The 134,467-nt window shown below is 48.7% G+C and overlaps 2 protein-coding genes across 5 annotated transcripts; one reads left to right on the forward strand and one right to left on the reverse strand.

Moving 5' to 3' along the window:
- The first annotated feature begins 11,936 nt into the window (after positions 1-11,936).
- Tpbgl (trophoblast glycoprotein like) lies at positions 11,937-14,930 on the forward strand. Its single transcript, XM_028770753.1, has one exon. The coding sequence runs from the start codon at positions 12,380-12,382 to the stop codon at positions 13,532-13,534; it is 1,155 nt and encodes a 384-aa protein (XP_028626586.1). The 5' UTR covers positions 11,937-12,379; the 3' UTR covers positions 13,535-14,930.
- A 15,951-nt stretch (positions 14,931-30,881) lies between these two features.
- On the reverse strand, positions 30,882-102,387 carry Arrb1 (arrestin beta 1). 4 transcript variants are annotated; one of them, XM_028770701.1, is made up of 16 exons: positions 102,315-102,387; positions 55,794-55,824; positions 53,973-54,033; positions 50,273-50,317; positions 49,354-49,550; positions 48,600-48,659; positions 47,753-47,820; positions 46,181-46,316; positions 44,927-45,011; positions 44,459-44,531; positions 42,785-42,922; positions 41,507-41,590; positions 40,554-40,577; positions 38,873-38,943; positions 37,822-37,873; positions 30,882-36,575 (listed from the first exon to the last, which is right to left on the reverse strand). In XM_028770701.1, the coding sequence occupies exons 1-16, from the start codon at positions 102,332-102,334 to the stop codon at positions 36,464-36,466; spliced, it is 1,257 nt and encodes a 418-aa protein (XP_028626534.1). In that variant the 5' UTR covers positions 102,335-102,387; the 3' UTR covers positions 30,882-36,463. The 4 variants fall into 4 exon arrangements, 3 of the variants coding, with proteins under 3 accessions (XP_028626534.1, XP_028626536.1, XP_028626535.1); XM_028770703.1 differs by lacking the exon at positions 48,600-48,659; XM_028770702.1 differs by lacking the exon at positions 40,554-40,577.
- Positions 102,388-134,467: the final 32,080 nt, after the last annotated feature.

The raw sequence follows: 134,467 nt of genomic DNA on the forward strand, positions 1-134,467 counted from the left end.
AGAACAATGCTTCCTTCTCACCCCAGTCTAGAATCCTAATAGAAACTTGAAATTTACCACCGTGCCTTTGAGCCTATGGTCGTTCCCTATGGACCACTTTGAAAGTCTGTGCTTCCGTCCAGTATCCCACCCACAGGCCTGATGGGTGTGCTTCATTGGACCTTATCCAAACCCCTCAAAATGCATCCAACTGAGTGAGAGAGCTCTAAACCACTGGTCCTTGGTCTAGCTGTCACTGGCTCTTGACACTGTCCAAGTGGCAAGGTAGCCCCATGCCTTACTGTTTGCTCCAGCATATGGACTCCTATCAAAGGACTGTGTCTGAGACACAAAGGTCTTTTGCAAAGATTCAAGAGCAGAAGTTAGCTTGATTGCTTTTTGTGTTTTGTTTTTTGCTTTTGGTTGGTTGGTTGGTTGGTTTTTGAAGATAGGCTCTTTTGCAGCCCAGGTTAACCCTAATGCCAATCTTGCCAAAAGCAGCCTTAAATTTCCTGGCGAGGGTGTGCATGCCTGCATTTAGTGTGGTATGTGCATGTGTGTTTATGTGTACAAATGCACATATATGCCTCTGTGTACTCATGTGTACTCATGTGTGGTCTTTCTTTAGCACTTTCTCATTTATTCTCTTGAGAAAGGGTCTCTAACTGAGCCTCAAGTTTCCTCTTTTGCCTAGGCTAGCTCACCAATGAGCCTTAGGTATCCACCCATCTCCACTCCCCAACACTGGTCTTAAAGCCTTCACAGCCATGCTCAGCTTTTACATGGTGCTGAGGGTTCAAACTCATCTCCTCACTCTTGCCCAAGTGAGCTTACTCAGTGAGCCACCTGCCCCAGCCCAACCTCAGTGTTCCTGGCTCCGCTTCCCAAGTGCGAGATCATAAGCACACGCCCCCATGCCCAGTTCATGCCTCATTTTTCTGCAGTCTTTGTTAATGGTACTACATCTACAGACTTTCCAGTGATCAGTGAAGAGCCACACCCAGAAAGGTTGCTGTCAGCACTGACTGCTTGCCTACAAGAGGCAGCCGTTGGCTGGAAACAAGTTAAAACAGAAATGAACCCCTGCCCCACAGGATTGTTTTGGTTTTTGGTTTGGGGGTTTTGGGTTTTGTGTTTTTTAAGGCATGCTTTCTCTGTGTAGCCCTAACTGTCCTGGAACTCAATCAGTAGACCAAGCTGGCTTCAAACTCAAGAGATCTGCCTGCCTCTGCCTCTTGAGTGCTGGGTTGAAAGGTTGGTGCCATCACTACCTGGCTGGGAAAACCTACATTCTTAAATGAACGTGATCTTTGAGAGGGTGACAAATGTCTCTTCTGCTCTGAGTCACTGAGCTAGGGGAATCGTGAGATTCAAGTATTTGCCGCCTTGTATTAATAACACTGCATCAGGCATTCACCTGACAATACTCTGTCTTAATAAAAGCTTGGCTGCCTATTTTTAAGATCTAGAAAATAAACTTAGCTGACCGCAGCTCTCAGATTTTTATATGATTATTGAGAACACAAAAAGCCAGCACAGGAGGAAGCTCAGTGGATTGCAGCAGGAGAAGTTTGTGATTAGAAACCCTACGCAGCATCTCAGCCACGGATGCTGGTGATCCGTCTTAAGTGCACACGTGTCCCACGCTGGGCGCTGATGAGTCTAATCAGACACACTTCACTGGCATTTTTCACAATACCAAGGGGCTCCTAATTGTCAGTGGGTGTGGAGAGCTGGGCTTCTTGCTGCGACTTTGGGGTGATCATAAGGATGAAGAGCCTGAGTCAACAGCCAGACAGTGTAATCCCAGCTTCCCAGAACCTCGATGATATCTCTCTACCTCTTTTTCTCCATCTTCATGTTGTCTCAGCTTATTTTGATTTTGTAGACAGGGTCTCATAATACAGCCCAGGGGGACTTTGAACTCAACATGACCCTGCCTTTGCCTCTACTGTGCTGGGATTACAAGCGTGCCCTACAACCTGAGTTAGTTTTCTTGTCTTTAAACAGGGTTGACACCTTTCAGGGTAGTGTTGGTTTGATTGTTTTGTTTTGTTTTGTTTTGTTTTGTTTTGTTTTGTTTTGTTTTGTTTTGTGTCTTGTGCATCTGAGGCTGGTATTGAATTCACTACATAGTCCACCATGACTCTAAATTCCTGATTTTCTTGACTCTGCATCCCGACTGCTGGGATTATAGGTATACACTACCATGCTCAGTTTCTGAAGAGCTGGAAAATAGAGCCCCAAGGCTTTGAAATTCGAGGCAATCAGTCCACCCACTGAGTTACATCCCTGGCCTGTGGTATTTGTGAAGATTAAACCAGCTCTGTTCACCAGCCTGGCCCTCAACATGTCTGTCTTACTCCCCCATTGCTATTTCAGGGTATCCACAGGCAGGAACAGCTGATGGTCTTTGTTATGGACATTTTTCTCTGCCAGAAGATCCAGCCTATGTGGGGAGGCATGGTGACCACAGCAGCCCTTCCTGGTGCCCAGTATATCCTCTGCTTCCCAGTGACCACCACCCAGCCTGAATCACAGCTCAACTCTGAGTTCATGGCCTGCTAGTGATATACTCTCTGGCTAGGAAGGCTTGGCTCTGGCAAGGGTTAAACATTCTTCATTTGGTTTGGTTTTCTGCTTCAATTTAACCATCTGGGAAGATGAGGGTTGGTAAAGAGAGGAAGACAAATAATCTATTCCATGTTTACCTCCCCAGCTCCACCTTCCTGTCCTATGTCTGGGTAATGGCTATACTCAGGCACTGATGTAGACTCCTGGAATCCACTGCATAGCATCTCATGTGCTGGAAAGATCTCCCCTATCCATCTGAGCACATCTACCATTTCCCCATCTGTCTCCTCTTTCTGTCCTTTCCTGGCTCAGCATCTCCTGCCCATGAAATCCAGCAGCTCTTCTCAGCACCCAGCACATACCTGACCCTGCCTGCAGTGATTACTGGGGATACTAGGACACCATGGGCCACAGTTCTGCTCTCTAAGGATTCTTGTCTCAGCACCCAAAGCAGATGGCAAGCTTGAGCCCACCTCTCCTCTACTGGGGATCTTTCAGATTCCTCAGTCTTAAATCATCCACTTTATCTGAGTGACCATCTCTGAGTTTAAAAATCCAGGGCACCATCTACATGGTAGAGAAACTGAAAGACGTAAATATGATGGCATGCAATGTTCTCTGTGCACTGTGCCGAGCACACGCAGTGAGTGCTGTGTGCACAGTGAAGTCTGCCTGCTCTCCCCTTGGCCATCCTCTCTCCCTCTTCCCTGAAGAAGATCCAGCAGGGTCTGCGGGTGGCTGTGGAGCCCAGAATCCCACATCAGGTGGGCCTGGGGGCAAGGCCTGTAGCAGGTGGTGTGAAGGGAGAGGAGCAGCTGAGCTCTGCCTGCTAAGTGCACTCTTTCACAGGCTCCTCAGCCCTCTGACCTCCTTTCCCTTTCCCACAGTGGCTAATTAGTGCCCATTGTGGGCTCCTTTTTAGCCTTTCCTTTTCTGAACTTCCAATTGGCCCCTTTTCCTTCTCCTGCCCTCTGAGAAGCAAGGATGGGACACATTGGCTGAGACACGCTAAAGCAGCCCAGGGCCTGTGCTAAGCCTGGGGAGAGCTGTTTATCTCACTGCATCACTGGGATTCTGATGACCTGAGGGAGAAAGGGCTACCTCCACAGGGAGCTCCTTGCCTTCTCTCTGCCACCCACCTGTCATCTGGAGCTGTCTGTCCTAAGCCCAGAAATATACTGGGCAACAAGAATCAATGTCTTGGTCAAAGTTCAAGGTCTTCCTGCCCATCCACAGCCTTCCAGGGTACTATGATCACAGAGAGATTGCCAGGGACACCCCAGGGAGGAAGGAGAAAGCCAATCCAACCTTATATGAGGGTGACCACTTTCTCTATCACTGTGGGGCACAATCAGGAACCTAGTCTCACTGGAGTAAGCAAACAACAGAGCATCTTGGTGAGCGGTAGCCAACATGAAGCAGAGAAGTTAGAAGAGGGCCTATCATGAGCTACCCAGTGATGCAGGGAGCATAGTTGTGAGTCACAGGAATGAAGATCAGCAGTACCAAGGAATACTGAGACATGCACTCACCCAGACCACTGGGGAAGGACTCCAGCTACAGTGCAATGGAACTGGTTCCGCTGAGAGGAGGAAGGCTGTGGACCCAGGCAAAGCTGCCAATTGCAAAGGAGCATGAGCCCACAGGAAGGGTAATAGGTCAGGCTGGCTCACAGAAGCTCTGAGCTTGAGCTGAGAAAGAGCAACCAGGGCCAGGGGAAGGCTTCCTAAAGAGGAATGTCACTGGGAAGGTTGGGAGACCTTGTATCAAAGGTTTGGGAAGAACTGAAGAGGGATTACCAATGATTCAATGATCAAGAACTCGGGCCTGTACCATGCTCTGCATTCCTGACTGGAGCTGGGAAAGACACTGGAACCACTCTGAGCCAAGGTGTCCTCAGGCACCACTGCCAGTGAGTGGGGAGACCACATGTGCCCAGCATGCCTTCTCACCTGGTGCTGGAGCTGCTGCTAATGGCTTCCAGGTGTGTCCTTGGGCCCCTGAGGGGGAGACTTCCTGGAGGACACACCTGCTCCTTTGGTCACCTTTATCCACAGAAGCTGGTGCAGGCGCCAGTGCATAGCTACAGTGTTCATCCAGATGACAACCGGGGGCATCAAAGGTCAGACGTCCTCCTTATTTGGTTGGCTTCTTACCCCAGAGCACTCCATAGCTGTCATTTCTATTTTTAGTGTGTGGGAGGTCACACAAAAGCTGCCCTTTGGAATAGGATGGCTGGGTGGCCAGCCTCCCTAGGGAGCAAGCTTGCCATGGACATTCTTGTGCAACAAGTGTCGCCAGGCCTGTGGGGTCTGTGACCATGGTCTTCTTCTGCCTGTGCCTATAACTCTTTCTGCTCATCTGCCTTTGTAATGATGTCCCTCTATTTCTGAAGTGCCCGTGTGTTTCTCTGCATCTCACAGCAAAGCTTTCCTTGTCCATACAGCAAATTCCATCTGTGTTTATTATCTAATAAATGTTACTCCAGTGTTGCCCTTCCTGCTTGACCTCTCAAAGGCCCAGAGTCTCTGTTCCTGGGTCATTTGCAGCCTGATTCGGGTTTGTCTGACCCACACTGTTGTGGCCAATTATTACACATCTCTATCAATGAATATCACTTTGCATTGAGCAGTCCAACTTCTAAGAAGTTGGAAGGGGGGAGGGGTAGGGGGCAGGGACACTAAGATATGGTAGGATCCCTGCTAAAATGAGTAACCCCATTCTAGGCAATCATCAGAAAAATAAATAGTGAGGCTGTGGGAGAAGAGGGCTGCTTATTTGCTGCCAGTGTGGATGTAAATGGTATAGCCACTATGGACGTGAGTATGGGGGTTCCTCAAAAAGCTAGGGAAAGAACTAACATGATCCAGTTATACCAGCCCTGAGAATTTACCCAGAGGACTCTAGGTCAGAATATCACAGACATATGTGTTCATTCATGCTTGCTGAGATGAATTCACCGCAGCCAGGAAATGGAACTAGCCTAGATGTCCATCTACACATGAATTGATAAAGACCGTAGAATACATATACATAGTGACGCTTACTCAGCTGTAAAGAAGAGTCAGTGATGACATTCACAGAAAACTGGATGTAGTTGCAGATCACTGTTCAGTAAAATAAGTCAGATTCAGACAGACAAATATCACATGGTCATTTCTCATATATAGGATCTAGATGTGTGTGTGTGTGTGTGTGTGTGTGTGTGTGTGTGTGCCTGTGTGCAGGTGCCCAACCCCTGGAACTGGAGTTACACAAAGCTGTGTGAACTGTTGGGCGTGGATGCTGGGACTAAGCCCCAGTGTTCTGCAGCAGCAGTACTTGCTCTTAAACCTCTGAGCCACATCTTCCAGTCCAAGAAGTCACATTTAACCCACAAACAAAACTGGGCATGGTAGCATCTGCTGGTAACCTCAATGCTGGGGACATAGAAACAAGTGGATTCCCAGGGCTGGCGGGCCAGCCATTTTGGAATTCTTGGTGAGTTCCAGGTGAGCAAGAGACTCTGTCTCTAAAAATGAGTGAACAGTGTCTGAGGAATGAAACTTCAGGTTGTCCTCTGGATTTTACATGCACATGTACACACACAGAGAGAGGGGAGAGGGAGGGAGGGAAAAAGGGAGGGAGGGAGGGAGGGAGGGAGGGAGGGAGGGAGGGAGGGAGGGACAGAAAGACAGCGAGACAGAGACAGACAGAGAAAGAGAGTATATATACCTTTCACATATGTGTGTACACTCACAGTAGAGACAGAAAGAGCAATAATCAGGATGAAAGAATTCAGAACCATGGACAGATCAATCGGCTGAGTCGGAGGACAGCTTCCTACAGTAAGAGTCCTTTTGAGTATGGAGCAGCTGCTATCTATCCTTGGGCTAGGTAAATTTTCAGAAAGCCCCACTTTGAGCTCCTGAGTCCAGAAGAAACTGATCAACACGGAAAGGCTTGCTTTCTAGAGATGGGGGATTCAGGGGATGGAGGAACATGCCGTGCGACAGAATGGACAAAATGTTGAAGAATAAAGGACCGTGAGGGTGGAGAGCACTCAGGGCTAATAAGGGCCTGTGGGGTAGTGTGCTGGGTAGTGAGCTGGATAGTGAGCTGGGTAGTGTGCTGAGTAGTGTGCTGGGTAGTGTGCTGGATAGTGAGCTGGGTAGTGTGCTGGGTAGTGTGCTGGGTAGTGAGCTGGGTAGTGTGCTGCAAGTGGGGTCCCACGAGCAGCTGCAGTTGGGTATATCACCTAGGATCTGCTTGGTCTTGGGAGATTCAGCTGAGATGGCTCACTCACTTCTGATTCCATCTTTGTGTTTAGCAACTCCAGGGAAGTCAGGGGGCTGACAGATAAGCACTTGCTAACTCCCCTGCTTACAACACACTTACCGGCATGCCATTATCCCAAAGAAGTAAAGTGGTCAAACCAAAGTCAGTGTGAGAAGGCACAACATGAAAGCACAGACCAGAGTGGTAGGATGCATTTGGGGACGGTGAGAATGGCCTCCCGCAGCCTGGCTGTGGTTAGCTCACACCATTCCTAACTAACACAAGAGCCTGTGCTCTGCTTCCCAGACACTGTGCTCTATGGCTCTCCAAGGCTGCGGCTCTAAGAACTCAGTGTTTTGATGTTGAGATTCTGTGATTCTGAAAATAGGAAGACTATATGGCTGAAGAAGAGCACAAAGGCCCAAGAGGAGGCTGAGGAAGTCCTGCAAAGGAAGGCCTCACCCAGACCTCCGCCCCCAGCTCCTTTCTGGCTCATGTAAATGGCATCAACAACATGTTTGGAATTAGAAAACCTGGAAAGTAGGCCCTGGATCATGGAAATGTAGTCTTTGGGTCATGACTCATCTGAGACGACCCCAAGCATAACTTTCAAGAAAAAGTGTATGTATGGGAAGGGATTATGTATATGAATGCTCATATCCAAGCACATATTTTTATTTGTGATTTTTTTCCCAAGGCTGAAAGTTGAGCTCAGGGCCTGGTGTGTGCTAGGCAAATGCTCTACACTGACCCACACTCCCAGCCAGTCATAGTTCTAAACCAGCCAGTGTTCTCTCACAGACAAGAGTTGCCTGGCCCTGTTTCTGAGTGATGCAGAAGATCAGGAAAGCCAGAACTGAGCCCACTCATTTCCATAACTGGGAGCCTGGCCCCCTCCAGATGAAGAAGAAGGGTTGGTTCCCAGCTCCTCCAGCAGCACCCATAGCTGCTGGGACCCTGCTCGAGTTCCTAAAGAACGAACACTCAAATGCTCTCCTGCTCCTTGTCTCTACTTTTACCTGAAAAAATAAAAAAAAAAAAAGAAAGAAAGAGAAGAGGGCAGAGGGGGGAAGGGAAAGAAGAGACTCAACTCTGTACTTCCTCTTTCCCACTCTGTCCTGCCTCTGACTCAATGGTGCCCTACACTAACCGCTGCCTGTGCCTGAGGTTCAGTGGCCCTGCCCCTTAGCTCTTCCCAGATGAGTGATGGAGTGATGAAGCATGGAATCTCTACAAGGGAAGGAGGCCCAGAGCAGCACAGAAAACCATGGCATCCCACCTCTATAGAGGGAGCAGTTGCAACCCACTAGCCAAACCACCTTGTAGCACAGGAGAGGAACTGAGAGACAGTGGCCTGCTCAGCCACAGCCCAGCGGTATACCAGCGCCAAATCCCTGCCCTTTGCTAAGCATATGGGATCAAAAGCCATCCTAAAGTACATGTGTAAGCCATCAATCCCGGACAGAGTAGTAACAGAATCATCTTTGTCGGCGGAGCATGGGTGGAGGAAGGAGGAGAAAGGAGGGGGAAAGAGCACGTACTCTTCCCCGGGACTCAGCCCACTCATTTATATTAGCCTTCCCCAGAGGCAGGCCACAGAGTGGAGGAGAGTATTAAATATCCGAGAGTTATTTAAAAGCCAATTGCCTGCCCCTCCCAAGCAGAGTATGGATGGCCTCTGCTGACTCAACGGAGAAAATGAATCTCGGGCCTATGGATTTTCCTGGGGGAGGAGGGAGGCTGTGAGGAGTGATGGAGAGGGAGGACCACAGTGAAGGTCCCCTTTCCCAGCCAGGACAGCACAGAGGGGAGGACCTGGGCCTCCCCACCGTCATCATGCCAGGCTCCATCTCCCTCAAAGAAGGGTGGACAGAGAATCTCCTGAAAAGGACCCTCCAAACACACAGAGCGAGGAGGTGGGGTGGAGAGAGTGAGTTTGTAGTTGATTTCACTGTATGACTAAGCAAGTTAAGGCTTTAACTGCCATGGAGCCAAGTTCAAGGCCACATATAAAGGTGGCGGCACAGATAGGAGTGAGTTGTATCTTATTTCCATGCCTAAGTATGTAAAGAGACTAAGAGACCCCCGTCCATATACATTCTTCTTTCCTTTTCTCAGATAGGGAAACTGCGTTCTGGGAACAGAGCCTTGCCCAAGAATTTCAGTGATCTTTAAGCATTTCTGAGGGCACAGAGGAGCTGGTGCCTGCTGACTGAGGGGATACTGTTGGGTGACCCAGAGAAGTTACCAACTTCCATTGTGCGCTGAGATGCAATGGAGTGTAGAGGAAGCAGGATCTTTTCAAGAAGCACAAAGGCCGAGTAAAAACCCTGAGCACAGGAAGGAGCATCATCTTGCAAGGCTCAAAGAGTGGCCCAGAGATCTAGTAGGATAAGAATCTCAAGGACAGAAGCCCAAGCTAGGCATAATGGTACTCTCCTTTAATCCCAAAACTTGAGAGGCATAGACCAGCAGATCTTTGTGAGTTCATGGCCAGCCTGGTCTCCATAGTGAGTTTCAGGCCAGCCATAGCTATATGGTAACACCCTGTCTCAAACAAAAACCCTGAAGCCTGGTCCAAGCACACGGAAGCCAGTTACTCTGCTTGGATGTGATGTAGTGCCTGCCCAGCTCCTCGCTCAAAGAAAGGACCAGCTCACCACCCACAGGCCCCTAGTCACACTGCTGAGGGAGGAAGCCTGGGGCCCAGAGAACTGTTATGTCAAAGAAGCTATGGAAACCTGAGCTCCGAACCTGTCTAGGGAGAAGCATTTAACCATCCAAGTGAGGGTCTCCTGGTACGGTTACAGATGAAGGATGCTCAGAGGGCTGGCCTCAAGCCAGAGATTTCCAGTGAAGGCTCATTCCCTGGCTCCTTCTCTGTGCTGAACCCTGATCTGCGTCCTGACAACACAAGAATCAGATTGATCTGGAGTCCCCACTACCAATGGTTAAAAAGCTCAAGAGATTTCTAGCACGCTGATTATTAAATGGAACTCCAGAAGAAGACAGGAGGAGACCATTGCAAAGGAGATCGACAGTCAAAGAGCAGATACTGCCATTGACTGAGTCAGGGAGGAGACACAGCCTCAGCCTCAAACAGATAAACATTTATTGAAACACCTACCGGACATGATACGCTGGCAACTCCCAAGAGGAGAGAGCTCTTCTTCCAGAGAACACAACAATTTCCTCATTCATACAACAGAGAACATGGGTCCCCTCGCCTAATGATCGTAGGTTCTTCTTAAGCTTCTCTTCCCCAGCTGAGGTGTTTGACACCAATCAACGAAGGCAGTCAGCAGCAGTCAGAAGGCATCCACCATGAAAACCCTATTGGGAGCTTTGGCCTTGGCAGTGGTCTATACGTCCTTAGGGACCAGAGGTAATTGAATCAGAAAGCAAACCATTCTGGTCACTCATTATTTAAGCACTTGTGCTGTGTGAGAAAAGGTACCTGTGACCTCCAAAGGCCAAGGACACAGTCCAGGGCAAGAGTGAGCTCCATCTCTTATGTATTCACTTTCACAAGAGTCTGCAAGCTGCCCCTCGAAGGCTGCAGTTGAAACCTGCATTGGTCCAGCAAGTGAACGTTCCAGCACTTGGGTGTGCTTCTGAATTTATGGACACATACCAGGTTACACTCAAAGCCACTGTGTACACAGGCACGAATGAGCCTGCATGTGTCTATGTGAGACCCATTTGTTTGGAAGCTGCGTGCAAGAGTCCCATGCACATGCATGCACATCCAAGTAAGATGAATTTGTTAGAGCACACATGGACATGTGTAGGTCTGTTTGTGTAAAGCCTGCCTTTCTGTGTAGAGGCACACATGTATGTGTAAACACATGTGGCCATGTATACAGATATGTCCAACTCTAAACATGAAAGCTTCTACTGTCATCTGCTGGCACCCGGGGAGTTACCATGGAGACAGGATTAGTTCATCATGAGCTGGGGGACCCCCAGCATCATCACCAGCCTGGCCCTTAGTGTAGGTGTTTGCATGAGACCCAGGCCACTGCAGGGTGTGCCTCTTAAAGTGCTTTCAATCTACTGGTCGATCTGCGAAATGCAACTTCAGGGAAGAAACCAACCAATTGTCCCCAATTCAGGAGAAAGAGACTGACTGATTCTTATGGGGAGGAGGGGAGCCTCCATCCCAACCAGCTCTGCCAAGTAAGATACTCGAATGGCCTGCAGATCAAATGTCAGCTTCTCCAACCTGAATAATTCATGTCAAGACCAGGAATGCTCCCTTCTCTGGAGTCTGTCTCTTTAAATCAGGTCTTGAGCGTCTCAGTTCTGGAGAAAAAAAAAAAGTAAATAAGTAAAAATCCAGAACAAAACAAGCCTATTATCAGCTCAGCCCCCATTTCTGCCCTGGATCTTACCAGACCCCTACCCTCCACTACAAAATCAGTTCCTGATTTTCCTGCTCCTGGAGCCCTCTCCCCAACCGGCACCCCACTCAATATTGACTGGTAGGGGAGTTTGGAGGGGAAGGGGCAAGCTGACCACACTGTATCCTGAGATTGCTCAGTGCTGGGGTTGGGTGGGAAAGCAAAGAGCTGACTCACTCCACCCACCGGCTCCCTGAGCCTAGGAGGGGTCCAGCCTGAAGGGTGGAACCAATGGGAGTGGTCTTGGCAGAGGCAGGGCAGCCTGAATTAGGGGCGTGGGAGATGTGGAGACAGAGGGTGCTTTAGACTTCCCTAGGGCATAGAAAAGGGTCGGCAAAAGACTGTACACACACACACACAGACACACACACACACACACACACAGAGGACCTGCAGAGGTGGAGACACAGCCTAAGGGAACTGGGTTCGCAAAGGAGGCGTCCAAGGCTAGGGATTTTCCAGGCCCGCTCCCTTAGCACAGCCCCTTTCCTTGACTTCAAGAAAAGTAACTTTGTCAGCCCACCCCTCAGTCCTGCCTCCTTTTTCCAGGGACAGTTCTAAACTCTCCCACCTTCACTAGATGCGCAGACCCACCTGCCAGGTCAGCTCTGAGAGCCCCGCCCCACGAGTGCTTCGGAGGGAGGAGGAAAGAACCTGCCCCAACGAAGGGGGTGGGGAAAGAAGCAAGTCAGAGCTTGAGGAGCCAAACTTCTCAGCAGCTCCTGAACAAGCAGGAGAACAAGAGAGCGCAGCGGCTCTAAGCCAGCTCCGGAGCCTCCCACCCCGCCTCCCTCGGCGAGGAGGTGCGGAGACTCCGCTGGGGGCGGAGGAGGCGGCCCGGAGGCGGGGAGGGGGAGGCAAACCCTGCCCACTCGGCTGGGAGCCCGGAACGGCCGCGGAAGTCGGAGGCCGGAGCGCAGGGCGACGAGGGCAGCGGGGGCGGGGGGCTCTGCTCCCTGCCTGACCCCTGTCGCCCCCAGCCATCAAAGTGAAGGCTCCTCGGACTTTACAAGCCGGAGGACGGACCGGTTGGAACTGTCAGCTACTCCGGGTCAAGGTCTAGCCCACCGCCACCCTCCCGTGCCACCCCCATCCCATCATCTCCAAACGCTCCCAACTCACTGGTGAGCGCTGCGGGCCGGGGGCTGGATGCGGGGACGGCCGCGATGGCCCCGCGCGCGGGACAGCGGGGGCTCTGGAGCCCGCTGCCAGGGCTGCTGCTCTTGGTGGCGGCGCTGAGCCGACCCGCCGCGCCCTGTCCCTTCCAGTGCTACTGCTTCGGCAGCCCCCGGCTGCTGTTGCGCTGCGCGTCGGGCGCGGAGCTCCGGCAGCCGCCCCGGGACGTGCCGCCTGACGCGCGCAACCTCACCATCGTGGGCGCCAACCTGACCGTGCTGCGCGCGGCTGCCTTCGCGGGAGGGGACGAGGAGGCGACGGACGGAGTGCGCCTACCGCTCCTCACCGCGCTGCGCCTCACACACAACAACATCGAGGTGGTGGAGGACGGTGCCTTCGACGGGCTGCCCAGCCTAGCAGCACTCGACCTAAGCCACAACCCGCTTCGCGCCCTGGGCTCCCGCGCCTTTCGCGGGCTGCCTGCGCTGCGCTCACTACAGCTCAATCACGCGCTGGCTCGGGGCAGCCCGGGGATGCTGGATGCACTGGATGCCGCTCTGGCCACCCTGGCCGAGCTGCGCCTGCTGGGCTTGGCAGGCAACGCGCTGAGCCGCCTGCCACCCGCCGCGCTGCGCCTGCCGCGCCTGGAGCAGCTGGATGCGCGTGTCAACGCGCTGGTCGGCCTGGGCCCCGACGAGCTGCGCGCGCTCGAGCGCGATGGCGACTTGCCCCAGCCGCGCCTGCTGCTGGCGGACAACCCACTGAGCTGCGGGTGCACCTCGCGCCCCCTGCTGGCCTGGCTGCACAACGCCACCGAGCGCGTACCCGACGCGCGCCGCCTGCGCTGCGCTTCCCCGCGCGGACTGCTCGACCGACCTCTGTTGGATCTGGACGAGGCGCGGCTAGGCTGCTCCGACGGCGATGCACGCGAGCGCGGGGAAGAGGTAGAGGTCGCTGGCCCGGAGTTGGAAGCTTCTTACGTCTTCTTCGGGCTGGTGCTGGCGCTCATCGGCCTCATCTTCCTCATGGTGCTCTACCTAAACCGCCGTGGCATCCAGCGCTGGATGCGCAACTTGCGCGAGGCCTGCAGGGACCAGATGGAAGGCTACCACTACCGCTATGAGCAGGATGCAGACCCGCGCCGCGCGCCTGCTCCGGCCGCCCCTGCCGGTTCCCGGGCCACTTCTCCAGGCTCGGGTCTCTGAGCATCTCCTCTCTGGTGGGAGGCTGACCCTGTTAGCTGATGACTTTACTGGGGCCATGCAGCCTTTCCCTGCTTGGCCTGGGCCCTGGAGATAACGCACTCGAGAGTTTGGATCTCTGAGACCTTTGGATCAATCGTAGTATCTCTCATACCGAAATTCCAAGGTGTACTCTTTCCCTGGCCTTAGAGTTTCCAGATCAAAAGCCCAGAAATCAGTTTCCAGAAACAAATCTTGCCTGCCGGTCCTTACTGGACCATTTAAATTCCTTCTCCCTATCCAGGCTCACCCAAAGACCCTGCTCTTCCATTTCTCCACCACTCTACGTGCGTTGAGCCAGATACCCTGGCTAGATTGCACTGACCCCTGTGCCCGGCTAGGAAACCTCAGTCCCTTTCTCAGAGACCAGGGGATCTACCCTTCTGGAACCTACCTTTGGAAGGTTTTTATGAAGTTTGAGCCTTTTGTCCCACCCCAAAACTCTGGGCTCTCCGTCATGTAACTCACATGTGAAGCCTCTATGGTTTCAGTGATCTCCTCTAGTCTGATGTGCTTCATACCCTGGTTCTAGCTCAGAACCTTCCATTCCTTGGCCATGGCTGGGTCTCAGCTCCAGCCTTGTCTCTCTCATCCCAGAGGCAAGCCTTGGAATAGAATCCATCCTTAGCCTTTCTGTTGGGGCTCTAACGTCCCAACACTCAGTGTTTGTCCTCGATCTGAAACTCAGCTCTTCACCCCAGTCACTTTCATGCCCTGGCCCAAGACTTAGGCTCTCAGTTCCCTTGGCATCCATCACTGGCACTTTTACCATTCATTGATCAGAGGCCAGAAAGGACTCTCCCCATGGTGGGGTGCTACCCACTGTCCTCCTAGAAGAAGTTCTCCTATCCTTCAGGACAAGTAAAAGCACCCCCATAGCATATAGGCAGACTCTAGTGAGGGAGGGAGTGGTGGGGTGAGCAGGGTCTCCAAACCAGGGTCACTAGTCTGTCAGGAAAAGGGAGGCTTGGATCTGCTGCCCATCCAGTCCTCTGTGCTCCCCTGGGAACTAGGTGATCCTCCCCTGGGAACTCCTTGCGACCACCTCTCATGCCTTCTGGAAGGAAATAGAGTCTGACCTCTTGTCTCAGTCTTAGTCGAAAGCTTTCCTGGTCAAAGTCATGGCCTCAGTGCTCTGCCTTCTGCATGATCCCAAAGCACAAAGGTGAGAGAGGAGGGCCGGCCTCCCTGCCTCTCACCCTAAGTCAGGCAGAATGGCAGGCCTGTGCTGCCTCTGCACAGGATGTCTTCCTCCTCTGTGTATTGGCTTTGAGGCCCACCTTCCCACCCTCAACTGAGAAATCTGGACCTCCCTTGGGCTGTTTTCTATAAAGTCTGCAATAATCTCCGATGTTCTCTGCTCTTGTAAGTGGTGCTGTGTTCGTCCTACTGACCTTGGGGCATTGGTGGGAGTGAGGTGACAGTGGGCCATTTGAAGCAGTGGCCCTTATGTACTCTCTGGAGATGTGGGAAAAGGAAGAGAGCCGTGAATGCACATAGCAAGATTGAGACCCTCTGACACCCTCCGAACCACCCTGCTTTTTAACGGTCTGAAATGGGCTTAACCACAACCAGCATGAGATTCTATGCTTCCTTTACACCCTCTACCCTTTGTTTGGGGTGGGGCACTGAAAGGGAGGACTGACTAGCCTAGTCTCGGATGAGCTTCTTGGGAAGGAGGACAGCTATAAAGGAGAGGCAGTTTATTGGGGCAAAACTGTCTGAGGGGCCATTGGCTGCTGTGGGCCTATCTGGTGGCTAGTGCCTCCTGTGTCAGGCTGTGGGGTTTTTTGTTTGTTTTGTTTTGTTTGAGCTTTTTGTTTGTTTTTGTTTATTTGTTTTTGCCAGAGCAGGGCAGGGGTCAGTGGCCCCCTAAGAAGGGTGATTTGGGGAGGCAAGCTTTAGGCTGAAGGATGGTACTCATCTTTGATCTCAGTATTTCCAGGGTCAGTCACTTAGGGTCTCAGAGCCCAAGAACCATGGGGCAGAAGTCTAGAATTCTGGCATGTATTTTAGAAGTTCAGAGTCACATGTGTCTAGAATGTGTAGCTTCTAAACATTGAAAGAGCCCTCTTAGTGCCGTGGGAAGCCTCTGTTGTCTTTAGTGGGACTGCCTCCTTGCCTTCCCCTAGTAGATGCTGTATCTCTTCCCCCATCCCTCGACATCTTTCATGAACATCTGCCAATGACCTTCATCATGTACCCTGATCATCCTCTAGAAAAGAACAGCAATGTTCTAAGACAGGTTAGAAAACCACCTCTCAACAGATTACTAAAGAGTACTAAAGAGTACTAAAGAGTACTAAAGTACTAAAGAGTACCCTCGGGTAATGTAGTCTCTGACTGCAGTAAATCCTGGCAAGTAAAACGTACTGTTAGCTGTGAGATCACTATCAGCAAACAAGTGCACCTTTTACCTACTGCTACTTTTGGGTCTCTCCAAGGTCCTAAGAACTTGGTTTTACTGAGCCATGAAACATCAACAGATATCAAAAAAAAAATCAATTGAAAACCTACAGTATATGAAGTGGGGTTTCTCCTTCACGTCTTTTATGGACCACATTAGAAGCCAGCTCTGATCTGCTATGCAATCTTCCAGCCACGTCCCCAGTCTTCTTCCTCTGCAAATCTAGCCATCCATTTAGCCTACACGGGATACAGCTCTGCCAGTCCCAAGGAGGCTAATGACCCAGAGAGGAGTCATTTGATCAAGGTCTAGGGAAAAGAGATTCCAGGAAACTTTGAGAGCCAGAGTAAGATCCCCTGACCCAGCCTAAAAGGATTTCATAGATGAAGTAGCATTTGAGCTAGTTGGAGTTTATTCTATTTGGTTTCTGCAATCCTGGAGGGTCAAGTCCAGATGCTTATAATTACTGTACCACTGAGATACATCCCCGGGTCCTTGCTTTGTGTTTTGCTTGTTTGGTTTTGACACATGGTCTTGCTATGTAGCCCAAATTGTCCTTGAATTTAAGACTCTCTAGTCTTAGCCACCCTAGTGCTGTAACTCCAGGAATGGGCCAGCTTGACCTGATACCATCCACTCAGTCTAAAGCCTCTCCCAGAAGTTGCTAGGAGTGAGCAGTGGACAGAGTCCCAAGGGTTGGGAACAGCAGAGACAGAGTAATTGGGAAGAAGCTATCTCTGGGATGTCCCCTTACAGAGTAGGTAGGGCAGTGAGAAGGCAATGGGGGAGGAGTGTGGGTGTAACTGTCAGAGTGTGGTAGACATGAAGCCGCTGCGCACTTGGAGAGACATGGCAGCCTTCCCAGGCTGCTGTGACCCGTAAGCAGAGCGAAATTGCCTTTCAAAAACTTCTCTACGAGAAGCCTCGCGTGTCGGTGACCCTGAGTCTATGGGTGCCCTCAGATCTGGAATGAGAACTGTTGAGGGCCTGGCATGAGCCTGAGGACTGTCTGAATCTAAACTAAGCACCCTTCTTCCAGGTCACTTGAACCCTTGGACCAAAATATCGGGCGAGTTCTCACTGTGCTGGGGAAAGCTGCCGACCTGACCTCTGTCTTCGTAGCGCAGGCTGACACTGTACCCTACACTCCCTTGCTTCTCGGCAGCTTCATCTTCCTTCCATTTAGGCTGAGCTGGGCTTGTGACCTCTGAAGACACTCACTGAAGCCCATCTCCGTCTTCATTAAGCCAGCCTGGCAGACGCTTGGCCTTAATTTACCTGCATGGCCTTTCTCAGGCTGAGAGAAGTGCACAGGGCAGTTAATAATGCTGTGCTCATGCGCGTGGCCACCTTCTGAACCCCTCCTCCATAGCCTCCTACTTAGTGCACCCACAGGCAACCTTCAGCAGCCTACTGGGGCAGCTTTTCCGGGGGTACCGATAGGTGGCGCGCAACTCGCTCTTCCTTGAATTGGTGTGGAGACGGAAGCTCAGTTTACTGGTGCCTGCCATTCAGGTTCCAGACTGCACCACAACCACCCTGAGTCTGAGTACCTGCCAGGCCCATGCGGTACTGGTTCCGGAAGCCGAGCTGAACCATGAAGGCCTAGAGAGGAAAAAATAAAGCCCCAGATTGGGACGGGAGTGGGGGTGGGGGGGGAAGGAGGGGGATGGGAGGAAGCAGACCAAACACATGCACAGCAGCAGCAGCAGCAGCAGCTTCAACTAAATTGCTAGAGTTTTGACCTGGCTTCTTGGAGGTGGCAGCTGTGCTGGGAGCTATATCTGCCATGATGGAAGCAAAGGGCTGATTCCGAATGCCTGTACTCAAGGCCCTGACTTTCAGTCCACCCTCCTGCATCTGCTCTGCTGATGCCCGCTGAGCACAGCACTCACATGAAAGAAGCAGATCTTACTGCTGTCCCAGGTCCAAATGGTGCCACACAGGGTCACTGTGAATGTGGCCATTCATACACTTGGTCTTAGGGAAGCTCCTGAATTGACCACTCAAACTGGGAAACTTTGGTGTAAAAGGACTCACTATCAATAATCACAGGGGAGAGATTAAAGATAATAACCGTCCCATGGAAATCCAGGCATGGTGACACACACCTGTAACCCTGGGTGTTGGGAGATAAAGCAAGAGAACCACAAGTTTGAGACCATCCCAGACCAGAATGAGACCTCAAACAACCACAGCAAATGGGGCTGGAGAGGTGGCTTCGTGGTTAAGAGCATTTGCTGCTATTGTAAAGGACCAGAGTTCAGATCCCAACACCCAGGGCAGGTGCTCACAACTGTTCCAGAGGACCTAGCACCCTTGTCTGGCCTCATCAGACACCCACGTGAATGTACAAATACATAGAGATGGACACCAGATAAATAACATTTAAAACTTTTTCCATTTAAATCTCAAAAGAATAAAAGAGGAGGAGGAAGAAGAAGAAGAGGAAGAAGCAGCTGAAGAAATGACTCAAGGGTTAAGAGCACTTCTTGTTCCTCCAGTGACACCAGTTTGCTTCTCAGAACCTACATTGGGGTCACAACTGCCTATGACTCCAGAACTAAGGGATCTGACACCATCGAGTGAGTGGTCTCAGAGGCCCTGTACATACATTTCATACACATACACAAAAATGAAAACTTAAAAATTTTTATTTTATTTTTAAACAGGCAGGCTTAATTGGTAGAGTGCTTTCCTAGCACGCACAGAGTCCTGGCTTTGGACCCCAAACTGCATAAATGGGACATAGTAAGTAGTACATGCCTGTAAGTCCAGTGTTTGAGAGATGAGGTAAAAAGATCAGAAATTCAAGTAGGAAGTAGAAGGTTCAAGGTCACCCTGGGGTACAGGCAACCCTGCTTTTAAAATAGATTATACAGACAGGAGTGTGTGTGCATTTACGTGTGTGTCTGTCTGTATGTGTGTGTGTGTGTGTGTGTGTGCGTGTGTGTGATCAAAAGGGGACAAGGATTAGTTAGAGCTATGTAGGCCGCAGGCTTCAGACCCAGTGACGTTTGACAAGGTACCAGGAGGGAGGGAAAGTGCTCACCACTGGTCTGGACCAGATAGTCTCCAAGAGCTGTGTAACTAACACCCTCCCTTACTTGCTCTCTGCCATGACAGCTCCTCCTCACATCTTAGTGATGCCGCCAGCTGTCCCCTGCCCCGTGTCTCCAATAGCGAAGCACCCTCTTCCCAGCACAGCACTGGGACGGTGCTGTGTGTCTGGACCCTCACCTGCACTGGCCATTTTTTGCCCGCCATCAGGACAGGATAAGAACTGTCTCACTTTCAGGTCTGCATCCTAGTATACAGAAAATATTTTCAGAACTCCCCTGGTCTCAGTCCTACCCCCACAGACACACAAATTCAGAGGAGAGGCATCACACAGGGCGCCCTGACCTCCCTCTCTGTGCTTCTCTAGACTCCCACAGCCTCCCACCTCATTAAACTGGAATTGCAGTGATACAAGATGCCTGGGTGGCCGGTTCCTCCCCACTCTTCCTCCAAGTGGATAAGCTTGGTGCAGATGCCTGCGGTCCTGGGTCTTAGGAGGCAGAGGGAGGAGGATCAGGAGTTCAAGGCCAACCTCAGCTATTCCACGGCCAACCTGAGCAACAAAAGACCCGAATCTAAACCAAGCTTTTAGAATGTGTGACCCTGCAAGACATAATTTAGACTTGGCGTCTTCATGTCGTCCTTTCAGTATGGTTTTGTTTTCTGGTCCTATTTTGAATACTTTTTCAGAGCCCTGTCTAGGCAGTGCCTTCCCTGGCTTTGCAGCATGGGTTCTTCATTCCAGGCACCTGAAGAGACATCTACTGGCAGAGGTGTGGCAGAGGTACCTGCTTCCTCTTTTCTTTGCATGCAGGCGCCATCTGCTGGTGGAGATAGGACAACTTCTTTCTTTTTTCAGTCCACAGTCTGTCCATTGAAGCACTCAGGAAATGCTGAGAAGCTAAGGATACTCGGTTAAGTAAAACAGAGAAAATAATATGTGGTGTCACTCGGAATTTGCTACATGTCAGAAATTCTTCTAGACACTTTTTTCTTTTAATCCGTTGCCCTGATGGCAGTCCGATGGCACAGATGCTCTTCCTGTCTCACTGATGGGAACAGAGGTCACAAAGAGAAGAATACCATGCCCAGGGTCATACGGACAGTGAGCGTAGGACCCAGACAGTGAGCTGCACAGCCACGTTCTAGACTGTAAGCACGATACTTCTCAGGGGTGAAACAAGGAGTAGAGAATGGTGGAAAATGGCATCCTTTGAAGGGTGTACTCACAGAAGGCCCTTCTGAGAAACCAGCTGAGAAAGACCAACCCAGGAAGAAGCAGCCAATGCCAAGGGAGCCAGACCAAAATTTCCTGTATCCGTTGGGGGCGAATCCTGGCCTAAGCACCTCTCCAGTATGCTCTCTTCTCCACCACCACTACCCCTAACTCTGCATGGCTCAATGTATGGCCCTGCTTCCTCCCGACCTGCCTGCAGCGCCCCCTCTGTCCCATGCTTCGCACTACAACCAGGCTGATGGGAACACACTAACAAGATCCCACTCCACTGCGGCTAGCCAACTCTCTTCTGAATGGAGACCACACTGTGACCCTTTGCTCTAACGCACCGCCAGCTCTCCCAGCCCCTCATCCCACTAGATACCTACAGGTCCAGGTTGTGTCACCCTGAGGATCCTCCTGATGTTTCAGGAATACCCACAGACCTCCACACACACCTACCTCCTTCCTATTCTTCAACACTCAGATTTCTCTTCCTCTTGGAATCCTGTCTGATCCCTGTCTCAGCTACCTCAGCAGAGCATGAAGACCTTCCTTAACATGGCATGCTGTATTGTATGTCAAGGCCATCAGCAAGTCCAAGCATTGGTCTGATCCCCTGAGATGTATGAGCAATTGGAGGAGGATTGCCTGGTTGCGCTTGCAAAAAGCCCAGCACAAGCCCAGCAAATGTTGTATGCCAATAAACTATTGTTTGTAGTAATTAACTATTAATTATTCTGCCTGCTTGCCTTTCCTCCTCCTCTTCCTCCTCCTCTTCCTCTTCTTTCTCCTCTTCCTCTCCCTCCTCCTCCTTTATTGTTCATTTGGAGGCAGGATTTCCCTATACAACCAAGACTAGACTCAGACTTCTCTGTCCTGGTCTCCTGAGTACCAAGATTGTGTGTGTACTGTTGTGCCTGGCTCCTTGTATTTTTCTTTCATGTTGAAATTTGGACAGTTAAAACCCACTTTGGGGCACATGAGTTTTGAAGAGATATAGAATGGGTCATTATCTACTAAAAGTCACCTCCTGACACTCCTCAGAGCCAGCTTTCCCACAGCCCCAGCAAGCACTGGCCCTGTGTTCCTCTCCACAGAGGTCTCTTTACCTACACGTTTAAGCAGAACACAAATCGGTCCTTTTAAACTTACTTAGTCCATAATTCATTAGAGACTGTATTGTCGTGAGTATCGTAGGTAGAGGGTTCATTAGTATTAAGAAATCCTATTCCACTGAGTACAACGGCATACTCATTCAGTAGCTGAAGAACATTTAACTTCTTTCTAGTTTGTATTTCCTTTTTGTTTCATTTTGTGGCAAAGTCTCACTATGTAGCCCAGGCTAGCCCTGAACTGTAGTCTCCTGTGACTCCATTCTAGTTTTTGAAAACTGTGAAAATCTATGTGAACCTTGTGGACATCTATGCTAAGATCTTTGTGAAATTGTCTTGTGGAATGAACTGTTGAGTTAAAATATAAGAAACTTCCAGAACTGCCCTGTGTACTGTACCATTTCCAGTTCCCTCCAGCAGTGTGTGAGCATTCAGGTTCTGTATTCTCACCAACACAATTTGTTGAAAATGACAGTTGAATTGTGTACTGGCTGGTTTTGTGTCAACTTGACAGAAGCTAGAATCATCAGAGAGAAAGGAGCCTCAGTTAAGGAAATGCCTCCATGAGATCCAGTTTGTGGTGGTTTGAATATGCTTGGTCCATGGGAAGTGGCACTATTAGGAGGTATGGCCCTGTTGGACTAGGCGTGACCTTGTTAGAGGAAGTGCATCACTGTGAGGGTGGGCTTTGAAGCTCTGCTCAGTGCAGAAGAGAGTTCTTCTCCTGGCTACTTTTGGGTCAAGATGTAGAACTCTTGCCTACTCCAGCACCACGCATGCCTAGACACTGCCATGCTTCCTGCCTTGATGACAATGGACTGAAACTCTGAACCTGTAACCTAGCCCCAATTAAATTTTATCCCTTATAAGAGTTGCCTTGGTCATGGTGCCTCTTCTCAGCACCATTGCTTAACTAAGACAAAGCTGTAAGGCATTTTTTTTTTTGATTAGTGACCAATGGGTGACAACCCAGCTCATTGTGGGTGGTGCCATTCTTGGGCTGGTAGCTCTGGGTTCTACAAGAAAACAGGCTGAGAAAACTATGGGGAGCAAGCCAGTAAGCAGCATTCCTCCATGGCCTCTGCATCAGCTCCTACCTCCAAATTCTTGCCCTGTTTGAGTTCCTGTCCTGACTTTCTTTAATGGCAAACAGCAATGTGGATGTATAAGCCCAATAAACCCTTTTCTCACAACTTGCTTTTTGTCAAGGTATTTTGTCCCAGCAGTAGAAACCCTAAGACAAACTGCCTCTCACATTTGTCTTAAATCAAATAGTCGTGTATATATGCAGCCATTGCCGGATTCCTTCTCTGCTCTGTGGGTGTGTCTTACCTTCCATCACTGACTGCCAGTCTCCATTGCTATAGCTTCATAGTGAGACTTAGTGTCAGCGAATACATGCCTCCAACTCCACTCTTTTGCTTTCTTTTCCATTTTTTCATGTGTGTTGTGTATGTGTGTATGTGTTTTTGTATGTGTTGTGGTGCACATGGGTGTGAAAACCCAAGATTGGTGTTGGCCATCATCCTAGATCTCAAACCCAGAACTTGCAGATGTGGCTAGTCTTGCCATCCAGCTTGCTCTGGGAAACCCTGTATCTGTATCATAAAGCTGGAAATCAGGCAGCCACCATGCCTGTCTGGAATTTATGTGGGTCCAGGGGACCTGAACTTTTGTCCTTGGGCTTGCACAGGTAGCACCTTGACCACTGAGCCATCTCTCCAACCCCAGCCTTCGTAGTGTTTTAATTGCTGTTCTATTTTCATTCCTTCTTCACCTTGCCATATGAATTTTAGAGTTGGTGTGTCTACATGTGCCAAAAAGTCCTTCCAAGGTCTTGATTTGGATTTCATTGGCTTCTCAGTTTGAGGAGGATTGGTGTACGATATTTGTGATCTTTTTTTATGTCTTGCTGTGTTGCCCAGGCTGATCTTGAACTTCTGGGCTCAAAAATCCCCATCTCAGCCTCTGCAGTAATCAGGCTTCAGGCAGGCACTCAGTACTATCAACTCTTCTAATCTCTGGACACAGTACTGATCTCTTCAATTTCTTCTATCAATATTTTTTTAACTTTCTGCATAGAGTTCATGTCCTTACTCTATTGTATTTTAACTAAGTATTTCAGATTTAAATAATATTGTCTTTTAAATTTCGATGTCAGACAGTGAGATGGCTTAGCAGGAAAGGTTTTCTGCACAAGCCTGATGACCTGAGTTCTATCTTTGGCACCCACGTAAATGTGGAAGGAGGGAATGGACTCTGCAGAATTACCCTCTGACCTCCATATGCATGCTATGACATGCCTCCTCTACACACATCACACACACACATAGACACATGATAGTAATAAATAAATTTAAATTAAAAGTTAAATTTTGAGTCTGGAATAGTGGTACATGCTTTAATCCCAGCACTCAAGAGGCAGAGTCTCTGTGAGTTAGGGGCCAACCTGGTCTACATAGTGAATTCCAAGACAGCCAGAGGTACATAGTGAAACTCTGTCTCAAAAAAAATTTTTTTATTTCAATTCAGTTCAGTGTTCGATGTTACCATAAGGAAGTACAAACGGTATTAGTGTGTTGATCGTGTTCTTCTACTCATCGAAACTCCTTCATATCTCTTCTACTTTTTGGTAGATTTCTTGAAGATTTTAATTATATAATCAAGTTGTCTGCGTAGTACCCCTTTACTTCTTCCTGTATGAATGGTAGTCCTCCTTATATCTTTTCCTTGCCTGTCATACTGACTAGGACCTATGTAAGGATGAATAGGGGTTGAGAGAACATTCTTCCTTGCCTAGTCCCAGTTTGAAAGAACATTCAGTCTCTCAGCATTAAGTGTGCGTGTGCGTGTGCGTGTGCATGTGTGTGTGTATGCAGGAGTTGGTTCTCTCCTTCTACCATGTGGGTTCTGAGTGTCTGAGGTCATCAGGTTGGTCTAAAAGTGCCATTACTGAGCCATCTCACTGGCCCGGCTGTGAGGTCTTGTAGGTATGCCTTATTGATTGCAGATTTAGATTTTGGCTGGAAAGATGGCTCAAGGGTAATGACCCTGCCACCAAGCCTGGCAAACCTAAACTTAGGACACACACGGTAGAAGGGGAAAACCAACTCCAGCAATTTATCCTATGACCTACACATGCAAGCTGTAAGATACACATCCCCCAACACAAACACACGCACGCGAGCACACACACACACACACACTAAACAAACATGCAAACAAACAAACAAATAAAAAATGTGATTTTATTTTATGTGTATGATATTTAACCTGAATATATGTCTTTTTACCATACCCATGCCTGGTGCCTAAAGAGACCAAAAAGAGGATATTGCATTCCCTGGAACTGTAGTTACAGATGATTGTGAACTCCTGAGGTGGTGTCAGGAACTGAACTCAGGACCTTGACCTTAACTTAACTGCTGACCCACCTCTCCATCCATGAGGTCTAATTTCTTAAGTTGTTTTGGTTTAAAATCATAAATGGCAGGGTTGTAATTCAGCTGGCAGAGTGCTGGCCGAGCACGTTTGAAACCTTGGGCTCAGTCCCCAGAGCCATATAAACACATCGGTGCGTGCCTGTAATATCAGCATTCTGCCGCTGAAGCAGGGGAATCTGGAGTTCAAGGTCATCTTAGCTCTGTAGAGAGAGGCCAGCCAGAGATCACCGAACCCTGTCTCAAAAAAAAAAAAAATTAAATACAGAACAAAACAAATCATAAATGGATATTATATTTTCAAGTTTCTTTTCTGACTCTTCTGAGATAAGCACTTTAAACTCTATCTCATGAATTTAAATATTTGTTTCTATTTTCATTTTCGGACCTGAAATAAAAGGCAGTGGGGGCTGGTTGGTGTTGTTGTTATCATCATATTGGGCCATTTTCATGCAAGTATATGAGTGCAGGCCGAGCACACCTTCATACTCCACTCCCCTCTCTTCAGTCCTTCTAGTTTAAGTCTGTATTTGTTCAGAACAATATTTCCTCTCCTTCCTGTGGATTCCCTTTTGAGTCCTTTAGCGGTATTGCTTGATTTCCAAATACCTGCAAATTTCCCAGATACTTTTTTTTTTTTTGGTGTTAATTTCCAGTTTACTCCTGTGGTGATCAGAGAAAATATTTTTATGACACACAAAAAATTAAGTTTATTAGGAATGTTTTTAGATAGAGAAAGTATAAACTATGTATTTGGGAAGAATGCACGTGTCTTGTTTGGGAGAAAAATAGTCTATGATGTATTTTAGGCCAAGCTAATGGTTATTGTCATTCTGTGTCCTCACGGTGTCTTTTGCCCCAGTCAGCCACTAAGAGAGTGGGGTGTGTAAAAAGGGTGTGTAAGAGAGCGAGGTGTGTAAGAGAATGGAGTGTGTAAGAGAGCAGGGTGTGTAAGAGAGCGGGGTGTGTAAGAGAATGGAGTGTGTAAGAGAACAGGGTGTGTAAGAGCAGGGTGTGTAAGAGAGCAGGGTGTGAGTTCCCACATTCATCCTTTTGCTCTGTCCCTTGTTGCCTCATGTATATGGACACACAATGATCGGGTGAGTTGACACTTTTACTATTACACATTTTAACCCTTCTTTAACCCTGCTAACATTTCTTGTTCTGAAGCCTACTTAATCAGTTATTAATATTGGCGTTAATTGTACTTTTGATTATTGTCGTCATGGCATAGCTTTCCCAACCTTTAAGGGACTGGTTTTTTTTTTTTCTTTTATTTTGAAGTCAGTGTCTTGTGCAGCCCAGGTGGGTCCAGAGCTCACTTCAGAGCTGAAGCTCTCTTGCTGTTATCCCCAATAAACCTGTGAACCAATAAACCTGGCCATCGCCCTTAACATTTGAACACACGACCCAGGTGGTGGCTCACACCTTTAATCCCGGCACACAGAAGCAGGAGAATCTCTGTGCATTTGAGGCCAGCCTGATCTACATAGTGAGTTCCAGGATAGTCTTGAAAAAAAATAACTAAAAGAATATAAATTTTAACTTTAAACTCTGTCTTTGTATTTAAAATGAGTTTCTTACAGACAGAATTTAGTTAGATGGCAAACCTGGTCTGGCAATCTCTGCCTTCAGTTGCTATATTTAGCCCATTTTCATTTATTGTAGTACTGATATGACTGGTTTCAGGCCTAGCACTTTAAATTTTCTCTTTTCTGTGGTTTGTTTCCATTTACTGTCTTCTTTTGTAACAGCTGAATGAATTTTTAGTACACTATCATTTCTACTTTCACTTATGGGCTTGGTTCCATCTTCAGCTGCTGCTTCAGGGATCATGATATACATGCCTTTTCCTGGTTTATTTAGGGCTTTTCTTTCATCATTTGAAATATAATATGTATATTTACATCTTTCTTATTACACGTATGTATGTGTGTATGTTCATGCACATGTGTATGTAGCTATGTAACACAACATACTTGAAGTGGCCAGAGGACAGCATGCAGGGGTGAATTACCTCCATCTCACTGTTCTGCAGGTCAGACTTGGGTCATCAGGATTGGTGGTAGCACTTTCCCATCTCAGCAGCCCTCAAGTACAGAAGATGTGTGAACAGATACGTTTCTTTCTCTTCCCTCATAATGTTACATTATAGATGTCTAATGGGGTTCAACTTTCTGTCAGTACTGGCAAATCTGTCAGTGGTACAGTCCTCTTTTGCCTGCCATACTCTTAAAGAACTTAAGTCAACAGAGCCTTACACATTTACCTGGATCATTACCATGTCTGCCTCTTTTAATTCCTGAACATCTAGGCTTGTCTCTGTCATAATTTTCCATATATATAAATATATGCATTTTTTCAGTAAGTGAGGAGGTAATGTGGTTTTTTTATTTTATTTACATTAATATTCTGGCTCCATGTATGGATGTATGAGAGTGTCAGGTCCCCTGGAACTGGAATTACAGACAGTTGTGAATGGCCATGCGGGGGCTGGGATTTGAATCTTGGTCCTTTGGGGAAACAGTCAATGTTCTTAACCGCTGAGGCATCCCTCCAGTCCTGTGATATGTTCTTTTGATCTTTCTTCATCTGAGAATCCATTTTACAAAGATTCTCAAAGGGTGTTTTCTTGCCAGGTATAAAATTCTAAGTCCACATTTCTGTTAGCTCTTTTAAACATATTTTGTGCTCTTTTGGCTTCCATGTTTTCTACTGAAAAAAAAAAATTATGTTCAGACAGTAACTCTTTAAATGGAAGAGCATTCCAGAATACATCATTTTCTCCAGTGGCTTTCAAGAGCTTTAACAAGTTGTAGTAGTTTGGTGAGATGTGTCTGTGTGTGGTTTTTCTTTTACTCATGATGATGGTTGATCTTAATTGCCAACTCCACAGGAGCTAGAATCACCTAGGAGACACACCTTTGGACATGACCATGGTAGTATTTCCAGAAAGGATTACTGAGAGGTGGAAGGAATCCACCCTCAGCATCTCCTAACAGGTGGCCCACATACCACATCCAAGGAGGACACAGCGCTGCCTGCCTCCATAGCTCCTGCTTAAGTGTGTCTATCAAGGAGGACACAGTGCTGCCTGCCTCCATAGCTCCTGCTTAAGTGTGTCTATCATAGCTCCCACCATGGATGCTGCTACCTCCTCTACCTCTACTGACGTCAGACTCCAGCTTCTTCACTTTTCCAGTGTGGCCTGGAAACTCTCTAGGAATCCTCCAGACAGGTCGCCAAGGTTCTGTATGCTTAAAAAAAAAAATGTATCCCCCCCCCTTCCAGAGAGAATAATGCTGTCGTGTATTTTCAAGTTCAGTGACTTCTTTGTTCCCTCCTTTATGTGAACCTAGCTAGTGAGCATTTTACTTGATATATTTGTAATTCTAAAATCTTCATTTTGTTATTTTTCCTATAGTTTCTGTAGCTCTGCTTTGAACAACTGCTTTTTGGGCCAATTAAATGACAACTGCCACCTATAATAATAATCTCAGTATGTAAGTCTTCTTGGAGGTGGCATCTGATTGTATTTTTTTTTAATCTTAAGTGCTGGTCAGTGTGTGTGTGTGTGTGTGTGTGTGCGTGTGTGTATGTGTGTTCAGCAATTTTAGATTGTGTTCTGAATACTGTGAATGTTACATTGTGTAAACTATGGGTCCTGTTATAATGTAATGTCCATAGAAGACTACTGTTGCCAGTGCTGTCTCAAGAAACAACCAATGTCTTGTGAGACGCTTGGCATGTGAACGCACCTGTTACTCAAGCCTGGTGGCCTCCTTTCAAGCCCCCAGGCTCACACAAAAGCAGATGGAGAGAACCAACTCCATATGGTTGTCTTCTGGCTTCCACATGTGTGCACACATGACCCACCTCACCCCCTTCTGGGGGTGGGGGTAGGGGTGGGGTTGTTGCTTACTTGTTCTGTTTATCGAGACAAGGTCTCCCTACAAAACCGATGCTGGCCTAGAACTTGCATTGTTGACCAGGCTGGCCTCAAACGTATGGCAAGCCTCCAGCCTCTGCCTTCTATGTGCCTGGATTACAGGTTTAAATAAGTAACTATTTACATTTTTGGGAGATGAAGAACTGATCTGGTCTCAATGCTAATCTTCACCTTCCTCTTGTTCTGTATTTCCAGGCTCCTGCATTCGCCTACATTTGCCAGAATTCCTTGGAAGTCAGCTTAGAATTGAGTTCAGCCAAGAACAGGCACTGGCATGAAACCAGAAGACAGGAGGAAAACAGGAAAGACAGGAGGCCAGAGTGACTCTCACTCTAATCAGACAGCATCTCAGCAATGGCTGTGTGGGAGTCCGTTTTTGTCGCTGTTACAAAATGCTTAAATAAATAACTTGGAGGATTTATTGGCTCATGGTTTCAGATGTGTAGCAAGAGATTGTAGCAGAGGAAGTGTGGCAGAGAGAGAGAGAGAGAGAGAGAGAGAGAGAGAGAGAGAGAGAGAGAGACTACACTAGCAGGCTTCTTTCTCCCTTCATTCTGTCTTAGCTCCTAGCCTATGAGATGGTGTCACCACCTTTGGGGCAGATCTCCCTTTATTAAGCCTGTCTGGAAAAGCCCTCTCAGATGCATCCAGAGATACACTTATTAATCCTGCAGGCCCTTCTTAGCCTAAACAAGCTAAAAGTCAAGATTAACCATCTGGGCTGGGGCACTAGCTTGTGCAGAATGTGCTTACCAAAGAGGAATGAAGACCTGAGTTCAGATCTTCCCCACATATCCATATAGGACCACATATCCTATGATCCAGGGCCCCGCTCTGGGAAGGCAGAGACAGGAGAGCCCTTGAGAGTTTGCTGGCCAGTCAATCTAGCCAAATCAGTGAGCTGCGGGATCAAGGAGAGACCCTGTCTCAAAAACAAAACATGGAGAAGAACTGAGGGAAACATGAGCCTGTGGCTTCTTCACTTGTGCACAGGAGAATGTGTGTGCACATATCACACATGCACACACGCACACACACTCGCACACACAAGAACTCAGAACTTCAATCATCACAGCCTGTGTTTCTTTGGTGTTCTTCCTTCTTGAGATGCTTTGTCCCCAGGTCCCTGCCGGGTCACCCCAGTTCTTTAGCTGGAGCACTACCACCACCCCTTCTCCCAGGCCCTCTACCCTGGAGAGGTGAAGGCTTCCTCTATCTGACTGCTGGGTTTTTCTCACACCCCACTTTCTCTTTCATCTCCAACATTTTAATATCAAATCTCCTGGGGCTGCAGAGGTGACTTGGAGGTTAAGAGCTCTGGTGGCTCTTGCAGAGGACCAGGGGTTCCGATCCCAGCACCTACATGGTGGCTCACAGCCATCTCTAACTCCAGTTCCAGGGCATCTGTAGCCCTCTTCCTGACTTCCTTGAGTACTAGGCATGCACATAGTTCATACACACATGCTGGCAAAACACTCCTAAACATAAAATAAAATAAAACATCAACAAAAAAGATGAAATGACCATGTCTTCCTCCTGCCCTGCCTTGTCTGTAAGAGAACAGTGGAACAACCTACCTATGGCTAACCAGGAGGGCAAAGCTTCAACATAAGTTGGCGCAGTTTTTATAGGAATATAAAAATCAATCTCCATCACATAATCAATTTAAAAAAATTGATCATATTCATAGACCTCCTTTTTTTTTTTTTTTGAAACTGTCTCACTATATAGCCCAGGCAGACCCAAAACTCACTATGTAGACTAGGGTGGCCTAAAATCTTCCGGCCTCTGTCTCAGAGAGCTGTGATTAAGGGCCTAGCACGTCCCCTCTTTTTACTGAAAATAATACATAATCTGTTAGGATGTTGGCTGTTCCTTTAGCCCAGGAGCAGGTAAAGCTTAGGGAACTGAATTTACTCAGGTTTTTATGAGAGATCTAAGGCTTGGCAGCTTCCCCCAAGGCCACAAGGCTAGACAGTAGAAAGACAGAAGAGAAAAATCCTCAGGGAATCTTCAGGAGGGCGGACACAGCTGAGGCACAAAACTCAGCAGTGCAGGGCAGGAGGGTGCATCTGGTTCTCTTCCTGTAGGGGCGTGTGAGACAAGAAATGAAAACACAGCCAGTGTCCTCCATCACAAAAGGCCTTTAATGGCCTCTCGTACAAGGTTCTTTTGCTCATTTGTCCTGTTGCAGTGAATAAACTATAATGACTTCACGGGACACGGGCAGCCACAGGTACGACAGGTTGGCCTGGACATGGTCCAGGAATGAATGTGCCACACAAATCATCACTTCACAGAGGGTCACAGGCCTGAGGCCGCCCCAGCCACCCCTCGACACCACACCCAGGACACACATCAATTCCCACCGCTTGGAAGAGGCAGCCCGGCAGCAGCTGTGACTGGACCTAACACTGAGCAGAGATACCCAGGGAAGACAGGATATCCTGCACTGTCGTTTTGTTGTGAGCTATGCGGGTCGGGAACCCAGGCCAAGACCCTATCCCCTCACATAGGCTGCCGCCTCATCCGGCCTCTCTTCTTACCCTCTTCTACCCTTATATCCCTTTCAGTAGTCCCTATGAGGTGGGCAGAGCCTGGTTCTAGCCCTTTACACATGGGGAACCTGAGGTCAGTGGGGTCTCCTAGGCCACACTTGGACTGAATAAAACACTAGATGGCATTCTATCCCCCGTGCCATGTGATTGACAATGCCCTGAGCTTTGCCAGGAGGTAAGCCCAGGCAGGACTTTTTTCAAAGGCTAGCCCAAGTCTCACCAATGAGCTGTCCTGCAAGTGAATCCCCATGACACCGCAGGTCAGCAGAGAGAGAAGCTGGTGGACTGCAGAAAGGGGTCCAGCCTCTCTTTGGGCACAGAAGCCTCCTGTTGTGCACACGGACATCCACAGGTGTGGAAGAGGAATCCTAGGAGATTCACTGGAGGAAGACTTGCTTAAAATGCCTCGGAGGAATCCCGCCTCATAAAGCTCTCCCTGATGGGGCATCTCTTACATGACCCAGGATCCCCACCCCTTGGCTGTGCATAACAAAGCCAGCCCTGGGATCTCTTCCCATTGCCCTGAGAATGTGTCCCAGGTGGATGTTGGGCCTGGCTCCTCACTCCATGGTCCCCACGCAGCACACGCACTCTCAGGACCAAGCCTGTCTGGCCCAGCCCACATCAAACTCATTCCCAAGGTGCAGGGAGAGTCATCTAGAAAACCAGTGTGTGTTCTAATGCTTGGACCAGATGACCTGAGTCCCAACAACAAGTATCTCTGTGTCAGGATGCTGGAGTCACCCCAACACATAAAACCAAGAAGAGAACCTGTGCTTGCTGGTCTAAGATCAAACCACAAAATGTGGTTTGAAGTTATTCTTCAAAGAGTTTAAAAGTGAAACCTCAATAGATAAGAGAGTTAAAAGCAGTTACTCTGGAGAAAGTAGGAATAAGAGGGAGGGCTGGAGACTCAGCCCTCCTCCTCCTTTCCTCAGTTTCCCCTAGCAGCAGCCCCCAGTGAGGCTGTGTGGAACATTGAGAGGAGTACCTGGTCTGCAGACAGTGGGTCCCAGGGACCTGTGCTTCAACTTTGACCTCCCTTTTGGGGGGTGACAAGTTAGTGATATTGAGGGAGGTGCTAGTGTGCGTGGATCAGGGTGGCAGAGGTGTGAGTCTGGCCCCATCAGTAGGCTGCTTTGTGCCAGGAAGGGGTCGGGGGGGGCAGAAGTTATGGAACTGCCTGGACCAGGCCCAAGATAGGCTGTGTGGATAAAAATCAGAGAAGTCTCATTTGGTCCTTAAGTTTTAAAAGAGTAAATATCAGAACAGACACGAGTCTGTGTCCTGGGGTTAAAGGTTAGAGCCCAGCCCTTCACTGAGGGCTCGGAGCCATACATACAGGCCTGAGCCATTGGTGGGAAAGAGCTGCCCCCGGGGACATGGAAGCTTCTGTGAGTGGATCAGCTAGGACTCAGCTCTCAGAGCAAGAGGGCTGGACATTCCCACAGGTCTCCAAGGAGCTGTAGTGGTTCTTTTGACCCAGGATGGGAGCTTATACTCAGAAGAGGCAACATCTATTTCCTCTCACCCTTGGATTTCTTGGGTGGCCACAACAGTGAGTTCAGCCCTTTGACCTGTGGTCAGAGCCCAGGTTTCTTGACTTCTGTGGGCTTCTGGGAGGTGAGTTAGTCCAGGCTCAAATGCTCCTCTCTGCCCCCCAATCACCGACAACATCCATGTCTTCTGTGTCCTGGTTGCTGGGACCCATCCTTGGACAATAGCACCTACACTTCTTCCCCAGTGTGGTCACCAAAGCCACAATGGCTGATTATCTTCCTGGCTGATGTCTAACTTGGGACATCAGGACAGAGACTGGCAAACAAAGGGCTCATTCCACAGCAAGCCTCCTGTACGACCTTGGGCCTCATCCCTGAAGAGACAGGACCACTCTCGAAGCTGGCTGGCATAACAGAGTGCCAGCTCCTGGCTCTCATCTCATTCAAACCCACAGCAATCCCTCAAATAAAGCAGACAAAGGCTATTGTTCCAGTTAGGAGGGACGGAGAGGTAGCCTTGGGGACTTTCAGGACATGGTCCCTTTCACTGCATCAGGTGGGAATCAAGTTGTCAGCCATCCTCCTGGGGAAGCCAGCTGCCCTTGAAGCTGACATGGCCATGGGTCCAGACAAGCAACTCAATTCTTATCTTTCTAGGAGACGAGTTCTTCTCTTGGCTGGGGTACTGGGCAAGTCCAGTCGCCCTCAATTGATGAGCTTTTACCAAAGCATGCTCTTCTTGCCCAGACTGGCATTAACATGTGCCCTTTGGTCTACTGGAAAGCCCCAATGTGGCACAAGTCCCAGTCTGTTAGCACAAGAAAACCCAATCTCACTGGATGGTGCCTAGAACCTCATGAGGGTCCTCCACCTCCAGTTTCACTCCCAGGCTGCCTGCCAGGAACACTCCAGAACAAAGAAGAATCCTATAGAGAAGTACTGGGTTGTGTCACGGGGTGAGGGTGGGGCATAGTGTCTGCAGCAGATCAGAGGCTGAGGCAAGAAAAGAAGAGGCCAAAGAAATACATGAGCCTGTGTATCTCACCCAATATGGCAGCGGTAAGACTGTGGAGTAGGGACAAATGACACCAAATTCCAGCCCCCTGCAGTGTCATTTCCAGGATTTGAATCCACCTAGAAGGGACACTGTATTCAAACTCACATCAAGGCACTGTGTGGACTAGCTATAGCCAGAACTGTCAATGCTGTCTTCTAACTTTCCCCTGACCAGAAGGTTTCTATAGACAAGGATTCTAGGGTAGGATCCATCTTAGTGTCTGTAGTATCCAGCATAAAAAAACAAAGCTGTCATCAAAGGATGGTTTGGCTAGACTCCAACTTAAGCCTGGCTCAAAACACAAAGAGGCAGCCAGGGTTCTGATGCTTCTCTGCAGGTAGAGAAGTCTTAGTTGATCTGTGGGACAAACCTAAAGGATGAGTGGGGATATGTTGAAGTATAGGAAGCTCGAGAAACCAGATTAAGAAACCTTTTGCTTGTATAAATTAAGGATGGGGGACACAAAGGGTTAGCCCACATGCTAAAGGGTCTTGCATCAGCTCCAAAGGTTTTAGTGGAAGCCAGTGGAGAGCACATGCTTGCCTTACACTGTTCAAGATTTTAATCAATTCTATAGGTGCAAAAGTATCCAGCTAGCTCTGGCAGAGGCTAGATGCCAGGGGAGTCTCCAGTTCTAATCTGGGAAGAAGTACCTTGAGTTGACTGCTTATGAGATTTAGGAGGCTCAGGACCAGTGATCCTGGGCCATTTCACCATAGGAATAATTTCAATCACTGGGCATGAAGGACTGAGAATGGCTGGGATCTGTACAATAAAGCGTGCAGCCAGCAGTGGCAGGGGCATGCCTGCAATCCCAGCACTTGAGACAAGAGGATCAGGAATTCAGTCATTCTCAGCTACAGAGTGAATTCATGGCTAGCCTAAACTGCATACGCTGTCTCAAAACCAAACAAAAGCTGTAGTCTCCCTTCTCAGGCAAGTATGAAACTAAGAAAAAGGGAACAGAAATCGAGATGAGATCTTCTTGCCCTACTAATCAATATGTCTGATAGACTCAAGGTTGTCCACACACTTCTCATGCAAGCCTCAGCACACAGAAGCTCTGGGACAGAGAAGTTCACAAAGGCTCTGGACACAACTTGACATCAGATAAGCCGACTAGGTCTAAGAACAGCCCACCCTAGGCAGGAAGGCGCACTCAGTGATCTGCCCTGCCGTGGGTCCTCTGAGGTACCATGAACCTCCTCTGAAGGCAGTTAGCAGCCCCAGCTCCAGCTGGAGGATCAGAAGCTCTTGAGAGCTACAAACTTACAGAAACTTGAACAAGAAACCCTTGGAATCATCTGGTCTACCTCCTGGCTTTCCAACAAGAAACTGAGGCTCAAAGAGGGGAGGGAACTGGCCCAAGGTCACACAACAAGCTAGCATCGAAGACCAAACAAGGATATCTTTGAGTGCTTTCTGTTTTACCACCCGTCTGCCCTGTTACCCTGAGATTCACCCCAGTCAAGTCATATTAACACCAGCTGATGGAAACCAGGTACCCACGACTCTGGGTACTAATGGACCAACTCCTGTAGGAGAGGAGCTGCCTCCTACTGGAAGTTCATCTGTATGGATGCCGCCTCCTGGGAATGGGATCCCTTAACAGTGGGAATGGTGGCCTCAGGCACCTCTCTCTCACACCTAGCTTACAGGGCCAATCACTGTGGAGAAGTACTAGAGGACGCTCCAGCTGCCTGTGTCCCCCGCCCCCATCCTTGCTTCCTGTAGGACTATCCACTACAAAAGATAAGGATGGATGCCTCCTTGCCCTGTCCCATTTCTTAAACTCCCCTCAGAAAGCATCCACAGTAGCTCTGGCTCACTGCTAGGGGCTGGTGTTTGTTAAACACCCATTTCTCCTCTCTGTGCCCGCACACAAAAACGCAACGAAGTTATGATGTCTCATCCAATCAGTTCTGACATATGTGTGGCTGGATCTGTAGCCTGCCTCAATGTAGGTGTTGTCTGGTTAGAAAGTCAGTCCGTTGCTCTTCACTCCTGGGGTCTATGTGCCTCCCCCATGAGACACAGGGGCGTGGACCAAGGATGGGGGTGGAGGGGGAGGAGACTCTGGTGGGCCTGGACCACACACATACAAAAAAAAAAAAAGCACTGAAAATCTATTCACAGTCCTGCCCTCTCCCACCTTCAATATGGTCATCTTTTAGCTGCCAAAACTGTCACCTACTGGGACTACAGACATCTTCTTGTGTGTCTTGAACCATCTTGCCCACCCCCTCCACATCTTCACACCCATCATCATTGTGCCTTCAGGACCCACCCTCCTTTTTCTGCTCCCCATCTCAAGCCAAATCCCAAGGCCAGGTGGTGTGGCCTTCCTGAGAATAAGCATGAAAAGGGGGTGGGCAGGTGGTCGCAGAGAGATGGCTGAGGACGTGGTCCTGCTGGCGTGGTGATGCGAAGCCAGTTCTGAGACCAGAGGCTCATCACCGAGACTTGGAAGACCACTGGGGCCCCTTGGTAGAAACTGGAAGAACAAAAGGAAGAACCAGAATGGGAAGGAGACGAGAAAGCATCCGAGTGCGAGAGTGAACCTGGAGCTGACGGGCTGAGGCCGGCCCCAGTCTATCTGTTGTTGAGATGCGGAGAGCCGGTGCCATCATCCTCTTCGTCCTTGTCGTCCTTCATGCCTTTCAGCCTCTGTCGAGCAAAGTCCTCAAATACAATGTCGTCATCACTAGTGGGAGAGACAAGGAAAATGCTGTGTATTTGCAGGGGTAGACAACAGGCAGATCCAGAGGCCTGGCCAGATGATGGAAGGACTCAAGAGAAAACCCCACTCTCTAGGGTCTCATTCCCAGGTCTCTGCCTCAGACAGAAAGGCGTGCCAGGCCAGCCCACTTACAAGCCCACTGGTGGCTGTTGGGATTCTCACAAATAAACTGCAAAAAGCTTATCTCCCAATGTGTAAGGGCTAGAAAAGCGACCCTGTTCCTGGGGGTATGGAGAAGGTAAGTAGAGGAACAATGTGGCTCTGCATCGGAATCCCCAAAGAACAAGCCCAAGAAACCCCATTTCACCCCTCCAAATCAAACTAACAAGACTGCTTCAGGAAGCATGGCTGTTTCAACCAGGAAGTTGGTGCTGGGATCTAAGGAAGAAAAAGCCCATACAGGCCTTTCTCCTAGAAGCTAACTCATCCCAGGGATCGTAGGTAGGAAGGGACTTTTGAACGGGGCATGGAAGGTGGTGAAGATCTCTATGAGGACAGAGGGGGTGGGGGTGCCTGGTTTAAGGTTGCAGGACTAAGGAGAGTTTCTTTTCATCATGTCCCTTAGGCCCAGGCAGAGGCGATAGTCCCTTGCCCTGTGGAGTTCAGCCAGCTGAATGGATTTCCTCAGGGCAACTTGAAACCTCTGTTTCTCCAGATCTTGCCAAAGAATCAAGGAAAGGAGGTTTGAGGAGGTGGAAGGAGAAAGCAATCTGGCCCCAGAGGCTATTCAAGCCATTGAACCAAGTCCTCTTCCTCTAGCCACTGTTTGGTGCCCCATGGCCTTCCACTGCAGCAGAATCCGAATCAGTTGGTCCTCAGGCCGCAAGAGTGACAGCACCCAGACACCTTCTCCACCCCACAGGCAGCCTCCAACTGGCATGGGTCAGGTAAGAGAGGAGAGCCCCAGAGTCTGAACCAGCCCCATGTCAGCCAGCTGAGTGGGTGCTGCAGACGGATGGAGTGACTGACGAACGTGCAAGGAAGACAGACCCCACCAATGCAGGAGGAAGAGGAACAGGCATGGAGGGTCCTTCAAGTCACATGCAGGCAAGCAGGTTGCTGAAGAGGTGAGCAGAGGTGGCTCTCAGCAGACAGGTTAGACCAGCTGCTCCTCAGAGGTTAATAAACATTTATGCAAATGACCCCCTCCACCTCTCCCGTCCCACCTCCAACCCCACCCCAGACATCCGGGCAGGCAGGTTCAGCTTACTTGGTGTCAAGCTCTATGAGATTGGTGTCTACTGGAGTCTCGCTCTCTGGAACTGAACATACACAAGGCTTGTGAGGTACCCAGGGGCATGTGGACACGCGTGCGTGCGCACACACACACACACACACACACACTACGATCCTCAGACTCTCTAGAGAAGATGAGGCGGGCAAGGAAGGAAGGTGAGTGGGAAGCCTCCCAGGTCAAAAGCAGCAGACGCAGGGAGGGAGACATCCATGCCCAGTGACGACCCCGCAGGAAGCAGGTCTCCAATGTGAGACACACTAACTTCTTGCTTGCCTGAGTTCTATTTACTCTTAAGATCATGTTGTAGCCCTAGCTCTCCTCAAACGTGATCTCCCTGCCTCACACACCTCCCTCTGCTGGGACTGTGGGCATGTGCGATCATGTTGCCCTGGCGGGTTTTCCTACATTGTAACCTCTCTGAATTCAGAGTGCCATCTTTGGCGTCTCACCATCTACTCCTCGCAGGCACAGACTCCAATTTGTGAGAGGGACTGTAACTTCCCTTGCAAAGAAACATTGCCAACCTGTTACCACTTTAAAAACTCAACTAATATGGGGACTGAGACAGCGTTCAGCAGTCTTCTGGTTGTGGGTTCAATTCCCAGCATCCACAGGGTGTCTAACAACCATCTACAACTCCATTCCCAGTGGAATTGATGCCCTCTTCTGGCCTCTGGTGGTACTGTAGGTATATAGTACACAGGCATACATGCAGGCAAAACATCCATACACATAAAATAAAAATAAATATTTTTAAATAATAATAAATAACTTTTAAAATTCAAATTAAAATCCACTAATATGGCTTGTCCTCAACTCCCAGCCTCCCTGTCTTGTGGAGAATAGGAGTCAGGACTCTGTCTCCTAGTTGGGTCAAAAGCAAGTATTAGTTGTGTCCCTGCAAAAGACTGGGAGCTGAGGAAAGGGTGATTCTGGGCTGAAGGCTAACCCAGAAAGAAGTAGGGTGGTGGGATAACAGGGAGGCTGGTAAACCCCACCCCAGTGACCCACGGGTCCCACTCACCTTCCCGATGTGGCGGTTCCTCTTTAGGCTTGGGGTGCATTAAGGTAAAAGGCAGTTCCACAGCCACATCACTGAAACACATACCCAATTCCGTGAGCTCAGAGAGAGCCTCAGACTTTAAGACCTGCTGGCTGCCCTGTCAGTCTGAGGCCTGGGGAGGTCGCAGAGAAGCAACTACACTCCAGTTCTGCTACTCTGACCATGCCTCTTCTCTGTACTTACAAAGAGATAGATGCCCCACCCACTCACTCCCTTGAAAAAAAAAATGAAAAAGGGAAACAGAAACTCCCTTGCTTTAAGAGTCCTTTGATTACCATGGGCTAGGGACCATGCCCTCTGGGGACTCACGTCTTGGTCAGTGGGTAACCAAGGTGGCCTGGGACACTGCCCATCTCAAATCATCACAGTCTCCTGACATCACCCTTCCCAATTTTCTCCCAGTCCTACCCACCCACCTCCTTGCCACCCACAAGTTTCAGGAACTGGGGTTCAAGGCTGTCCATGCCATGTGCAGATTCTGATACCTCCTATGTGTGCAATATGAGAGAGAGAACCAGCCATCAGCCATTGTTGGTGACCAGGCCTTCCCTGATACTGTCCCTGACAGACAGGTTGAAGACAAGAGCAGGCACTTGCATGATACAGAGTGTACCCAGGACTGTTCCAGCACCTCCCTAGAACAACTGTGATCCTTGCCACAGCCCTATTATTATGATGGCCTGGGCAAGGATCAAAAGCTTAGGTACTTGGAGATTAGCCTCTTGCCTCAGGCTGCACAGCTATTGGCAGTAAGTGAAGAAAGACTCTGGCTCCATCATCCATCCCCTTAGCCACTAGGTAATAAACAGAACTGAGAGGCTGATTAAAAGTAGCCCTGAAGGCTAAGGGTGGTGTCGTCTTAGCAGAGCCTCTCTAGAATCATGAATGTCTCTAGAAAACACAACCACATCTTACTGATCGTGTTGCCAGCTGTGAGGGGGACAGACTGGGTGTGGTGGACTGCTACAGCCAGATTCAGTCAGTCTTCAATGAAGCCATACTGGATGTGACTGGAAGGACCTGGTTTCAGCTTTGCTAGGCTATGAGTAGTAAGGACACTACTGCCTCCCTGCTGGGATTCCAGTACCCTCCACAAGCCTGGCCACAAGTCCGGACTCATGAACTCTTTGCTGTTTGACACTGAAGAGATAGAATTATCTCTTGGTTCACTCAGATCTCATAGGATGAGTGACACAGTTATTGTGTGACAATGGGAGGTCACACAATCATGTCTGGGGCACATGCACTCCTACATGTGGTCTGGGAGCAAGAGAAACTGACTACAGTGAGCCACGAATTCTCAGTGGAGTAGAAGTTTGGAAGCCACGAAGAATGCAACTCTCGGAACATCTTAGGACTCAGGTCAGTAATTCAGATGGCCTCCCAAGGGCCACCGCCTTATCGCTTTTGTCTACAAAGGTCCTGTCATTTGACTGGGAAGGAAAGAAGTCAAGGTCTTCTGCTAGAAGCCACATCTCCCTGATCTGTTCTGGCACACTTCTGGTTGCAGCACATCCCCAGCCTGCAATCTGAGATAACCCTAAATCCTTCCCTCTTGGTACCCTGTGGTTCTGATCAGCTGAGTCTATGACCCCAGAACCTCTAGGAAGGTAGACAAAGAAGGACAAAGAAGAGGCTTTACCTGGATGCAAGGTCTCCCAACAGGCTGAGTGGGCCAGAGGAGGCAGAAGAAGCGGTCAGGACAGAGTGCAGAGCGGGAGAAAAGAGAAAGGACATTCATTCACTGCTCTGCCGCCCACCAAAGGACATGCTCCCAACCCCTGGACAGCTGACATCTCATCTAGGGCACTGAGGGATGGGCTTGCAGAGGCCCTGGACCCCAGGATCTTCATCTGTGAAAACTAATCTCCCTGCTCCCAGGCTATCTAATAGCAGAAGGAAGACTTTGGGGGTCACTAGGATATGAGAAGACTGTGGGTCCTACAAAGTCACAGAACACAGGACTGGCCACGGGTTTAGAAATGTTCTGTTATATAAAGTCAGTATTAACACTGCCAGCCGTAGAGACAATATTCTTTGTTCAACAGAGACAATCCAGGCTGACCTCCTTGAACCCCTGCTCTCCTGCTTCTCCCTCCCAAGGGCTATGACTGCAGAGGTGTTCACCATCCTTGGCTTGGAGGCATTGCCCTTGCCAACACTACTTAGTCCGTCAGGAGAACTACCTAGGCTTCATTTTTCCCCATCTATAAAACAGGAAGGTTAACCAATTAGTAACCCCACCCCCCAATTCAGCTCTGTTTTTCAGTCTCTAAGAGTGGTGTGTGTTCACTGTGCCCTGAGATGTAAGGAAGTCCATGTAGCCCCTGAGAGTCACAGTACACAGTATGAGGACACCCAGGGTCATATAGGCTGTACCCAATCCTCAGAACCAGACCTGGGCCTAGGCCAAAGAGGAGAGAGGGATAGAGATGGAGGAGAGGAGGGGCTCCAGCCAGTAGACAAGGAAGAGGAATCAGAGGAAGGAAGAGAAAAAAAGCAAGTCCTCAAGTCTCGCCTCCTCAACAGGAAGATGCAGCAAAAGGCCAGGCAAACCAGTGGGATGGGCAGGGGTTCTGGGGTGGCTGGACTTACCCACCCCGGGATACCACCAGCTTCACTTTGACTTTGTAGGAAACGATGATGCCCAGGATTTCACGGTTGGCACCTTCCCGCAACCTGCAGGGAAACAGGGAAGCTGGTCCTTGGGGCTCCTCGGTAGGTGGGATGTGTAGGCATCAGACTGTGATGGGAGGCACTACTGCCCATCCCTCTCCTGAACCAGCAGGTCCAACAGAGGTAGGAAAGGGAACTGGGTAGTGCCCTGGAACTTGTTGCCCTGGGTTCTGTTTATATCCCTCTTTGTGGTACTAGAGATTAAATCCAGAGTCTCAAGCATGATGGGCAAGTACTCTACCACTGAACCATGGCCCGAGTCCCTTGGGTTCCACATCTAACTATGAGATGTCCTTGCTCTGTAGTCCTAGCAGACCCTCCTCCCTGCCTCGCCAGTGCCAAACAGTGCAGTGAGAACTGGCCCTAACCGCCCTCTCACACTGTTTATGCTCGGTAACCCATAAGCAGAAAGAGCCACACTGAGAGCTGAAAGCCAAGGGTATCTGGGAGTCAGGGTAGCACGAGAAGGATGTGCTAAGGAGAAGATGCCCCGTGGGGGGCGTTGAGGGCAGGTCAGATGTAAGTCAGGGTAAAGGGGAGACAAAGAGCTTGTTGGTAAATGGGAGGCCTATGAGGGGTGATAATGTGATGGTCTAGCCTGAGCCAAGTCTGAGCATGGGGAGGGTAGCCTCAGAATCAATAGACAAAGACCAAATTCTTTGCAGAGAGCCAGATATCATCAGAGGGAATGAGAGTTCCACCACAACTGTTGAACTCTTCTACGGTGGGGCAACCCTGAAGGTTCAGTGATGCCCATGGACCAAATGACCTAATGGTGCCTCATGTGGAAGGGGGCCCCATATCTATCTACTCAGCACCCCACCTCTTCCACAGCCTCTCCAAGCCACCATTTATCTATTTCCAGGGCCCTTCTAGAAGCTATTCTCTCCCTTCCAGCCACAATGGCATCAGGGACACCCAGTCTGTATTCAGGACTTGGGGCTAAGAGCTGCCAATTCTTGCAGAAACCTTTTCCAGTTGTGTCCCCCAGAGCCAAATGATGGGACCCAGTAGTCTTTGACTGGGCAGGTGGGAGTAAGGAGACAGCTCTCCCTGGCTAGCCACACTCCAGGGGACTGGGCCTAGTCAAGACTTGGAAAAGAGCCTAAACCTCATCCTCATAGTGGTGGGCCAAGAGGTTGGGACCCCACTGTGGACTGAACACTAAGGGCCTGGGACTTAGAGGCGGGTTCTCACAGAGTGCTGGAAGCCAGATTTGTGTCTTCGTGCTTGAGCTTCCCGTCGAGGGCAAGTCCTCGCTTCTCTCGGTTGTTGGCCAGGAAGGGAGTCAGTGTGTAGACCTTGCAGAATGTTGAGCTGGGTGCCACATTGTCACTGGGAAGTAGAGTGGCAGCATGAAGATGACCCTTGTCACAGCCAGCCCTAACCCAGAAAAGATGTCTGTCCACTCCCTTTGCCAGCAACCCCTATCTCCCAGATGCAGGCAACCACTTGGGCCAAGCCCAGCTCTAGCAGGAAGCCTACTGCCATGAGAAAGAGGAGAGGGACACCACACACAGTAGGACTAATCCTGGACTAGCATGGCCATAATGCACATTTAAATGGCACATTTTTTTAGAAAGATTTATTTATTTATGTATATGAGTACACTATCGCTATCTTCAGACACACCAGAAGAGGGCATCGGATCCCATTACAGATGGTTGTTAATCACCATGTGCTTGCTGGGATTTGAACTCAGGACCTCTGGAAGTGCAGTCAGTGCTCTTAACCACTGAGCCATCTCTCCAGCCCACACACTTATTTTTAGTATTTATTTAATGATTAAGTTTTTATTTGTGTGTGTGTGTGTGCGTGCGTGCGTGCGTGCACGCGCATCCATGACTGTCTGTGCATGCAAGCGCCCTCAGAGGCCAGAAGAGGCCATCATATTCCCTAGAACTAGAATCACAAGCTGTTGTGAGCAGCCTGATGTGGGTACTGGAAAATGAACCCTGGTCCTTTGGAAGAACAGCAAGTGCTCTTAACTGCTCAGCCATCTCTCCAGCCCACACTTACTTTCAAAAGTATCACTGCATACAAACCACGAGTAAGTGTCTGGAAGCCCCCACCTAAGTTCTATCATTGAAACTGTACTTGCTGCAATGGGTATCTATCAGTCATGCACAGGTACTTCCGTTGTTCACTCTGGCCTGCTGCTAGCTTATCCCCCTCCTCCCTTTTCAAAGATGAGACAGATGTATACACCTGACACTGGGGCAGCCATGGAGTAAGACCCAGATTTACCCCTTGAAGGGAGTGGAGCCAGCCATATCTCAACCCCAAGCCCAACCCCACGGGAAACCGTGCTCACTGGAAGCCCAGGCAGCTAACCTTTCTCCAGACTGCAGATGCAAGTATGTGACAGAATATGGCGTTCCCCTTGGGGTTAAATGCTGTTCTGGTCATTTCAATGTACCCCCAACACCCACCAGAAATCTGTGCCTCATAGATGTGAGTCTTATTTTCAATCAACACTGAATATGAGAATATCCAACAATGCAAGAATATTTGGCTTAATAATAACATCTCCATCTCTAGGATATTAGAAACCACGTCAAAGTGGCAGGTGTGGTTGCTCACACCTATAACATTAGCACTTGGAAGGTTGAAGTAGGCGGATTGCCCCGATCTCAAGCAAGCTTGGGATACATAGTGAGTTTCAGGCTAGCCTGGTCTCGAAATGAGACCTGACTTAAAGACCAAAACAGGAGTCAGTGAGGCTACTCACCACATAGAGGCGCATGTCACCTGAATTCTAACCGAGAACATCTCTCTGCAGGTTGAGAAGAGATGCCTAGGCCTGGACTCAGAACTTCCCTTTCTCCTATCTAGTCCCCCCCACCCAAAGTTGTCTTCAAACACACTTACTCAGCTTCCTCCATGGCCACAGGGCACTTGTACTGAGCTGTGTTGAAGAGACAGATGTCCGCATACTGGCGTACTGGAGAGAGAGGTCAGAGAGGTAGGCACATGAGTCAGGGGATACCTCTCAGGATATGCCTCAAGCTCCCCGTTGTAGCTGTGCTTGCTTAGATTGAGACAATGACCAGCATTTACCAGAGGCCACCACCCCAGACTCCACCCAAACAGAAACCCCCATCAAACACCCAGTCCCTTCCATGACCAAGTCTTTCCTCCCAGGACAGCTTGGCCATGGCCCAGAAAGCCTATGAAGGGATATGTGAAGCAGTAAACCCATTGCCCCAACACCAGTTTTGAAGCCACTGTAGACTGAGGGCAGACCCAAGCTTCAGAAGCTACTAATGGTAGTGTCTCGGGCTTTTAACAAAGGCCATGCCTGCAGCTATCCCAACCCTCGGAAGGATCTCCAGCTACCCGAGATCTTGATCTTCTTCACAGTCTTGTTGGTGTTGTTTGTGACATGGACATTGACGCTGATGGGTTCTCCATGGTAATAGATCTGTGAGGCAAATGACAGAAGAGCGTGGGCAGGGACACCAAACTCTGCCCCTAGCTCATCAGCCACTTCCCACTGAGATAAAAGTGTCACAAAACATACTACCAAGTGTATGAACCTTCAGTACCACTGTGGGACCTTTCAAAGACATCTGTATTAGAAGATGACATTCCAGGACTCGGGGACGGCTTTGCCAGTAAAGTACTTGTATAAAAACACTAGTACCTGAGTTTGATCTCCAGAAGCCGTGTAAAAATGCTGAGTGTTTGTAATCCCAGCACTAGGGAGGCAGAGACAGGAGGATCCCTGCGGCTCAATGCTCAGAGTCTAGCCTAGCTGATAAGCTCCAGACCAATGACAGACTGTCTCAAAGGAGGTGGATGGTGTTCCTGAGAATGGTACCTCCAAGGCTGTCCTCCAGGTCCACACATATGCATATACACACACATATGTGCCCACACACACACACACACACACACGCACACACACACAAAAGAAGCTGACATCCTTGGCTCCAGTCCCATTCAGACCACTAGCTAAGACAACAGTAATAGTAATGATGGTGACAACCATTACATGACTTTGGACAGGTTATCTGAGACTCCTTTCTTTATTTCTTTGTTTCTCCTTTATTCTGTGTGCAGGCTTGAACAGAGCAAGGCCTCAAGTCCCCATGGGCTCTGATGGTCTGGATTCCCAGACACATTAAACTCTGGAAGATTCAGGGGAAGAGAGAAAAGGCTAACCAGCTACCAAAGGACCTGCTCAGAATTCTCAGGGAAGGGCATCCACTTTGTCCAGGCCCTTGCCTTTAGCTGCCCTAAGAAGGAGAGGGCACGCACCCCAGTCAACTGGCTTAGAGTCACCTGGCGTCAAGAGTTTTTCACCTTCTAGCTCATGGATAAGAGGGTAATGGCAAGGAGTCCCTGGGCCCTGTTCCCCATCACCACACTGCTGATGGGCTGGGCTTCTCCACCCAGTCTGAAGCGGGCAATTATCAGTGTGAGGTGGAACGGCCAGGACTCTTCCACTGCTCCCATCTGGTAGGTCACATGCCCACCTCTTCCAGTCCTTCGGACCCCAACAGGATTCCCCAAACCCTCAAGGGCAGTCAGGAGACACTGGGATCTGAGGGGCAGCAGAGCTGGGAAAATGGGGTCTGAGTCTCTTACCTCCTTATCCAGAGAAGCCTCAAGGTGCAGGGGCTTGTCCGACATCAGGAACTGTCTGGTGGTCTCAGCCGTGGGCTGAGGGCCAGGCCTCTCAGGGGCATACTGAACCTTCCGGATGACTAGCCGCACAGAATTCCTAAGGAAGATGTATGGGGAGAAAGACAGACAGAGTTACCAGCCTCCACACTCTCTTCTCTGCGATACCTAGACCCCTCTCCTGCTCAAGAGGCTACTGTAGCTCCCCATCCAATCACAGAGGTTAGCCTGGAGGGTTTGTCATCATGTGACTCGGCCCCAGCCTCCTCAATTCTGTCCCCACCCGACAGCAGCACTTCATTTGGGTCTGTGTGTCCCAGTCCCCAGCATAATGGTATGAAAGGGACTATTTTTTACTTTGTGCTCCCTGTGTCTCCTGATAGCATAAACCACTGGAGGATGGAAACTTCTTGCCTAGCTGGTTCACTACCATAGTCTCAGCACGTGGGTCAGTACCTGCCGCCTGGCACCTGCTAAGTGGAAACATGCAAAACTGACAGGCCCTCGTGGGAGGTGGGGTCATTATGGGATGTCTATTTAGCCAAGAGGTGCAGGACAGTAAAGAGGTGACTCAGTGAGACCCACAAATGAGAATGGTTCATTGGAGGTCACCAGGCTTAGGGTAGAAGCAAAGATGGACTGAGCTGGCGAGTTACCGCATGACGTGAGAAAGTACCTCCCTGTGCCTCAGTTTCCTCACTTGTGATACAGTGACAACAGCACTTAGATCTTAGGGCCCCTAGGAAGGTTAAATCACATCTGTCCATTACTGTGAGCATGACCGGAACCAACTAAGCCTTTGAGAACTGACAGCTATTGTATCATCTGCTCAAGATCCCTCTACTTCTCCATAATGCCATTATGTCCCCTTCATCACAAGGGAAAGTTGGGACAGACACAAGAGAGAAGAGTCTTATCTCCCCATACAAGAACAAACATACAGCAGATGAAAATGCATGTGATACTCCTAGTGGCCACCAGGTGGCGAACCCATCCCTACAGAGTCTGGTAGCCGTCCCTCGACAGGCTGATCTAGGAACCGACTCGGGATGCAGGGGCATCTGAGCCAGGTGAAGGCCAGGAGACAGAAGGTCCTGAACCCCAGTACCCCCAGGAGGACAGCCATGAGAAGCCAGGACCAGCCGCTTTGTCCTCCCTGTCTGCTGAGAACTGTGGAAGAATGTTGACTCGCTGAGCCACATTGAACCCCCTCTAGGTTCACTGTTCTCCACTCTGCCCCTTGTTCAGATCCGTCCACAAACACATGCTCCACTCCTGCTGAGGGCCTCTCAGCTACCCACTGTTGGAAGTTAACTGAAGTTGGGGTCTTTCTAAAATCAAAAGGCTGCAGTCTGCAGGAGTAAGGCAGGGAGAGGTAGGGTGTGAGAAAAGTCTGGCTCAGACCCCTTGGGCTGCCTCCTCCAGGAAGCTCATCATGACCTGACAGACTTCTAGACCCTTCTCACAGCAAAGCCTCTCCTCATCTCTGACTCCCGTGTTGTCCTTCCTCCCCATTCCCACCAGTGTCCCGTGTACCTTTTGTGGATCTTCTCCTCCAGGTTCTCAGCACAGAAAGCTTTGACTTCATAATCCACACCACAGGCCTGTGGAAGAGGACATGCTGACCCCATGGCAAGTGGGAGGCAATGCCCCCAGCTACCCTCCCATCTTACAGACCAGAACGCTGGGCAGGAACATAAGCCTCTGTCACCTGAGGACTCCGTGACATGAATCTGGAACCCTGGTACCCGATGTTCACTTTGTCCCAACGCTGCCCCTGACCCAGCTCCTTCCACTGGAGTTGCTCCTGAGAGCCCACCAGCTAACCCCACTCCCACTTGGGACTCCTGCTTCAGTCTGTGTGGCTGTCCTCCTCAACACGGCCACCAGCAACGAGACGACCCTGCGCTGGGTGTCAACAGTGTCTCCCTAACTCTCTAACAACATGAAGGTCTCACTGCCTCTGCTCTGCAGATGAGAGAGAGTGGACTCTGAAGTGTGAGGCTTGGAACCTGTTCCTGTCACTCCCCTCTAAGCTTCAGCTTCCCCTCTGTAGAAAAGCAGTGACACCAACTCAAGGCTGCCAGGGCCTGCGTGAGGACATATGTAGGTGCTCAGAATTTGCTGGTCCTGTGCAGTCAATACCAGAGCCAGCAAAAGAGGGAGCCTGTGACGCATCACCAAATGTGAGGTGAGGCCAGTCTGCATCTGCATCCCTGTCTCAGGAGACTGATGGATTATCCAAGGAACATCAGCCAGGCCTGGGCCCAGGCAGCTTTAACCAGAAGCGAAGTTCCAACTGTCCACTACCCTATAGGGAGAAATACAAGACCCTGGGGACATGAAAGCCTAGACCCAAGATGGTCTTCTTGGAGTGACCTACCTTCCCTGTGTCCTCAGGCCCAGGCTGCAATGTGACTGAGCATGGAAGGTTTGGTGGGATCTGTTCAGGAGACAAATAACATGAGCTAACCTTTCACCTCTGCCTTGTCTTTCCCTACACAGCTCTGTCACTACTATACACCCATCAGACCAGGCCCCCTGAGGACAGACCATCTCTCCTCCATCAGAGAAGTCCTCTGAAAACAAGCTGTATCTTTTCCACCAGACCAGGAGTCCCCGAAATAGACTGGTTCTCTCCTGCCCAAGCCATATCACACCAAGCACCACAAAAAGTCAGGGCAGACTATGGAAGATGAGAATTTGAATGTTCTTCACCTAAGGTCTCAACTCATCCTTGCCCCAGAGTCATGGAGTCTCAGAAACAGGAAGATGTGAACTCCAGAAGCATGGGGTCTTGGAATGGTAAAGAGGCACAACAGGGGATAAGCTGGACACGTGGCAGCCTGTCTGAAGGGAGATACACAGGGACCCAGGGCCAGGCAAGATTTCTTCCTTTGCTGTAACCATCCCTGGGCCTTCCTTTTTAGTAACTTAAATGTAGGAACATCAGAAGAGTAGCCTAGAGGTTAAAGTGACACACCCACAGTGGCCAGAGACAAGGAACTTAACAGGTACTGTAAGTAACAGTGCCTGGGTCCCCTGGGTGAGCTAAAGCAGCTGCCTTCCTGGGTTCCCCATGTGCCTGACCTGAGAGCATCCCAGAATGCTTCTGGAATGCAAGAAGGCGTGCTGACCTCAAAGGTGAAAGGGTAGGCATGCTCGCCCAGCTTCTTGATGAGCCGTTCCTGTAGCCGTGTCAGTGGCTTCTTGTCCTCAGGGGCCGGTGGGAAGGACTGCACATTGGCCACAAACAGGTCTTTTCGAAAAGTCAGACCCAAGACATCCAGGTCTTCCCGGCCATACCGGAAGGCGCAGGTCAGTGTCACATAGACTGTGAGGAGCAGGGGAACTGAGGACGGGCCTGGGAGGGGAGCATACAAACCCCTCCCCCAGAGCTCCAGCTGTAGCTCTGGGATTTGCCTTCTAGAGGCTACAAGCCTGTCCCAGGTTTAAATAGGGTGAGTACACTGCCCTCTGACACAAGGTGCCTTCAAGGGCAGCCTTGATGTGGTCTCTTAGGAAGGAGCTTCCTGATGGCCGTCCCCAGCTAACTCCAGCCCAGGATTGTGGAGGGGCAGAAAGAACAGTTAGGCAACCTGGCAGCCATGATGGTTGGGTTAGACTGGAGAGAGGGACAGGGAGACAGCCTAGAAAGGAAGCACCCAGAAAGCTGTGTCTAAAAGGCAGGGGACCTCAGCCCAGCCTAACCCTAACCTTGTACACAGACCTTTACCATCTATAAAATGAGACCCTCTCTCCTGTTCCACTGCCTTCCTCCCTTCCCCAAGCCTTACTGTCTTATTGATGGGACTGGGCTTGGGGCATAAGTTCTCCTACAGTAAGCAAGAAGCAGGAGACCTCTGAACCAAAGGAGACCAGAGTTCTTCCTATGGTAAATGAACTGGTTCATTTAAGGAAACAGGAGAATGTATGGGGAGAAGCCATGGGACTAGCTGAGGTCCTGCTTAAGCATCAAGGCAACATGCTGATGTCACTGGAGAGTGAGGATGTAGAGGCATCCAGCATGCTGAGAGTCAGAGGAACACAGCTTACCTCGCCTTTCTTTGAGATACTCAGGATCCACCAGGACCACACCATCTGGGGAGACAATGAACAAAGTCCCCCTGTGTAACCTTCTCAACCTGAGCCCCAACCATCCACTCAAATCAAATCCCAAAGGTAATAAGGCACACTGTCTATTTGGGTTTGGTCCTCTGTAGGATATGTACCTACTATAAGAGCCATTGACAACGCTACAGGAAACACAGCTAGTCTCAGGCTACAGAACCATGTTTCAAAGAACAGCATATATAAGATGGTCTCTTAAGAGTATACGGCCTAGGGACATCATGGTGATTTTAGTTTGTGTAAGCACACTATGTCCTCTACACAGTGACAAAACCACATAAGGACATTTCTCAGAATTGCCATCATTAAATGACTAATCTCGCCAAGAGGCTAACTATGGTAAAAGGCCTTGAGTCATGTTAAGCCAGCTTTGCAATAAACAGACTCCGCACCAGGCTGAGGATCAGCGAGATTTTCAGAACCTCCTGAACATGGTGGGGGTGGAGGGGTGGTCCATGAATCAGGGCCTCTGATCAGTATCTCTCATGCCTCATGTGACAACAGATGGGCAGTGTGTGTCAGTGTGCACACATAGAAGTATTTGGACAGCCCCTGGCATGTGTGAGCACGGATGGTACGGTTTGAATCTTAAATGTCCTCCAAAGGCTTACGTATGGAAAGCTGTTCTCCAAAGCAACAGTGTCTGCCCTGGGAAATGACTGGCTCACAGGGCTCTACCCCATCAGGGAAGTCATAGCTTAATGGGTTACTGGACGGTGGTAGGCACCCATAGGTGATGGGACCTAGTTGGAGGAAGAATGTCAACATGGCTTGAAGGGTGTATTTGGTTCTTAGTCCCTTCTTCCCCGTCTCTGTGAAGGATGCAGCTTGCTTCATCCACATGCTCCTGGTCATGACGTTCTGACTCACTGCAGTGACACAGTGACTGTGGGCTGAAATCTCTAAAGCCATCGCCCAAGTAAGTGAACATCTTGTCACAGCAATAAAAATGACTCATGCGCAGTGGAGACAATGCCTCTCACAAGGGCTGTCCTTGAGAGCAGAGCATCTGTCAGGACACAGAGAAGCCTTCTCAGCTGAGACTCCCAGGAGGCAGGAGCACTGTCCCAAGGACCATCTCTGTCACACATGCAGGCACACACTCACCCACGCACACACACACATACACACACACACACACACTCACCCACGCACACACACATACATACACACACATACACACACACACTCACACACACACACTTGCCCACGCACACACACATACATACACACACACATACACACACACACACACTCGCCCACGCACACACACATACACACACACACATACATACACACACACACTCACACACACACACACTCGCCCACGCACACACACACACTCACACACATACATACACACACACATACACACACACTCGCCCACGCACTCACACATACACACACACTCACACACACACACATACATACACACACATACTCACACACACACACACTCGCCCACGCACACACACTCACACACGTACCCACTCTAACACATAACCCATCCCTATAACTATCTACTCAAAGTATCTTAAGAAACAGTGAGGGCTGGAGATATAGCTCAATGACTGCTCTTCCAGAGGTCCTGAGTTCAATTCCCAGCAACCACATGGTGGCTCACAACCATCTGTAATGGGATCTGAGGCCCTGTTCTGGTGTGTCTGAAAACAGAGACAGTATACTCACATACATAAAATAAATAAATAATTCTTTTAAAAACAAAAAGAAAGAAACAGTGAGTATCTTGGCCCCAGGTTATAGGGATATCCCAGTCTACCCTCAGGGTCACCCACTCCTTCATGCATTCTTTTCCATCCATGATGGGCATCACTGCTATGCCATGTCCTGCACTGACTGGGCACCTGGAGCTCAGCTGAGGATAAATACAATGTCCCAGTGAAGGCACTTGCACCTTCCAGTAGTGCTTTCTCAGTGGGGTGGAGGGGGTGACTTGGAGCCTGGCCCCACAGAACAGGGCAGGGTTGCTCACTAGACAACCTAGAGACATGACGAGAAAGCCGGAAGGGCGAGTTCACCTCAGCGGCCTGAGAGGAACAAACTGTGAAGGCTGGGAGGAGAGGACACCAAGAGCTGGTGCAAATACTCCATCAGCTGGGAGCTGGGCGCTGGGCCCTGGGCTAGCACCAGGTCCCTGCTCCAGATGGGATGGTGGAATGAAAGGAAGACAGGACCAGTTCAGAGAGAGGGCAGTGTCATAGACAGAGGTCTTCTTAGTGAGGCAAATGACCAAACCTGAACAGTGCCCTAAGAACTCATTGGGTCCTCAGGTCCCAAGGGAACCTAGCATGGAGTAGTACCCTCCAGTTCCAATGTGTGTGTTGGAGAGCTGGTCCACTCCTTCTCTCGGCTCTCCACAGCCTCTGCTGTACTTGGGTTATGTTCAACACTGGCCCACAGAGAACTCTCTGGAAACCACTGCCTGACATCAAGCACAGGTGAACCCCAGGTAAACCCAGGGCCCAGGGCCTCAGAAAAGTCAGTTCTGGAGAAGATGCAATTAGTGGAACATCAGAAGACCTACACACTGTCCCCAGGCAAGGTTTGAGAGGGAAAGCAGGTGGTTCTGTCCCAGGTTCTAAAGGAAGGGGCCTGGATCAAAGACAGCAGCTTCAGCTTGCAGCCCTGTCGACACTGGAGAGCTCGGGCCCAGGGCTTCTGCTTACAGTCATGAAGCTCTTCTCTGTGAGCTGAAAGCTGCTGCTACGCCCTGCCTTCTGGACTCTGGCATGGCAAGGGTCCCTCTCAGCCCCACGACAGTGCACCAGAGCGCTGCAGTATCTCTAAGACAATGTCTAAGGCCAGTTTCTTCACCCAGCCTCAGTTTATATCATTGTGACCCCCTCTTTTCATGACTATCTTTTTAAAGAATAACAGTTGAACACCTCTGGCCTTAGTTCTCCCATTTGTAAACCAGATGACTCTGAACCTCCCCATACAAAATGAAAAGAGCCTGTGAGACCAAAGTCTTTCTATAGAAGCAGCTGTTCTGAGCATGGGCAATTTACTCCCACAGGGCCATTTAGCGCATTGTTATAACTGTGGTGGTGGTAGGGGTAGTTCTGGTTCTAATGGGCAGGGACCGGGAATGCTGGCAAATATCCTGCAACATCCAGGCAGACAGATGTCACCAACTAAGAATAATCCAAACCAAGATGACAACAGTTCCAAGGGATGGAAACCCTGAACTCAGCCAAGCCCTTGGGAGCCAATCTCAGCTGTGACACAGCGTCTCCAGCAGAGTCCTGTGTAGGTGAGAACAACCCCTATTTCAGAAGTCCTAAGAAAGACTTCCCTAGGAGACAGCAGAGCCAGGGGCTAGAATTTTCACAGTCTAGCTCTGTGACCTGGAACAAGTCGCTAAGCCTCTCTGTGCCTCATTCTGGAAAGCAGGAGTAATCACTGCTGCACAGCACGCCTTATGTAAGACGTGGCTGCTGCGGTTCATCTCCCTCTTGTCTTGGAGCACTCAGAGGCCTCTGTCTGGAATAGGGAGGAGCTGTCCAGAAGCCTGCTTCCTGAAGCAGGAAGCCATGCCTACCCATTCTGTGCACCAAAGCCTCTGGAGACGGGGCTCTCCCGTAGCCCACCGACCAGCACTCACCCACGGGGTCCACAAGGTCAACGTGGTCCACAAAGTCCCGCTTCCCCAGGTAGACAGTGAGCTAGGGAGAGAGCACAAGAGTGTTAGTGGCTGTGGGACAGCAGAACACAGGACTCTACCCTGAAGCTAACGCTGGCACCTACACACATTCCTAACCCTTACTGGAACCACAGCAAGATATGGCCCCTTGCCCCAAACCTAATATTAGCAATAACAGACCTTTGAAAAGTTTTAAACACCTCTGCCTCCCAAAGCCCTAGGAAAGAGTTGTTATTCTTCCCATTTTAGAAACAAACACATTGAGGCCTAGGGAGTTCTTCGAGCCAAACACCATTGAGGAGTTGGGGTAAAGCTGCAGGGGCAAAGCAGAACGAAATAGGAAAGTGGGGTATCCTGGGGAGGATTGGGGGGCAGACAGACAAGCCAGGTGCTCCGTGAAAGTGCTGATGCTGTCTCTGGGCTCTTCAGCTCTGTCTCCCTGCACCAGGCAGGGAGCCACTTACGTGAGGATGTTGCCTCTGGGGCACTGAGGAATCTCGGGGAACTAGCTCCCTACCCAGTGACTGGCCAGAAAGCAAGAGCCCGGAGCCAGACTGAGCTCTACTGGCTTAACTGAGCTGAGAGCACCATCCTAGAAGCTTCCCAGCCCTCGGCCTTCCCTCAGCCCTGACTCCTGCATTCCGTCCTATTTCTCAAGGGTGACCACTCAGCCCTTTGGACATTGGGCAGCCTCCAGCTGGGACTGTTCACACAGCCCTTAGCTTAGCCACACCGAAATGCAAATCTAACAGCTGTGCCTTTCGGAAAACCTTTTAGCCATTCCTCTGTGCCTGGGGGGTAAGGATGACAAATGGATTTCATTCTAAATACCAAATCTAATTGACTGGTCTGAGATGCCTGGGGTCCTGGATTGCCAAGGAATCCAAGATAAGACGGATCTCAGCTCAGCAGGAAAGGTTCAAAGATGATTAGTGATGTCTGCTATGGACACCAAATGGAGACATGGAAGTCCACATGGCAACCCAGAGTGTGGAAGCTGCTAAGCCCAGACACAGGACTCCTGCCATGGGCCCTGTGTCTTCCTCAACTCTGCTCCTTTCACACACTTGGACACTCACCAGCCTGGGATGCCCCACACTTCCTTGAATTTTATGCTCCACCCTATTTTCACCTCGATTCGCCTGGAACTGTGTCATCTGCAGAGAAAGCCATGGCTGACAGGAAGCCATGGCTGACACACACACACCCAGGCAAGGTCTTACAGTCCCTGGGCATCCCAAGAGCTCACAGTTGGCATCTGGTATGGGGATGACCCATGTCTGCACTGTGAGCACTGTGCCTCCCTTATCTCCGTACACTCCCGGTCCCCAGTAGGCCGGGCCCAGCCCTGGCATAGTGACTTCAGTACTTCCTATTTGCTGAACAGAGAGTAAAACAGAATACAGACTGTGAAATGGGGCCTCCGAACGGAAAAAAAAAGAAACCCAGGCTCTAAGAGCCCCTGAAGAAAAGGCACAAGGTGACACTATGACATCTCGACACCAGGGGACTCAATGTCATCCCTGTGGCCAGCTTGTCCCTGTTTCTCACACTCACACCAATGTCCAAACCATCTCTCCCCAGCTCCAGCTCCCTGAAGCCCACACAGAAAGTTTCCAGCTCCCCCTCCCCCTTCCCATTAGGTTTGAGGTCTCCTGAGGACAGAGCTGTGTCAGTCAGTCCCAGACAGTAGCAGTGCCTGGGGAAGCTGTTTTCTTTCCTAGTCCACAGAGGAGCCCAGAGCATGGGACAGTGAGGAGTCCGCACACAGCACAGACTCACCTTTCCATTGGGGCTTGCCTTCTTGAATACTCTATGGAGAGAAAAAGAGGTGAAGCCAGGGTTAATGAATTCAACTCAGCCAATCTCCTGCCTTGACTGTCCTACAAGCACCCAGGGTGACTGCCAGCTGCCCGCAGGTCTCCTTCAGTCCTTCAGAGTAGGCTGTGGGAGTCTCACAAGTCCACTGGCTCACACACAGGAAAATCCCCAAGTGCCAGAAGATTCCAGTGATCAGCCTTCACCTCTTCCTATGTCACCTCCAGCCACTCTCTTCCTTAGTCTCTGCCTCACTGCTCTTCAGCCCCTCTGTCCCTTGTTGTTCCTTATTTCACCAGGTGACTCCTGCACAAGGCCTTTGCTCTCGAAGTTTCCTTACCATACTCTCTCCTACCCTGGATGTTCTTCCCAAATAGCCACTGACTTCAACCCCCTGCTACCCCAAGTCCCCAAGTCCTTCTCATGATTCATTCTTCCTTTCTTCCCAGCCTCCCCCCACCTGCCACAAACTCTCCTTCATGCCTCCTCTGTCTGCTCTGCCGCCATGCCCCCTCCACAGCACGGACTCTCTCAAACACACACAAGGGTACACACCTCACCGTTGTGTGACAAATAGGTTTTAAATGATAACGGGTGGTGAGAGTTCAATAAATGTTCATTGAACAGATAAGCACATTGTACGAGAAAGCTGGGGAGACACCTGTGCTCACACAGTAGAGCACAGGAGTGAGGTGTGATGGCAGTGGAGTCCCTGGATCGTGAAGAGTGCCACTTGCCCTCCACAACAACCGTTTTGCCCTTCCAGAGCTGTATCTGGGAGCCTGAGACACCCCTCACCGTCATCCAGCCCATCCAGCCATTACTAGGGGGAGGCAGAAGAAATGTGAAAGAGAGACCAGGGATGAGGAAATGGTTTGAAAGGAAGAGAGTGGGTGGGAAGAGAGGAGAGGGAGAGACAGGTAGAAAAATAAAAGATCAACAAGAGATGGAGGAAAGAGAACCAGGAAACAAAAAGATGGGACAGACCTGGAAGGAGACGGCTACATCAGGTCAGCAGGGCAGCCCCAATCCTTCCCAGTAGCTCATCTGTAGGCATCTAGGCCTGTGACTCGGGGATCTCCACAGCCTTGGGCCTGCCTCACCCTCCTCCTGGGACCCAGGGAATATTGATGGGTCTGAACATTGCCTGCAAAGGAGAACTTGGCCCAGCACTCCCTCAGATCTCCCCTGGGGGCCCTGCCTCCTCTTCTCCTCATTAATATTCATCAGTGTTGGGAGTCTGAAGACGCCACAATTGGCTGGGGTGTGATAACTGTTAAAGTAAGGGGGGAATGCAGACCACCTAGTCTGAAGCAGCAACTCCAAGCTAGGAGCTCGCAGCTAAGAGCTAGGAGCGCCATGCTTCTCCAGGAGGCCACAGAAGTGAAAACCCTGTGGATTCCCAGCCTTGCTCACCTCTAGGCCTTAGTAGCCCAGGCTCTAAGGGGGAGGGAAAGCCACTCCAGGCTGCTGGAAAGGATGAGGCACACCTAGGGCCAGGAGGAACAATATTCACCAAGCAGGGAGAGAGGGAAAGAAGGGGGGAGGGGAAGCTTTAATGAGCAGCTAATCATTTCTCATAGTGAAATGGATATATTCTAACTCCCACTTCACAGAGGGAAGCTCTAACTAGGGGCTCCTTGTGACGCATTAAAAACGCCCAGGAACAAGGCAAACAAGGGGATAGGTCAGGACCCAGACTGCTCCCTCTGGGGCTGGTGCCTTAATCCAACCCACTGTTTCCTAAAACCTGAAAAGGCAGGAAGAACAGACAAGAGGGGAGGGGAAGAGGAAGAAAGGAAAGGTGGCTGGGGCGAGGAGCAGAGTTCAGGAAGTACAGCCATCAGTGGGGAATGTCCTGCTGCCACCTTAGTCAGCACCCGGGGCCACCTCCTTCAGGAAGCCAGGACTCTTGTGGCTTCCTCAAACAACAACAGCAGCTGCCTCGCTCTCGAGTGCTTGTTATTCCCCACTCATTCCTGTAAGTACATTTCCCAGGACAATGCTGATCCTGGACAATCCCATTTCAAAGACGCAGACATAGAGGCTCGAAGAGGTCACCCAAGTCTGTCTCCATAGTCCACGAGGCTCAGCCAGACCGTCCCATTAACCAAGCACCACCACTCAAAATTCCACCCACTTTTTGCCCCTAACACAGTCGAAAAAGAGACTCCTGGGGTATTTCAGTTTCTAAGACTCCACCTTTGCAACACAGCACAGACCTCTTCTTGTGGCAGGTACCAATTTAACCTAAGCCCACGATCCCAGCCAGCCTTGCAGATGTGAACAGCTGCATCTGGTTCACCCCCAGTCTTTCCCGTGCCCCACAACCTGAGCTTCAGTCACAGCTGAGTCCCCCAAAAGAGAAAGACCAGCGGCGCCCCTTTTGGTTAAGGTTCAGGATAGCTAAAGACAAAGAAGGGGAGAGGGACCGTAATAAGGAGGCCAAAATCTCACGGGAAGGATGAGCAGGCAGGATGAGCTGGGGCCGGAGCGGGAAATGGGGACGCCATCGGAGCCTCAAGACGCAGCTCCCCGTCTCCACCACTCCTTCTGAGGCTGCGGGTCCTCCTGGCTGCGAGGCTGTCTGTGCGGCTGGTCCATTGTCTCTGTGGACCAACCCGCTCCGCTTACTCAGGGATTTTTCTGCTCCTCCATCCTTTGGGCTCGCATGTGACTCACACTCCAACCCTGTTTCTACCCTGCCTCTCGCTCAGCTTCCCGCTGCTAACTGACTGAATGGCCTAATTCCAAATTCCCAGGAGAGGAATTTGATTGGTCAGCTTCGATTAGGTATCCCACCCCCTGGTCCAATCACCTATGTCCAGGACGTAACCTGTGGTCCATGAGGCAGAAGCAAAAGAGGATTTGGAGATCCTTACTGTCCAAGCCAGAGGTTGCAACTCACTAGTTATTTAGGAAGTCTACTTATGATATCAGGGGACGGGGAGATGGCTCGGTGGATGAATTTCCTGCTTCACAAGCATGACGACTCCAGTTTGGATCCTCAGTGCCAACATAAAAGATGGATATGGCAGTGTCCACCTGTAACTCCAGCACCGGAGAGGAATCCTGGGGGATTCTCTGGCCACACAGTCTGGTCTATATAGGAAGCTCTAAGTTCAAAGAAAGCTCTATGTTGTGTGAGTTACCCTGTTTCAAAAAAATAAGGTGAAGAATGAAAAGATACCCACAGTTGACCTCTGACCTCCACATTCAAACACACACACACACACACACACACACGTGTGCACAAACACATACACTACACACATGCATAGAGGTTTTTGTTTGGTTTGGGGGTTGGGGGTGGTTTTTGTTTGTTTGCTTGTTTGTTTGTTTTTGGTTTTTATTTTGATTTTTTGAGGTAAGGTCTTACTATATAGCCCTGCCTGGTCTGGAACTCACAATGGAGACCAGGCAAACCTTCAACTCACAATGGTTCTCCAGCCTCTGCTGGGATTGAGGCATATGATCTTATGAGTGATTATTTTGAGAGTTGTTGGTTTGTTTTCTTCAAGACAGGGTCTCATTATGTAGCTCTAGCTATCCTGAAACTCACTATGTAGATCAGGCTGGCCTCACAACTATGTTGACCAGGCTGGCCTCAAACTCCAGCACTGCAATTAAAGGCATGTGCCACTATACCCAGCTTTATTTTTTGGCTTTTAATGAAATGAAATGGACTAGATCACAGAAAAAGTGCTGCAGGCAACAAAGGTGTAATAGATAAGTCTCTGGGCATTAGTGTTGACTCCCTGAGGCTGGATATGTGGGAATACCAAGCATCCCCAGTCCCATAGAGTTAAGCACCACCCTGGGCTTGTTCTGACTAATGAGATGGGATTATAAATGCCACATGCCACATGCCACTTCCAGCACAGAAGAAGCTGTACATGAGTCCCCAAGCCCTTCATACTCATTTTTCTGTGGCTGCTATTACGAAGTTCCACAAAGTCAATGGCTTCAAACAACACAAATCTTACAGTTCTATGCTCCAAAAGTTCAAAGTGTGTCCCCTTGGGCTAAAATCAAGGCCTCAGGAGTCCTTGGCTCCTCCTGGAGGTTCTAGGGGCAAATCTGTTTCCTACCTTTCCTGGATCCTGGAAGGTTCCTTCCCTGCCTCACAGCCTCCTGCCTTCACTTTCAAAGCCAGCAAGAGAAGGTGGCCTTCTCACTATACTGACTGCATCATTCAGACCTGCTCTCACTCTCCTTATAAAGACCACTGAGGTGACACTGGGCCCATCTGCATAATCCTGAGTGATCTCTCTACTTCAAGGTTGGCAGGTTAGAAGCTTGAAGCCCACCTATAACCATGATTTACAGGCTCCAAGGGTAAGGGCCTGGACATCCTGGGGAAGGATTGCTTTGCCTACCGCACTGTCTTGCTTCTGCAGTTAAACTCAGAAATGATCTAAATTTTATGCACAGACAGAGAGCCTTAGGTCTTGTCAGATACCAATTTTAAAATTCAGAATCCTGAGGCATGTGTTATTGCAGCAGACCAGCTGGAACCTAACACGGGGAATGCCTGTGTTAAACAGATCCTAAGACTCACAGCGGGGATTCGAGGGAACAGACTTGCCAAAACAACCTTAAAAAGAACAGGACGGAACTGGAAGGTTCAGACTGCCCAATTTCAAAACTTACTGAAAAGATACAGTGATTAAGAGGGCTGGAGAGATGGCTCAGTGGTTAAGAGCACATACTGCTTTTCCAGAGGTCCTGAGTTCAAAACCCAGCACCTACACCATGCAGCTCACAGCTGCCTGTAACTCCAGCTCCAGGACTATCTGACATGTATGACCTCTTCAAGCACCTGCACACACATACACAGGCAAACACACAATTAAAAACAATAAACTTAGCCGGGCGGTTGTGGCACGCCTTTAATCCCAGCACTTGGGAGGCAAAGACAGGCGGATTTCTGAGTTTGAGAGTTCAAGGCTAGCCTGGTCTACAGAGTGAGTTCCAGGACAGCCAGGGCTACACAGTGAAACCCTGTCTTGAAAAAACAAAAACAAAAAAAACCCAATAAACTTAAAGATAGAGAGATTATGGTTGTATGGTACTGACATGTAGACATATAGATCAATAGAAAATCATTAACAGTACAGAAACAAACTCACATATTTGTGGCAATTTACATTTATTTATATTCAAATAATGGCATTATATTTATGACTTTTTTGACAAGAGCTAAGACAAAGTAGTGAAGAAAAATAACAACCTTCCTTCTTTTCTTTTTTCTTCCCTCTCTCCTTTCTTCCCTCCTTCCTTTCCTTCCTTTTTCCTCCCTCCCTCCCTCCCTTCCTTTCTTCCTCTCTCTCTCCCTTCCTCTCTCCCTCCCTCCCTCCCTCCCTTCCTTTCGTCCTCTCTCTCTCCCTTCCTCCCTCCCTCCGTCCCTCCCTTCCTTCCTTCCTTTCTTCCTCTCTCCCTCCCTCCCTCCCTCCCTCCCTCCCTCCCTTCCTTCCTTTCTTCCTCTCTCTCTCCCTTCCTCTCTCCCCTCCTCCCTCCTTCCCTCCCTCCCTTCCTTTCTATGTGTCTCAAGCTCGTCTCAAATTCCAGGTCCTCATACCCCAGCCTCTCAAGGGCTTGCATTGTAGGTGTGAGCCACCACACCTGCTAAAATATTCTTTTCAACAAATATCAGAGGGACTAGATGTCTACATGTAAAGGAATGAGGTTAGAGTCCTACATCATACAATACACAAAAAAGACCCAAAGTAGACCGAGGACCCAAGCATAAAAGCTACTGCCATTTAACTGTTAAAGAAACTATTCAGTGTGTAAATCTTCATGACCTTGAGTTAGGCAATAATTTGTTTTTGTTGTTTTGTTGTTTTTGTTTTTTGTTTATTGAGACAGGTTTCTCTATGTAGTCCCAGCTGTCCTGGAACTCACTCTGTAGAACAGGTTTCCCTCAAATTCAAAGATCTGCATGCCTCTGCCTCCTGAGTGCTGGGATTAAAGGCTGGCAATAATTTCTTAAATCTGACACCAAAAGTACAAGCTCCTAATGGAAGGAAAAATAAAATAAATATCTGTGCTAAAAGAGTTACTATCAAGAAAAGGAAACAGAGCCAAAGAGGTAGGTGGCTCAGTGGTTAGGAACACCTGTTGATCTTGCATAGGACCTGACTTTGGTCCAACACCCAGTCTGGTGCTCACAATCATCTATAACTTCAACTACAGAGAATCCAATACCCAATTCTGGCCTTCAGGAGTACATGTGTGTGCATACATACACCCACACACTCCAGTCAATCAGTTGGTCAATCAATCAACGCTAATCTCATATCCACAAATACGGCTCTCATAAAGAAGGACGGTATAACTTCAGCGACAAGAGCCTAGAGAAAGAGAAACGCTCATGTTGTTGAGAACAATGCAGCAGATACAATGGGTATTATTCAGCCACAAAATGGGAAGAAATACTGATCTATGCTACAACATAATGGAACATTTCAGCAGCCTGAAAGCATCACACTCTGTTGATGAATAGACCGTGTGACTCCACCTACCTGAAATGTCCAGGCTAAACCAATTTATAGAGGTAGAAAGTAGACTCCTGGGTGCTGGGTGCTAGGTGCTGGGTGCTGGGTGCTGGGTATAAGGAGCCCAGAGCTAAGGCTCAGAGAGGAAGGCAGACTGGTCCCATGGGCTCAGAGTTTCTTCAGGAAGTAATAACAACATTCTGGACTTACACAGTAGTGACAGTGATACAACCCTATGGATACACTAAAAACCACAGATTTGTACACAGGATGTGAATATTACAGTTAACAAATTTGATTTTAAAAACAGAAAGAAGATCTGGCAGTGGTTGCGCATGCCTTTAGTCCCAGCACTTGGGAGGCAGAGGCAGGCGGATTTCTGAGTTTGAGGCCAGCCTGGTCTACAGAATGAGTTCCAGGACAGCCAGGACTACACAGAGAAACCCTGTCTCAAAAAAACCAAAAAAATAAAATAAATAAAAAATAAATTTAAAAAAAAACAGAAAGAAGAGAGCTTGAAAGAAAAGATGCCCAAATAAACAATAATGGAGGTACAAGAAAACCCCACTTCTTTCTCCCTCATGTTTTCCTGAATGATATGCTGAGCATAGATGAGTTCTGCCTCAGGCCTAATAGAAAGAACCATCTGGAAACAAACGGTAAGAGAAGTCCAGGCTAGTCAGGGTTCCTTTGTGAGCAGCCCTGGGATGTGTGTGTGTTTACATGTCATGCATGTGCAGGCACACATGGGAAGGTTCACCTACACTGTGTGAGTGTGCGTAGAGACCAGAGAAGGCTGGGTGTGCATCCTCAGGCACCACTCCACCTTTTGGGAAGGGACCTTTTGGGTCTCTCCCTGTTACAGTACCTGTAACTCATCAAGCAAGCTAGGCTGGCTAGCCAGGAAGCCCCAGGAATCTCCTCCTTCTCCTCTCCCTCAACAATCCCCCAGGGAATGGAGATGACAGATCCACACCACCACCTCTGGAGTTCATACGTGCCCTGTGAATCAGCTCAGGTCTCCACGCTTGCAAAGCAAGCACGTCACTGACTGAGCCGTCTCCCCAGCCCAAACGCTAACCTCTGAATGCTGGCATGTCACAGTCTTTGTGGGGGACAATCCTGGTCCACTTCATTGATTCCTCGGAGCCCTCCCAGGCTACAATGTTGCCATTGCGGCTGCTGTCTCCAGAAAGCCTTCCCTGACTTGCCAGCTCTACATCAATATGTCCCCACCCACTGCAATAGAACAGTCTGCTGACTTGACTTTTGTAACAGAAATAAGAGTGGGGCTCCTATGGGCACTATTGCCAAGGGGGCCCTGGGTCACAGTGTGCTGCCTAGGGCAGAGCCATGCTCAGTGAATCAATAAAATGAAAGCTGTTAGACGGACATCATAGGATGAGAAGGCAAGCATAGGGATGCAGGTGGTACCTCCACGCGGCACTAGAGAATAGGTACATCATAGGATGGATGAGGCAAGTGTAGGGAAGCAGGTGGTATGACACTCAGCACTGGGGAAAGGTTCTAACTGTACTCTGCCTGGCTGCTGGGCCCAAAAGGCACTGGACTTAGAAAATGCTTCATGGGGCAGGTCACAGCCACCAGGGTGAGTCTCAATAACAGCTGATATCCCAAACATGCCTCTGACCAGCTCTACCTAAGAATATCTCATCTATTACCCGCCCACCCACCCCACCCCCGCTCACTCGTCCTGCCCATGCCAAGTGGCAAGCCACTCACACATCTAGTATTGGTCCCTGCCCATGAGAGACTTACTAAGAACAATGGCCATCATCCACTCTGCTTTCCTGCATGCCCAGCCTGTGCTGACTAAGCCACACAGGTTACGTTACTCTAACTTCAAGAGAGACTCCAGACTAAGAGACCCCAGAAACATATCCAAAGCCTCCACAAGACAGTATTAGAAATGTACAGATCCATTTGTGGGGAGTTACTGACACAGAGCAGATCTTACTCTGTATCCAAAACCCCTCCTGAGAGACGAGTAGTGAACATGGGTCCCCTGTAGGAGCCAGGAAAACCAAAGGAACAACTTATTCCTTTGTGAGTATTGGAAAAAAAAATTCTATTGACCCAGTGAATGTGGGAAACCCTTTAGATAGTCAATCATTCGTCAGCTGATATTAGAATGTATAGAACCTACTCTACAACAGAATCCAGATGATACATCACAAACATCAACCCCCAGGCTCCACCAACAGCTAGCTCTGTGAGGAATAGCACTGTATTCCTATTTACTCAGGAAGAATCTAAAACAGAGACACACCGATATCCCACAAGCCACACAATAGGAAATGGCAGAGGTGGGGGATGGAGAGGTGGCTCCACAGTTAAAATGGCTGGATGCTCTTCTAGGGACCTGGGAGCAATTCCCAGCACCCACATAGTAGCTCACAGTGATCTGTAACTCCAGTTCCAGGGGTGTGATGCCTCTTCTGGTCTCCTTGGGTATCAACCATTCACATGGTTCACAGACAAATATCCAGGCCAAGTATGCATGCACATAAAATACAATTTTTTAACAAGTAGAAACTGGAAATCTAGATAATGATGTTTAGACATTTCGGGGCAGATCTTATGTAGTGAGAAGGATCTCAAACTTCTGATTCTCCTGCCTCTGCCTCCCAAGTTCTAGGATGATAGACATATGGCATCAGAAGTCCTGAGACCATGATTTTAACTACTCCCAGTACTGGAAGGTTACATTGCTGTCTCAGGTTACATGGGTGTCTCAGGGAAAAGGCTTCAGGAGGGAGATGGCAGTGTGTGTGTGGTGGGGGAGAAGCCAGGGGTCAGTTTCCAGACACAGAGGTGAAGGTGGCTGAGGTCCCTAGGTTTTTGAAAAATTCAGAGCAGCTAGATTGTGTCCCTAGTGCCTTGGAAGACCCCAGAAGGGCAGGCTGAGCTAGAGGACAGTCCATCCTTCCTGGAGACTCATGGACCATCTCTATGCATAACTGAATCTTAAGACAGCAGGTAGATAGCTGTGAGGGGCCTTGAGTGCTGGCCCAAGACACTTGCAGTGCATCCAGAAGGCAGTGGAGAGGCACAGGCCACAGGCAGTGAGACAGTAGGAGAGAGACGGAGGATTACGGATTAGAGCTGATTCTGGACAGACACATCCTTGAACTCAAAGCTTTCCCCTGCTCCCGACCCCGCCCCAGTCCACCCCACCCCACCCCTTTCCCCTCTCTTTCCCCCAGCACATCCATTTGCCCCTGCCCTCCTCCCCACCCCCACCCTTATCTCTTTTCCCCTCATTCCTCCTCCCAGCCCCTGCCCCTGTGTCAGTGCTGGCTCAGATGGGTGGGGTAGGGACCGAGCAAGGGGGCATTACTTCTCAGTTGCAGCCGCCCTACATTCTGACCCACTTTTCTGGGTGTGAGAACAGCCATCAGGGAGCAGGGAGGCGTGAGGAGCAGGTGGCAGCAGCAGCAGAGACTCTGAGGACCTTACCATATTCTCCCTGGGTGGAGTTGTTTGTGCTGGGCTTGTCTGCCTGTCTCTGGGAGGAAGTAGCAGTGGAATGCCTCATGTGCTCAGCCCACCTGCTTCTCAGGTCAGCCCAGGAGGGGAGACAGGAAATGTCACCTCGCCTCATAGACCTCCCCACTGTTGGGAGGTGGGAGCTGAGAGGTCACAGTGCTGCCCTGGCGGAGAAACCAAAGCCTGGGGGAAGAGGCTGCTTGCACTGAAGCCAGAAGACTGGCTCAGACTTGCCACTGTGTCTCAGCCAGCCTAGAACGAGCACCCTGGGCTTCTGCCACCCTGGCTCCTGTCATGGGCCTTCCTAACACTTCACAAGAATGCCCCTGGGCCTGACACACTCCCTGGGCACAGAATAATGTCCAGTAGGCCTGGGGGCTGGGGGCCATGGGTTCCTGGGATTCTGTAAGATTTCCCTGAAATTATCCAGGCAGACAAGCCTCCAGCTCTCCTTTGTCCAAGGGACAGAGTCTTAGCCCATCTTCTGGGAATCTATGTCACTGGAGAATGAAAAACCAAAGACTAAAGCAAATGTTACTAAGCTGGCTGGCATCTGAACACAGTGGAGCCCACAGACAGCCCAGAGCCTACCCAGCTTTCCTGAAGGTTAGGTAGAGGCAGAACAAAAGAAAAGGGTCTGGAAATTCAGGCAGGTAGACCTCACCGGATTCCAGTGTTTTCCACACTGTCTGAGGCTCCTTCCTCTGTGTCAGAGTGCAGAGGACCATCCACCCCACATCTGGGAATAACAGAGTCTCAGCACTTATTATAGAGTCCATAAAGGGAGTGGGCATTGCAGGCAGTACACTTCCTATGGCTGGCATCTTTCCCTGGTCACACCGACACCCTCAGATGAGAAAGTAACCATCTCATCAGGACAGAAGACTGTTAGAGAGACTCTTGTGCCAACAGACCACTGAAACAAGACCAATCAGGGAACAAGCCCAGGTGCAACGTTGGGTGTTACCCTAAGTGAAGGAGACGCCGCCCTCCCCCCCATGCCAGTGCAGGAAGGTAGCAAAACCCAACAGCACTCAAGGGTAAGAATGTGGTCATATGCACAAACTCCAACACACACACACACACACACACACACACTATGTACCTAAACATCTGCCTCCAAACACTGTATATGTGTGTATACATACATACATACATACATACATACATACATACTACAGATGAGCCTAAACAGCTGCCTACAGACACTACACACACACATACACACACACACACACACACACACACAAACTGAAATCTCCCCCTACTTCCTTTTTCTTCCAATAGGTCAGTGATCCTCCTCAAGGCAACATTGGGTGTTGGGCAGTGTGTGTGTGTGTGTGTGTGTGTGTGTGTGTGTGTGTGTACAGAAATCATGCAAATAGCAGACACTCCAATACAGCCACACAAGCACACCACATAACACATTAACCACACCAGGCACACACTACAGACTGCTACCACACACATGCCTCACACCACAGGAGCCCCCAGACACTTAAGCATAACACACACTCACACACACACACACACACACACACACGTACCCCACAGCACGGAAACAAATACTAAATGTTCTGTGCATAGACACATGCATTACACACTCACCCATAGTATCTTTCCTGATGACCATTAGCCATCCACACAACATGTAAGCGCATATACACTCCCACAGTGGCCCTCGCCCTGCAAAGGAGTAACGGCAACAATGACAGAGCCAAAAACAAGACAGTCCTCTTGATGTCCTGTCCCCTTCTGAATGTCCCTCTCCTTGTCCTTCATGGTCCACCACCCATCCCCACTCCCCAACACCAGATTCCCCGTGAAAAAGTCTCAACCCTCCTTCAGGAAGCCTCAACCTCAGCTGTTCCCTCACAGAGTCCCTGGAGGCACTGTGGTCAGTGCTGCCTCATGCCCGGCTATGAGGAGCTGTGCAGCTGAACTGACCTCTGCCCTTCCTAGAACCCACAGCAATCAGCACCCTGAGGAATTCTATCAGCTGGGGCACCTCAGCTGCCACAGACACAGCTAATCCCAAGTCTTCCTCTCCAACCAGACCCTCCCACACATGCCCACGATCCTTGGGTCACTTCCACTAGTGCTCGGACAAGTCTCAAACAACGCCTCCCATGATGCTCTTCCCCTGTGCTCTCTGCCCTGTCCAGCACAGCCCAGAAGTGGCACAGAGGACACGCTCTGTGCACCTCTCAGGGATCGGGGAATAGTTGATGCAAATCCACAGAGGAAAACAGCTGCTTCCTGGCCAGGCAGAAGAGAAGTCTTACCCCATTTTGCAGCCACAAGCCTCAGCGGTGCCACAGTACAAGCCCAGGAAAGAGTGAGCCAGAGGCAGGGCTCCTCAGTGAGATCCAGAGCTGGGGGCTAAAGGCAGCAGCAGCCAGGCCAGTCCTGCAGATGGCTCTCCCCAGCCCCAAATGAGGGTCAGTTACAAAGAAGAGGAAAAGGCGTTCCTGATATGCGTCCTGTTTCCTCTCCTCCTCTGGGCTTCTTGGGCTACAGAAGCGGATGTCTCCAGGCTGGCAACACTTGACCTGCTCACAGCCAGCCAGGGGTGAGGGTCTCTCTGGGCCTTCCTCCAGCTCAGTAGCACAGGCTACAGAGATGCATTTCTTGAATGACCCTCAAGTTTCCCTTTCTCGGTGCAGGGAGCCTCTGCATTTTAATCCTCTGTAAGTGAAGTCATAGGCAGCACCTGACTCTACCATAAAGGCATCTCTGCCAGGAAGCCTTCCATCCCACTCTCACTTGCTACAGGAATCCCTCCACAGTCCCCTTTCTTCGATTCTGTACCCATCTGCCCAGCTCATTCTTTACCTGCTGTCCGTGGAAGCTGGACTCTCTAGGAGTCAGGCAAGGTGGAGATGCCAAAGTCAGAACTCATCTAAGACATGGGGCTCCTTGGATACAAGGGCAAAATGTGCCTGCTCTATCATATAGGAGTCCTTCCTGAGGGAGAAGGTCAGGCCCAAACCAGCGTCTCCCTGAGGGGAGTGGCCATGATTCCTCTATCAGACTGGATGCTCCTAAAGGACAAAGGTCATGCTTACATCCTTGGGCAATATGGCACTTGTGGGTGATAGCAAGTTCTAAGGAACAGGAGCTGAATTCTCCCATCACACCAGGATTCCTCTCCAAGCAGACAGGGTGTGCCTCCGCCTCCTCCATCAGATTAGCAGCTCTGAGAGGACATAGTGTCCACATACAGCCCCCACAGCAGTTCCAGAACAGCCAGTTCAGACTAAGACACAGAGGTAGACTCCCTTCTAAGGAAGAATTGGAAGGAATCTTGCCAGGTTCCCATGTCAACTTCTGACCCACTCCTCAACTGAACTGAAACTGTCATGTTGTACTTAAGACAGTCAGCCAAGTGTCTGGGTGGAGGCTATCAAGTGTCAATCAGGACCATCAACTTCTGGGGAAATGGTGGAAGGTATCCCTGAAAAAAGGAGTGCCAATCAGACTGTGCACTCAGTTCTGGTCTTGGTGCCACTGTATGTCAGGTCCCAGTGAAAATGCTTCCATGGCCAGTAATACCACCTCCCCATCTCCAAACGATGCTGGCACCCACTCCTGGCTACGTGAAGCATTGGGAAGAGTGCACAGTGAGTGATGCCCCTGCCTCTGATCCAAGCAGCCTTCATGTTCTCTTCCCTAGCTCCACCAGTTCCAAGGGTTGCTATTAACCAACATCAGTGCACAGAGTGACTGCAACACCTCTTACGAACTCCGCCTCATATATCCCAAGAGCAAGAGGTAGAAGCAAAGGCCAAGGACCCCAGGCTACGGGTAGACTCAGGGATCTGAAGAGCAAGGTCTGAAATCAGTCCTCAAGCTCACGGCCCAAAGACAGCAGGACTGGATGCCAGCTGAACGCATGTTCAGCAAGGTGGCCGGAATTGGTGATGATCTGGGTCTCTTCTTACTCAGAAATTATTACAAAGCAGATGCCTCCACCGGTTCCCACAGGCCGGCACTGTTCTAAATACCACATTAGCTCACCTAACGTGCACCAGAGAAGCCTGCACCTGTTATTATGCCCTTCCTGCAAACACCACTTGACAGTCTTACTGTCTCCAACTGGAAACTAACACATGGGTTGAACAGTTCACCCCAAGTAACAGAATAAGTAAATGAACAATGTAAGCAGTTTACACAAAGTCAAAAGGAGGGCCTAGGCTCAGAGGGCAAGGGCTCTTGTTGTCAAGGCTTGAACCCACATTGATAAAAGAAAAACCTGACACCCCCAAGTTATCCACTAACTTCCTTATGCAACTCAATCTCCCTGTCCCCTCTGCCCCAGTGTGTGTGTCTGTGTGTTTCTGTGTCTGTCTCTCTGTCTCTTTCTGTCTTTTTGCCTCTCTGTGTCTCTCTGTGTCTGTTTATCTGTTTCTGTGTCTCTGTCTCTGTCTCTCTGTCTCTCTCTCTCTCTCTCTCACACACACACACACACACACACACACACACACACGAATGTGAAAGCTGGAAAGTGCTGGAGATACAGCTCTAGCCCAAAACTAAAACCTAATTCAGTGCTTCTGAATAATCGAATACTTGTAAAAGACACAATTCATCCCATTTCTGTTCCAAACTACACACTTCTTCATGGACACAGGATGGTACAGCCCAGGGTGTGAGGGGGTCTCTAGAAGAATAACACAGAAATGCAAAACATAATGCTTCCCAGGCATCTTAAGCCACAGGTGATCTTCTTTCCAAAGTTTTTGATTTTTTGACTAGGGTCTCATATAGCCCAGGCTGGCCTCAAACTCATTATATAGAACAGGATAACCTTGAACTTCTCATCTGTTTGCCTCTGCCTGTCAAGTGCTTACAGGTGTGGTTCGCCACGTCCAGTTTCTGTGATGCTGGGGACAAACTCAGAGCTTTGTGCACGCTCAGCTAGCAGTCTAACAACTGAGTCACATCCCCACCTTATCATTATTATCTATTTATTTACTTATTAACATGGTCTACTTATGTAGCCCAGGCTGGACTTAAACTCAAGATCCTCCTGTCTCTGCCTTTTGAGTGCCAGGGCTACAGGCTTGAGTTACCACACCCAGGTCTTTGGAAACTTTGAGTCATTTTATTAGAATTTAGAAAACAAAACCCTCAGGGCTGGAGAGATGACTCAGTGGTTAAGAACACTGACCTCTTCCAGAGGTCCTGAGTTCAATTCTCAGCAACCACATGGTGGCTCCCAACCATCTGTAATAGGATCTGGCGTGTCTGACACACCAGTGTACCTCCATCCATGACAGCATCTTGGAGCTACACCTTAATCTTATTTCTTTGTATCCTTGTTTGTTTATTGACCACAGTCTCCTTAGGTAGCCTAGGCTGGACTTGAACTCAAGATCCTCCTGTCTCATGACGAACACAGGCAACACCATTATGAAGGAACAAAGGGCACAGGCAGGATGTCTAATAGGGCCATCACATTCCCGGAATGTGACATGAGGCTTTAGCTTGGGCTCTATAGGTGACCGTAAACTAACAGCACCACAGCAAACAGACTTGCCATGTAGTCTTGGGCAGGTCCAAGTCCCTCTTAGCTTCAGACTTGGTAATAAGCATCTCCACATCCTCTGTAAACCTTTAATCAACTCCTCAGCTCTCTATCTTTTGTCCCCAGAGGGGTGGTGAGAAGCCAGCCAGGAGGAGACACACTGACCCCCTTAACTACTAGTTTGTCCAAAGCAGCACTCCCAGAACGAGCTCTACCACCCCAGCCTCAGGACACACCATTAGGATGTCAACAAATGTAGAGGAAACTAGGGGAAAGGCTGAAATCTCTGGCCTGGCCACTCTGTCTCTTGGAGCACCTCACCTCACCTGTTCTCATCTGGGTCACTGGAATAACTGAACCAATGTCTTCATGCACTGGGCAAGTAGGCCGAGTGCAATAATGCATGGGGGCTCTGTGCACAAGAGAACAACAAAGTTTTGGGTGACAGTAGCCTCAGGGCTGCCAGTCAAGAGGGAAAACCAATGTAAATAATCTTACATGAGAACAGCAGCCAGGCGATGGGTGGTAGTGGCTCACACCTTTAACACCAGCACTTGGGAGGCAGAGGCAGGCAGAGCTCTGAGTTCGAGGCTGGCCTGGTCTACAGAGTGAGTTTCAGGACAGCCAGGCCTACATAGAGAAACCCTGGCTCAAAAACCAAGCAAGCAAACAAACAACAACAAAAGATAGCATCCAGGAAAACCCACTGTCAGCCGGTACTGACTGGGACCTCCCTGTGTGTCCAGCACATCCCCTAGCTTGCACTTGTATGCTCTGGTTCAGCCCACGGAGAACCACTTACTGCTAAAGGACGGGCAGCTGCTCTGTGGTTCCAAGGTCACATTTCCACCAGACCCCAGGGTCCCAACTCCCCAGTACCTTTGCCAAACTTTCTCTGCTCTGCTTCAACTACGGCAGCACTTAGAAGCACAGGGGTCTGATAGACACTCTCCTTATGTGATGGGGAAAGTCCAGTCCAGCCACTAGCCCCACAAAGGTACTAGAGTAGGGTTGCCAAGAAGAAGGCAGTAATTCCAGAATAACATGGAGATGGACGGAGCTGCGTAAAAGTTGCAAAGGACAAGCTGCACCTAACCTGGGACAGATTGCACGGCAGTGTTGGAAGAGGACATTAAGGCGGTATGCCTGTGCAATCAACACCCCTGATATGACAGAAGACACAGCCACAACCCATTCAAAGTCACTCTCGTTTCATTCTCTCGAGCCCCATAATGGTGTTAACATGCACACGCACACTCATGCATAAACGTAGATGAATGAGCGAAATGAGGCTCGCTGACAGCAGACAAGAAGGCCAGCCAGCCAGAGCAAGCCAAGAGCGGTTTCTAGGCAGAGGGAGGTGAGTTGGAACCCAGCTGAGATTCAGTCTGTTACAGGAGGCAGGGGGTTGTGTGTTCTTCTTTACGCAACTGCAACTCCCCACTGTTCCCTGGCCCTCCTCTCCCCTTCACCACACTCCATGCATATAAGTACACTCAGCCAGGCCCTGGGGCCTATCAGAAGGGATCCATCCTAGGCGGGTGGCCAGGAGAGCAGAGCTGCACGTCTCTGCAAGAGCCAAGGATGAGCCCTCACTCCCGGCCTCTGCGTTCTGATAACCTCGACCTCCCTGCTGTAAATCTGCTCACCCATCAAGCCAGCCTCTCCCACCTCCTTCCCCTGCCCCTCACCCTCCCCAGGGTGCAGTTAGCTCAGCCTTTCCCATCAGTAGCTCAGGAATGATGGGAAGTGCTTCTGGCCAGGAACTGAGAGGAGGCTGCTCCAGGGAGGGAGGAGAGGGGGTGTCCTTGGGGCCAAGGATTAAGTCTGTGTTTCCTGAGTCCCAGGCAACCAGGATCACTGAGACCTTACAGATGGAGAGACAGAAACTCAGAGAGAAGAGAAAAGGGAAGTATCTGGAAGTGATTGGCATATCACAGGTACAACTACCTTGCAAGATATGTATAGCAGGCTGAACAAAGTACCGTATCCTAATCCTGAGGTATGACGGAGGGACTCTGCACATGCGACCTGACTCGTTAAATTCTTGCATGGGGAAAGCCTCCCGAATTATGTGGGTGGCCCTACAGCAATCACTAGGTCAGAGAGAAATGACAGGTTTCGAGTCACTGGAAGATACTCTGCTGCTGACATTGAACATGGAGCATAGGGCCAGGAGCCATGCTGATGTAGACAGCATCTAGAAGCCAGTGAAGACAAGGGATAGCATTCTCCCCTGGGGTCTGCAGCAGAGACACAGTCCTGCTGATCTCCGGAACCTTCAGAGAAGTCTTTACACTACTCAGTGTCCACTTCAGATGAGGCAACGCCAAGGCTCAGAGAAAAACTGTGACTGTACATAAAACAGGTCCTGTGCATCACACACCACACTGGCCACTGCGTATTCTCATTCTGAGCACAAGCTAACCTAGCCATGCCCCTAGCTTCTCCTGGAAGTCTGGGTAGAATCCACTCCCCTTCTGAAGCAATGTGGTCTAGGGCATTTGGGAAGGAAAGGACCCAGACCAGAGCAGTGAGCCTCCGACCACACCTCAGTCTCCACAGCTCATCTCCCCTTCTCTCTTTCTCCCTTGTCTCACTTCAGCCTCTCTCAAGATTTGTCATCAATGACTGTAAATTACTGTTAAAAAAAAAAAAAAAAAAGAGCACCCTGGCGGTGGTGGCGCACGCCTTTAATCCCAGCACTTGGGAGACAGAGGCAGGTGGATTTCTGAGTTCGAGGCCAGCCTGGTCTACAGAGTGATTTCCAGGACAGCCAGGGCTATACAGAGAAACCCTGTCTCAAAAAAAAAAAAAAAAAAAAAGCAGACAGGATCTTCAGCAGTGTGTGCAGCACCCAGCACCCAGCTCCCAGCACCTAGCACCAGCACCCGACTCCCGCCACCACATCCTGTATTGTTGCTCATTCAGAATCCTCAGGAAGCCACTGGTGACTACTCAGATCCTGTGATCAGGCCCTAGCTATGCCTGTCCTTCCCTTCAGAGCACCCCTGCACTGCCCCTCCCTCTCTGGCTGTCTCCCCACTGTGAAGCACGGCCCTCACTAACCCAAAGACAATGTCTATGCAGTGGCAAGAGTGTCTCAGAAGGGTGCTGGCACTCAGTGGAAGGCGGTCACCTCACATTGGCTTGTGCTAGCTCAGTACTGAAGACTGTACTAGTCCCACAGCAGGGAAGAGAGTTGGTTTGACCCTTGTGCAGGTGAGGACAGGGAGACCCAGATGCGAAGGGTTACTTCCTTTCATTACCCAGCTAAGCATGAACCAGCATGCAGGCTAGCTTCAGAACCTATGAGCCCCATGCGAATAAAAAGGAGGACTAGACATCCTTGTGCAGGGGTCAAGACAGAATCAGCAGGCTTAGAGCCCTGGGGACCCTTCCCACTACAGATCCTGGGCAGCTCCCTATGGAATGTTCAAAGGCAAAATTCCTGAGGGCATCAGCTCTAGCATTTGAGGAGTGGGAGAACCACATGGAAGGATGTTAAAGCCGAGCTGGTCCCTTATCTTATCAATGTTGAGAAGGGATGTTGGGAATTTCTTTTTTAGCACCATAGTGTGGGGGGGGGAGGGGGGAGGGAGACAGGCTGGCTAACAAGCTCCAGGAATCTGCTTGCCTCTGCCTCCAGAATGCTGGGATCTCAGCCGCATGCCACCATATGCAACTTGTTATGCGGGACCCAGGGATTCAAACTCAGGTCCTCAGGCTTTCACAGTCAGTACTTTACCCTCTGAACCACCCCCCAGCCCTAGCGGCTGCATTTTTAAGAACAGAGATGCCAATGCTGCAGTCCAGAGACACTGAGAATCCAGTACCCTCCACATTGTATTCAGGCCAGCACAGACATGAAGTCTGAGGGAGCAGAATACAGGAGGGAGGAGGGAAGAAAAAGAAAACCTCTACCCAGGCTGTCTTGCTTCATTTCCTAACTCTCTGGCCAGATAGACTCTCTGGCCAGATAGAGGTAACTGCAATTCACCAAAGTAGGTAAAATACCCAGTCACAGCCAGAAGTTGGTGGAGACCCAATGGCTCCATCTCACATGTGGGTGAAACCCTGCTTCAGTCATGGCTGCATTCCACATCCTGCTCACCTAGAGAACAATGCCAAGCCGCCTGGTCCTTCAGAACCTCAGAACCTGCTCTTCCCTCTACACAGCCTACTGCCTCTCAGGCCCAGGCTGACAGCACAGAAGCCAGAACCCAGCTGAGGAGGCCAGTGCTGGTCATTCTGCCAGTTCAGGGTGCCCATCACCAGAGCTATCCTGTACACCTAGATCCCTCTCTCCAGCCCCCCTCCTGCCACTGAAGAAGGAATACTGTAGGCACTGGGACATCCCGAAGAGCTTGCATAGGCTGTTCAGACTGTACTGATTGCATGGGAGGCCCTTCCCGTCTGGCCTACCTGGCCAACTCTTCCTTATCCTTCAAAACCCATGCCAGCTCTGCCTCCTCTGGCAAGAGCCCCGTGAGGCCCCTGTTTGCCCTCACCAGCTTAGCTTCTCTGGCTACTTCTCCGCCATATTTACTAAGCAGCTGCACTCCCCTGACACAGTGCAAGGTGCTGTGGAGTCAGGGCTGAGCCTTGGCTCTGTCAGGCTGGGGTGAGTGTCTGCTTTAATCCATGTGAACGTCTACCAGACATCTGGACCAGTGAGGGTCTCCAGGGAGTTGGGGAGGGCACACCTGGGCTAGGAATCTGTACTCAGCTCCTACTTGGGGCACTGCTGAGGTTGAAGGTAGGCTTCCCACTGCCCTCAGGCCTGGAGTAGAGGTGCTGGGTGAGGCATATCCGATCTATTACCAAATGAGGACAAGGCATTTCCAGAAAACAGAGGCCCCAGAGAGAAAGGATGCACCCAGAGTCCACCCAGAGCAGCCCTGAATGGCTGGTAGCCTCCTCAGAAGGTGTGGGTTTTGTGCTGAGGAGCGAGCAAGCAGGTGGCTGGCCCCACCCTGAGGGACTTGCTCCTTGGGTCTCTCTAAAGGGACAAAGACACCAAAGTCCACTACGGAAAGCCACAGCCCGCAGAAGCTCTAAGAAAGAGGACGGCTGCTGTTGCCTGAGGTGGACTCAGGCTGGAGTGGAGCCAGGCTGGCAGAGGAAACATCTTGAGCGACACTGGGAGGGAGGGAGGAGAAATGAGAGGGAGGAAAGAGCCAGACACGCAAACTCCTCCGCTTTGCCTCCTTCCAACCAAAACAGATTTCCCAGCAGGCTGAGACCTGTGAGGAAGGAGATAGGGGAAGAATCTAGGGTCTCAGCGGCCATGGTCAGACACGAGCCCTGGGGTTGGAGCCTCTGGAAGCCTATTAAATCCTATTAAATACCTCACTCATGTACCTAACACTTCTCTAAGCCCCAGACCCGAGGTCTGGGCTGAGCAACAACTCAGTGGAATTAGCACAAAATCAAAAATATCATGGTACAAAACTATTCTAATCAGGGGGAAATGAAGGCCTAGCCTCTGGGGAAGCCCCAAGTCACTGGAAATCCAAGGAGCACAAAGGAGGGAGTGCAGGCTGAGACAACATTGGGCTCCAGACAAGCAGAAACTGGTCTATGCCTCAGATTTGGGATAAGGCAGGTGTGAAACTGTTACCCAGTGGGACGAGAGGCTGGAATAAAGAGACCAGTGGAGGCATGGGGGCTGAGGAAGGGGTGAGCACCACCTTTGCCAATGCCCTTCACACTGACACACAGACAGACAGACACAGAGGCAGACACATCGCAGACAGACATACACACAAACTGCTGGGTCTGAAAGGTTTCTTGGGACCAGCTTCTTCAGCACTGTCAGCCGAGTTACAGAATGGAGGAATCCTTTTGCATACTGTTTTATTCTCAAAACCAGATGTCCTAGTTCAACCACCACCACCACCACCAGCAGAGCAGTCGAGAGGCCTCCTTCTCATAGCCCATGTCTTTAAGAATACCTTGGCACAAATCACAGATGAACTGTGGAAAAGGATCACAATCCCTCTCCTACAAGCAGGAAGCACAGTCCTTCAGGACCGACACTCAACCAAGGAGTACAGGTGACTCTTATAACTGTTCCAAAGTACCAGGATGCACAGCGGTTAGCCCGAGGAGCTGGGTTAGCCTGAGGAGCCAGGAAAGTCATCCCCAAAAGGAGTTATGCACTCCAAAGTGGGACAGGTCTGGGGATGCCTTCGGGTGAGCACTCAACTCACAGCGAGGCCAGAGAGATGGCTCGGCAGGCACAGCTGCTTGCCACCAAGCCTGGTGACCTGAGTTGATAGCTGGGCTCCAGCATAGTCTGAGAACTGATTCCTGCACACCGTTCTCTGACCTCCTCCCACCAGCAATTAGGGAAGCCACTGAACAGGAAATAAGTTCCAACTCACAGTGTCTAATCCCAGTCGTGCTGAACGTATGGGAACAGGCTGAAGACACACAACCGAGAACTCACACCAAGACTCGCAAACCTTCCTTCTGAAGAGTGGGATCATGGGTGACTGTCATTTTCTTTGTCCGAGTGAGAAAGCCTGCTGCTGCTGCTTAATTACTGAGTGATAACATTAATACCTTCAGCTGTGCCCTCAGAACTGGGGCCATGCCACCCCACACCCACGTCTAAGGGAACTCTCCACTAGCTTTGGAATGGTATCTCTTAGCCACCTTGTTCACTATTAGTGCCCTGATGTCAGGACTGCACCTTGAAAATGAAGGCACTCAAGGGTGTTTGCTGAGTGAGTGAATGAATGAATGAATGAGCTCCCAAGACCATAGTGCTCTCCTTTATCAGTGTCAAGTGAAGATGAGGTCTGTCCCATGTTGTCCTGGGCTTGGGTCAGAACCTGGCACCAAAGTGTTACCAAAGGCCTATAGATGGAGAAAAGGCTGAGGAAATGGACACCCTATTCAAAAATCCTTCCTGGTCCCAGGATGCCACGTTCCTGAGTCATGGGGTTGATGAGAGGAGGATGGGCACAGGGGAGAAGATTGGTCAGGTGTTCTAGAATACAGAAAGCTTGATCCAGCCAGACCTGACTCCAGCTTCCTCACGTCCCTTCTCTTTCCACTGTGACTTAGGAACACCCAAGGGCACAGAGGACAACAAGTTCTGGAAGGTTCCAGCTGCTGTCCTCACTCTAGACATAGTTACTTTACTTTGTTTTGTTCTATTCTATTTTGTGATCAGGTCTTACTGTGGAGCCCTAACCAGCCTGGAATGTGCTATGTAGACCAGTTTGGCCTCAAACTTACAGTTATCCTCCTGCCTGTCTCCCAAGTGTTGGAATTACAGGTGTGCATCGCCACACCCAACTCACTATTTGCATATTTTTGTTTTGAGACAAGGTCTCATGTAGCCCAGGCTGACCTTGAACTCCTTACAGTCATGCTTACAACCCCTGAGAGCTCATTCGGGTGATGGACCTACACCACTATACCACGCCCACCATGCTACACGTAGCAGGTTTTGAAAGACAAGAACAAGCTCTTTCTTAGCATGGTTCTTCTGAATCTGGTCAGGACAGCCCCTGGTACAGCTAGAAGGAAGCCAGTGGATGCACACTGAGGTGGGTGTGAGGCAGGGAAGATACAGGCATTAGAACCACTCAGCATCCTGGGCAGAGAGATGTGAGGACACGGGAGGAAGACTTTGCTGGGAGTCAGTTGCAGCCAGGTGACTCTGTGTGTCAGTTTTCACCACTGAGGGTAAGCGAGGGGGCCAGGTTGGCAACTGAAGGTGCAGGAAGAGAAGTTCAAACAGAAATCTTCAGGAGTAGACAGAGCATGGAGAAAGACTGTTCTGTCCAGGAGAGCTAAGATCTCACTGGGCCTTAGTGATTGTGAACCAACATGGGGAAGTAAAACAGGAATAGCCTCATCCGAAGAATGCAGGGACCCTGTTCTCCACAGCTTCTGTCCAGGCAGAAACCGCATCCTTCACCCCAATTCCTACCCTGGCTGCCAAAATGGCAGACCCCCAAAGTAGTTCACTTCTTATCAGTGAGTCTCAGTAGGCATGAGAGCTCAGGCCGCCCCAGCTCAGGAGATTGAACTGGCAGTCCTGCTAAGGACAGGCAGTCCTGCTAAGGACAGGTGTGGCCAGAAGGCACCAGAGCCCTTCCCCCTCTAAGCTTGCTGGTCTCTTCCTCAACACCACCAGGTACTTCTCAGGACCTCTAGGGACTTCTGAGACCTGTGGACCTCAAGTCCCTGCACTCTATAGTCAGCCCCCGGCCAGTGCTCATAACAGCAGCAAAAGCCCCAGGCCCAACTCAGCTCTGTGCTGTTGCGAGGGCTGGAAGATGAAAAGTTCAGGGAACCAGTCTGAACTGTCCATACAAGGCAAGGAAAGCAAAGCTTTGCTGCTGGCCTCCTCAAGCCTTGTCCCCAGCTCCCGAGCCTAGTGCATTTATTTCAAAGCCATTAAGAAGTCCTGCTGGGTCCCAAGGGAGGCGCCTGCTTAGCCAGAACTGGAGAAGCAAGGCATGAGGGCTTTTCATCAATAGCCGAAGCTGCAGGTGCAGCGGCTGCCTCTTCTCAGGATGTGAGGCCGTCCTGAGAGCAGGCTCTGAGTCATGCATGCAGCTGTGTCTCCAGAACCCTGCCTGCCCCAGTCCCGGCTCCCTGTGGGTGCTCAGCAAATGAAAAAATAAATAAAACTGTGAATGAGTGATAATAACAGCTCCTAATGTGGAGTTCTTTCAAATATTAACTCATTTAATCCTCAGGAAAGTGTTAAGATTCTCATAATAGAAGACTCGAATTTCCATAATAAAAACTGTATTATTCCCACTCTCTAGGAAGGGAAACTAAAACAAATACATGATAAGAAACCTAAACCAGGATGATTAAAACTATTGAGGTTTTTATTTTTAAGATTTTTAAACTCTTATTTATGGCTGGGAAGTGGTGGCACACACCTTTAATCCCAACACTCAGGAGGCAGAGGCAGATCTCTCTGAGTTGGAAACCAGCCTGGTCTACAGAGTGAGTTCCAGAACAGTCAAGGCTACATAGAGAAACCCTGTCTCTAAAACAAAACATAGCTTGCTTATGTGTCTGCATGTATGTGTCTGTGTGAGAGTGTATGTGCACATGTATGTGCAGGCATCCAAGGGACATCAGATCCCCAGGGGCTAGAGTTACAGATTTCTGTGAGCCACCCAACTCCAGTTCCCTGAGAACTGTGTGGTTTGGACATGACTTGAGTGTTCCCCCCCCACCCAAGACTCAGGTATTGAAGCCTGTCCCCAGTGTGCTGGCATTGAGAGGTGAGGGACCTGTAAGAGATGGAGTTAGCTGGGAGTATAGTCAGTGGTAGAATATTTGCCTTGCATACATGAAGCAAGGAGTCGAGCAACAGGAAGGAAGGGAAAGAGAGAAGTCAGCAGAAGGCAGCTAGGCAGCTGGGGGCACTGCCCTCCAGAGGGAATACAGCAGTTATCATAGGTTAGTTCTTGAAAGAGTGGTGTGTGGACTATGGAGACAGCTCAGTCAGCTGGGAAAGGACTGCAGTGTACCAACACTGGGAGGTCCAGACCGATGGTTCCCTAGAGCTCACTGGTAGCCAGCCTGAGCTAGTAGGTAAGCTCCAGGCCAGTAAGAGACTCTGTCTCACAAAACAAAACAACCAAGATAGATAACTCCTGAGGAATGTTCAGAATGACAGTTCTGGCCTCCACACACGTGAGCAGGGGCACCCATACATACACGTGTACCCACATGAACATGCACACACTATCACAATGAGAGTCAGTCGTTAGAATAAGTAAGCCAGACCCTTGAGTGATTCTCTGGCTCCCAGGCTCACCTTGAGACATCCACCAGCCATGATGCCTTCACGAGGCCTTCATCAGCACCTAGCCCAGGCCAGTGTTATATCTTGGACTCTCCAGAACTGTGAGCTAGATACACCTCAGGTATTCTGCCACAGCAACAGAAAACACACTGATACCAAGAACTTTGGTCTTAACCAAACAGCTCTTCTCTGAGCCAATGACCTACCACAGCCTGAGCTTTGCTTTCCTCAACAGCTTCGACCTAAATCCCAGATCTCAACTGCCCCTTCCCTCAAAAGAAGCCACCATTCTTATGATTGTTATCAACTTAAAACACTAACTTACTGAGACAAAATTTACACAGCATGCCATTAACATTTAAAACGAAGAATCTGAGCCAGACCCAGTGGCACACCCCGTATCATCCTGGGAGGGTAGGTGACACAGAAGGATCGTGAGTTTGAGGTCAGCTTGAGATACTCAGTTAGACCCTATCAATCAATCAAATGCCACCCGTAAAAACAACAAATTGCTGTAAGGAAGTTAGGAACCAGAGAGATGAGTCAGTTGGTAAAGCACACGGCACACAAACAAGAGGATCTGAATTCAATCACCCAGAACTTAATCCAGAAAAAGCCAGGTGAGTTCCCAGCACCAGGGAGGCAAAGACAGACGGGTCCCTGGGGTTCAGCTAAATCGATGCACTCCAGGTTCAGGGAGTGACCTTGTCTCAAAAGATAAGGTGGACAGCAACTGATGAGAGACGGAACATTTACCCCTGGATTCTACATGTGCATATACACATACACAAACACACACAATTAGTTGATTAACAATTAAAATTCAGCCTCTATGTGAAGCAGTCATCGGCAGTCAGCATCTTTGCACAGCCTTACGCAGTAAGTCTTTTCTCCCCATCCCTCATGCAGGCTCTCCATCTCAGGAACTCACTTTCACCTAAGTCCTCTAGCATAATGTGTGGCCTTTGGTACCCAGATTCCAGCTCTTAGCATTCTGCCTTCATGATGATTCACCCAATTACAGCCCGAGTCAGGATCCTTTCAGTTGAATAGCATTCTGTGGTATGGATATACTGCATTGCCTATCTACGTATCTGTGACCAGATTTTGGTCTCCTAGTTAGATATTAACTGTAACTCCCACCCTGACCCCGCAAGTAGGGATTATTTTGTTCCCATCCCCAGAAGGCAACAATAATGGTCACCTGGGGTACAGGTTATAGAACCAAAACCTCTGGCCTCTGAGACCAGATGCCTTCTCGATGTGGTGTCCTTCCAGCATCCCTCACTCCACACATCTGTTCTTCTCTTGTCTACACCCCAGGCTCCCAAAGGGAGGTGACACGCTTTGTACAGCTTAAGCTGAGCCCAGACTCCACTACAGCCCAAAGCCACCGAGACTGCAGGGCTGCAGCCCTACACTCGGGGACCAGCTCTTACCCAACCAAGGTTTTTCTGGACCCAAAGCCAGAGACCAACCACCCCATGTGTGAGGCAGGAATCTGCAATAGTGCCCAGAGCCTTTCATCTCTCCTGCATTTTCCTCTGCACAGAGGAAGGTGGCCCCCAGCAGATGGCCCTAGAGATCCATGAACAAGACTAGTGAGCCGGGTTGGCTGCACAGGAAGCTGGAAAACAGAAACCAGCATGGAACAGGATAGGCACACAGCAGTCGCTAATGAGGGGCTCTCTGCGGCCAGTGTCTCACTTCTCAATCTTAAACATTCTTGGTTTGAATCCCTGCTACCTCTTCCTGACATCTAGCCTTGGACCATGACAAATTGCACCTCCTCTGAGCCACCAAGCCCAACGGCAGGAGATAGGTTGATGATCTCTAATTTGAAAGTCCTAAACACTCCCAAATCTGAAACTTTTTGAGCATCAACAGGCTAGAAGGGAAAACTGCATACCTGACCTCAGGCAAAGGGTCACAGTGAAAACAAAGAGGCACTGACCGAAATAAACCTGAGCTAGGGCTGTAGCTCAATGTTAGGGCACTTGTCCCATATGCACAGGTCCCTGGGTTCAGTCCTTGCCATACATACACACACGCACACACACACACACACACACACACACAATTACCTATAAAATCACCATTACCATCAGGCCACCTATATAAGACAAACATGAAACAAGTGAATTTCATGTTACTTTGGGTCTCATCCCCAAGAAATTTTAGGATGTATATGCAAATATTCCAAAATCTCAAACCTAAAATATTTCCCAAGCATGAGGAGCTGAGCAATGAGGATACCCTTGAGGTATTCCTGCTGACGCTGTTCCCAGCCAGACCATCCCTGCGTAAAACAGGTCGAGTTTGATCACCAGAGACCCTCACAGACCATCTCCTCCTTTCTGTTTTGGGAGAGAGTCTTCAAACTCTCTACCTCTGTAACCAAGGATGAGCCCTAGAACTCCTTTTTAAAAAGATAAGGTCTCACTAATTAGACACAAAGCAAACAAGAACAACAATGACCATCTGCAGAGCCTGGAAGCCCATCAGGCCTCAGCCCTGCACACATAGGTAACTATTGATTGGTTACCCAATACCAATGATCTGCCCTAAAAACATACAAACAGTAACACACTGAGTGGGTCACTTTAGGAATATATATGGAGGGGGCTGGAGAGATGGCTCAGTAGTGGTCAAGAACACTGATTGCTCTTCCAGAGATCCTGAGTTCAATTCCCAGTAACCACATGGTGGCTCACAACCGTCTGTAATGGGATCCTATGCCCTCTTCTGGTGTGTCTGAAGACAGCTACAGTGTACTCATATACATAAGATAAATAGATAATTCTTTTTTTTAAGGAATATATATGTATAGACATATACACATATAACAACAATTAATGAAAAAGAGGCCATGAATTTGAAAGAGAGCAAGGAGGGGCATGTGAGAGGGAGTGGAGAGAGGGAAGGGAGAAAGAGGGATGATGCAATTACATTATAATTTCAAAAAAGTAAAAGAAATAATAACAATAATAATAATAACAATAATCTGTGTAGCTAGAACTGGCTATGTTAGACCAAGCTGGCCTCGAACTCAGAGATCCACCTGCCTCTAGCTCCTGAGTGCTGGATTTGAGGAGTGTGCTAACACATCCAGCATTCCCTCTAACTTCTGATCCTCCTGCTTCAGGTAGGTGGCCAACCTGACCAGTTTTATGTAGCACTAGAATTGAACCCAGGACTTCATGAATGCCAGGTAAGCATACCACCAACTGAGCCACACGGCTGGCCCCAAGGCCACTACCTTGTGCCTACAAATTCAGTCACCTTAGAAAACTCCTTCCCATTTGATGAGAGCATAATAAATATCTGATAGATGGATGGACAGATGGACAACTCTCCGCACAAGCTGTGTGGTCTTGACAAACCGCTTAACTCTCTGCCTGAGTCTCCCTTTATAAGCAGGGACCCTATTCTGGGGTAATTTGGAAGACTGAGAGAAAGAACACATATACAAGACCTCCCGGGGTCAGGTGGAAATGGACCCACCCCATCCTGCCCCTCTGTTCCCAAGGCCAGAGGAAAGTACCCAGCCTCTGGACTGGCATAAATGTTTATGCCAATCCCCAGACTCCCAGAGACAAGTTATTTGTTTGGCTTATAATTAATTGCAGAAGGCCAGGCTGGGCAATAAATTCTGCTGTGGAAACATAAACAGCTTTCACGGAGCTCCAAACCCATTGTGAGGCCAGCAGCGAGGGTCTGCTCGGAGTGGAACGTCTGTGCTGTCCGTCCCCCACCCCAGGTAGACAGAGCACAGGTCAAATGGAAGGACCTTTGAAGACCTGTTGAAAACATGGCTGACTTCCAGCATTGCCTCCTCCAAGACCCAGCAGAAAACCTGATTTATCTGGCTACCCAGTCTGAACCTGAGGAAAGACTTGCCCCACCTAGAAAATGTCTGGGCAGAACGAGGAAGCAGGCTTGACTTAATGAGAGAGAGAGAAAAGCAAGCCTCTGCTATGTTCTCAGCATGGAATTCACGCTGCATACCTCTGGTGCCAGAAGCTGGAACCGGGAGACACAGCTCCCAGGGCGCTGGCATTCCACGGCAGATGTCAGAGTGTCTCTAACAGCAATTTGATTACAGGGCTCTGCAGAGAACAAAGTTGCTGGTCTCCAGGAGCCTAGCAACAGTCACAGCCACTGGGGCTCCTCAGGACAAAAACCACACAGAAGCTCCCTGGCAGGGACACACAGTAGGTGCACAGAACATAGATTTTCACATAAAAGACCATTCTTTTCTTCTTACTGACCGCTTTGAAGAGTCTCAAAGGTGCTGGGTACAGGCTGAGGAAGGTCACAGACAAACAAAAGAAAGCTCAGGGAGCATGCATTGACCTGGCACAGGCGGAGAGATATGGTGCAGGCAGGATACAAGGTAATAAGGACTATGGGAAAGTGCTAGGCACAATCTGAATACCTACCCCGTGCCAGATCCTGGGTTAAGTCTTACAGTTCTCCTCTGAGCCCATGGCAGGAAGGATATAGTATTAATCCACTTTTAAGATTAAAAACAAAAGTTCAGGAAAATTATGTAACTATTTAACATTCACTGACCTGACAAGCAGAAGAGGTGTAATTCGATATTTTTTTTTAAGAGACAAGGTCTCATGTAGTCAACGCTGGCCTTGGACTCATCAGGTAGTTGTAAGTTGAAAATGGTCTTGAACTGACCTCCTGTTCAGTCCCCCTGGGATTACAAGTGTGTACCACCATCCCAGTTAGACATGGGATTTGAAACGTAGCCTAAACCAGGTCCCTGGTCTTTCTCTTAAGCCATAAACTGCTCTCCTCCCTTACTTCCATAAATTGGGTACCAATATTGGGGAAAGACAGGCAGTCCCCACTGGGACCTCAGAAGAGGATAGCACAGCTGGCTTCCTTATTGAGCTGTCAAGTTCAGCTGAGCTGCCCTGGAAGTGTCTGCAAGCCCTAAAGCAATCAGACTCCTCAACCAGCTACTGGAGTAGACTCCAGGCCAGGCTTTCTAAGCCCTTCCCCATGGAGAGCCCCATGTGGACTCTGATAGTCCCTTTCCAGCCCAGCTGTGCCCCACAGTTGATAGAGCAGGTCACCCTTCTAGTTTTACTGCATTTACCTCCCAAGTGCTGAGATTACAGACACGCACCACTACATACAGTTTATAGGTACTGGGCATCTAACCCAGGGCCACATACACGAGTTACACCCCAATACCAAATGTCTGTTTAAAAAAACACTAATAAATGAATAACACAAATGATCTTTCTTTTTCAAATTCAGGTGGCTGTTAGCCGTGGGACACAAAAGGTGAGACCCCGAGAGGAGCCTGGAGCTGGTGTGCAGCTTTGCCTCGAAGTAAATCTGCCTCGGGACTGGAGGAAGGGCCCAGAGGCGATCTGAGCATACCCCGCCTTCACAAAGGCCCTGCCCCCAGCCCAACAGACAGATGAGGCTCGGAAGAATTCTTCTGGTGCAGAACCCTCCCTGCCGTGGTCCAGGTCTGTGTGTCTTGCCACAGCTTCTGAAGTAGTCAAACTCAGCTGAGTCCAGGGCCTGCTGCTCACAAAGGCCACAGCAGTGGAGTTCTTGGTGATCTTATGCACATCCCTGAGAAGATCCTTCCGTGAGTGGGCTGGCAGGATATGCCCCCACCAACATGTACAACCCAGAGTGGCTAAGAACCCCACCTGCCAGCTAGCACATACCATAGTCTCGGCAGCTGTACAGGGTAAGTTGTTTCATCCCTGTGGTGGTTTGAATATGCTTGGCCAATGAGAAGTGGCACTATTAGGAGGTGTGGCCTTGTTGGAGGAGGTTGTAGCCTTGTTAGAGGAAGTATGTCACTGTGGAGGTGGTCTTTGAGGCTCCTGCGTTCAAGCTCCATCCACTGAAGAGAGAGTCAGTCTTCTGGATGCAGTCTGAGCAAGATGTAGAACTCAGCTTCTTCAGGGCCGTGCCTACCTGGATCCTGCCATGCTTCCTGCCTTGATGATAATAAACTGAACCGCCGAGCCTGTAAGCTTCCCCCAATTAAATGCTGTCCTTTATAAGAGTGGCCTTGGTCATGGTGTCTTTCCACAGCAATGGAAATCCTAAGACAGTCCCCATTTTGCAAAAGGAGACAGTAAGTGTGAGCCAATTGTGCACTAGACACACTAAGGAGCTTTCTACAAGAGCCATGCCACAGACACTGGGGTGGAAGGGCTGTGACCACGTGGAGCCCGTGAGAAACTGACCCATTCATTTCTGAAAATGGACCTGGGCGTGGGCCTCCTCTCCCACCTCCCACCCTAGCAATGGTGCAGTCTCAAGTCACTCTGGAGGGAAGAAGCAGTAGGCAGACACTTAGAGAGCATTGGCTACAGAGTGAAAGGACTTAAGCTGCTGAGGCAGAACAGCAGCTGGGGAATCGTGACAGAGCCTCCTGAATAGCAGAAACCAGCCACTGCCCTGCCTTCTCCCCAGACAGCCAAGAGAGCGCTGGACCCTGGAAGCACACTTCAGAGCAAAAGCCTTTTGCATTCAGGGCCCTGTGCCTGTGCACTCCTGCTGAGCACACCCTACTTCCCACTGCCCAGCCCCATCCTCACTGTCCACCTCCTGGACCTTCCACGTGTTTTTATCACTTTCTGTCCCACATCACAAACCAGGACTTGCTTTCAGTTGTCCCACTCTGTCCAGCACTAGTGATGAATTCGTTTGCTATGCCTCACCCACAAGCTTTTATGGAGAATACACAGAAGGGAACTGTGGTGTTTGAATGAGAATGGTTCCCATAGGCTCACATGTTTGTATGTTTGGTTCCCAGTTGGCAGATTGTTTGAGGAAGGATTAGGAGGTGTGGCCTTTTTAGAGGAGGTGTGTCATTAGGGGTGGGCTTTGAGATTCCAATGCTGTGTGTGTGTGTGTGTGTGTGTGTGTGTGTGTGTGTGTGTGTGTGTGTGTGTGTGTGTATGCAAGCTCTCAGCTACTGCTCTGGTGCCATGCCTGCCTGCCACCATGCTTCCTGCCATGATGGTCATGGACTCTCCCTCTGAAACTGTTAGCAAGCCCCCAGTCAAATGCTTCTTTTATAAGTTGGCTTGGTCGTGGTGTCTCTTCACAGCAACAGAACAGTAACCAAGACAGCAACTCCATCCTAATGTACCCAGCCCTGAGCTGGGGAGGGGGGTCCCCTAAGGCACAAAAATAAGACAGTCCCAAGAAGGTTGGAATGGCACTCTGTGCCCTAGCCTTGGCCCAGGCAACGGTCAACCCTCTCAAGAAACTTCTGACCTGAAAGCAGCTTCTACTCACCCAACAGGTGCTATCAAAGACACCTGCCTTTCGCCCACAGAGTGACACCACCCTATAAGGTAGGTATTATCCTTTCTATATGCAGAAGAAACCAAGGCTCAGAAAGGTGCCATGACTGGCCCAGAGTTACAGAACTACAAGTGCTTGTCAAGGCTTGAACTCAGACCCAATGACACAGATAAAAAGATAGGTGAGTTCCAGCATGCACATGACAGAGCTGTAAAGACAGGACAAGGACAAGTCAGCTTTGTAGCCTGTGTCTGCATATCCTATGTGGGCAGAAGAGTATGTAGAAAAAGGAAAGGATGGAGAGAGAGGCTTGAACCTTTTGAAATCATCTCCAAGCTAGGAGGTCTTAGTCCCCAGTTCAAAATGCATCCATTTCCCCTTTTCTACTGCTTCTGTCTGCTTTCTTTCAGCACCAGGGCCAGGAAGGAAGTGTGAAGAAGGAAAGGGTACTTCTCTTTTGGGTCAGCAGCCCAGGCCCACTTCCTCTGAACCCTCTCCAACCTCCCTCCCTAACTCTGGCCCAAAGGACAGCCTCTAACAGGAGCAGCTCCACACCTGGAAAAGGTGCCCAAGCAACTGTTCAACAAGAAGGAAGGAAGGACAGGGATGTAGCTTGGCTTACAGAAGGCTTGCTTCACACAGATTCCAACCCCAGAAACACATAAAGCCATCCGATAGCATGTGCCTGCAATCCCAATATTCAGGACATGGAGACAGGAGAACCAAAAGTTTAGCATCATCTTTAAATACACAGTGAATTTGAGGCCAGCCTGGGATACACGAGATCCTGTCTCAAAATGTGATCGGTGGAGGGGATGGAAGGTTCCAAGAAAGGAGACAAGGACAGGAGCACACACCTTCATTCCTAGTACTCAGAGTACAAGGCCAGCTTGTGAGATCACATCTTGAAAACAACATATAAAGAAGCTCCTATCAATTACAGGGGGGAAGAGCTCTTTAGGCCAAAAGTCTGATCTGGTAGATACCCAGGTATGGAAAGTCAATGGCCATTGAGGTTAGGCCAATGTCCACAGTGTGGGGACAGCAGGCAGGAAGTTAGGGACAGGAACTGCAGAGTTCTTGGTACCATCTGAAAACCAGAGATACTCCTGTAGGGAGCAACTGGTGAGCTTTTAAGCTGGGACGGTCATGGTCTGGTCTCTCCAAACAAAAGGACTGGTTCGAGGCCCTGTACTGACCCAGAACAGGCAGAAGATAGCCCAGGCCAGAAGCTGGCTGCAGGCAGCAGCATTAGAAGACATGGCCACCTCACCATTCACACTGGATGTCTGAACTGAGACTGCCCAGGGCTTCTCTACAGGCCAAAAGTCTGATCTGATAGATACCCAGGTATGGAAAGTCAATGGGCTTCTCTACAGGGAGTGTGGACTCAGGTAACCTCTGTCCCAGATATCATATCATAAGGAAACTGTGGCTAGAGGAACCCAGGACTACCTGTGGCCAGGGCAGGGCTCACCAGAATCCTCTAAAAATTCCCTAAGACAGGGTTCATTCTGCAAAATGGTGATTTCAATCATGGCTGCTGAATGGCTGCAGAAAAGGCACTGAGCTGCTGCATGCAAGGAAGAGCAGTGCGCATATTAACTGCTTGATGATAACGTGTCATCAGCTTTGTCCTTTTTAAGATATTGAAAAAAAACTTGCCAAAAAAAAAAAATTCTCCTTACTAAGTCTTTTTTAAATGCCTTCAGTTTTCTCCCACAGCCCTGGGGCCACACAGACTCATGACAAAAAATCTCACCCACCAGATGAGCCCTGTTAGTGCTGGGCACGCTCATTAGCACAGACACTACAGTGAAAAAGAAGGGTACCACTTCCCCACAATTTAGTGTCTCACACACTGACAGAGACAGGTACGGGGAGGTGAAACCCAGCCTGCTGCCCTCTCTCCCACACCAATTGGCCTCAACATCCCTAAAGATGGCACTCTAAAAAACAGAGACTAGCACACATGCTTCCTTCCTGGTCATAGCCCCAAATACGGGCTGTGTCTCCTAAAACTTAGTTCCCCTGCCCTGCGCTCTGCTGGAAACCTCGAGTGGGCTTTTGCAGGTACTGAAGGGAAGCTTTAAACCCCTGCTGCTCCTTGTAATCCTGCTTCTGATGCTGTTAGTCCAGTATCTTCGATATGTGTGTCTCATTTCTAATCTTACTGGGGAGTTCGATGTGACACTTTCCCCCTTGATTTCTTGACGTATTTGTCAAGAAATTTGACGTAAGGGGAGGGGGACTTACAATGTCACCCTGGCTGGCCTGGAGCTTACAGTGCAGAGGAGGGTGACCTCATCCTCCTCTCATGTGCTCAGATTATAGGCCTGCACTACCATGACTAGCTTCAACCCCTCCCACCCCCCTCTCTGTGCCTGTGTCTGAAGCAGTCTGCATTCCCAAGAAACTCCTTACCTAAAGCTATGAAACTCAAGCTGACACAGTGGGTGGGGGTGGGGGGGGTGTCAGTCCCAGCTGAATGCCTGTTTCACAGAGTCCCACCTTCCTCTCTGAGTTCTATCAAATATATCTCCCACAAAGTCCCCCGTTCTATCAGTGGCTTCTGAGCCTTAATCCTGGAAACTGATACCCCCTTACCACTCTCTGAAGAATGTTACAGTCGGAGCTGGAGAGATGGCTCAGCGGTTAAGAGCATCGACTGCTCTTCCAAAGGTCCTGAGTTCAATTCCCAGAAACCACATGGTGGCTCACAACCATCTCTAATGGGGCTCCGATGCCCTCTTCTGGTGTGTCTGAAGACAACAACAGTGACAGTGTACTCACATATATAAAATAAATAAATCTTTAAAATAAAATAAAAAGAATGTTACAGCCAGCTAGGCGGCAGCGGCTTGGCGCACATTTTTTATTTGGGAGGCAGAGGCAGATGGATCTCTGAGTTCAAGGCCAGCCTGGCCTACAGAGTGAGTTCCAGGATGGCCAGATCTACACAGAAACAAACAAAGTGCTATAGTCACTTACTTACTTTCTCCCCAGACATACAGGTGCTGTAAGAGGCTGTCCCCACTTCCTATCTCAGAACCTCTGGCAAGACTCTCTGAGAAACTTCTGTTCACTGGCACCTCCTGGGGTGGAAGAGCGAGGTAGAGGAGCGAGGTGGAGGAGTGAGGTGGAGGAGTGAGGTGGAGGAGCGAGGTGGTGGAGGAGCGAGGTGGTCAGTAGAAAAGGAATAAGCCATTTCTGAAAACCCCAGCCTAGAGACAGCTTTTCATTCATGAAGATTCCAGGAAGGCCAATGCACCAGCTATGGAGAAAGGGTCCACCCTTAGGTGGCACAAGAAACTGAACTGCTCCTTAAATGTCCACTGTGGTGGATTGGGCCACTCCAGGGACATGTCTGTAGTAGAGGTCTGGCCCCTAGCCAGCACTGGAGAAATGTTTGTGGAACAAACTGAAAAATGCTGGCGATTTGTTCTGGCTGCAGAGGCCAGCTCCCCTCTGGGGGCAGTTTGTAGGCAAATGATCTCAGGCCTGCCGCCTGTTTCCTCTAATGAGCCTCTGCAGCTCTCAGAGTGTGGGAGGAGCCAATGCTCACTGCCAACCCAGTGGCCTGCACTGAGGCTGCCCACAAGCCTGTCCCACAGGGTGTGGACAAGGAGACCACTCTTACACCCCACTCCGCCCCAGCACAGGATGGTCACCATAACCTGCTGGGCTAGAGATTCTGAATAAAGCAGCACCTGCCTCCTGCTTGCAGGGCCTCACTGCAGAGGGAAGGAGGAAGTGAGCACAGTCTGGCTGGCTTATATAACCAGCTTCCTAGGCCTTGGCCTCCAAGTCAGAGGCCCTGGCTGGGGGCAAGTCATAGCCCAACTCTGAAGCTGGCAAGAGGCTAAGGAAGCAGAGGCAGCCTCCTTGCCATGTGCTGCCAGCCCCCCAGACCTCAGGACATCTCTCCAGCCCCTCCTACTGAATGCTGGGAACCAGGAAGGGTTGTTGTTTTCCAAGTGTGTGAAAAAGTGGCCCGCCAGCTTCTCTGGCAGCAAACCAAGCCGTGAGCTCTGAATAGGGGGTGAGGGTTAAAGGAGCCAGGACTGGGGCTGGAGCTGGGGCTGAGGTGCCATGGGGCCCTTTCTCCACAGTTGCTCCCAGCTTCCGGCTCAGCAATTTTTCCCCACTTCCTTTTAGAGAATCTGTAGGCAGTGGAGGCCAAAGAGGAGGCGCCCCACCCCACCACTATAACGCTGGCCTTGGATAATCTTACTTCCCTTTCCTGTCATGACTGGTCTTCTCCCATGGCCCTGTACAACCCCACTAACCACCAAGCAGCACTGCGCATGGCATGGACTAGGGGAAGGCACAGGGAGGGGAAGACTGAGAGGGACAGGCAGACAAAAGCCAAAGTGCATTTCCCAGGCTTCCCTAGCAAGTGACGTCTATGTCACATTTTATTTACTTATGTGTCTGTGTGCATGAGAATCAGTTCTCTTCTCTGAGTGCATGGGGTCTAGAGACCAAACTCAGGAAGTCAGTCTTCACAGCAAGTGCCTTCACCAGCTGAGCTAGCTCACCGGCCCTTTTATCTCAAAACTAGTTGGCCTCAAATTCAAGGCCATCCTCCCGAGTGTTTGGATCACAGGTGTGGACCACCATTCCTGTCTATAATAGTGATTTTATCAAACCCTTACTTCCCAGCCCTTGCCATCCAGTGTCACAGGAGTACTGACTTCCCAGATGTGGAAACTGAGGCCCAGAGAGTCCAAGCCCCTTGACTAGGGTCATGATAGTGAACAAGGGAGAGTTTGCTGGGCAGTAGCTGACTTTGTCTTACACTAAAATCCATACCACAAAATGTAGGGCTCTACTTCTGGGGAGTCCCTCCTCCCAGCTCCCCAACACACATACACACACACACACACACAGTGAGTACTACCTGAAAATGGAAAAGACACTGTTCCATCCCTCCCTGGGGAGGGAGAGTAGAGCTTTAAACAGTCCTTCCCTGAGGACACTGTTTGGAATTTGTTCAGTCCTGGGCAGGACTAAGTCTGGGGATCAGAGGTGCCTGGGGAGAGCAGCAGCAACCCTCCCCTTCCAATTAACCTGTTACAGCTAGGCCCAGGGCTAATCAGACCCACAGGTTCTAGTACAGGATGGCACAATCTGCTCTTCCTGAGATACAGGCTGCTGGAGGCTGTGCCTTTGCTCTTGAGCACTGAACAGCGTTGCTGGGGGCTTTCCCCCTCCTCATCACAGAACTGTAAAACAAGGAGAGATCCCAGAGGCCTCCTAGGTCAAAGCCTCTCCCACCTCCAATTTGACACATTGAGAAAGTAGGGCTCAAAGAGGAGCAGCTGCCTTCATAGGAGAGACAGTGAGGAAGTGGGGTTGGGGCCCCCATTTTGCCAGGGCCCTCTCCCCAGATGGCATCCTCTCCACATCTATCCATCTCCTTACACTCTCTCCCTCCCTGCTCCCTGCTACGGTTTCCCAGCTCTGCCCAGCAGGCTCAGCTCTGAGCTTCCCTCTTACTCTCTCCCAGCCTTACCACCCACCCCGACTCCCTACACACTCCTCTGGCCCAAACACCCATTCTTGGGAAGTTTAATTGGCTGATTATGACCACAGCCTGCTGGCTACAGTGCCCAGAATTCTGTTCCTTATAATGAGGTGGGTTCTGAGCACTTGCCCACTGGGCAGCCAATGGGGAGACCTAGGCTCTGCCAGGCGAGGCAGGCTCTCAAACTGCATAAAGAGCTCCTTGATTCGGGCAGAGCATGGGAAGCCACGTCCCCCTCCTCAAGCCGGGTCAAACCACAGCGGGTGTACTGTAGGCAGACCCAGATGTCCACCCGCAAGTGGAACGCCTTGCTCTCTCATGCCACTGTCCAAAGCAAAGAAAGAAAGGAAAAAAAAACAAAACAAAAAACCTCGGGAATGTCTGGGGGTGAGCAGGACAGAAGGAGCCCACATTTAGGGGTCAGGGGAAGATGGCTTCTCATGGAGGCACTTAAGAAATGGGATTTGGGGCCAGGAAGTGTTTGAGTGTTCACCTAGTATGCACGAGGCCCTGGGTCCAATCCCAGCACCACATAAACCAAGCACACTGACACAGGCCTGTAATCTCAGAACTCTGGAGGCAGAGGCAGGAGGATGGAAAGTTCAAGATCAACCCTAGCTATATAGGGAGATAAAAGCTAGCCTGAGCTAGGGACCCTACCTTAAAACAAGAACAGGACTGAGGCTGTGGCTCAGCAATAGGGCATTCGTCTAGCACACATGGGTTCAATCCCTAATACCATCAGGGTGGGACGAGCAGAGATGCTCAGTGCTACCTACCATGAGAGAACAGCAGCAGCACAGCGGTCCTCTGCCAGGACGTTCCATGATCTGAAACTCGCTTTTCATTGAGAGAAAGTTGGCCATCCCATGACCTCTGGCTCCTGGGCCACGAGCCTAATCTAATTCCTGTGGCTCTATGATACTCTGAAATCCTCCTCCCGTCTCTGAGAAGATCTCCCACTGAAATGCCTACATCCAGCTGCCTTCACTGAACAAATATTTATGGAGCTCAGTGCCTTGCCACGCCTGCACAGATACCAGGGACAAGGTAGTCTGGGCCAGGTGCCCTTGCAGAGTTCTTGGTTCATGGGAGACTTATCACAAGATGCAAGCAGAGAGAGAAGTAAGTGTGTACACGAGAAGACGGCAGGGGTCAGAAAGCTTTGGTGATCAACGAGGGCTTCCTGGAGGAATCTGGGCCTGTCAAATGGGAAGGGCATTATGTGGGGCCAACCCCTGCATACTAAGGATGAAGCCTTTGGGGCCTGAAAATGAATGAGCCAATTCTCTCCATGGGGGAGCTCAGCTTGGTCAGGGAGAGCATTCAACACTCACCTGCAGTTCTGATCTTGTGCCAGGACTCTGAGCTATACCTGTTTCAACTCACCTAACCCTCAAGCCAATTCCATCCCAGCCTTACAGACGGAGCTATACCAGCTAAACAATCCATTAGGCTATCAGCTTCTGAGTGTCAGCCCTGGGATTTGAAGCCCATGAAATCCATTCTACCCAGGGCAAACTAATCTATGCCTGATAGATCTGACGGCATCAAAGAGGCCAGCCTAGAAGACAACCCCAGAGTGCCACAGAGACTCAGACTGTTTCCTGAATGAAGTGACCCCTGAAAACCCTAAAGGAGTCAGGCATGGTGGTGCACGCCTTTAACCCCAGCTCTCAGGAGGCCGAGTCAGGCAGATCTGTGAGTTTTAGGACAGTTGGGTACATAGAGAAACCCTGTCTGATGGAAGGAAGAGCTGAAGGGAAGAGGAAAACATGTCCAGGAAGAAATAGCCTAGTCAGAGGGAATTGACCATCAGGGACTTGCCAACGACTAGTTGATTTGATGTTCCTAGAAGCTGGAGATGAAAGCAGGCAGTGAAGACCACGACTAAAGGAAGACTTGAAGCCACAGAAGCAAGCAGGAGGTACATCACTCTGGACTCTACACCCTGGACCCACTTCCTTGGCAGGCCCTGCCTCATCAATCTCTAAGAGAGGCCTGGGCTGTCCAATCCTCCATATTTGGCCACCAGAGGAAGAGCCAGTAATCAGAATACAAGAGAAGGGCCTCACACGTGCTGGATGGTTGGACTTCTCTAGAGATACTAGAGCTCAGAGTTGGTGAATCACATGTCCTAGGTCACATGATAGTACATGAGCAGTCAACAAGGGCTGGAGTGCTCCTAGAATGGTCCATCCCAGTCTACTTCTTTGGCCCTGTGCTTGAACATTTCTACTCCCATTGGTGGCAACATTGGAGGAGCAACTTCAAGAGCATCAAGGAGATCCATTGTGAATCCATAGGCCCCATGCCAGGGACACTCTGCCTCCCAGTTCAGGAATTATAGAGTCCTGTCTCCTGCCACAGCCGCCCCACACACATACACATACACACCACATACACCCTTGCTGAGGCTCTTAAGTCGACAGTCAGTTTTCTCTCCCTGAGACCAAGTTCTATGGGGACCGTCCTTTCAAGGATCACACAGACCTCCAGGGATCTGTGAGGTCCAGCCCCTGGGGCCTGGCCTCCTGGGGCCTCATCTGGCCTCAGAACTCCCAAGCAGGAACAAGGAGTTCTTCTGAGGTAGTTCTAGAGATGGGCCAGTCCCAGGAAGGAGGAGGCTGTTTCCTGAGAGATGACCCAGCCAGGGCTCCTCTGAGGAGAGAGGCAGAGAAGGGGCTGGACAACAGAGCCCTTTGTTCCCCTCTCCAAACAGCCACCCAGTCCTACCCCCATTCTCCACGCCCTTGCTAGGAACCAAGCCACCAAGCCACCTACCCCCAGGGACAGGATCCATCCATTCCAGGGCCTGGAATCTGCTAGGAGGACCCTTGTTCTGTCCCAGCACACACACACACACACACACACACACACACACACACACACAGAGTGATGAGCCTCCCACTCAGCAGCCCCATGCCCCGTGGAGTGGAGGACAAACATTCTCTTCTAGGCAGCCTCCAGTCTGAGAGAGTGCTACAGGTTCTGCCTGGAACCTCCCAGTCTAAATGAGCCATGATCCCCCTCCTCTGAACACCCAGCCCATTGTGAGGAGTAGTGCTTTGGTTCAGAGGGATCCCTAATGGAAGGGATGGAACTTACCTCAGCACTTAGAGGGGCCCCTGGGGCTGAGAGCAGAGGCATAGAGAGGACAGAGTTCAGTCTAGTTCAACGAAGCTTGTCAGGCATCTCCCAAGACCGAGATCTGAAGGCTGGGGGGCTCACCAACAAGCAGACGTAGCCAGAACTAAAAAGGACTCGCCAACTGGGACACACACACACGCACGCACATATGCCCATGTGCACACACGCATTGTACAAGTAAGAATACAACATGTTACTCTGTCACTCTAGTCCCTAGGGCCAGGGCTGCTACCCTCTCAGCCTTGCCCTCACAGTCCCACTCCTAAGCTATTGTTAATGCCTTGCCCATAGGCCCTTCATTCTGTCACCTAGGCCTTTCTTGAGATCCAGCACCCAGCTCAGGGTCACCTGATCTAGGAAGCCTCTCCAGACCTCCACCGGAATCAGAGAACCCTCACTCCAGAAGCATGCCTGCCCTAGCCAGCTTACACACCACACTGTGATTTTTCCAGCCTATAAGACTTAGATTCCTCCTGGAAGCCCTTGGTGATGTCAACCCTCAGTTCTGTGACCATTTTGCAGAGGAAAAGTCCTGGCAGCACATGAAAAAATAGAGACTACCCGTTTTTCTCTCTACAGTACACTACCCCACCAAATCCCCAGACTCCCATTTCCACCTTCTGGCTACATGTGGGGATCTTCCTGCAGCTCCCCCAAACTCCATCCTCTGGACTGCTTCCCTGCTTTTGGGACTCCAGACCCCAGCTGCCCTCAGCTGTTTGCTAACACACCAGTGCTCTCCAAGGCTCTGCTATCCCCACCATCGTCTCTTCTTCCCTCATTCTCCTTACACCAAGGTCACCTACATCCTCCAGGGCCCTGTGTGGACCCACATCCACCCAGAAGACTTTCAAGTCTCCACCTGCTCCTCTGCCCATAGCTTGAGGTCCTTTGTCAAAGCTTCTTCTATCTTCCTCAGCCCACTCCTGGCTCCCTTGCCACCCACACAAGTCTCAGCTGGACTGTCGGCAGTGTCACCCCCAGCAAGCAGTAGAGAGGATAGCCTGGTTGGAGTCATGAGGCCACTCCGACCCTCCCTATTGCTGTCTTCGACCAACATAGCCTGTGGGAAAGGTCCTGGGGGAGGCAAGCCCAGGACTAAGGACCCCTGACCCCATGCTAACTAGAGGTTTCAGTTTCAAGCCATGAGGTCCAGACTTGAAAGGAAACAAGCCATCAAAGGAGTGTGCAGCCCAGCAGCCAGCTGGGATTCAGGGACACTGGGCCAGGCTCACAGCCACGCCCAGCAGCAACCCAGGAGCAATCCTGCCAAAGCCACAGGACTTCCCCATGTTCTAGCCAAAATGGGTCACCCAGGGCTTAACCACTTCAAGAAAGACAGCCAAGGTTCACAGAGAGCTGTTGATTGCCCATTATAGCACCCTCCCTCCCTGGGATGGGGCTGTGGGGAAGAGGGGTGTACAGGAGGGAGAGCTCATCAATATCTGCTGCAAAGGAAATTCTACTTCATCCCTCCTGTTGCCTCAAGATGACCCTTCTGGTCACTTTTAGAGTTGGTGGACCAGCTGAGGGCACTTGAAAGGTCAGCTGTAAATAGGACAAGCCCCTTTCCCTCTGAGTAGACTTACACAGCAAAAGGAAGGCCTTGATGAGCAGAGGAACCTCTGTTCAGATGCTAACTGGCTGAATGGTTGTGGACATGCTTCCTCTTTCCATACCTTTAAAATGGAAGCAGCAATTCCTATGTCACTAAATTGTGGGAAGAATTCAGTGAGATTAATGCATATGCTTCTTGTATGTGTGCTGACATGCATGCGCACGTATGTGCATGTACATATAAAGGCCAAAAGTTAATACCAGATATCTTCCTCAGATCCTCTCCACCCTATGTTTTGAAACAGGTTCTCCTCCTAACCATGAGTGCTAGACTGGCTGGCCAGAGAGCTCCAGCAATATTTGCCTCCACATCCCTTTCCCTTCTGACCCCCTACCCCACGCCATGCCCAGCTTTTATGTGGGGTCTGGAGCTGCTAATTCAAGGCCTCATGCTTAGGTAGCAAGCCTTTTACTGGAGTCACCTCCCCAGTCCCTGGGAACATAATTCTAACCCCAGATAGGCAGTGAAGGTGCTTTCAACCATCCAGCTTGCTGACCCCCTTCCTTGTTCATGTGCTATCGATCAGCCCTCCTCCCTGCAGCCTCGGTTCTGAGGCTCCTTCCCAGAGTGTCTCGGCCTCAAGGCCTGCCCCTCCCCTCTCCTGGCCACTGCCTTAAGCACCTGTCTGAGAGGAAGACTTGCTCTTGTCCCTCCATTGCCCCACCCTCTCCTCCCAGCTGACCCTGGCAGTGGGAGAAAAATCCTATCCCTTAGCTTGACATTCCTGAGGCTAGGGATGACTGGCCAGTGTTCCCTCCCAGGCCCCACCCTCAGGCTGCAGGCTTCTCTTCACACCTCTAGGTCCTTAGACATTCTGCACCCTAGGCTGGCAGGGTGCTCCAGCTCCACTTCTCAGCCTCCTCAAGCTTCTAGGTCAATCTCCGCAGCACAGGACAGCTTCTGGCCACATCCAGCCCAGAGCTCTGGTGTGGACTCCTCTTCCACCTCCCACAGTGCTGTGTCCTGCATCACAATCCCATGGGGATGGATAGTCTAGGGATTCAGCTCTGGGAACTCCTGCCCTAGGCTACAGAGAAGCCACTCGTTAATGACCTGTGCTTGTGGGACCCCTGTTAGGGTCCCACCTTGGTGCTAGCCTGCTCCACCCTGGGACTCCTCTCAACCCAAGGGTTTCTGCAAGGACTGTGACAGTTTTGATTAATGTTCATTGTCACTTCCTCCAACCGACGGGGATAGATGTGTTGATGACTCCAGAGCCTGAGAGTACTGAGTATTTGCAATGTCCCATCCAATGCGCAAAGCAAAATCTCATGGCTAGTGGGACACAGTGGAGAAAGCCTTACCTTTCATATCCAGATAGATCTAGAAAGAGAAAGGCAGAATTCACCATTCTAGAGGGGCTGAGGGAGGGGAGGCAAACATGGACAGGTGGAGTATATGTAGCCAGTCTGTATTTCCTGGCATAGGCAGCTCCTACTCCTATGTCCAGTGAGCTCAGTAAGCTTTTGAGAGCCCTTAAATCCAAAGTTCTGATTGCTCCAATGTACAGGTGGGAATACTGGGTCTGCCCTTGAGTCAGAAGCACAGCAGAGGTAGTCAAGGACAAAGCTCTGGCCTCAGACAGATTCCCCAACAGGTGTCTGGCGGCCCACAGTGTCCTCATCCTATGATAATTTAAGGTATCAAGGAGCTGTGACACGTCTCCCCTAGTTACAGAGAGGCCCAGCAAGGCTGAGTCACCCTGGTCACCAGCAGCACTGGAGAACAAAGGAGAAGCCAATGGCTGCTGACTCCCTGCTGTGCTCTGCAGGGAGCAAAGCTCGACCTTGCAGTTCCAGAGGGTCTCTAAGGGGGGGGAGGAGAGTGGGTGTGGCTGAAGAAAGATGCATCCTAGCATCCTTCCTCCAAGGATTGTGGCCTGGGTCACAGTGCTGACAACCAGCTGTACTGGCCCTCAAGGTGAATGCAAACACCTCACGGCTCTGCAGTCTCCCAAAGCCGTGCCTCTGCACCCAGTGGGTCCCTTGCTAGTCCTTACACCCAGGGTCCACACAGTGCAGCATGGACTCCAAGGAGAGCCACAGACACAGTGAGCTTTGGCCTCTGCCCCCTCCTGACCTTCAGCAAGGCAAGTGACCTTTCTCACTCACCCTTTGGTTCCTCTTTGGGGAAAGCAGAATAGGAAAATTAACCTCCAGGAAGGGCCATCAGCAGGGAGGCTGGTGGGAGGTAGTTACTAAACATGAGGTATCTGAGTTACCACTGTGCCTCAGTTTCTACTCCTGGGAAATGGGAATAACCTCTGGAGCCCCTTTGACTCACTGCTGAGGCTCAGCTGTCAGTGGGTAAAGAGTCAGTTTGTTTAAGGGTCCCAACATGTGACTGCATGGATGCTTCCATTCTGATCATCTCTCATCTCCTAGGCTATGCCTAGTATACAACAGCGGCTTAATAAATAAACATCAGAAGAAAGGAGGGAAAGGCAGAGAGAAGGACACAAACAGAAGAGTAATAAGGAAAGCCATGATAAATGGCAGGTGCAGGAAGGCTAGAGGAGGGGCCAGGGAGGACAGCAAGGAGACTCTCAAGGGCCAGGAAAGTGAAACGGTAGAAAGTTAACCAGGGCTGGTCTAGGTCATAAGGGTTGACCCCAAGAGCTTCCCTGCCCCTCCCTAGGCCACCTACTTTGACCTAGTTTCCATTCGAGGGCCTAACCTTTCCTTTCAAGGCAGGCTCTACAAAACAGTTCCCCTCACCCCCCTCAGCTAGATGTAGCCCCCAGCTATGTGCTTTGGAGGACAGAGGGGAAGGAAGCCACATGAATGGAACCTGTCTTCCAGGTCTCAGAAAGAGCCTTCCACTCTGTGACCTGTGTTTCCCGGTCCTGCAATGGAGAGTCAGAAGTGAGTGTATCCACTGCCCAGGGGATGTCAGGCCCTGCAGGCATTTTCTGCCGTGTGCATGTGTGTGGTTAGCCTTGATGTGTCACTAAGACCTGTGGCCGCATCATGTCATGTCAGAGAGGGTTGACAGACTGCACGCACTAGCCAGACTGTGCTTTGCAGCATCCAGGTGACAGGATACATATGTCGGTGTATGCCCACATGTGTGTGGCAACACGAGGATGTGTGAGAGCTGGTGCATGTTCGAGTGGGACCTGTGTAAGCTAACAGGACTGACAGCGAGAATCTGTTGACGGACTAGTGTGTGCGTGAGAGACCTTGTGTGACGTTGTCGTGTCACAAATGCAAAGTGTGGCAGCGACTGTCAGTGTGTGCCAGGAGAAGGGTGCTCATGTGTTTACGAGTATGTGTGTCGTGTGTCAGCCTACCACAGAGCGTTTTTGAGTCTACCGACCAGGGTTGGGTGTGTGAGCTCGTCTCGGTCAGGATCCGTGAACCAGATGGGGTGGCCCACCCTGAGTGCCTCGGTCCTTACACATGGTTCTGGCCAGAGAACCACACAAGAGTCTTGGGCAGACAACAGAGTGCCAGATCCCGGGTGACGCTGACTGGAACCTCCGCCCGTGCCCTCGCCCAGGTCGTCCCCACGCGCGAGCGGGACAGGGCTGCCACCCGCACTCACCGTGTCCCTTTGTCGCCCATGGTCCGCGGCGGCCGCAGGGAGGTCCGCGGCGTCAGCGTCCAGGCTGGAAAATCCCCGGCCGCCAGGAGAAGCGCGGGCCAGCCCGCTCCTGGCTACCCCGCTCCGCCTCCTCCGCTGTCGCCGCCGCCGCCCCCGCCCGGGTCCCCGCCCGTCGCTCCAGCAGCACAGCGCCCGGGCCGCCGCCAGGGGCGTGGAGCGTGCGGGTGTGAGCGCGCGTGTGTGGCTCCGTGCGCGGCTCTGCGTGTGCGCGCCCAGAGAGTGAGGGCTGGGTGGCCGGCCGCGGCTGGTCCACGAGAGCGCGTGCACGCAAGCGCGTGCCAGTGCTGGTGCGTGTGCACGGCTGTGCACGCGAGCCGGTCGCGAGGCGGGGGGTTGGTGGAGAGAGAGATTGTGTGTGTGTGTGCGCAGAGGTAGCACGTCTTTGTACAGCTGTGCGTGTGTGCTCACAGTCGTGGATGCGAGCGCGCTCTCCCGCGCACGCCAGGACTGGCCTTTGTGTCTGCGGATAGATGCAAGCGGAAAATCCGCAGACTCCAAGGCCCAGCCTCGGCGGCGCCCCTGTGTGAGGACAGAGAAAGATTCCAAAAGCCTAGCCAGGCCTTCGCCCTTTGCTCCACCCTCCCCGCCCCCGCCCTTCTGGAGAGATACCACCCAACGGCACAACGGGGACAGGAAGAAAGGGTGGGGGCGGGCAGCGGACTGCAATGCTGGAGAGCAGATGAGAGTGGAAAGTGGAGGGGAGGGGCAGGCAGAAAGAGGAAGCTGTGAGAACAAGAGATAAAGAAGAGACGGAGAGCCAACTAGCTGGTGGCCGGTAGCATCTAGCATCATTGATAGCACCAGGCCTAGCTTAGTTGCCTGCAATGATTTTGGACATCAGCAACCTCAGGCCATTCCAGGTCTATTGGCTGGGTCCTAAGACCAGCAGATGCCCGGTTCAGTAGTTGAAGGAATCCACTTGTTCTTGCTGGCAGACACCTGCACACAGTGGTGTCCACCAGAGCCTACTGTCTGCAGCTTTCTTGGTATCCTTGGAAATCTTGACTTTCCTCAAGTTTCCCACCCCAGCAGAGGTAGCAGGTGTGCAGCGGGAGGATAGAGTCCAAAGGCTAAGGAGGGGTAGGAAAAAGTTCTGGATTTGAATCCATTTTTCTCCTAGAAGGGATCTTGAGGGGTTCCTTCTTGTTTTGCAGGCAGTGAGAGAATGTAAGGTCTTTCTCAGCCCCTCGATGCTGGAGTTTGACTAATTGGCACTGATAGGTCCCTAATATTGGAGTATTAACGATAGGAAAGGAAGCTATCATTTACTCTGATGCAATTGCGGGTCTGGAAACATCTCCTGTAATTATGTTCAGAAGCAGTTACCTATGCTGTTTACATAGAGTGTGCTGTTTATAGAGTTGGTAATAATATCCCAGGATAATGACTATAATTATGTCCAGATTTGGGGGGTGGGAGGACTAGAGCCTAATAGACAGGCAGGGTGGTCCACATCTGGGCAATGGTAAGAGCTAAGAGAAAATGGATTGAGGTCTGTAACTTCACCTGCCCTTTCTTAGCCTCTGGGATCTTCCCTTACTCCAACCAGGGCAGAGCAGGAAGCTACCTGATCCTTCTGCAGGGGGTTGTGGGAGGATCTTGAAAGGAGCAGAATAGGATCTTCTGATGATAGCAAGACGATCACTTTGTGAGTTCAAAATCAAGAGGCCTGGGCTTGTACTCTCCACACGGGCTTCATCCGAGCCTGATGATCTCAGTACAGTGCCCAGTGCTGATGCTCAAAGCACAAGCAGGCAAATTTTTCACCCTACTTAATAAGTACCTGTGGCTATGTTATTATAACAAACAATATTTTAGATGACTTCTCAGTAAACAAACAGTCCGGAAAGATGCACCAGATGGCTCCAGGTAGACCCCACCTCCACATAGTTCTTCCTGGACCGGCTTTGGAAAGCATGGCTCTAACACTGAGGGACACTTTACAGATTGGTAGATGGTGGTGTCAACACACAAGGTGTCAAGTGCATCCTTTCTAGCCTGTAAACCCCATGAGGGGTGGTGGGTGGTGTGCCTGGTGCTCACCACTCTGTGAGCTAAATGCTCTGATGCCTTTTCTAAAAGGAATGAGCAAACTGGTGCTCAGAGAAACCAAACGGCTTGCCCAGATCCACAGCCTCCTCTCTCTTTTTTTTTTTTTAAAGATTTATTTATTTTATGTATATGAGTGTTCTATCTGCATGTATATCTGCAAGCAAGAAGAGGGCATCAGAACTCACTAGAGATAGCTGTAAGCCACCACATGGTTGCTGGGAATTGAACTCAGGACCTTTGGAAGAACAGCTGGTGCTCTTAACCACAGAGCATCTCTCCAGCCCCCCAACATCCTCCTCTTGACCTTGACCTCTCTTCTCTCCAGCTTTCCTCAACAGGAAGCGAACACAGAGCACAGCCAGAGTTTGGCTGGGTTTTTGTTATTGTTGTTGTTGTTTTAATAATTGTTTCTTGTGCTGGTTGTTGTTCTGGGGAATTTACAGATTGGTGTCAAGCAGGACAGAGCTTTCAGTGGAGAGAGGGGTCTAGAAAGGGAGCAGAGGGGCCCCTAAGAGGGGACTTTCATCTGTCAGGCCTAAGGAAAGCCTGACATATATTCATTCAATATATATATTCATTCAATAATCAAAATTAATAAAACTGCATTAGAGGTCATGAAAATGCCCCGTCAACAATCTAGTTTTAGTAATAAATGTTATGAAAGAAATAAAACATAGTGGCTGAGACTAATGCCCTTAGATAAGACTCCTCAAGGAGGTGACCTTTGGGCAGAAACCTGCACCAAGAAGCCAATGACATGAAGGGCTGCCAGCTAAAGGACCAGCAAGGAACCAGGAGGGTGTTTCTGGGCTGGGTAAACAGGAAGAGTGGTTGCAGGTAAGGCAGGCAGCAGTCAGATGACACAGGTCTCACAGATGGGGTAAGGTGGATATGGGAAGCCAATTTAAAAAGAGGGTTTAGGGCCTCAGTGTGTCTAACCTTCGCTGTGGGCTACACGCAGCCAAGAATACCCATAAACGTAGCCCGACGCAAAAACATAAAGTGCTTTAAAACATTACGAGATTCTTGTGTGATTAGACAGAGCATTTCTGGTGTGTGAACTTTGTAGATGACGGTATTGGTTCTGATGTCAAGAGCTTAGACATACCTACAGATAACAGCCCCAGCCTTCTGTTCTCCAAGGCTGTGCTGCACACTGTCAGATGGAGATGAGATGGGAAGGTCAAGAGCAGAGGCTGGATGCCCCATGGGAACAGTATCCAGGTACTACAGTGGACTAGAGCTTCGGCCCAGAGATGGTAGAGAGGAAAGGACTTGAGGCCATACTTGGAGGCTGTGTTACAGTTTCCAGTGGCTGTGATAAAGCACTGTGGCCGAGGCAGCTTAAGGAAAAGCCGACTTCCGCTTATGGTTCCAGAGGAATAAGAGTCCATGATGGCAGGGCAGAGGCATAGTGGCTGCAGCAGGAAGCTGAATTCACATCTTCATGTGATGTAAACATGAAGCAAAAAGAGCTCACTGGCCAGCTGGGCATGGTGACACATGTCTTCAGTCCCAGAACTCAGGAGGCAGAGGCACACAGATCTCTGTGAGATCGAGGTCACCTTGGTCTACATAGTGAGCTCCTCTGTAGAGAGGTCCTCTGTCACACTGGGAATAGTGTGACACTTTGAAACCTCAAAACCTGTTCACAGTGGCCTACTTCCTCTAGCAGGCCCACCCCTCCAGACCTCCTCAAACAGCACCAGCAACTGGGGACAAGGGCTCAAATGTCCTGTGGATGACATTCTCATTTATGCCTCTACAGAGCTCAGGGGCTAGCTGTATGGGTGGAGGATTCAGGATGGCTTGGAGATATAGGGCAGTTTGTTCAACAGCCATGCAGGGCCCTCCTTGTATATTTCTACAAAAGAAGTCATGGTCCAGAGGACTGGAAGTTCCACCCTTCCTACCTCAGCCTACTTGATATGCAACCTCCACCCTAACACCAGAGAGATTTTCCTAAAAGGCAAATGGATTCCTGTACTGAAGCCTCCAGGAAACGGCCACCTCCAGCCTATACACCATCTAGGACTCTTATATGCCTTCAGCTTACCAGTTTACAAAACTTACTCCATTTTAAATTTTTTGAGACAGGGTCTCATATAACCCAGCCTTGCCTTTAACTCACCATAAGGCCAAAGGTGACCCTGCTCTTTGACCTTCCTGCCTCTACTTCCTCAGTGCTGTGATTACAGGTCTGTACCACAGCACCCAGTTTCTGCACTCCCAGAGATGGAACCTGTGGCTTTCTACATGCTAGGCATGCATTTTTCCAAGTGGGCTATATCCCCAGCCTCCTAGTAATTTCTTGTATTAAAAAAATGAGACCTGTGGAGAAGCAGATCTGTCTTTTAAGGCATGCACTGCTTTTGCAGATGATCTGAGCTTGGTTCTCAGCACCTGTAAGTCTAGATCCAGAGAATCCAATGTCCTCTTCTGGCCTCAGCAGGGAACTACTTCCGTAAATACACCCACACCCAGACATGCATGCATATACATAACTTAAAGTAAAAATAAATCTTTTTTAAAACTGAGTCTAGGCTGACAAGATGGTTTAGCAGGTAAGGGTGCTTGTTAGCAGATCTAGCTGAGTTCAGTGCCTTGGAGCACCCAGGTGGAGGAAGTTGAGAACTCCCATAAAGTGTCCTCTGACCTTCACACGCAAACTGTGGTGTGTGTACATTGCCCCCTGTTACGGTTCAAACCTGGGACAAGTGGCTGGGGTGCCTACTTAACATATCAAAGCCAACCTGGCCTCCAAGTTCTCCCAGCATCCCTCAGTCCCTACCTGTTACTGGGTAGGGCTGGCATACCCCACCCTCTACCCTGAACTTTCTGGCTCAGGGGCTGGCCTCTCAAACGCAGGGATCATGGTCTATGCTGCTGTGCACATTGTACACCAGAGTTTGGCTTCACATAGTTCCTCTTCCTCCATCACTCTCTGCCTTGTTTTGTTTTGTTTTTTTCTCCCACATTATTTGGGGGTGGGGATGAAAAAAAAAAGAAATAAAAAGGAAAGGACATGACTGTTCCTAGGTATGGTGCAGGAGAAAGTTTATTATAGACCTGTGGGAGAGCATAGCCAGAGGCAGACATATGGGAAACTCCAGAGGAGTCTTAACCCTAAACCATGTAGAAAGGGCCTGCGATCCCTGTATTTGAGAGGCCAGGATAGAATTGCCTTAAGAGTAAGACCAGCCTGAATAAAGTACATACCAAGCACCAGGCCAGCCAGGGCTAGAGTGAGACAAACAAACAGGCCATGAAAATGATCAACCAGCTCATACCTTGACCAAGCCTGCTTAATTATGCAGACCTCTGCCCTCCTAGAGCCTTACCACTCTTCTGTGTGCCAGTCCTAGCTAGACTCTCTGATTTGTTCCTCTTCCCAAAGTTGCCACTTTAAATAAATCCTCCTCTGATTAAAAACAAAAGTGGGTGAGGGAATGAAGGGCTGAGAATTATGCCTGTTTTCTAGAAGAGAAAGCAAAGTTCTTGAGGGAGGAAATGCTGAGCCAAGGGCCCAGCAGAGGAAATGAGCTGGGACTTAGACTCAAAGCTTGGTCAAGCAAGCGGCTGAAAGGCAGAGTGAGGGAGGGCAGGCGTGGGAGGTGTCGCGCTGCATTTGCAGCAAGCTGCTGTTCCCTGGAGATGCTGGCAGTTAGGAGCTCAGAAACTTCTCTGACTCTGCACAACTAGAAATTTGAGTGCTATCCTTGACTTGCCCCTTGCCTGCCATAGCCCAGGTCAATCCAATCCAGGATGTCTGTCTTCTACATGAGTTCAAGCAAAGCTAGAGAAATGGGCAGGAATCAGACCACATCATTCAAGGTACGTGTGCACTCATGTGTATGTATGTGTATATGTGTGTGCATGCTTGTATGTTTGTATGTGTTTATGTATGTATGTGTTTGTACATGTTTCTGTGTGTGCCTGCATGTATGTACTTGTGTGTGTATGTGTATGTATGTATGTGTGTGTGTGTGCTTGTGTGTATGTGTTTATGTTTACATATGTGCGTATTTGTGTGTGTATGTGTGTTTGTGTGTATATGTACATGTGTTTATGTGTGTATGTATGTTTGTATGTATTTATATGTGTATGTGTTTGTGTATATACATATGTGTATTTGTGTATGTGTGTACATGTGTATGTGTGTATGCTTGCATGTGTGTACGTGTATATGTGCATGTATGTGTGTATGTGTTTTTGTGTGTATGTATATGAATATTTGTGTGTGTACATGTCTGTGTATGTGTGTGTGTGTGTGTATAATTTAGTCTTCATTCAGAGTCCAGCAAAGAGGCTGTAAAAGCTTTACACACAAAGGTGACATGCTCAGCTGTGCTTTGAGATCACTCCAGCTGTTATAGGAAGAACAGATTAGACAGGGACAGAGGGAGTACAGAGCCAAGAGCAACAAGGAGGAGGCGTGAGCAATTCAGGGGAGGAATGGACAAACTGCATTCCAGGGGGAGGACACACAGCAGCAGCAGAGCCTGAGTGGAAGGAGCCTGCTACTGGGAGGAATCCAGAAAGACCTGGGCCAACACCCCAGGTGACAGGGACTGGAAAGGAAGCCCTAGATTACAGGCTAGTGGGGGTTGGGGGGAAGCAGGCTGAGACTGGGAGACTCTTCAACATGCAGAGCTATCTCAGCCTTATTTATGAATGTCAGTCCCACTGAAAACACTGCTGACCGTTTCCTGGTTTGACATAATATATTGGCATTGCTGGAAGAAATAGAAATCTCATGATAGAATACTACAGAGTTGTCTTCAAAGACAAATTAGTAAAAAGTAAATAGATAAATAAATTATAGTCTTCAAGATCAGTCAATATTTATTATACAAACAGGTAGACGCATAATCTTTTTACATATGAGAGAAACATATTAAATAAATATTTGTTCCAGTTTCGACAATCTTGATATTAACAATAACAGATTTTTAATTGAGAGAACCTTGTGAACTTTTTTTTTTTTTTTTTTTTTTTAGAGAAAGTGTTTCATATAGCCCAGGCTGCCTTTGAGTTCTACTTGTAGCTGAGGATGACCTTGAACTCTCCAGCCTATTTCCTCCATCTCCCATGTACGGGGAATATACACATGCACCACAATTGGCTTTTCTAAACTGTGAATTTAAAAATAATCATTAAGATTGAATGTCACCAAAAGAATACTTTTTTTTTAAATTCACAAGTTCAAGGTGACCAACCAGTAATTAAAGACCTGTTAAAACAAAAGAAGTGCTCCTCACAAACAGCTGACAAGACACAGTACCAGCATGACATGAGTTCTGCAATGTCACAATAAAGATAAAGATTACGCCAGGTATGGTGGCTCACGCCTGCAACTCCAGAACCTAGAATGCTGTAGATGGAAAAAACAGGAATTTGAAGTCAGCCTAGGCAACAAATCAATAAAACTCAACCTTGGGCTGGAGAGTTGGCTCAGTTGTTAAAAGCACTCTTGGGTTTGATTCCTAGCACCCACATGGTGGCCCACAGTCAACTGTAACTCCAGATCCAGGGGATCTAACACCCTCTTGTGACCTTAGCTGACATCATTCATCCATGTAGTGCACAAGCAATATGGTCAAACACTAAAATAACAAAATTATTTTTAACTTTTTTAAAATTTTTCAAGACAGAGTTTCTCTGTATAGCCCTGGCTGTCCTGGAACTCACTCTGTAGACCAGGCTGGCCTTGAACTCAGAAATCCGCCTGCCTCTGCCTCCCAAGTGCTGGGATTAAAGGCATGCGCCACCACTGCCAAGCTCAAAATTATTTTCAAAAATTCCCAGGCCTGTGACAAAGCAAGAACAACAGCAAAATCTAGCTTATACTTAAGCAAAGACAAAGTAGACCATAGAAGTGGACTTTAAACTGGGCATGGTGGCTCATGCCTATAACCCCAGCCAGTTATAGGCTGTACCAAGATGGCAGGTTCAAGGCCGTAAGTAGTACGTTTGACACCAAACTGAGCTACACAGAGAGATCTGGAGAGAGGAGAAAAAGAGAGGGGGCAGGGGGAGATTGAGAGATTCTGAGATGAACCAAGATGTTAAAATTATTAGACACAAACATTCATATTGTAAATATACTTAAGGATTTAAAGGGGGATTTGCTCACCACGAATGAACAAATAAATAAAATTTGAACACAGAAATATAACAGAAAAAGAAAACTTTTAGGAGAACCAAATAGAAACACAGTATCTGAGATGGGAAGTTTTCAGTCTGGGCTTGCTCTCAGATTGATGGAAGTAGAAGAGAGAGAGCGACCCTCAGTATGGATCCAAAGGACCCAGCTTGAGGAATAAAGAAAATGAAACAATTACTTTACTAACTTGTGGGACAAAAAAAAAAAAGCATGCTATTTCAGCCCCTGAGAAAGGAATAAATGTGAAACACAGACATTCCCATAAGCACTGGGTAAGACAATCTCATACATTTGATAAAAAGGATTGTTTCATGTGTCTAAAGATTTCAACAAAACAGAAACAGGAAAAAATGAAAACAATAATACTCTCTCCCACCCCCCGCTAAAGAATATCCAAGCCCATCATGGTATCGTAGCCAAGCAGCTGTAAAACAGAAAAAGAAAACCCTGAAAGCCACCAGAAGGCAAGTAGTAAATAGATTCAGAGAAATGATCCAGTGGGGTTTGACTTCTCCTCAGAAGCCACAGAGGCCAGAATAATGGAAAACCACCATTACAGTACTCAGACAGAAGCCAAAATAAACCCGTGGACCCACTAGAGTAAAGATATTTGCAGAGCAAGGAAAGCAGAGACCATACCTCACCCTCAGACCTGCAGTGGGTAGAGAGAGTGCTCAATGAAGCTCTCCAGGAAGAAGGACAATGACCTTAGAAGACTGCAGCTTTGGGGCTGGAGAGATGGCTCAGCAGTTAAGAGCATGTGTTGTTTTTGCCAAGGACCAGAAAGCCCAGTTCCCAGCATCCAATGGTGGCTCACAAGCATCTGTAACTCCAATTCCAGGAGATCTGATGGTCTCTGAAGTCACCAGGCAGACACATCATGCAAATCCAACTATCCAGACAAAACGCTCGCTCATACACAAAAAATATAATAGATAAATCTAAACGACTTTAAAAAATAGATGGAATAGTGGCTCATGCCTCTGATCTCAGCACCTGGGAAGCAGAGGCAGGTGGATCTCTATGAGTTCAAGGCCAGCCTGATCTACAAAGCAAGTCCAGGACCGCCAGGGCTCTGTTAAACAGAGAAAAAAAGCAAAACCAAACCAAAACCAAAAGGATATAAGTTTAAAGGTAACCAAAGATCTCTGGAAATGATAAATATACAAACAGCCATATGATTTGAATTTGTTTAATTTTTAAAATTTGGGATGTGTATGTACATATGTAGAGAAATTAAGTCGAAGGACAACCTATAGGATACGGTTCTTAGAGCCCTGAGTCCCTAAAATCATTAGTCTTGTCTTCTGTGTATTTTGTTTTGCAGGTTGGGGGTTGAACCCAGATTGTCACATGCCAGGTAAGTAGTTGGGGGTTGCTCTGATGCTATTATATATATTCAAATGCTAAGTTCTGTACCCCAAGATCTGGTTGTCCCAACCATGCAATGAGGAGATCCTTACATACATCGTGTAAACCCTGTTTTCCAATTTAAAGTTAATTAGTTAATAAAAGGCTAGATCCTGTGATTAGGCAGTAGGGAGAGAAAGGCGGACTTGAGGATCCAGGGAGGGGTCTGAGGGGAAATGAGAGAGAAGGAGAAAAGAGATGAAGGGAGGAGGAGGCTGCCAGGAGAGGAGATGGACCCATAGCAAGGGACATATGGCTGGCATGCTAGTTAGAATAGCTCCAAAACCTGCCCAATCTGGGCTTACAGCTTGGAAATAAAACACCAGGATTTTGTGTCTTTTATGTGGGCTAGCTAGAATGTATCTCCTTTTTTTACAGTAAGTGCTCTGCCACTGTCTACCTCTCCAACCCCAGCTGGCTGGGCTTGTGAGGTAGGCGCCTTTACTAGCTAAACTTTACCCACACAACCATCTTGTCAATCCTATAAACTTGAAACTCTTACATGCCAAAATAACATTTTGTGGGAATAACAGTTTGTTTCTATTTTGGTTGGAGTGAGTCTCTTTTATAGGAGTTGTTTGTTTTTTAGTTAAGTTTTATTTTTTGAAACAAGGTCTTTTTTAGCCAAGGCTGCCTTGAATCCCTGACCCTCTTGAACCATCTTTCAAACGCTGGGATTACAGGCATGGGCACCATGCCTGACTACGAGGTTTTAAAATATACAAGCGTGGCCTCGAGCTGGCCATAGGCAGGTTACTATGTTGCCATTCACACAGCCTGTTCTGAACGCAATACGAAAACCCCAGATACAAAACTCTGAGGCTGGGTTGTAGTACAGGGTTAAGTGCTTGCCTAACATGTATGAAGTTATGTGTTTAATCCCTGGATGACAAACAAAACAACAACAACAGCACAAGAAGCTGGGGTCCAGGCAAGAAGACTTGTAAGGTAAGAGTACTTGCCGGGTGGTGGTGGTGCACGCCTTTAATCCCAGCACCTGGGAGGAAGAGGCAGGTGGATTTCTGAGTTCGAGGCCAGCCTGGTCTACAGAGTGAGTTCCAGGACAGCCAAGGCTACACAGAGAAACCCTGTCTCGAAAAACCAAACCAAAAAAAAAAAGTACTTGCCAAGCCCAGTGGCCTGAGTTTCATCCCCAGAGCCCACAAGGTAGAAGAGGAGAACTGAGTCCCAAAAATTGTACTCTGACTGCCATATGTGCTGTGGCATGCACGGAAGCCCCATCCTCCACACACAAACTGAATAAATAAATAAATGTTTATTTAAGAGGCTGCCTCAGCCTCCTAAACAGCTGAGATCATAGCTACAACTTACTACAGCTGGCACTATTGGATTTAAATGATCATGATTTTTTTTTTAAGATGAAGCCTGGAAAACTTACTTGTAAACACACATGAAAATATAGCTCCCGGCATTTTAAAAATAAAGCTGTGGGGTTGTGACACATACTTTTAACCCTAGTATTAAGGAGGCAGAGGCAAGCAATTTTCTATAAATTTGAGGCTAGCCTGGTCTACATAGCAAGTTTCAGGCTAGCCAAGGCTAAATAGTCAAACCCTGTCTCAACAACAAAATATTGAACTATTTGCACATTAATGACATTTATGTGTCATTATCATGGCTAAAAGCTGACAAAATTAAAGCTGTGTTTGTGTTGTTGTTGTTGTTGTTGTTTTAAATAGGATTTGAAACAAGACTCAGGCTGGCCTTGAACTCAGTACTCCCATTATTATCTTAGAAACTTTGAGATGATACTATCCTAGATCCACAAAACAAAACAAAACAAAAAAATGTGAGTTTAAAAGTTTAGAAGCAATCGCCAGCAAGCAGAGACTTAGGATGAGGGTGTCAGCAGAGTTCAGGAGCCAAACGGAACAAATTCTCAACAGCCAACAGTGGAACAATTTAAGCAATAAAATGAATAATGTCTTGGGCTAGAACCCAAAGTCTAAAGTAAATAAACAGGAACCCATAGTGAGCTAAACGAGTAAATAAATACTAGGGGAAGTCAGCACGAAATCCCAGCACTTAGGAGACTAGAGGCAGGAAGGTCAGTTCAAGCTCTTCCTCAGCCATGCTTCAGGTTCAAGACCACCTGGGCTAATGATACACTGTTTCCAAACCTAGAAAGAATGAAAGAGAGAGAGGGAAAGAGAAAGGGAGGGAGGACGGGAGGGAAGGAAGGAGGGAGGGAGGAGGAGAGAGAGAAACATAATAATACATAATAAATAATACATAATAATAAATCAAGGTGGTGATATCTGACCATGACTTCTGTAATCAAGTGACAGCTTCTGTTACCAGATGGTATCATGTGATGAGCTAGGCCCTTCACCTAACCAAGGGGAAATCACAAGAAAAATTGAGGGACATTCTACAAAATGCCTTATAGGGATGGAGAGAAAAGGCTCAGCGGTTAAAGCTCCCGAAGGTCTGGAGTTCAGTTCCCAGCATCAGTGCTGGGCAACTCACAAGCACCTCTTAGAACTCCATCTCCTAAGGATCCAGATCCCTCTTTTCATCTCCTGTGCTCAGTCACAGACATACATGCATTAGAAAGAATTTTTTAAAAAAAGGAAGAATTTAAAAAAAGAAAAAACTAGCTTGATTAGTACTTTACAAAACTGTTGGGTATTTCATTTACTTAACTCTTAACTTTAGTTTTTTAATTCCCCATTTATTTATTTGTTTGTCTGTTTATTTATTTGAGTTGGAGTCTCAATATATAAGCCTGGAACTCACTAAACCAGGCTAGCCTCACACTCAGAGAAATCCTCCAAATACTGAGATTGAAGGTGTTCAGTTACACTCTTCCCTTAGGCACTGGATGCAAAAGTTAACTTGAGTTTGCAGTCTAGGAAAACAAAGGGGGGGGGGGGGAGATGGCTCAACAAGTAAAGGTGTTTGCCCCTAAGCCTGATGATCACAGACACCACAGGTGGGACTGTGCATGCACAAACTCACAGACCAAGTAAGTAAACAAACAAGAAAACAATAATTAAAAAACATTAAACAAAGTAAAAAAAAAAAATCTTATTGTTCTCAAAGGATAGTTCTGGGAGCATGTGGGAACGTGTTGGAATTGCACATTCTCAGGTCCTCTCTGCTGAGTCAGAAACCATGAAAGTATGCCCAGCCACCTGCATTTGAGAAAGCCTTCTAAGTGGAGTGTGAGTCAGGTCTGAGCTCTGTGGGTGGGTATGGATGGTGCTGGAGTTGGCACTGGTGGATCATTCAGATCCCCTTTGAGCCTCATTCCCCAAGGCTGGCTACTGTCGCTGGCCCTGCCTTCAGGTAGGACAAACCCTAGAATTTCTCTGGACCACGCTGCAGTGTCTCCAGGAGAAAAATATTAGCTTTTTCCTCGGCCTCATCTGCCTTCTCTCTGGCGGTGTTCTCAATGACCCTCTCTAGCGTCCCTTCCTAGTGTTTGCATGTGGCTTGAGGGTGTTCCCTAATTGTTCAAGACAGGCAAGCTGGTTGCCTAGTGTGGCTCTGTTGGGAGATGATCAGGCCTTGTGGGAGTATTTAGATTATCACCCTCAGAAAAGATGAAGAATTTCTTATAGGACCTTAAATTTCTTAGATTTCCAAAGAGTGAGTTGTTATCTGTAAAGCCAGAGCCCAAGGCCTGAGTTTCTCCTTGGCTTTCTGTTTGTGACATATATGTTGCAAAATCCTCAGCAGAACTAAGTCTGTAAACAGCAACCGGACCTTGAAGCTCCTGAATTGTGAACTAAATAAACTTCTTTATAAAGTATCCAGTTTCAGGCATTTTGTTACAGAAACAGAAAACAAACTGATAGGCTGTTGCAGGTACTGCCCCTGTGGATTCTGATCTAAGATACACAATTACCAAAGAACAATGTAACTAATGCAGACACAAGGTGAAAGAAACACTGTAGTAGGAGCTGTATGTGATTTAAATAAGAATAAGGAAACAGAAAGCCCCCATAATTACCTCTTTAAGACAAAAAGGGTATTTCAGCTAGAAAATAGTGTAAGAACTCAGAAGCTCTTCCTCTTAGGGTAAAGAAACACCCACTCCTTCTCTCAAAAAGGAATGAAAAAGGTGCCAAGAAACTCCAGGAAAAACATAAAAGTTAATGGGGCATGATGGTACCTACCTGTAATCCCAGCATTCAGGATGTGAAGGCAGGAAGATCCTGCGTTTGAAGCCAGAGTGAGCTATAGAGTTGAGTCTGAGGCTGTCCAGGGCCACACAACAAGAACCTTTCTAAAACAATGCAAAACTAGACTGCAGGCTTGTAATTAAAATATGATCATATGGCTTCTTTGAAAAATTGATGGCACATGAGGAAAATGAAGCATTTGATACAAACATCTGAAAATTCTTTTCTCTCTTTGACAATATTTTACTTTCATATAGAAAATGTAAATATATACAGAAGTCAAAAAAGGAGGGGAGAGGGAGCCAAACCAAGCTGGCACGTGCCTATCACTCAGCTGACACGTGCCTACCACTCAGCTGACACATGCCTATCACTCAGCTTCAGCAGTTATTATAAATGTCACTGGGTGTGTGTACATGTGAGAATGTTTGTGGTGTGCATTATGTGTGTGTGTATCCATATATTTCTTTTCTTTATGGCAACAATTCAGATCTAATGAGGCCTTTGGCCTGGCCTGAGATGCCGGCTCCATGACTTCATGGGGACATCTCCAGGTTTGGAACCGAGAGCTACGTTTCCTTTTCTACCACTCTAGTTGCTACCAAACTGCACATGTGGTAGGTTTGCTCCTCTTGAAGGCTGGACCCCTGTCTTAGCTGCTGCTGCTTCCTGAAGTAATAGTTGGACAGACTTCAAGTTGAGTAGGCCATTTTGGCTCTTCTCAAATCCTCGGTTTCTTTAGAGTCAACAGCATCTCTAGTTTACTTAGTATCTAAAGGCCCATTCCTTGGTGGTCCAGTCAATGTAGTTCAGGATCCCCTACTCAAGCATAAACATGGGGGCAGGTGTCCAATATCCAGAAACCCTCCTCGCTACGTTGTTTATCTAAGTTCACTAAGAGGCCCCTGGTTACATACTCTATGGATGCAAGAAAGCTGGGCCAGATTAAAGGTACTTAAACCCTGCTATGATTTATATCTGGGCCTCTCTAAAGTCCAGGAAGTTTATATTAGGGTTGAAAAGCTATTTGGAGCTGTAGCCACAAAAGACCCTCAGAAATAACCCGTAGCCATGGATTCCAGGCTCTGCCATAGAACCTCTTGGCTGTGGAGATGTAGGAGGTAGCTGGCCTTGAGCCCACAGAGGCTTCTGGAGAATCTCTGGCCTCCTTGTCAAACCTGAGTCATGGGTTCTGGACTTTATTCTTTTCTCTTTTTTATTAGTGGAGCTGGTTGAGGAGAGGGCAGGCAGGAGCAGAAGATAAAGGAAGTTTTGGTGCAAGTTGCCAAAGACTTCACTGCAACTCAGTTGTTGGGTCAGAATTTGAACCCAGGTCTGCCTAGCTCTCTGTGTTAACCTCCTCTCCTTCCTCCCAACTGCCAAGGAATGTAGAAAGTCAAGGGAAGTCTTGGTGCTGACTGGAGTATTCCTTAGGGAGCCAGACAGAAATGCCTGGTATCAGGAGGGTCAGGTTTCCTGCAGTTATGCGGTTGACTCAGACGAATGTCAACAGCCACACCCAGAAACCTGAAACCAAAAGTTAACCAACCAAGGACAGTCTCTTTGATGTGTGAAAAATCAGAGAATTATTTAGGTCACCTCTTGATTGACCTCAATGCCTAGAGGCCTTAAATTCCATCCGTTCCCAAATCCTAGGACCACAGGCCTGGACTACCACCAGGTGTGGCTAATCTCCTTAAATATTTATTATTATTATTGTTGTTGTTGTTGTTGTTGTTGTTACATTTTTCTTTTTCTAAAACACAATTCATGTGCCTCAAGTTTTGCTTGTATGTATGTCTATGTGAGGGTGTCAGAGCCCCTGAAACTGGAGTCACAAACAGTTGTGAGCTGACATGTGGGTGCTGGGAATTAAACTCACGTCCTCTGGAAGAGCTCTTAACCTCTGAGTCATCTCTCTAGCCCTTGTTTTGTTTTTTCAAGACAGGGTCTCACTGTGTAGCTTAGCTGTCCTGAAACTCACTTTGTAGACAAGGCTGGCCTCAAACTCACAAAGATCCACTTACTTCTGCTTCTCAAGTGCTGGGATTAAAGATACGAGCTGTTGTACCTGGCTTATTTAAATTTTAAAAGATTTTTTTTATTTTAAACTGGACATAGTAGCATACATCTTTAATCCCAGCACTTGAGAGGCAGAGGCAGGTGGATCTCTGTGAGTTCCAGGACAGCCAGAGCTACATAGAGAAACCCTGTCTTGAAAGCACTGCCTTCCCTGGCCCCCCAAAAAGTTTATTTATTTAATTTTTTGTGTATAAGTGTTCTGCCTGCCTGTATGTATGTATGTATGTGCACTGCATGCATGCCTGGTGCCCTGGGAGGTCAGTGGAGGGCTTTTGAATCCCCTGGAACTGGAGTTACAAATGGTTATGAACAATCATTATAAGAGCAGCCAGTGCTCTTAACCTCTGAGCCATCTCTCCAGCCTTGCCTTAAATCTTAACTAACTCATTTTTGAAGATAAGTTGGGGATAGCAAGTGGATTCTTAAATACGGCTGGTTAAAAACCAAACCCAGGACTCTAAACTAAGTAGATTGACCCCTCCCCTGACCCTCACCTCCAGTGTCCTTAATAGTCACTTAATACCCTCTGAATACTCACTTCCTGAGAGGTTGGCCTAGCAAGCCTCTAACTGAACTGCCCACATGAGGCCTGGCTCGGAGTTACTGCCTACTTCTTCAGTGTTTCTTGGGCGTTTTGTTTTCTTGAGACAGGTTCTCACTGTGTAGCCTTGACTAGATTGAAACTCTTCATGTATACCAAGCTGGCCCTGAACTCAGACACAAGCCCACCTCTGCCTCAAAAGAGCTGGGGTTAAAGATATGTGTTACCTATTATACCCAGTGTGGTGTGTGTATGTGGTGTGGTGAATGTGTGTGTTGCTGGGGAATAAACCTAGGTCCTCAAGCATCTTCTTGCTGCAGGATTCTTTGAAGTGACAGCACCTATTTCTCATGTGGCCTTAGCATAGAAAACTGGCATCCCTGAAACTCTTCACTCTGAGCCAATTGCACATGGGTTTATTTTCTCATCATCTTGAAGACGGTTCAGGAAGGACAGGAGATCTCGAACCGAGTTTTAATGACAGCAGGAAGCAGCTCCCTACAACCTGCAAGGAGACTCAAAGGGGAGTTGCTGGCCAGACTGTGTCTTTCTATGCCTGGCACAGAAGTCTGGTTGCCTCTGGGCTGTATGTAAATTAGAGATTGAGTTGAGAGGCTCCTGATTGGCTGAACTGAATAGGTGAAGGACTTTGGTTGGGTGGGAGAGGAGAGGCAAGCTCAGGAAAAGATAAGCAAGGCAAGAAAATTTTCCCGGGTTGGGGGTGGGCCTGGGAGGTGAGGAAAGGAAAGGTTGCGGTCAACAGCCTGCAGAGCAAAGCTGGGAATCATCTTGGTGAGTCATAGCCTTTTAAAAATTCACAGTTTCTGGGGCTGGAGATAGGGCTCAGAGGCTAACAGCTCGTATTATTCTTGCAGAGCACCCAAGTTTTGCGTCCAGAACCCTTGTTGGTTGACTCACAGCTGCTTGGAACTCCAGCTCCAGTGTCAGGGTCAGAGAGATGGCCCAGTGGTTAGGATCACAGATAGACATTCAGGCAAAACACCCACAAGTAAAATTTTTAAAAATGAGTAAGTCTAATTTTTGAAAACTTTAATAATAATAAAAATTAAAAATCTAAAATGCACCGTTCTGAGTTATGTGTCCAACTTTGTTCGGGTCCCACCTCTGTATTCACTGTCTGTGTAGAGTTCACAGAAGCCTGCCACACTGTAGATGGACCCCTCCCTTAATATAAGCTGCTGACTTCTGCCTGAAGAGAGCTCACTTGGAAGCTGCCTTGCTCCTCAGATCCAGCACTAGGCAGGTGCTCTGCTACACCCACAACCCTTGACTGACTGACTGACTGACTGACTGACTGACTGACTGACTGAGACACATCGTCACATAGCCCAGGCTGGCCTCCAGCTTGCTATGCAGTTGAGGAGGATCTTGAACTTCTTCCTCCAACTTCCGAGAACTGAGATTATAGCTCTGTGCCACCATGCTTAATTTTGTTGTCTGGGTTTCTGACGGTCAAACCTAGGACCTCCTGCATGCTGCGTATCCAGCCAATTAAGCTACAGACCCCAGCTTTTTTCAATTTTTCCCCCTTCCCTTCTCCCTCTTGTTCAGGCCCTAATTTTTTTTTTTTTTTTATTTTAAAACAGGGTCTCAGTAAGTCTTCCAGACTGACCTTGAGCTTGCTTGGTAGACTCTGCAGGCCTTGAACTTCTGATCTTCTCCACTGAGCCTCTTGGGTGTCTGGAATGACAAACCTGTGCCTCCAGGTACTATTAAAATAATTTTTAAAATCCATCTTTTTTTTCTTTTCTTTTTTCTTTTTTTGCTCCAGCTCCCAGAATGACGACTCTGAGACTATTTATTTTATTTATTTATTTATTTATTTATTTATTTATTTTTGGTTTTTCGAGACAGGGTTTCTCTGTGTAGTCCTGGCTGTTCTGAAACTCACTCTGTAGACCAGGCTGGCCTCGAACTCAGAAATCCGCCTGTCTCTGCCTCCCAAGTGCTGGGATTAAAGGCGTGCGCCACCACCGCCCGGCCTGAGTTATTTTCTAAATCTATATTTTATCTTTGGTTCTCCAGACCCAATCGGAGGAGTGGCCCCTGGGGCTGCTTCCCTGGATTCTTACATGTCAGGGGGCCTTTAATTCTGATCTCTCTGCTTCACCATCATGGAGTGGTCCATCCTATGCTCCTCTGGTGGTGGAACTTCTTCCTTTTATTTTTCTCACTGTTACCCAGAATCCTCTCTTCCTGCCAGGGCCCCACCTCCTATTTCCTGCCGCAGCTCATTGGCCATTGGCTTTTTTATTGACAGGTGATGCTTATAAGAGATTCTTTCTACAAGGTACAGGATGAGTTCTTTTCTGAAAATTATCTCACTTTCTCTGTATTTGGTGATTGTGTAGATTTTTTAAGGAGAGGAAACCGAGGGCTGGAGAGATGGCTCAGTAGTTCAAAGCATATACTGCTCTTGCAGAGGGCCTCAAGTTCAGTGCCCAGCACCCACTTTGAGTGGCTCACAACCACCTGTAACTCCAGTTCTGATCTGATGCCTCTAGCCTCTGCAGGAACCTGTACTCGTGTGCACACACCCACACACATATACATAATTAAAAACAATGGAAAGCTAAAGAGGAGACTGTAGTCAGGGAAGGGAACAGAGGAGGAATGTGTCGGGTACTTAGTAGACATTTTGTTGAATGTCTTCCTGGGAAATTGAGGGAAGTGCAGGGAGAGGATGAATGGTCAGAACAACTTCAGAGTGACTCTCCTGATTTTTCTGAAGGTGGGGATGGGACCCAACAGGAACATCTCTCTGTGAATCTGAGCCTTTTAGGAAGAAGACCAAGCTCATGGCACTTCGAGAAGCCCATCTCCAGAGCTCACTCGTTCCTTATCCATTTTTGAGCACCTACTGTGTCCAAGGCTTAATTGAAGTGCTAGGGACACAGCAAGAACAAATGTTTAAAAGCCCTTTGTCTCATGGCTAGCGAGAGAGCTCAGCACTTCTGCTCTTCCAGAGGACTCAAGTTTAGTTCCCAGTACTCACAATGGGGCAGCTCTTATAACTGCCTGTAACTCCAGATCCAGTGGATCTTGCTAGGTCTCGAATCCAAGACAAATGGTTAACTGAGGTGTCAAAGCAGATGTTGTCTACAGCCTCTCTCATGCCCCACCCCCTACTCTAGGTTCTGCAGCCAGGGATTAGGCTGTCCTTCCCCCAACTGTTCTTCCTATATAACCTCAGCCTTCTTGGTTATGGGTCGCTTTTGTCTCTTGTTCTCCTCTTGGCTCTCCCCTCTCTTCACATAGCCTGGTTCACTGCCGAGCATGTCCAGTCTGCCTCTGTGTGTGTTCTCTCATAGCTATAATAAAAACTTCAACCCCTTAGGAGCAGTCATGTCCTCCTTTCATCTGATGCTGAAACCCAGGAATGAACCAGGTACCCAGTGTTCTCTTCTGGCCTCCAGGAACGCCTGAACACACAGCAACATAGACAATCCTTTCTCCCTAGGTCTGGAAATGTAATATGAGGGCTAAAGGTGTGTTTTACATTTAAGTTGCTGTGCTTAAGAGATCTATAAAACAAAACCAAAAATGCCTCTAACCTGTAAGCCCCACTTGACTAAGGACAGATAACTTCCTAGAATGCCACTGGTTCATGTATGGTAACAAGTCACTTGTTTTTGCTTCAGTAAATAAGTTTGGTTGCTCCAACTGCACAGGATGTGCTGGATTACGTGTAGGTAAGAGGTACATAGGTAGGAAATGTGTCAGAATGTATGCTTGCCCAAGTGGGCAAAGACGGGAAGTGAATAGCCTTGTGGGTTTTGCCTTTGTAAGTGTCTGACTAACCTAATTCAGCGACATATTCTGAGAATCCTGGGTATGGACCTGGCCAGTGTCCCTTGTCCTGGCCAGTATTAAATAATGCTTGCTTTAATTTGTCATGGATTTGGCCTTTCTCATAGGCATTTTCAGGTATAACAGTATCTCAGTTGTTAGTATGTTTGCCTAGCATGCACGAAGCCCCAAACTGTCTGCCCCATAGATAAAAACCAGGCACAGCGGTTCATGCCTATAACCCCAGCATTTGGAAGACAGGAGGATTAGAAGTTCAAAGTTATCCTCAGATGTTTATCCAGTTCTAAGCCAGCATTGGTTATATGAGACTCTGCCTTTTAAAATCATATTCACTTATTTCATGTGTATGCTGTCCTGCCTGTATATAAGTCTGTGCACCATGAGTGTACCTGTCATCTGCAGAGGCCAGAAAAGGATGTCAGACCCCTAGGGACAGGAGTCACAAGTGGTTGTGAGCCACCATGTGAGTGTTGAGATTTGAACCCAGGTCCTCTGGAAAAGCAGCCAGTGCTCTTAACTGCTGAGCCATCTCTTCAATCCAGTGACCCTACCCTAAAACAAACAAACAAACAAACAAAACCCTTTCTCATTCATGGAATTGGATCAGGAAACAGGTATAAAATTAATAAGATAACTTTGAGAGTTCTTACTTTTGGATCTAGCCATCCCATTTTGTGAGACTTCAGCCCAGAGCTTTATCTAGGGGCAATATAATTCTGAGCAAAGTGTCCCCAAGGCCAAGGGCTGAGACATTGCCCTGAAACATAGCTGGAGCCGAAGAATCCCCACAACCACCTTCAAACCTTCCCCTCCCTGCCACCCCCAAATCATTAGAGGCTGTCAGAAAACGTGTGCATCAGTCAAGGGCTGATCAATGCCACATTAGGACTTTTTATTGTTTTGTTTTGTTTTGTTTTGTTTCAGACAGGGTCTCATGTAGTCCAGATTGTCCTCAATATGTAGCTGAGGCTGACCTTGAACTCCAGACCCTCTATCGTTACCTTCCAAACACTGGGATTATGGGACTTTGCCACTACTTCTGGCACAAGTTAGGAAATCAATGAGAAAGAAACATAGGGAATTTTGCGTACTTTCTCAACAGTACCTTGAATCAAAGTCTCTAAATAGAATCTGCCCCTGACAGGGAACCTTCTAGAAGGCTAGATTAGGACTCCAGTGATTATGGAGAGGTTGAAATGTTGCTGGTGTAGAGAATAACTACACTTTTAAAAAATTTATTTCATATATATATATATATATACATATATATATATATATATGTACACACACATATATATGAGTAGACCACCATTGCTCTCTTCAGACACACCAGAAGAGGTCATCAGACCCAATTACAGATGGTTGTGAGCCACCATGTGGTTTCTGGGAATTGAACTCAGGATCTTTGGAAGGACGGTTGATGTTCTTAACCACTGAGCCATCTCTCCAGCCCAATTACACTTTACCTTGGCCTGTTATTAGCCCCTTTAACAGCTGTTCCCCTTGCTCACCTCCATGTCTGGCCTAACACCCTTGTGACTATCCAAGAAACCCTTTGGGATGTATTAAAACAGCAGGCCATTGGCTTCCTCCAGCCAACCAGCTCAGAATGTTATTAGAAAGCTGGTGACTCACACCTTTGTCCCAGCACTTGGGAGTCAGAGACAGGCAAATCTCTGTGAGTTCAAGGCCAGCCCTGGTCTGCAAAACAGCCAGTCCAGTTACACAGAGAAACTGTCTCAAAAAACAAACAAAAGAGTGTCAACAGATACCATCCTAGGCCTAAGGCAGAGGTCACCCGGATTTACTGTAACCACTTACCTGATGGCTCCACGATGTATTTGAATCAATGTGTCAGTTTATGACTTTCTTTGTCTGCTACTGCAAAATTTCATGAAACAGTTTCTATGTTGGAACACCAAATCTGAGAGAACCTAAATCTGTGTTCTCAGGCCATGGTCACTCATATCCAGCTCCAAAATAAGTTGTGTCTTTTCTCTTTGGAGGTGAGAGTTGTGGTTTTGACTCAACACTACATAGGAGTGCTATATATTTAAACAACATTATTGAGGCTGGTAAGGTGGGTCAGTAGGTCAAAGCCCTGTTACTAAGTCTAATGATCTGTGTTCAGTCCCCATGACCCACATTGTGTAATGAGAGAACTGACCCCAGAAGGTTGTCCTCTGACTTCTACCTGTGTGCATTTGCATGTACACACACACACACACACACACACACATACATATACACACTACAAAAATCAAAGTAATATATATTATTGTCAGGCACGGTAATATGTACTTCAATCTTAGAATGTAGGAAGCAGAGACAGGTAGGTAGTTATGAGTTTGAGGCCAGTGTGGTCTACATAGCATGTTCCATGCCAACAGAGGTTATATGGTAAGAGTCTATCCTAAAATGAGGGTTTGTGTTGAGCGTGTTTGTGTGTGCATTGTGGGATGGGTGTGTTGTGTGTATAGTATGTGGTATGTATGTATTGTGTTGTGGTATATATTTGTATGGTATGGTGTGTGTACATTTATGTGTGTGTGTGCTTGTGTGTGTGGTGTGTAGGTATGCTGTTAAGTGGTGTGCGTGTGTGTGTGTGTGTGTGTGTGTGTATGTGTATTACTGGGGATATAGCTTAGTATCAGAGCATTTGCCTAACGCGTGATGCCTTGAGTTGAACCTGTAGTACCAGAAGGAAAAAAAAAGTAAACTGTAAGAGCCGTGTTTGATGGTGTGTGCTTTTAACCCAACACTCAGGAAGTAAAGGCAGAAAGGTCAGGGATTCAAGGTCATCCTCAGATACAGAGCTGTTGGGGTACATTGTGTGAAGGTGTGTCTCATTGTTAATTCTGTAACTACAGAGAGCTAAAGTTGACTGTATTCATCCATTCTCACTAGCCTAGAGGCAGTCTAGAAGTATTTAATTGTAATAAAGATCTGATGGCCAATGGTTGGGCAGGAAGTGGAGGCCAGAACTTCAGAGAGAGAGAGGCAGAGACACAGACAGAGAGACAGAGAGACAGAGAGATGCTAAGAATTCAGACACAGGTGATTTTCCAGTGGGCAGAGACACGGACAGACAGATCAAAGTAGAGCAAAGAGGTCAAGCTAATCACAGTGTGGGTATAGGCTAGTTAGTCAGGTTAAGCTAGATAGCTCTCTAGGAGACTGCCCTAGCTAAAAGGCCTAAGCTTTAAAATGTTTAAAAGCCTCTGTATCATTACTTATACCATTGGTGGATCAGAGACAATCCCTTTTTATTTAGTATACCAGTGTGGGGCACACGAATTTCAAGCTTCGTTAGGAAAGATTCAGGTTTTGGGCTTGGAAAGAATAGCCAGGCATGGAAGCAGCTTGCAGGGGACAGTTTCCTAGCAACGGTATGCTGCTCTGTGGCTGCAGCGGGGGAATGCTCTGTGAGTGGCTGAAGCTGTGCTGGACCCGAGAACTGGCAAGGGGTGGGTGGTAGAAACCGTGGAGAAGCCGAGAGGCGGCTACAGCTGAGCCACTGGCACAGCTGGGCAGCTGCTGGCTGGTGCCCATGGGCAAATAGGGCCTTAGAGGCTCGGCATTCACAGCATGTGGAAGCGCAACGCTACAGCTGGCCATGTGGGCTAGCAGACAGCAGCTTTGGCCCAGAACCGGGCAGAAGGAAGAGCCAGAGGGAGCGTTCCCCTTGATCGTGAGCCGAGGGGGCAGAGCCCACCGCCATCTTCACCTATTAGCCTGAGCAACCCCGACCACCATGCAGAAAGAGCATCTTCCCAGAGCCACCAGCGTGACCATCATAACCAATGCTTGAAAATAGCAGTCCCTGCCAGGCAGTGATGACACACGCCTTTAGTCCCAGCACTTGGGAGGCAGAGGCAGGCGGATTTCTGAGTTCGAGGCCAGCCTGGTCTACAGAGTGAGTTCCAGGACAGCCAGGGCTATACAGAGAAACCCTGTCTCGAAAAAAAACAAAAAACAAAAAAAAAAAGAGTCAAAAATAGCAGTCCCCAAAAAACAGTGTTAGAAAAACTTACACACGGAGATAAATACATAAGTTGGGAAATAGAAAAAGAGAGATAAAGATGTTTTGGCATGTGCTTAGGTGCTGAAGAAAGGAAAGAAATTAAGTACATGAAAAAATACTAAGCTTGAAAATGATAAAATGTAGTCTCCAAAGGAAGGAGAAAGAAAAATAGGTAGAATTGTTTTATAAGTGTACATAAACACTAAAAAGGGAAAGAAATTAAGTATAAGCAGTAGTAGAAAGAATATTAAGTTTAAATAATCAAGTGAAGCTTCCAAAGGAATGAGGGAGTTAGAGAGATGAAAAACTATTTTCTGAGTTACTATACGGAAACACTAGGGCAGAGGGCACTTCGACCCCATGTAGTTCTGACTATCAACCTTGAAATAATTATAATTTGTTTGGTAACGATTATAGCTTTCTATGTCCTCACTAAGAAAGATCAGGGGCTGGAGAGGTGGCTCCATGGTTAAGAGCACTGATTGCTCTTCCAAAGGTCCTGAGTTCAATTTCCAGCAACCACATGGTGGCTCACAACCATCTGCAATGGGATCTAATGCCCTCTTCTGTTGTGTCTGAACACAGCCACAGTGTACTCGTCATATATATAAGATCTTTTAAAACAAAACAAAAGATCAGAGTAAAGCACTTAGATAAGGAGAGAACCGAGAGGTGGAATGTTAATTGTAAGCAGTAGGAAGAGAGGAAGGAGGAAGGAAAAGAGCTAGTCCCGAGAGAAGGAAAAAAAAAAAAAAGAAAAGAATTTGACGGCAGCTGGAACTCAGAGTTCTGGCTGCAAGATGTCTGTCCGCTCTTTCTGCTAAGGACCCACCAGCACAAAGCAGCAACATCTGAATTTCTAAATCCCAAGGATGATGGGTAGGGGTTGCTGCTGCAGCATGAGATAACACAACTGGCCCAGAACTTAGAATTTCCTTGTTTCTTTGTGTTGGGCCTTGCCTCTGAAGGTAGAAGCCTTCCATGTGTGGACAGCTCTCTTGAGCTCAGTGCAAGATGAAGGACTGACTCCCTTTTCTTATGGGGGATAGGGGGGCTTCCTCTTCTCTGTCTGATCTGGGGAGCCCAACCCCTATCTCATGTAGCCTTGGTGAAATTACAGGTTCAACTTCCTTTCTCCCAATCAGAACTTATCCAGCAAGCATTTGGAATTCCTGGAATGCCTCTCCTTGCAAATGAGGCACTCCATATACCCTGAACTCTAGACAGTGGTACATGCCCAGCCTGGAAACCCCTACTCACTTACCAAAAACTATATAGCCCTTGATTGAGCTGCCTCTCTGAAGCTGATCTTTAAAGAATTTCTGTCATACTCACAGGCTGTCTGAACCTGGCTCCCTGGCTCTCCTTCTTTTATCCTCACAGACCAACAGCCCCCAGGGAGAAGGAAGGTCTGCATCTCTGCTTCACTTTTGTTTGGTTTTTGTTTTTTTCTAATATTGGGAATAACTCAATATTAAAGGTCCCTTCATGGGAGAAAAAAAAATTATGATGAGTTAAACTTCTAGAACAAAACCAAACATAATCAAGGCATAAAGTACTAAGCCAATGTTTAAATTTCCAGAAGTATTAGTCTGTCTTAGGGTTTCCATTGCTGTGAACAGACACCATGACCAAAGCAACTCTCACAAAGAATAACATTTAATTGGGGCTGGCTTACAGGTTCAGAGGTTCGGTCCATTATCGTCAAGGCAGGAGCATGACAGCATTCAGGCAGACATGGGGCTAGGAGTCAAAAGTTCTACATCTTGATCCAAAGGCAGACAGGAGAAGACTGGCTCCCACACGGCTAAGAGAAGGGTCACAAAGCCAACCTCCACAGTGACACGCTTCCTCCAACAAAGTCACACCTACTCCAACAAGGCCATACTTACTCCAACAAGGCCACACCCCCTAATAGTACTACTCCCTTGGCCAAGCATATACAAACCACAACATAATCATAAGAGTTGTTTTGCATATAGAAACTGCTAAATTATAGCAACCTACATACTTTAAGGATTTATCTCAGAATGGAGATCAGGAAATGTGTTGCATTGGGGAAGGAGATTTGTTCTTGTTTCAACAGGAAGCAAAAACCTGTGGATTCCTTCAAAGTTAATAAAGATTAGATTTCACCAGGGAAGACCTCCTGAAAATCTTGGCTGCTGATGCAGAAGAAAACAATGAACAGGTGGCATGAATGCTGATCCCCTTGTCTAAGCAGTAGCCAGTGAATATCTTTGGCTACCTAGTCCTTCTGATTTACTATTATATGCCATCCTTTCATAATGCATGGATGAAGATTTATATTTACAGCTCAGTTATGCAGTCCAAATAGACTTATAAAAAATTGACAAATGCCTTTCCCCTGCTCAAGCATAAGGCAAAGAATCATCATTAGCTGATTTGTGTGGACCACACATCCCATACATGTGTCAATGCAGAAATGTCCCTATGATATTACCTTTAAAGTTTTGTGTGCGTTCAGAGCAAAAGGACCAGATGCCAATGAAGATAAAGCAAGTAGCCTAGATGCCACACTGCCTCAATTACTGTTTCTGAAGTGAAAGTTTCTAGTTGGGTCATGTAAGGCAGACTCATGAGGTGTTTTCCTGAGGCAAGACCCATGGGAAGACACACAATGTTTGGAGAGAGTATAAACAGGACTCAACGCAGAATGATGGGGTGCACGCATAGCTGGTCTTGCAATGCTTCCTTGGACTCGGGTCTTTGCTGATCTTCACTTTATTGAGAGAGGCATGACAAAGAACTTCTCCTGGCATCCTGGCTGGTTCTGAACCCTCCCACTGACTTGTGCTAATTTGGTGGAGGCCTGGTGGTTTCTCCTGGATTGTGCCACTGCTGCTTTGTGTCTGGTGACACTTTTGAACTGGTATCCAACAAATGGAGATTGGAATTGCCCCAAAGAACTACTTCTAAACAGGTCTACATCACCTTGTCCTATTTACCATCTTTTCTCTCCTACCATTGGACAGTGGTCTAGAAGCAGGGGTCAAAGCATTTTTTTAACCCTTATTAAAGTAGGTTTTAAAAAAAATCTAAGCCTACATGTTTCCTCAAAAATTGCATCCAGGACGGCTTCAAAGCAGCCAACTCGGATGATCCAGCCTCACAGACTGCTTCAGCCAGCCCTGCATCTCACTGTTCCACAGAGACTGGACAGTGAGTAAAACAGCCAGCTAGCTCTCCCAGGATGTGGCCATTATCCCTATATGTCCCCCCAAAATGCCTTCACCCCCAAGACAGCAGGAATAAATCTGAAGAACACAACTTCAGATTTCAGAACACTTCCCAGGAGGTGGGGTAGGTGGGTTTTGGTCATTTGGTGGGTTATGGGTGTTTGTCATTGTTTAGGGGGATTGGTTGCAAGTTATTGTTGGTCATCGTCAGGGGGAAACAAATTATAAAGGAGGTTAGATTCAGGGATCTCTTTCTCTCTTTCTCCCCTCTATCCTTCTTTCTCTCCTATTTACTGTTAGGAAGAAAAGGGGAAAGGGGGAATAAAAGGACAAAAGAGGGGATAACGGGATGATAAAAAAAAGAAATGTAGATATTGTATATCCTTTTAGACTAAAAAAAAAGTAACAAGTCTCAAATATCTTGTATTGGTATGGATTTTTGTATATTGATAGAAATTTTGCTAAGAACCAGTCTCAGCTTGGAGAGGGGTTCTGAGAGGAGTGTGTGGGATTGGTAAAAAGAAGTCAAATTGTGGGTCCAAGTTGTCCACCCATGCTGTACTCAAGACAGCTTTACAGGCTGGTTTCTCCTTGACCTGCTCTCTCTGGAGATCTCCAGACAGCTTTCTCTCTGTGTTCTGCTCGAAACGGTTCTCCAAGCAGTTCTCTCTTGCTAGTCTAAAGAAATTCTCTGAATAGCTCATCTCTTGCAGATTATAAGCACAGTCTTTAATTTTACAGATCAGTCCAGTCATTGACTCCAGGTTCCCTTTTGATTACAGTATGAATCAACATCCTTGGACACAGCCCTTTGATTTTTAGGAGACAGCAAGCACAGTTTTTTTTTTTAAAACATTGCAAAAGAATTCAGAGATCTGCTTGCTTCTGCTAAGCACTGCAGCGACTTGTGTTCTCATGCTGTGTTACCCATAAAACCTGTTTACAATGTCCAGCTAAAGGAAGCCTGCCCCAAGTTGACTCTGATTGGGAAATAAAGTTGCCAATGGCTAATGGCTAGGCAGGGTGATAGAGGCAGGACTTTTAGGATGCCTAGGCAAGAAACACAAGGGGAGAGGAAGAAGGAATTCCACCATGAGAGGGGCATAGGATGGACCACTCCATGATGGTGAAGCAGAGAGATCAGAATTAAAGGCCCCCTGACATGTAAGAATCCAGGGAAGCAGCCCCAGGGGCCACTCCCCCGATTGGGTCTGGAGAACCAAAGATAAAATATAGATTTAGAAAATGTTAACTCAGGAATACTGAAGGGGAGTGTGTGCTACCTGTGAGGCGGTTTAGAAGTGCACTGCCATTGAGTTAGTTAGGCATATTAAAAATTAAGCTGACGTGCGTGTGTGTGTGTGTGTGTGTGTGTGTGTGTGTGTGTGTGTGTCTTTCATTCGTGAATCCAGAGAGCTCTGGCAGGTGGCTAGAAGCTCGATCACCCAACAGGAGCTCTAAGCAGATTAACCATTCACTGCTACAAAGCACAAAGGATAAACTAGCTGGGTAGGACCTCACCGTAAAATTAACAGTTCTACTATGCCTGGGCCTAGCCTTGCTCTGTCTCAGGCTGGCCCTGAACTCAGGAATCTGACTGCCCTTGGAAGCATAAACAAAAAATTTAGTTGGGTGGGATCTTCTGCAATCCCCACTCCCTAAATCTCTTTACCTCCTTCCTTAGTATCTTTTTGACAAACTGGCTCACCTACTTGTGTTTCTTTAGAACTGTGAAGCTCCTTACATAATTCATATTGCACAGTTGAGAAATTATATATTTTTGAACTCAGGTTTTTAGAGTTCTTTTCAACAGCCTTAAGGGCTGTCCTGAAGGTCCCGGCATTCACCATTTTTCTGAGACATTAGCCACATCTATGCCGCCCCAACTCTTGCTGTCTCTGATTATCATGAAGTCATTAACATTAACCCGGAGGATATTCCTTGAAGGAAGAATGTGGAAATATGTACATTATTATACAAACAAGCCTTCTGCTCACAGCAGCCATTGTGGAGGCCCATGCTCTATTTGCTTCATCCCAGGGGTGGGAGTCATGTCACCCCACCCCTGCCAAGGCCATGCTGGACTCCAAAATTTAAGGTCATATATATGTATATATGTTTCAACTCTTGTATAAGGTATTGTGCATATGCAACTAATTTAAAATTTTAATGCAAAGTTCTAATCCTATAAAAGCTACTCTTGTAAACTGTTTAGGTTAATTAAAAATGCAAGTGAGTAGTCAGTCACCTATAAATAATTATACTTGTAGACCTGTTAGGTACTCTTTTAGTTAATTACAGAAATTAGCTCTATTTAGCCTCTTGTATATGTTTTCAAAGTTAAGCAGAAGATAAATAGCTACAAACAAGCAACATTTGTCTATTTAGATATACTTTAGACAGATGGTCCTCAAACACTTTAGAGATCTGAAGAATATAGCATTTAAGATGTTTTAATAATAAAAAGCCTTTTCTGACAGAGAGACATATCAGCTCCTGGCAGCACCCTCAATCTACTCTGAGAAAGATTGTAGGCACTGAAGAACCTCCACCTAGAGTTTGCTTCAATTTTGCCAAAGCAGGACACTGAGAAGAAAAAAAAATAGCCTTAACTTAACTGCTGACAGCAGGCTATCCAAACTGTCGACTAGCAGGACACTGGGAAGTTGATTGACCTGACTTGCAGAGACAAGGTAGAACAGTCCTTCAATATTACTGCTTTGCAGATAAGTCTATCAGATCTTCTGAGCCTGATGGCCAAAGACGGGTGTCCCACGAATACGCAGGAATCTTGAGTGATTGTCCAGATAGCCAGTGGTCTGTCATTTCTTAGTTTTGGAAGCTGTTTGTTCTGCACTTCCTGTTTACTCAGGTAATTTTTATCCTTCTCAGGTCTCTGATGGGGTTGAAAACTAGATAGTCAAAGTCTTACAGTTTTCTTTGTTATCAGATGCAAAAAAGAAAACTCAGAAAAGTGTAAAAGTCTTTATAAAGACACAAAAGTTTAAGTTGTGAAGGATCTAGGAAAGTGTTTTAGGAGTCAAGAAGATGTTTAAAGGTGGTAGATGCAAGTTACAAAGGTGGAAGGACATGAAAGTTTAAGTTATGAGAAGGTGTTTGGCTGGGCGGTGGTGGCGCACACCTTTAGTCCCAGCACTTGGGAGGCAGAGGCAGGCAGATTTCTGAGTTCGAGAGTTCGAGGCTAGCCTGGTCTACAGAGTGAGTTCCAGGACAGCCCGGGCTATACAGAGAAACTCTGTCTAAAAAAAAAAAAAAAAAAAAAAGAAGGTGTTCCAAAGTTAATGAAGGTCGGAAGGTCTAAGAAGGTGTTCTAAGGACAGCCAATGCCAGCTGCGAAAGTTACAGCAAGTGGAAGCTTGAATGATACTAGAAAGTGATTCAGGGACAGAGCTTTGTACTCCTCACTGAGTTAGGATAGAGTAGAGTGCTTCTCCAAGGTAGCCGAATACACATGGACTAGACTCTGAGAATGCAGTTCTTACCTGATAGTTCTCATAACTGCTCTCACTGCATATAACTTATTGATTTCAAGATAAAGCCATTTCTTGGACTAAAAGGGGGAGTTGTTGGGGTACGTTGTGTGAAGGTGTAGATTGTTGGGGTGTGTGACGCGCCGCCTCGCCGATAAGGAGAACACGCCACACTTCAGGATTCTTCTGACAGCAGTTTACTTGTTACAGCTCTTTTAGATGGTGTTACAGCTCTCTTGGATGGTAGTGGCGAAGGACCCAGAGCCCCAGAACCCACGGCTTATATAGAGTCCTGGGAGAACTTACTGCATGCTCATTGGCTCTTTAAGTGATGCCTAATTAGCATACTAGTTTTTCATTGGCTCCTGGAGTGAGGCTTAATTAGCATAGTAATTTTTACTCTTTGCGCATGCTCTGACTTGCTTGGCTCTGACTGAAGCCAGAGCGCGGGAAGCCGGCGCCCCTGCGCAGGCGCACTTCCATTCATGGCTCTGTCAGAGCCGAGAAGCAGGGAGACGGTGCGCCTTGCTCGAGCGCACTTTACTTCACGGCTCCCTCACAGTCCCGAGAGGCAGGGAGCCAGTGCGCCTTGTTCGGGCACATTTTACCTCACGGCCCCTCACTGAGCTGCGCCATTGACAAATGGCGAACGCGGCTCCCAACAGGGGTGCATTGTGTGAAGGTGTAGATTGTTGGGGTGCGTTGTGTGAAGGTGTAGATTGTTGGGGTGCGTTGTGTGAAGGTGTAGGTTGTTGGGGTGCGTTGTGTGAAGGTAGATTGTTGGGGTGCGTTGTGTGAAGGTGTAGGTTGTTGGGGTGCGTTGTGTGAAGGTGTAGATTGTTGGGGTGCGTTGTGTGAAGGTGTAGATTGTTGGGGTGTGTTGTGTGAAGGTGTCTCTACACATTCATTTATTAATTCTGTAACAACAGAAAGCTAAAAGCTCCCAGAACCTTGGTATAGCCCAGAGGCGATCTAGAATTGTATCTGATTGTCTGTGATAAAGATCTGACAGGCAATAGGTGGGCAGAAAGTGGAGGGTGGAATGTGATTCAGGCCAGCAGAAACAGAGGTGAACAAATGGACCAGAGCAGAGCAGAGAGGTAGAGCTAGCCAGGTGGTGGGCTATAGGCTAGTTAGTCAGAAAG

Source organism: Grammomys surdaster, unplaced genomic scaffold, assembly GCF_004785775.1.
Source record: "Grammomys surdaster isolate TR1022 unplaced genomic scaffold, NIH_TR_1.0 203, whole genome shotgun sequence".
Taxonomy (NCBI): Eukaryota; Metazoa; Chordata; class Mammalia; order Rodentia; family Muridae; genus Grammomys; species Grammomys surdaster.

Bases quoted from the DNA above. Each gene is read 5' to 3' on its own strand.
- Tpbgl (XM_028770753.1), top strand. From the start codon at position 12,380: ATGGCCCCGCGCGCGGGACAGCGGGGGCTCTGGAGCCCGCTGCCAGGG.
- Arrb1 (XM_028770701.1), bottom strand. From the start codon at position 102,334: ATGGGCGACAAAGGGACACG. The intron at 45,012-46,180 runs GTAAGAGACTCA...TTTGCCTCACAG, and splicing joins AGGCTTCTCTGGATAAGGAG to ATCTATTACCATGGAGAACC. The intron at 44,532-44,926 runs GTAGCTGGAGAT...CTCTCTCTCCAG, and splicing joins GAAGAAGATCAAGATCTCGG to TACGCCAGTATGCGGACATC.